The sequence below is a fragment of the Antedon bifida genome, chromosome 8 (assembly GCF_963402885.1).
Source record: "Antedon bifida chromosome 8, ecAntBifi1.1, whole genome shotgun sequence".
Taxonomy (NCBI): domain Eukaryota; kingdom Metazoa; phylum Echinodermata; class Crinoidea; order Comatulida; family Antedonidae; genus Antedon; species Antedon bifida.
Window position 1 is genome coordinate 6,029,018 of NC_136233.1, and position 144,179 is coordinate 6,173,196.

At 34.8% G+C, this 144,179-nt stretch overlaps 8 protein-coding genes and 1 long non-coding RNA gene across 11 annotated transcripts; 1 reads left to right on the forward strand and 8 right to left on the reverse strand.

Annotated features, from left to right (window-relative positions):
* Positions 1-1,498: 1,498 nt before the first annotated feature.
* LOC144850507 (uncharacterized) lies at positions 1,499-12,805 on the reverse strand. The gene is made up of 17 exons (XM_078707790.1): positions 12,502-12,805; positions 11,368-11,494; positions 10,998-11,083; positions 10,570-10,634; positions 10,196-10,265; positions 9,020-9,204; positions 8,506-8,595; positions 8,125-8,304; positions 7,637-7,888; positions 6,934-7,128; positions 6,491-6,670; positions 5,978-6,280; positions 5,815-5,886; positions 4,919-5,135; positions 4,403-4,429; positions 3,707-4,249; positions 1,499-3,006 (listed from the first exon to the last, which is right to left on the reverse strand). Exons 1-17 carry the CDS (start codon positions 12,803-12,805, stop codon positions 2,999-3,001), a joined length of 2,904 nt encoding a protein of 967 aa, XP_078563916.1. The 3' UTR covers positions 1,499-2,998.
* Positions 12,806-29,882: 17,077 nt separating this feature from the next.
* Positions 29,883-31,046, reverse strand: LOC144850525 (fibrocystin-L-like). Its single transcript, XM_078707812.1, has 4 exons — positions 30,882-31,046; positions 30,438-30,686; positions 30,090-30,286; positions 29,883-29,913 (listed from the first exon to the last, which is right to left on the reverse strand). Exons 2-3 carry the CDS (start codon positions 30,643-30,645, stop codon positions 30,153-30,155), a joined length of 342 nt encoding a protein of 113 aa, XP_078563938.1. The 5' UTR covers positions 30,646-30,686; positions 30,882-31,046; the 3' UTR covers positions 29,883-29,913; positions 30,090-30,152.
* A 667-nt stretch (positions 31,047-31,713) lies between these two features.
* LOC144850527 (fibrocystin-L-like) lies at positions 31,714-40,953 on the reverse strand. The gene is made up of 5 exons (XM_078707813.1): positions 40,922-40,953; positions 40,061-40,235; positions 39,574-39,741; positions 32,112-32,302; positions 31,714-31,898 (listed from the first exon to the last, which is right to left on the reverse strand). Exons 4-5 carry the CDS (start codon positions 32,272-32,274, stop codon positions 31,738-31,740), a joined length of 324 nt encoding a protein of 107 aa, XP_078563939.1. The 5' UTR covers positions 32,275-32,302; positions 39,574-39,741; positions 40,061-40,235; positions 40,922-40,953; the 3' UTR covers positions 31,714-31,737.
* LOC144850510 (uncharacterized) lies at positions 34,479-36,081 on the forward strand. The gene is made up of 2 exons (XM_078707792.1): positions 34,479-34,623; positions 35,663-36,081. The coding sequence occupies exons 1-2, from the start codon at positions 34,479-34,481 to the stop codon at positions 36,079-36,081; spliced, it is 564 nt and encodes a 187-aa protein (XP_078563918.1).
* Positions 40,954-43,322: 2,369 nt separating the features above from the next.
* On the reverse strand, positions 43,323-46,010 carry LOC144849559 (uncharacterized). Of its 2 annotated transcripts, none has more exons than XM_078706502.1 (3): positions 45,931-46,010; positions 43,868-44,064; positions 43,323-43,688 (listed from the first exon to the last, which is right to left on the reverse strand). In XM_078706502.1, the coding sequence occupies exons 2-3, from the start codon at positions 44,008-44,010 to the stop codon at positions 43,421-43,423; spliced, it is 411 nt and encodes a 136-aa protein (XP_078562628.1). In that variant the 5' UTR covers positions 44,011-44,064; positions 45,931-46,010; the 3' UTR covers positions 43,323-43,420. The 2 variants fall into 2 exon arrangements, with proteins under 2 accessions (XP_078562628.1, XP_078562627.1); XM_078706501.1 differs by lacking the exon at positions 45,931-46,010 and adding an exon at positions 44,220-44,410.
* A 255-nt stretch (positions 46,011-46,265) lies between these two features.
* LOC144850885 (fibrocystin-L-like) lies at positions 46,266-47,410 on the reverse strand. The gene is made up of 3 exons (XM_078708384.1): positions 47,331-47,410; positions 46,799-47,239; positions 46,266-46,297 (listed from the first exon to the last, which is right to left on the reverse strand). The coding sequence occupies exons 1-2, from the start codon at positions 47,389-47,391 to the stop codon at positions 46,944-46,946; spliced, it is 357 nt and encodes a 118-aa protein (XP_078564510.1). The 5' UTR covers positions 47,392-47,410; the 3' UTR covers positions 46,266-46,297; positions 46,799-46,943.
* Positions 47,411-67,084: 19,674 nt separating this feature from the next.
* LOC144849563 (uncharacterized) lies at positions 67,085-69,172 on the reverse strand. Of its 2 annotated transcripts, none has more exons than XR_013613985.1 (5): positions 69,081-69,172; positions 67,920-67,963; positions 67,642-67,677; positions 67,334-67,381; positions 67,085-67,218 (listed from the first exon to the last, which is right to left on the reverse strand). It is a non-coding gene; the product is annotated as an uncharacterized LOC144849563 (long non-coding RNA). The 2 variants fall into 2 exon arrangements; XR_013613986.1 differs by having other exon boundaries at positions 67,334-67,378; positions 67,642-67,674; positions 69,081-69,166.
* Positions 69,173-69,684: 512 nt separating this feature from the next.
* LOC144850896 (fibrocystin-L-like) lies at positions 69,685-70,735 on the reverse strand. The gene is made up of 4 exons (XM_078708399.1): positions 70,684-70,735; positions 70,240-70,488; positions 69,892-70,088; positions 69,685-69,715 (listed from the first exon to the last, which is right to left on the reverse strand). The coding sequence occupies exons 2-3, from the start codon at positions 70,445-70,447 to the stop codon at positions 69,955-69,957; spliced, it is 342 nt and encodes a 113-aa protein (XP_078564525.1). The 5' UTR covers positions 70,448-70,488; positions 70,684-70,735; the 3' UTR covers positions 69,685-69,715; positions 69,892-69,954.
* A 766-nt stretch (positions 70,736-71,501) lies between these two features.
* On the reverse strand, positions 71,502-79,133 carry LOC144850512 (fibrocystin-L-like). The gene is made up of 5 exons (XM_078707795.1): positions 79,102-79,133; positions 78,241-78,415; positions 77,754-77,921; positions 71,876-72,066; positions 71,502-71,662 (listed from the first exon to the last, which is right to left on the reverse strand). The coding sequence occupies exons 4-5, from the start codon at positions 72,036-72,038 to the stop codon at positions 71,502-71,504; spliced, it is 324 nt and encodes a 107-aa protein (XP_078563921.1). The 5' UTR covers positions 72,039-72,066; positions 77,754-77,921; positions 78,241-78,415; positions 79,102-79,133.
* Positions 79,134-144,179: the final 65,046 nt, after the last annotated feature.

Sequence of the window (144,179 nt, forward strand, 5' to 3'; positions counted from 1 at the left end):
ACAATTTTGCCACTACTTAGAACTGTACTTTTAAACCTCAGAACTTGAAATCAATTTTATTACATTTTTTTTGTAATTTATTGAACTTAATCTCTCGAACTTAATCCACTTTAAAAACATTCGCTGCACAGATTGTGAGCGAAGCGAAGTCTTATTTACCATTCTTTTTGAAACACTAACTATAACAATCAAAATTTTATTTCAAGTTAGGTGTAAAAGTAGAGAAGCATCCAACATCAATAATCATCATTTATCAATGCACCGTCAACGAAATGGAATGTTCACAATAAGTTGTTTGGGGTGTAGAAAATTATGGTTATTGGTTACAAATTTGTCATGAACAATCATTACATGATTACATTCGATTATCATTTTTGTTAAATGCAGTGTTGACAATACACAAATTAATATCACCACACCACTGTCTCTTGATTGTCCGGTCCAATTGTGCTACTCTGTTCCCGCCCCCATTTATTTTTTTAATTTAACATTCTTCTTTTACATCACCCATTAAAACAAAACTGACTGCAGTGTAATGTTTATCACTCTTTGATATACACTTAATTAACATCGTCCATGTTGTACACGCTTTTTCCTACATAGAGGGTGTCAACAACATTACATGGATGGGAGAATTTAATAATAACAAAATATATTAGCAACAAATAAAAATATAAGATTGCAGAGTTTCACACGACTTAAAAAATATTAATCAAACTGCTATACCGTAAATCTTCTAATAGTAACCCACACTTTAATAGTAATCCTCTTCTAATAGTAACCCACCTTATAAGTCAATATATAATAACCTTATAAGTCAACCTATAATAATAACCCACTACTCACAACAACTTATGATGCAGCCGTATTTTGAAAATAAGGATATAATGCATGTTGATCTCGGGAGTGGGGGGAGGATTGAGTGTTTTTGAGTTTATAAAATAAAGTTAGAGTTCAACCAAATTTGTTTATTCGTACTGTTTTATTATTTTGTTATGAGTTGCTGACCGGAAAAGTTGGGGGTGGGTAATACTATTTTCAGGTGCCTAATTTAAGATTAGTAATAGTAACCCACTACTCTAATAGTAATCCCCTTCTAATAGTAACCCACCCTAAAAAACAATCAAAGAATAATAACCCAGGGTTAGAATTAGATTTACGATAATACAAACTATTCTCTAATAATAAATAAAATAAACTATTCTATTCATAATAATAATGTTTAAAACACATGATATATAAACATAAATAACCTCTGTGTGGATGTGAAATACTTGCTATAGTATAAATAATTGCTTATGAAGTGTCAAATAGAGAAAAAATGTAATTTACATATTTCTTACAAATAATATTATATATTAATAATATTATAATAATTATAATTATTGATTATTTGTTAGGCCTATTCTTTCTTTTGCAATAGTGGTCGTTGATTATACCACACAGAAAAGGTAGTTGCTTGATTGTCTCATATTACATGGTACAATACTCCTCGCTTGGTCATCTCACAACGCAATAGTACTTATTGATTATACCACACAGTAAAGGTAGTTGCTTGATTGTCTCACATTACATGGTACAATACTTGTTTGATCACCTCACTAGGCAATGGTAGTTGTTGATTATACCACACAGTAAAGGTAGTTGCTTGATTGTCTCACATTACATGGTACAATACTCGTTTGACCATCTCACAAGGCAATAGTAGTTGTTGATTATACCACACAGTAAAGGTAGTTGCTTGATTGTCTCATATTACATGGTACAATACTCGTTTGACCATCTCACAAGGCAATAGTAGTTGTTGATTATACCACACAGTAAAGGTAGTTGCTTGATTGTCTCACATTACATGGTACAATACTCGCTTGACCATCCCACAAGGCAATAATAGTTGTTAATTATACCACACAGTAAAGGTAATTGCTTGATTGTCTCACATTACATGGTACAATACTCGTTTGACCATCTCACAAGGCAATAGTAGTTGTTGATTATACCACACAGTAAAGGTAGTTGCTTGATTGTCTCATATTACATGGTACAATACTCGTTTGACCATCTCACAAGGCAATAGTAGTTGTTGATTATACCACACAGTAAAGGTAGTTGCTTGATTGTCTTGCATTACATGGTACAATACTCGCTTGACCATCTCACAAGGCAATAGTAGTTGTTGATTATACCACACAGTAAAGGTAGTTGCTTGATTGTCTCACATTACATGGTACAATACTCATTTGACCATCTCACAAGGCAATAGTAGTTGTTGATTATACCACACAGTAAAGGTAGTTGCTTGATTGTCTCACATTACATGGTACAATACTCGTTTGACCATCTCACAAGGCAATAGTAGTTGTTGATTATACCACACAGTAAAGGTAGTTGCTTGATTGTCTTGCATTACATGGTACAATACTCGTTTGACCATCTCACAAGGCAATAGTAGTTGTTGATTATACCACACAGTAAAGGTAGTTGCTTGATTGTCTCACATTACATGGTACAATACTCATTTGACCATCTCACAAGGCAATAGTAGTTGTTGATTATACCACACAGTAAAGGTAGTTGCTTGATTGTCTCACATTACATGGTACAATACTCTCTTGATCATCTCACAACGCAATAGTAGTTGTTGATTATACCACACAGTAAAGGTAGTTGCTGGATTATCTCACATTACATGGTACAGTACTCTCTTGATCATCTCACAACGCAATAGTAGTTGTTGATTATACCACACAGTAAAGGTAGTTGCTGGATTATCTCACAATACATGGTACAGTACTCTCTTGATCATCTCACAACGCAATAGTAGTCGTTGATTAGATTTCTGAAACAGGAAATAGCGCTGCTTTCATTTTTCAACACAGTAATCGTAATTTCAAACAGTCATAGGACTTTGCTTGATCGCCTCAAACAGCAATGGTAGAGCTTGAATGGATTGAATGTCACATGGCATCATACTTGGTTATGGAGGTGGATCTTCTCATTATAAATCTAAATACAAAAATAACAATATAAATTATAATATAATTAAATTATAAATTATTTTAAACAACATAGACAAATATTTATATGAAAATAGTGTACCTGAAGTTTATTACCATTGAGTTTCTGTAAATTCAACATAGTTGTGAAATTGTTAATACTGTATTGAAAATCTGAAACATACTTATTTTATGCAAATTACCTTGGTCTGTTTTACTGGTACAGTATTTGTAAATTACTGTATTGCGCTTACGGTAAAAATTAGGTCCCACACACACAAATCAAAACAGCAACCTACAGTAGCTGTCTCTCGGAAGTTAACGAGAATCCAGGATGTTTCGGCCCATTTTTAGGCGGGAACAAATGAAATAAATACTATACATTTGAATGGTATTTCTGATGTTCTAAAATGTATTTAAATGTATATTTTCTATTTTGATTTTCATGTTTTTTTCTCTATTGTTCTTTTCATTGTAATTGAGTTTACTTAATGCAAAAAAAATCGATATTCCAATTCTTCCCCAGCTGAAATGTTCCTGGTCCGAAACGTTTTACTACGGTACCGCAAAATGAAGAATGAGACACAAAGGGTAATATACTGTATTGTAATGTAACTGATGTAAATTAGAAGAGAAAAAAACAGGATAGTATTGTACGAAAAATAATATAAATATATAAATAAACAGAAAAATAAGAAATATAAACCAACCATCTAACAAAATCCTCCTAGCCTTTTCCATTCCATTTTTGTCTAAAATGTTCATAAATTTGACCATCTTTGTGAAATCCTTATCAATGATCCCTCTATGTTCAAAGTCACTAATCAAACTCCAGCTGTCTTGATATTTCTCTACCAATGTAGGCTTTTCGTTAAATAACCTAGCAAGTGTTGATACATCATCCTTTCTAATTTCCAATCCCAGTTGATAAATCTTCTGTCTGAAAGATGTCAACATTGATACCACATGATCCTTGATATCTTCTGGAGGTTGATTCTTTACTGTTGACTTGAAGCCAAATTGCTCAGTTATCTTAATTGTGTCATATAGAATAGTAAGATTTGATGGACTCAAATTTCCCGATGCTCTTAAAAACTGCAGTAGATCCCAAACACTTTTAGCTCTCTCCACCTCTACATTAGATATTTTCATATGGTCTTTGTATAAAACTTTCAACATTCCAAGATATCCAAGTCCATCAAACCACTCTGATGTATCATGCAACAGTTGCCGGAAATCATTCTCTGAGATTTCTGCAATACAAACATTAATATATGATACCATCAATATAAGTACTATTAGTAATGATTCTCTTTAAAAATGGTGAGAGGGAGTTCTTCATAAAGAAATTAGTAGAGTATTAGTATTATCCAAATATTATATACTGTATGGTCAATTTAACATACCTTGATTTGAACATCTACGTCTAACATCTATAACAAATAAAATAATAATACATACATTTAAGATATTTAAACAAATGAGACATTTTTATTCATATAATACTGATGAATTAAAATTTTAAAATATGGTAAAATAATTAAACAATTAAGATGAATACAAGTAATCTAATAACCTTGCAATAATGATTTTGCTAGTACTACTACTGGTAAGAGGAATGAAGATATCACAGCTATTAGCAGCATGTTGTAACAATGTATAGATTATCAATAATGATTCTGCTAGTACTACTACTGGTAAGAGGAATAAAGATATCACAGCTAATAGCAGCATGTTGTAACAATGTATAGATTATCAATAATGATTCTGATAGGTACTACTGGTAAGAGGAATGAAGATATATTTAATAATTATTATGTTTTTGTTTAATTACATTACATAATAATCATATTGTTCATTCAGTTTATTGTTTTTTAGTTAAATAATAAATGAAAATAAACTTGTACTGTTATTACTCTTACCTCCAAATAGCAGCTTGTAACGCTTAACATCCATCGTAACAGACTTGCCAGTTTTGGTGCATGTCAACTTCTCGTCCTGGAAATCACCAAGATTTTGAATGTGCTTCTTTTCTGATGTATCACTACATACACCACAAAGTATGCATCTCTCAAATTCAATTCCTCTTCTACCACCATCTTTAGAAGGTTCAAATGACTTCTGAATCGTTAACAAAACCTAAAGATACAAATTGAATGACAAACTGCAATTAACACTATATGACAATAAAAACACACAATGTAGCAAACGTTGTGTTCACTAAACATTTACAATACAATAAAAACCAATAATATAATAACTAAAAAATAGAAGGGGGAGAGGGTTGTTCCCAGAAGAAAAGGGTACTTCTGAGACCGAGTATTTGAACCATAGGCCCCTACTCCCCCTTAATAGTCGGAGATGCGGCGAAGGAAATTTTGTTTAAGGACACCCCTAGATGATATATGCAATGTTTGGCTTGTGCCAAATATTTTTATTTACATATTCTCCCCTCTCCTTACGAGGCATCTTGAGAAGCAATGTCGAAAATACTGCACAAAAAGTTTGAAATGCATCCTCTGTAGTATGTGAAACGATCTATTTTACTAGAGTTTACTAGAGATATCACCTTATGCTGCTTCTGATCATTTCTATTTGATTTTATTTATTTATTTCAACAATATTTTACGAGGATGGTCGAAGGACAACAAAAAATTTATCCGAAAGGATTGTCCAGCATTGACAAATTTCTACTATTTTGCCATTGTGTATACTAACAAACACACAAATATGTCACAAGATTAAAATATTGAACCTCTAAAAAAAGGGCACCTTAAAAATTTAGATCCGCCCTTGGATATATGAAATGATAACAAACCTCTTTACATGCTTCAGAAGAGGGTTCATCATTACTTGTTTCATTACAAGCAGGAGTTCTTTTAATAGTAACCTGGAAAAAGAAGAAAAGTGATGCTTTGATATTTGAATTTATGCTTAGATTAAATTATGACTTATTCACAACAAATTATATGATACAGTACCTTTAACAAGAACTTTCTTTCATCCTCCATAGTCACAAATTTGACAAGAGATAAGGTCACATGATGATCTTGGTTGAAGTAAAGTTCAGCATGATTATATGACAGTATTGGGTCAACACCGTTCTTTTGAAATTTGTTGAGGAAATCAATAATCATATATGGAAACAATACATCTGGCAGATATCCCTTAAAGTCGTAATAGATACTGATAGATTGTGAATCATCAGACACTGGTTTCACCTCACTTGATGTCTTGAAAGCAAGGCGTAGTGGCACAAAGAATGATCGCATTCCAACAGATTCCTGAAATTGTTGATTTGTAAAATAACATTTAGATTTCTTTTAATAAGTAAAGATCATTTCCTGTACATGATAAAAACATCTTTCAGCAGAATTTGTTTGTAAAATTTCACCAATTATGTATCATACCAACACAATTTTTGTTTACACAATCTTGCATGCAAAACATGTTAGAAAAGATAACTGAACAAAACCTACAGTAGATGTACTTACCACATCTTGGCTGCTGGTTGTCTTCCTCTCACAAATAAAACCTAATTGAATCATCAGTGCTACAAGAAACTCAAAATTCTTTCCGTCATCAACTTTACGCTTTTTCCATAATTTTCGCAACAACTTTTCTTCCAGTATGCCCTTGTCAAGTTTATCAAACGCATCGATATACATGGCCGGCTAAAAAACACCACAATTAGCCATACTTAGTATTTTGTGTTTATTAAGTTATCAAGCAATTTAGAATCTGAAGGTATGCACATGTATAAAGACTTGTAGATGCAATAACATGGTTTACATCTAATATACAATATACCCCTCAATGTTAAACTAGGGAAACGGTCAGATATTGCTTTTGATACTACAGCACCTATAGGAATCCACATGTACCTCTATTATTTCTTCTCAGAACACTGCATTAACATTTTCCTGAGAATACTTACTGGAAATTCTGGTGGAACGACCGTCACAAATGTAGTAACAATTTCAACCAGCTGCATCGGATCCAACACCGCTTTATCTTTCAATAATTTGTTGTCAGGCCTGTAAACAATTTCACCAAGATCGTACAAAAAGTTAAGAAGAAAGGATTGTTGTTTTTCATCTGCAATACCATTCTTACTTGCCAGCATTTTGAGCTAAAGAAAAAATTGTTTACTATTGAGATACAAATAAAATATCAAACCAAAGGTAGGTATACATTTACAACATTAGTTTTGTCCTTTACAGCCTGAAATGTTTTGAAATTTACTTGATAACATGTACTGCATACTTTTGGATCTGAAGGAAAACGTCACTCTCAGGATGGGGGAAACGTAATTGCAATTTTTCTCACAGAATGCATTGTCAGTTTTGCAATGCAAATATTCCATAAAAAATACTAGGCCGATGTAATTGCTCTCATGATTTTTTCAGATAGGAAACCATAACAGCATGGATAGGATTATATATTTTGTATTATATTACATTAACATTATTTTACCATTTGAAAATATGACAAAAATATCATCAATATTATTATATAGTACTGTAGTCATATATAATAGTGGGTAGAGTCTTTTGTTTATACTTTTTTAAATACTACTATTTCCAACATATTTCTATTCTGAAAACAAAACATTGAGGAATGATGCCAATTCAATTTACCTCTTCAACTGGACACAAAGAAAAATGTTTTTTTCTCCTTAGATCATGTAGATCACATCGAAAACGCATCCACTTTAAAGGAACTTCTTTCTCTAAAGCAGTCATAAGGTCATCAATAACTTTTTTAAGATCAATAAAGCTCTTATCTGTCGTTTCTTGGCTGTTTTCAACGGCAAAATATATGTTGTACACATGTGTTATAAACTCTTTCTGTTTAAGTGCATCTCGAATCTTTTTAAAGGCCTTCTTTGTCTGGTTGTAAACAATTTAAATAAATGAAAACGCATTGGATAATAAAAACTGTCATTTCTTTTAATTAATATCTAAATACTTTAAGTTCTGGAGTACTGTATAGAATACATTCATATAAGAACTTTTGATATGAATGTATTCGATACAGTACTCTAGTAGCTAGTTTCTTTACATTAGCTTTTAGAACAGAAATGTATACTTAATTGATTGCTAATTTTAATAATGCAAGTATTAACCTCATCATTTTGTTCCTTTTCAGTCTCACCAAGCTTACCCTTATGTGTGCCCACAATAAGGATAGTTGGTTTGTGAACTTCATTCTCTTCATCTTCTTCCACAATACGACTATGAGAATAAACTGACAGGATGTAAGATAATATGAACTGGAGATTGGTCCAATGATGTTTACACTTTTTCTGTAAAAAAAAAAAAGATTAGTTTAAATTACATTTTATCTTTGTTCAATTGAAATTAAATGAAAAGTAAATGATTTCTAACCACAATTATAATAAAAATGGTTAGGTTTCAAATATGTAAATTTATGCAGCTCATTTGGAAGGTATGAAATAAAACTCTTTGCATAATAAAATGCATAACATATATAGCAAAATACTTACTCCATTAGCATCAATATAAATAGCAGGTTCATCAAGGTCTACACTTAGATCGAACACTACAATATAAAGTGCTTGTAATGTCATGAACATCTGCAAAAACATAATTTGTTTGTTATTCAAATATTTGATTAATAGGTCTAATAAATAAAGTAAAAAGTATTATTCTATTCTGTAGGTTGTCTTTTGATAAACTGCGTTTATACATTTACTATTGACACTCTTTTTATCAAAGCATTTTTCTAGTAAAAATCCATATAACAATGTGGTTAAAATCAGTTATGATTGAAAACAGGACTAACTGAAAATACATTTTTTGTTAAAGTAGGCAGAGAAAATTTGTAATAACATTTTATATAAGCAGTACCATGGAAAGATGTTTGCGATTACTGAATGGAAAAGTTAAACATTGGTCATACCATTATGTTAGTATATACAAAGACACACCTGGCTGTGTACAAAGTATTTAAACAATGTCAATATAATATTAACTTCAAATACATATATTATAACTTACGCGATGTATACCATGGTAAATTAATTGACCCCCATGGTCCCAAATGTTAAATGTTTCTTCCAAGGTCTCCTCCTTATTTTCCTCAAGTTTCTTGATTACATCTTTATCTAACTGCTGATCTGTATCAATTGGAATAGCTTCAGTAGCTGTATCAGTACCTGTAGTGGAAACAAGTTTCTTGGTCACTCTCAACACACGCAAACAGGCATCATTATTTTAATCATTTTAAAAGTACAATTAACATATTGCTATAGTTGTTCTGATCATCATCACTGTTGTAATTGTCATTATCCTCATTGCAGTCTTCATGATTATTGTTACACTGAGTCGTCATCATCATTGTTATTAGGGACTTTTAGATTTTCACGTTGACTATGTCGACTGCTAACCTATTACGTCATTTTTATGATATGCGCATGCGCTAGACGACTGGCAAATTTTAGCATTTTGACGTTCGCTCTCTGACGTGAGTACCAGTGGACGTATGACGTCATAACACTGCAAAAGTTTACCAAAATCATGGCCGAAAATGTCGCTATGATTTTCTGAGAATGTAGTAAAGTGCATTTCAGTCAGATTATATTTCCAAAGTGAATTATTGATTTGTATTGGTTATTTTAAATAAAGCTTTTATTAATACAGGTTATGACCTGGGTCTTATCACAGCCTTCATTTAAAAAAATTAAGGATCTAGGCTAGGCCTAAGCTACACACTTAGCCTGACCTAAGCTTGTGTAATTCCACCGGCCCAGCACCACGGACGAGCGCTACTAAAGAGATTACAAGGTCAGATCCCAAGGTCATTACGTCATACATTCACTGGTATGTCAACGTACTTACTCTAAATGTTTAACAGTCGACTATGACCCTATGTGGACATGACCGTCGTGTGCATGTTCACTCAATGTAAAAGTCCCTAATATCATTGGAGTTTTAGTTGTCATTGAGATAAAAAAGTATGACTGTCACCGTAATTGTTACACTAGATAGGTTGTCTTACCTTCAACTCTGATCACATAATTGTTATTATTTTATAGTTCTTAGGCTATTTTAAATGGGAAAATCTAATTAATTCTAACTATGAACTTAATATGACATTGCAAACTCATAATTTCAAGACTTATTTATTAGTGTTTTGATTACAAAAAGATTAGAATTTAAGGGAAAGTTACATACCATCACTTTTATAATCATTTTTGTAATCATCCTTGTTGTCATCATCATCTGTAGGTGGTTTCATGTCGATCTGACACATAAAATAAAAAACAATAAATGGATATACAAAAGAAATAAATGTTGTTTATCCAAAGTCTACAATTAATAAAACAATTAATATTATTTAATCTCATAAGCAAAACCAAATTATTTTTTAGAATTGGATTATAAAATGATTGAAAAAGAAAACGAAATAAAATAGCTCCTTATTACGCCTCATTGATTCATTTAAACAAGAAGCATCCTGTAAGTGACTGGTTTGCAACAGTATAAATGTCCTGTAGGTACTAATATTGTATTCATTGTATGTATTTATTACACTATTACTGACATACGCTTACAGTTTTCTTTGCTCTCAGTTTGTCAGTGACAATTTTTGTATACTGTTTTGAAGGATTACCTGTAGAAAAGAAAGTGTATACATATTATTTCAGGACATACATTGATACGTAACTATACTTTGGACAACTTTAAAACTTATTGATTAACTAATTGTAAAATTACAATTACACTGTAAATCATCAAACATTGTAACATAGCTTGGGTGTTAAGAGATCATAGAGTAAAAATTGTAAAGCATAATGTATGCCCTATGTGAAAATATGATGACACCATACTACGGTTGTATGCATTTATTGAATTCCATTCCATGTCTCCATTTCATTGTGGGCTTGTTTGTGTCTATGATAATGAGATAGATAAATAATGTTACATAGCCTATGATGATGGGAAGAGTTATATGCTAATTTTTATTTATGTTTACCACTATCAGCTTTAGCCTCTTTCCATGTTGTGCTTACAGTCCTAATCACGGCAATGCCATCTGTAACTTTATGTTCTTCCTCAAATCTGAGATATATATAATAATTTGAGACCAACAATGAATGTCATTCATTTTTAGTGCTGTAAAATTCAATTTTCTCCTTTAATTATAGACACCGGTAGTAGTTAGAAATCATTTCAATAGTCTTAATATTAATTATACATTTAAATCTGTTATTTAGTCAATTTGAATCTTCTTTAAAATACAAACAAAACAAATTGAATTCTATTATCTATAGAGAATTTGATGTCATTAGTAGTTACGTACATGAATTTTGTAATGACCATTTTACTGCCCAACTAGTACTTACATCTTTCCTAGACAAGCATTGATGAGGCATGTTTTACCCACTCCTTCCTGTCCAATCACCTTAAGCATTCCAAGATTAACTTTGACGGATCCTCCTTTCAAAGCTTCATTGTATGCATCCTGAAATTCTAATTCACGAGCAGCAGTAATTAATTTTAATATTTAAATTAAAATTCACAACTTGACAAAACTCTTGAATTGTCATATGGTATGTTAATTTTTTTTTAATTTTCAATGGTATAAGGTTATATAAGGCATGGTCAGGCTCTGTTCCAGTCCTACCAAAACATGCCCAAACTATGTGCCCACTGTTCCCAGACATTAGTTCTCCATTATATGTGCAAGCTAAAAGCATCAACACAGGGTAGAAACTATATGTGAAATCTAATTTTTTGTTTTGTAAATTAATAAAAAAAAATGTTTAACTTAATAGTGCTTGTACAGTATATGCATAGTATGTTTGCGTTTACATTTGATGGACAATACAATGTTGATGAGATTATTTAAACATCAATTTTCAAAATTTTCAATGACAAAATTACTTTAAAAGTATGATTTATTGATGAAAATGCAAATACCCTGGTAAAAATCGCATCAACAACATCTGCTGGTAGTTTATTCCAGTAGTTTATGACTCGATAGGTGAACAAATTTTTCCGGGATTCCGAGACCTTTTTTCATAGTTTTATAGCTTATATTATGACCTTAATGTTTGAAAAATCTAACCATTTTGAATTTCTTAAGAACCTTTTTTCATAGATGGTTTGTATAGCTTGAATGTATGACTTTGATGTTTGAAAAATGTAACACCATGTGGAATTACTAAGAACCATTTATTTAGTCTGGTAAACAACTTTTTTACTTTGTTGTTGGGTATAATGCAAATTAATAATCTTATACAAGCGCTTTGTGGTGAAAGTTAGTTGAACTCCTCTGTTAGGGCTCCCTCTTCTAAGACGACTTCCCTAAGAAGGGAATCAGTTCTTGAGTCTCAAAGATGTCCCCTTAATAGGTGATCCTTTCCTGTATTAATTGACCTAAATAATAAATTATTATTTCCAAATATAGCAGGAAATGGAAGTGTGGGGGTGGGGGGTGGTTCTTATTTAGATAATCGACAAACTGTATAAAATACCTTGATTTGGATAATTTATTGGTTGTGGATTCTGAAGTTTTTCATTTACAAAATGATAGAGCGGGTCTTCCATTTCTTTCAGCGCTTGTAGAAAACTTGGAAATGCTCTTGGCCCTCTTGTCGGCAAAGTGTCGAGAAAATACTCATTCTTTTTCATTTTTGTTGGTTTGGAAACTATGATCTCAGAATCTTCAGTTGTCATTACACTATCCTGTATCATGTATTGTATCAACATATCTGTTGGTAAATCTGACACTAACCGCACTCTGTTACTAAGTAGAAGATATTTGTGCTGCTCGTCCATTATGAGAATATTTTTTTGAAATCTGTAAAAACAATTTAAAAAGAAAACTCTTGCTAATACTAGCCTAGATTGAGTATAGTATTAGTAAAAGTTCATCAGTTAATATTATTATACTTTAGTTAGGCCTAGTAGTAGTAGTAGGCTAGATTTATTTAGCTAGGGCTAGCTAGTACTACTAATACGATACTACCTACCAGATTTAGGGCTTACATTTTTTTTAAATAGAATATTCGATTTGTACAATTTCACTCAGACCAGAAGCACTCCACTGCCTTTTTACTTTATACTATATTATAGTTTATTTAGTGATTAAAACTCGTAAGAGAGGGGCCTACCTAGCCCTGCTTTGTAGCGGCGCTATAACTGTGGTTTCTTATTATTTAGGTGGCCTAGCTATGCTAAAACAAATTTAAAAGGCTAGGCCTAGTAGGTAGGCCTTGGTGTCGTGGAAAGGGAGTATGGTCGAAGCGGCCGCCAACCAAAGGGGCCGCCAGTTTAATATCGTCATTTGTATGGAACGCCGTGTGCGCTTTAATCTTGGATTGTTGTAGTCGACGACATGGCCTATAGCGAGTTGAGTTACAGCTCTTCTTTAATATTTCTATAACAAGTTGTATAATAAGTTTGCCGGCCGTTAAATCAATGTATATTTTATATGTATTTTAATATTAACTTACATGAGTATACATTAATAATTTACGTACGGTATTGTCGAATCTTTATATCTCATTTACCTACTATCGAATCGTTATACAGTATTGCGTTAATAATTTACGTACGGTATTGTCGAATCTTTATATATCATTTACATACTATTGAATCGTTATTATACAATATTGTATTAATAGTTTGCGTACGGTATTGCCGAATCTTTATATCTCGTTTACCTACTATCGAATCTTTATACAGTATTGCAATAATAATTTACGTACGGTATTGCCGAATCTTTATATCTCATTTACCTACTATCGAATCGTTATACAGTATTGCGTTAATAATTTACGTACGGTATTGTCGAATCTTTATATCCCATTTACATACTATCGAATCTTGGTTTTTATTATTAGTAATAGGGTGTGTTCTACATTAAGTGTTATTCCATACATTGTTTGTGTTTTCAATAAAGCCACGTGGGGACGAAAACGCCAGAGGAACGCGCACCTTCTACAGCACTATTGCTGGTCGCCAGTCGAGTTATTAGCAAAAATTCGCGTAATTAATTACCGTACCGTACAGACACTTGCATCTTATATTAGTATTTAAAACTCATTTTAAATTGATTTATATATCTGAAGGTATAAAATTATGTATATTGTAAAAAAAATTAGAAAGAAATTATGAACACTACTATAGTATAGTTACTTTACTGATTAATTAATATACAATAACAAAACTATATAGGGCCTATTGTGATATACTTTATTGAAAAAATGTATATAATTCTTAATAATTGGCTTATTATATATTATATTAATATACAATACAAACACCACAATGAATGTTATTGACTTTATTATTAAACATATATATCATTTATTTAAAATCATTTAGTTAAAATAAGTAGGCTAATCATCGATTCGCCATTTCGTTTCAAAGAACGTATCACATTCAATCTGTAAAATAAAGAGAATAAATTACATTACAATAATGTAGATTGTTATTTACGTCCGAGTAAAGAAAACCTGTCGAAACAATGACAATCAAAGATTACAAACCAACGACAATCAAAGAGCACACGGCGTTCCATACAAATTGCCGTTATTGAACTAGCGGCCGCTTTCATTGGCGGCCGCTTCGACCGTAATCCGTGTTAAAGTACCTTGTTACAACCGCTAATGTAGAAAACGCCAGCTAAACAACCAAGGTGGCTAATATTAATTTTTTCTTTTGCTCATAAAACACCTGAACATGGGCCTATTGAGCTGATTTATGTTTTATAAAAAAGACATTTTCATGCACCTTCATATGATATGCATCATGTTAAGAATAATTTTTAATTTATACAAAAATAATAAATTAATTAATTTTAATTATTTTTCAAAAAAATTAATACTTTTCAAAAAAAAATTTTAATTATAGCATATTTAAAATATATACATCTTTCTGCCAAAGGATTTGAAGATTAAAGTCATTGTTGGGTTACAATTAACTATTATTACCTAATTAAAATACAGATTTTTCTCCTACTATACCTAAAAGTGTATATACAATTATCTCCTCAATGGAAATAGCTAAATAAGAAATTCAAAGTAACACATGATTGATGAATTCAGAATAGCTTGGACTGGTCCATTATTTGTAATAGGTAGATATTGTAAATTAATTACTTTTTTCTATTATTTGACTTTAGATATTACTATTATTTTTATTATTTTTTTATTGTTTTTATAGTTTTAATATACTGTTAAAAAAGTGTAGTATTCAATCCAAATAAATACAGTACAATTTAGCTTATACTCTGTACAAAGTAAATTAATGGACAAGTCCAAATCTGTTGCAGTTGAGTTATGCTAATGACCTACATGTGCACTCAACTGTGAATTGTGCTGAGTTTTATGCAAGCTAGGAACTACCTTTGCCACCTTATTTTAAAGCTCAGGTACAGGCATGAATTTTAAATATAATATTTGGTTAATTGTACATAAATCAAATATTTGTAACAGAAATCAAGACGAAAAAACATGAATTTCCCTTAATATGGCCAAATACAAAATTTAGCAAAATTCTTCCATAAAAACCAGGAAGACTTTTTTTCAGTAGTTAGGTAGTTAACCTAATGTAATAACATGTCTGGTGACTCCCTAGAAGGTGAAAAAAGATAGTGGATATACGGTGGATAATTTTTGCTATAGCATGAAAATAAAAAGCTGAAGTTGAATAAAAATACCAGAAATGTAATATTCAAGTTATATTACCTATATTTAGTTATCTGATAACATTTTTTACCGCACCGTTTATTTTTCATAGCTTTTTAAAATGCCTCTCTATTTACAAAATTTGTGTACAAAAGAATAGAGATTTTACTGTGTAATTTGAACTATCCCCCCACTGATAAGAAAGTGCTTATTTTCAACAAGCTCGTGTAACACAAATAAAATCCCAAAAATTGTGAAACATAGGGGAAACTATAGATCGATAATTATTGGAATGTATGATCAATAGAAATGTTTTGCCCGCACCTGGCCTTTAATGTAGAACAATCCACCGCTAGTGTAGTAAAACCTCCAACTAGAAACACCAACAGCTTATGTAGTAAATAAAAATCAACACCAGCTATGTAGAACGGTCAACAGCTAATGTAGTAACGAAAATTGCCTCACAGCTGCTAATGTAGTTACTATTGCCAGCTAATGTAGAAAATATTATATATTTTACAAAGCTATTGTCTAAATCATGTGCAAATTGATCTCTCTACTTAGCTATCAGTCTATCCACTTTTATAAACATCATCCGTCGGGGATACATATTCGCATACTTCTGAATAATGGCATCGTAATTAAGTTTAATGTCCTGATGAACAAACATCAATATTAATGCAGTTAGTCGATCTTCCGTCATGGTACTTCGAAGATCATTTTTTACAATCTTCAGAGCTGAATTTACTCTACTGATGCACTGGTTGCAGGGATAGTATCAAAATACGCAATGTTTTAGAGTACATTTGGAAACATCTTTTCGGTAAATTTCAAACACACAATCTCCAATGTTTTGGAAAGACTATCGTGACTGTCTTTTTCATACTTCCAGAACCTTCCAGTTAGAAATCTCTTGTGTAAATGAGTATTTATAAGGCATCACAGATTTGAAGTATTCGAAAATTTCTCCTGTGCGCTCTTTGTCTAGGCTAATAAGATTCTTGGGAATTAGGCTCATTGCCTTCACAGCACAGTGTTGTCCAGAAAAACGGGTTCTGAATTGGTCATTCATAGAGTTAATAAATGGGATGAATACAGAACGAGGAAAATATTTTTCTGGTGTCTTCGATTCCACATTAGAACGCAGGGTTTGGCGTGATGCCACCCTCGGCATGGAAATTATAGCTCCGGCTTCAGTATCCATTTCAGTACACTTTTTAAATATTTCTCGGAATTCTGACGTCGCTTCCTTTCGCACTTCTTCAAGTTTTGTTTGGATTCTCTCGACTTTTTTATAAGCTTTCATTATTTCTATGGAACTACCTTGCAATAGAGACGCCAGTCTTTGAGTGTAACCAAACAAATGTGCACATGTCTGAAACGCAACTATGAATTTCAAGCTTCTAAACCTGATGCCTCTTGAATGCTTTTTGTATCAAATCGGTTCTCAGTGTCATCATTTAGCTCTATACTATCCAGGCAGTCGAGAACTGGTTTGTAAAGATCTTGAAGGTCACCAAATGCTGTGTGCCTCGCTACCCATCTGGTCTGGCATAATGGTTTGATTTTTGATTTGTTGTGTTTTTGACTGCTGTTAGCAACTATATCCTCCAGCTTACGTTGACGTTTTGGTGAGTACTTGAAGAATGTCCTCAGACTTTACATATTGCATGTCATATTAAGTACTTCGGGAACAGTAGATGCTCTTGATAAGCAGAGATTAAGCTGGTGTGATGCACAATAAAAATATACTGCTCTATGATTTCCAGTGAGTAGCTGAAATTGTTTGGCTGCCCCGCTGTACGGCCCCCACATATTTCCAGCACCATCAAATGTCTGTGAGGTACACAAAGCAGGATCAAGGCCAACCCTACTTTATCGTATCCACGATATATTTGGCAATCGTAAGTCCTTTTGTATTTTCACATTTAACGAATTTAACAAAAAGAGTCGCTCCACTGGTGAATTATTCTCTGTATATCGCACTACTATGCCAAGTTGTTCCCGTGCACTGACGATACACTGGATAGTTCCTAATTTCAGTCTGTTACAGTATTAATTTTAAGAATTTTGTTAAGGAACATACTACACTAATTGTGCTTCATATTTTCATATTCATACCGGTAATTTTTTTAAAAACATTTGACGTTTTTAACATGTATGAAATCTATCTCCAGCAGGATCAATTACAGGACAATTGTTCTTGTCTTATATGTGATGATTTTTATGTATAAATAAATGATCATAATGTAAAGAAAAATAAATTAGAAACATTTTAATTTATTCGTACTGTTTTATTATTTTTCTATGATTTGCTGACCGGAAAAGTTGGGGTGGGTTACTATTTTCAGGTGCCTAATTTAAGATTAGTAATAATAACCCACTACTCCAATAGTAATCCCCCTCCCCCCCCCCCCCCCCACTTCTAATAGTAACCCACCCTAAAAAACAATCAAAAAATAATAACCCAGGGTTACAATTAGAAGATTTACGGAATCAATTAGTTTAAACATGCTATAGACTATTGTAGCCCAAATATCAAATTACACTTTTAATATTGCAAACATTTCCAAATTGATCAACTTGTAGTATATAACCATGTATCAATTAGTTTAAACTAATTAATCCATGCTATAATATATAGACTATTGTAGCCCAAATATCAAATTACACTATTATTTATAATAATAACAGCAACCGGGAATCCACAAAATGTTAGGATTCAGCCAAGTAGCCTTTTTTGCAATTAAAATCTCATTACACGGAATCTCTTCGATGTTATAGAACACACTTCTCGTAGGCGTGTTGAATATGCGTGTAATAGCGTGTTGTATAAACGCGCCCTTAGGTGCAACAGCCTGACAAATTGATATGGTAACACTATTAAAAACAAGTATATCATCAGAACGTTAACATACGTTATGTTATATCTATTTTCAAACGTTTTAAAATCAAAAACTCATCAGCATCATTTTTTCATTCTTAACTTTCATCCTTATAATTATCCAATTTTGAATTGAGAATCCAGGATTTGATGTCAACAATTTCGCTACCTCTTTTTTGCCTGCAAAATGAGAAAAACAAAAATGCAATTATTCTATCATCTCTTACAGATGTATTTGTCCTAAATTTGTCCTATTTTGATGTCACATAACAGCTATCCACTTGGAATCGAGAAATTGAATATTTGCGACCAACAACCGGCCCATATTTTATAACTACTGTAGTACTGTACTTGTTCAAAAATAACACTATATTGATCTCTTTCCCTTTAATGTTCAACAATATTCCAATTAAAATGCTTAAATACAGAAGTATAGGCCTACAGGTACATATGACAACCTCAGACATCCATCCTATATTAGACTGGGTTCCAGCCCGTAAATTTTGGCACATATGGCGTTTTATACGTATAATATAATACTCTGCATGCCCGCAAACATCCGATAAGAATGACGTAGGTTATCATACCATATGTGCCAAATTATTTATCTTTACTATTTACGGGCTGGAACCCAGTCTAATCATATATATGCACTGCTCTTTAACCAATTGAATGCTCTTTGGCATGTGAAGAACGAACCTTTTTAAATATAAACTTACCTGTGAGATCATCATGGTTGTATAGGTCATCTCCTATAGTAGTAAACAAAAACAATTTATAACATTAATATTTTATACATTTTCGTTCTTGATACATTGTACATTTGTGTTTTCAAATGTTTTGCTGCTAATATTGTAGTAGACTTACCTGATGTTGTGGCAATTTCTAGTTGTCCATAACTATCAGCATCATCTGCTGATAAACAACAATAAAATGTTAAGAATGTAATGTGAATGAATCTAATTTGTGTCTGATAAGTGCCATTTCCGGCATCTACAGTTGCACAACTATTAAACATTTCTTATGACACAGGGACAGATTGGAATGGAAAATGGGACATGGATTAATTAATTTTAACACTAAAAAAGAACTTCATAGAAAGAGTCAATCTTAATTTCACCTCACCTCAGCACCAGCTGGTATAGATTTTTATTACTAATGTTTTATAAGCTTACCTGTGATGTTTTCTTCTTCTTTAAAAGTTTCATCTGCTGATCAATAATAAATGAAAAGTTAACAATTTAATATATTCCTAATATCTATCTGTACATTAAGTACTTTGATTGCACTGATTGCATTGAAGAACTTAAGATCTACCATAACATTTTTTTCCTTGTTTAGAAGCAACAAATATATGGTCTTGATTTTATGGCACTCTGGAATTGTCTCTTCTATTAGCAAAAGAAGTATTCTCATTTTACATACTTTGTTTATAAACTATATTAAAGCTTACCTGTAAAAGTATTCATTTCTACTTCTAGGCTTCTGGGTTATCTCCTATAGAAAAACACAATAAAATAATTAATTAAAAAAAATTAAGTTTTCTTATTCTTCTTACCTGTACAAGTGTTGCCACTTGTTAATTTGACAAAATTTGCTGATTTTTCAATTACCTACTGGCAGAACAGGTAAGTAAAAGATATGTACTGTGTGGGTAATAAGCTGTACGGACTATATAAAGGGCAGGAAATATTTTGAGATAATCTAGGTTTTGGCGAGATTCTGGTTTTTAAGGTGTTTATGCTTTGTGAGAGTGAAGTTTGCATTGTACCAGCAACAATGCCTATTTTTTTAAAAAAAAGATGTGCCGTGTTTAAAACGTTTTCACCCGCAACTACAGCAATTGCATTATAATTCTTCAAGGTTGATATGTCCTTGGCTATTGGCTGTTCTTGTGGCCTCGAAGTCTCTGCTGCCTGCTTTTTATTTTGGGCATATACCGCATCACATGCTTGTGCATATCTAGCACTTTCCTGATCTCCTGTGATTTGTGATCATTATCTGATATTAAAAACAATCCACTTAATATGTTCCCTTATAGAAGTATTTTAACACAACTTGTTATTAAGTTGCAAAATACTGAAATTAAAGACTGCCTGAACCCAAAACAAGTAAGTGCCAGACAAAAAGCCTAAGGAAAAGCCTAGAATATTATATTTATCCTTGTTTGACCAATGTTTGACCAATATTTATCCAATTGTTCTGGAGGTTGTCTTTAATTTGAGGTGATTTATACAGCCGATGAAATCAAATTTGAAAGTAGTCTGTAATTGGATTTTTATGGGAGTGACTTGTAGGTACTTTTGGCTAGTCTTCAACATAAGTTGCTCTTAGAGTGGATACGATAGTCTACAATTGAAGATGCTTTTAAAATTGGGGTAGGGGGAAGTATTAATAGAAGGTAGTGGGTTAAATAGAGGGAGACCTGCATTGAAAATTTGAAATGGACTGTAGTCTTCAAAAAGAAGTTGCTCTTAGATTGGATACGTCACTAGTCTACAATTGATGGTGATTTTTGAATTATAATGCAGTATTAAATAGAAGATGGATGGTTAATTAGAGAGAGAACTGCATTGACAATTTGAAAATGACTTATAATTAATTAAAAAATCACCAACCTTGGAATCCAGATGTTCTGCAATATCCGTTGTAAAATCTTCAATTAGATTAAACTGAACATTAAATTTCTCCAAAACTTTTACTGTTGATCTGCAATTGATATGTGGAAAACACCCTCAATGACAGAAAACTCTGTTGAGTTGATACCTTCTAGCGTGGATGAGTTGGAATAAACAATGCTGAATTCAAAGAAGTAACCACTTCCCGACAGATTAATGGCAAGATCAGTGAAGTTGGCCCAGCCATGGATTATATCTACAGTGTTGTTGCTGACGAGCTCTGCATCAGATACTCCTGGGCATTTTGTAGTCGACGACATGGCCTATAGCGAGTTGAGTTACAGCTCTTCTTTAATATTTCTATAACAAGTTGTATAATAAGTTTGCCGGCCGTTAAATCAATGTATATTTTATATGTATTTTAATATTAACTTACATGAGTATACATTAATAATTTACGTACGGTATTGTCGAATCTTTATATCTCATTTACCTACTATCGAATCGTTATACAGTATTGCGTTAATAATTTACGTACGGTATTGTCGAATCTTTATATATCATTTACATACTATTGAATCGTTATTATACAATATTGTATTAATAGTTTGCGTACGGTATTGCCGAATCTTTATATCTCGTTTACCTACTATCGAATCTTTATACAGTATTGCAATAATAATTTACGTACGGTATTGCCGAATCTTTATATCTCATTTACCTACTATCGAATCGTTATACAGTATTGCGTTAATAATTTACGTACGGTATTGTCGAATCTTTATATCCCATTTACATACTATCGAATCTTGGTTTTTATTATTAGTAATAGGGTGTGTTCTACATTAAGTGTTATTCCATACATTGTTTGTGTTTTCAATAAAGCCACGTGGGGACGAAAACGCCAGAGGAACGCGCACCTTCTACAGCACTATTGCTGGTCGCCAGTCGAGTTATTAGCAAAAATTCGCGTAATTAATTACCGTACCGTACAGACACTTGCATCTTATATTAGTATTTAAAACTCATTTTAAATTGATTTATATATCTGAAGGTATAAAATTATGTATATTGTAAAAAAAATTAGAAAGAAATTATGAACACTACTATAGTATAGTTACTTTACTGATTAATTAATATACAATAACAAAACTATATAGGGCCTATTGTGATATACTTTATTGAAAAAATGTATATAATTCTTAATAATTGGCTTATTATATATTATATTAATATACAATACAAACACCACAATGAATGTTATTGACTTTATTATTAAACATATATATCATTTATTTAAAATCATTTAGTTAAAATAAGTAGGCTAATCATCGATTCGCCATTTCGTTTCAAAGAACGTATCACATTCAATCTGTAAAATAAAGAGAATAAATTACATTACAATAATGTAGATTGTTATTTACGTCCGAGTAAAGAAAACCTGTCGAAACAATGACAATCAAAGATTACAAACCAACGACAATCAAAGAGCACACGGCGTTCCATACAAATTGCCGTTATTGAACTAGCGGCCGCTTTCATTGGCGGCCGCTTCGACCGTAATCCGTGTTAAAGTACCTTGTTACAACCGCTAATGTAGAAAACGCCAGCTAAACAACCAAGGTGGCTAATATTAATTTTTTCTTTTGCTCATAAAACACCTGAACATGGGCCTATTGAGCTGATTTATGTTTTATAAAAAAGACATTTTCATGCACCTTCATATGATATGCATCATGTTAAGAATAATTTTTAATTTATACAAAAATAATAAATTAATTAATTTTAATTATTTTTCAAAAAAATTAATACTTTTCAAAAAAAAATTTTAATTATAGCATATTTAAAATATATACATCTTTCTGCCAAAGGATTTGAAGATTAAAGTCATTGTTGGGTTACAATTAACTATTATTACCTAATTAAAATACAGATTTTTCTCCTACTATACCTAAAAGTGTATATACAATTATCTCCTCAATGGAAATAGCTAAATAAGAAATTCAAAGTAACACATGATTGATGAATTCAGAATAGCTTGGACTGGTCCATTATTTGTAATAGGTAGATATTGTAAATTAATTACTTTTTTCTATTATTTGACTTTAGATATTACTATTATTTTTATTATTTTTTTATTGTTTTTATAGTTTTAATATACTGTTAAAAAAGTGTAGTATTCAATCCAAATAAATACAGTACAATTTAGCTTATACTCTGTACAAAGTAAATTAATGGACAAGTCCAAATCTGTTGCAGTTGAGTTATGCTAATGACCTACATGTGCACTCAACTGTGAATTGTGCTGAGTTTTATGCAAGCTAGGAACTACCTTTGCCACCTTATTTTAAAGCTCAGGTACAGGCATGAATTTTAAATATAATATTTGGTTAATTGTACATAAATCAAATATTTGTAACAGAAATCAAGACGAAAAAACATGAATTTCCCTTAATATGGCCAAATACAAAATTTAGCAAAATTCTTCCATAAAAACCAGGAAGACTTTTTTTCAGTAGTTAGGTAGTTAACCTAATGTAATAACATGTCTGGTGACTCCCTAGAAGGTGAAAAAAGATAGTGGATATACGGTGGATAATTTTTGCTATAGCATGAAAATAAAAAGCTGAAGTTGAATAAAAATACCAGAAATGTAATATTCAAGTTATATTACCTATATTTAGTTATCTGATAACATTTTTTACCGCACCGTTTATTTTTCATAGCTTTTTAAAATGCCTCTCTATTTACAAAATTTGTGTACAAAAGAATAGAGATTTTACTGTGTAATTTGAACTATCCCCCCACTGATAAGAAAGTGCTTATTTTCAACAAGCTCGTGTAACACAAATAAAATCCCAAAAATTGTGAAACATAGGGGAAACTATAGATCGATAATTATTGGAATGTATGATCAATAGAAATGTTTTGCCCGCACCTGGCCTTTAATGTAGAACAATCCACCGCTAGTGTAGTAAAACCTCCAACTAGAAACACCAACAGCTTATGTAGTAAATAAAAATCAACACCAGCTATGTAGAACGGTCAACAGCTAATGTAGTAACGAAAATTGCCTCACAGCTGCTAATGTAGTTACTATTGCCAGCTAATGTAGAAAATATTATATATTTTACAAAGCTATTGTCTAAATCATGTGCAAATTGATCTCTCTACTTAGCTATCAGTCTATCCACTTTTATAAACATCATCCGTCGGGGATACATATTCGCATACTTCTGAATAATGGCATCGTAATTAAGTTTAATGTCCTGATGAACAAACATCAATATTAATGCAGTTAGTCGATCTTCCGTCATGGTACTTCGAAGATCATTTTTTACAATCTTCAGAGCTGAATTTACTCTACTGATGCACTGGTTGCAGGGATAGTATCAAAATACGCAATGTTTTAGAGTACATTTGGAAACATCTTTTCGGTAAATTTCAAACACACAATCTCCAATGTTTTGGAAAGACTATCGTGACTGTCTTTTTCATACTTCCAGAACCTTCCAGTTAGAAATCTCTTGTGTAAATGAGTATTTATAAGGCATCACAGATTTGAAGTATTCGAAAATTTCTCCTGTGCGCTCTTTGTCTAGGCTAATAAGATTCTTGGGAATTAGGCTCATTGCCTTCACAGCACAGTGTTGTCCAGAAAAACGGGTTCTGAATTGGTCATTCATAGAGTTAATAAATGGGATGAATACAGAACGAGGAAAATATTTTTCTGGTGTCTTCGATTCCACATTAGAACGCAGGGTTTGGCGTGATGCCACCCTCGGCATGGAAATTATAGCTCCGGCTTCAGTATCCATTTCAGTACACTTTTTAAATATTTCTCGGAATTCTGACGTCGCTTCCTTTCGCACTTCTTCAAGTTTTGTTTGGATTCTCTCGACTTTTTTATAAGCTTTCATTATTTCTATGGAACTACCTTGCAATAGAGACGCCAGTCTTTGAGTGTAACCAAACAAATGTGCACATGTCTGAAACGCAACTATGAATTTCAAGCTTCTAAACCTGATGCCTCTTGAATGCTTTTTGTATCAAATCGGTTCTCAGTGTCATCATTTAGCTCTATACTATCCAGGCAGTCGAGAACTGGTTTGTAAAGATCTTGAAGGTCACCAAATGCTGTGTGCCTCGCTACCCATCTGGTCTGGCATAATGGTTTGATTTTTGATTTGTTGTGTTTTTGACTGCTGTTAGCAACTATATCCTCCAGCTTACGTTGACGTTTTGGTGAGTACTTGAAGAATGTCCTCAGACTTTACATATTGCATGTCATATTAAGTACTTCGGGAACAGTAGATGCTCTTGATAAGCAGAGATTAAGCTGGTGTGATGCACAATAAAAATATACTGCTCTATGATTTCCAGTGAGTAGCTGAAATTGTTTGGCTGCCCCGCTGTACGGCCCCCACATATTTCCAGCACCATCAAATGTCTGTGAGGTACACAAAGCAGGATCAAGGCCAACCCTACTTTATCGTATCCACGATATATTTGGCAATCGTAAGTCCTTTTGTATTTTCACATTTAACGAATTTAACAAAAAGAGTCGCTCCACTGGTGAATTATTCTCTGTATATCGCACTACTATGCCAAGTTGTTCCCGTGCACTGACGATACACTGGATAGTTCCTAATTTCAGTCTGTTACAGTATTAATTTTAAGAATTTTGTTAAGGAACATACTACACTAATTGTGCTTCATATTTTCATATTCATACCGGTAATTTTTTTAAAAACATTTGACGTTTTTAACATGTATGAAATCTATCTCCAGCAGGATCAATTACAGGACAATTGTTCTTGTCTTATATGTGATGATTTTTATGTATAAATAAATGATCATAATGTAAAGAAAAATAAATTAGAAACATTTTAATTTATTCGTACTGTTTTATTATTTTTCTATGATTTGCTGACCGGAAAAGTTGGGGTGGGTTACTATTTTCAGGTGCCTAATTTAAGATTAGTAATAATAACCCACTACTCCAATAGTAATCCCCCTCCCCCCCCCCCCCCCCACTTCTAATAGTAACCCACCCTAAAAAACAATCAAAAAATAATAACCCAGGGTTACAATTAGAAGATTTACGGAATCAATTAGTTTAAACATGCTATAGACTATTGTAGCCCAAATATCAAATTACACTTTTAATATTGCAAACATTTCCAAATTGATCAACTTGTAGTATATAACCATGTATCAATTAGTTTAAACTAATTAATCCATGCTATAATATATAGACTATTGTAGCCCAAATATCAAATTACACTATTATTTATAATAATAACAGCAACCGGGAATCCACAAAATGTTAGGATTCAGCCAAGTAGCCTTTTTTGCAATTAAAATCTCATTACACGGAATCTCTTCGATGTTATAGAACACACTTCTCGTAGGCGTGTTGAATATGCGTGTAATAGCGTGTTGTATAAACGCGCCCTTAGGTGCAACAGCCTGACAAATTGATATGGTAACACTATTAAAAACAAGTATATCATCAGAACGTTAACATACGTTATGTTATATCTATTTTCAAACGTTTTAAAATCAAAAACTCATCAGCATCATTTTTTCATTCTTAACTTTCATCCTTATAATTATCCAATTTTGAATTGAGAATCCAGGATTTGATGTCAACAATTTCGCTACCTCTTTTTTGCCTGCAAAATGAGAAAAACAAAAATGCAATTATTCTATCATCTCTTACAGATGTATTTGTCCTAAATTTGTCCTATTTTGATGTCACATAACAGCTATCCACTTGGAATCGAGAAATTGAATATTTGCGACCAACAACCGGCCCATATTTTATAACTACTGTAGTACTGTACTTGTTCAAAAATAACACTATATTGATCTCTTTCCCTTTAATGTTCAACAATATTCCAATTAAAATGCTTAAATACAGAAGTATAGGCCTACAGGTACATATGACAACCTCAGACATCCATCCTATATTAGACTGGGTTCCAGCCCGTAAATTTTGGCACATATGGCGTTTTATACGTATAATATAATACTCTGCATGCCCGCAAACATCCGATAAGAATGACGTAGGTTATCATACCATATGTGCCAAATTATTTATCTTTACTATTTACGGGCTGGAACCCAGTCTAATCATATATATGCACTGCTCTTTAACCAATTGAATGCTCTTTGGCATGTGAAGAACGAACCTTTTTAAATATAAACTTACCTGTGAGATCATCATGGTTGTATAGGTCATCTCCTATAGTAGTAAACAAAAACAATTTATAACATTAATATTTTATACATTTTCGTTCTTGATACATTGTACATTTGTGTTTTCAAATGTTTTGCTGCTAATATTGTAGTAGACTTACCTGATGTTGTGGCAATTTCTAGTTGTCCATAACTATCAGCATCATCTGCTGATAAACAACAATAAAATGTTAAGAATGTAATGTGAATGAATCTAATTTGTGTCTGATAAGTGCCATTTCCGGCATCTACAGTTGCACAACTATTAAACATTTCTTATGACACAGGGACAGATTGGAATGGAAAATGGGACATGGATTAATTAATTTTAACACTAAAAAAGAACTTCATAGAAAGAGTCAATCTTAATTTCACCTCACCTCAGCACCAGCTGGTATAGATTTTTATTACTAATGTTTTATAAGCTTACCTGTGATGTTTTCTTCTTCTTTAAAAGTTTCATCTGCTGATCAATAATAAATGAAAAGTTAACAATTTAATATATTCCTAATATCTATCTGTACATTAAGTACTTTGATTGCACTGATTGCATTGAAGAACTTAAGATCTACCATAACATTTTTTTCCTTGTTTAGAAGCAACAAATATATGGTCTTGATTTTATGGCACTCTGGAATTGTCTCTTCTATTAGCAAAAGAAGTATTCTCATTTTACATACTTTGTTTATAAACTATATTAAAGCTTACCTGTAAAAGTATTCATTTCTACTTCTAGGCTTCTGGGTTATCTCCTATAGAAAAACACAATAAAATAATTAATTAAAAAAAATTAAGTTTTCTTATTCTTCTTACCTGTACAAGTGTTGCCACTTGTTAATTTGACAAAATTTGCTGATTTTTCAATTACCTACTGGCAGAACAGGTAAGTAAAAGATATGTACTGTGTGGGTAATAAGCTGTACGGACTATATAAAGGGCAGGAAATATTTTGAGATAATCTAGGTTTTGGCGAGATTCTGGTTTTTAAGGTGTTTATGCTTTGTGAGAGTGAAGTTTGCATTGTACCAGCAACAATGCCTATTTTTTTAAAAAAAAGATGTGCCGTGTTTAAAACGTTTTCACCCGCAACTACAGCAATTGCATTATAATTCTTCAAGGTTGATATGTCCTTGGCTATTGGCTGTTCTTGTGGCCTCGAAGTCTCTGCTGCCTGCTTTTTATTTTGGGCATATACCGCATCACATGCTTGTGCATATCTAGCACTTTCCTGATCTCCTGTGATTTGTGATCATTATCTGATATTAAAAACAATCCACTTAATATGTTCCCTTATAGAAGTATTTTAACACAACTTGTTATTAAGTTGCAAAATACTGAAATTAAAGACTGCCTGAACCCAAAACAAGTAAGTGCCAGACAAAAAGCCTAAGGAAAAGCCTAGAATATTATATTTATCCTTGTTTGACCAATGTTTGACCAATATTTATCCAATTGTTCTGGAGGTTGTCTTTAATTTGAGGTGATTTATACAGCCGATGAAATCAAATTTGAAAGTAGTCTGTAATTGGATTTTTATGGGAGTGACTTGTAGGTACTTTTGGCTAGTCTTCAACATAAGTTGCTCTTAGAGTGGATACGATAGTCTACAATTGAAGATGCTTTTAAAATTGGGGTAGGGGGAAGTATTAATAGAAGGTAGTGGGTTAAATAGAGGGAGACCTGCATTGAAAATTTGAAATGGACTGTAGTCTTCAAAAAGAAGTTGCTCTTAGATTGGATACGTCACTAGTCTACAATTGATGGTGATTTTTGAATTATAATGCAGTATTAAATAGAAGATGGATGGTTAATTAGAGAGAGAACTGCATTGACAATTTGAAAATGACTTATAATTAATTAAAAAATCACCAACCTTGGAATCCAGATGTTCTGCAATATCCGTTGTAAAATCTTCAATTAGATTAAACTGAACATTAAATTTCTCCAAAACTTTTACTGTTGATCTGCAATTGATATGTGGAAAACACCCTCAATGACAGAAAACTCTGTTGAGTTGATACCTTCTAGCGTGGATGAGTTGGAATAAACAATGCTGAATTCAAAGAAGTAACCACTTCCCGACAGATTAATGGCAAGATCAGTGAAGTTGGCCCAGCCATGGATTATATCTACAGTGTTGTTGCTGACGAGCTCTGCATCAGATACTCCTGGGCATTTTCCATGGATGTGAAGAATGTCCCAGATTTTGCACAATTTCAGCCTGAAAAAATCAAAAAATCATTGAATAATTCCTTTTTTTCGTAGAATATTTGTATCAAACCTATGGTGTATTACCAAAGCTTGATAGCCTACAGTATATTGGAGTTTAGAAAGAATTGTGTTAAAACCTACACTGGTATCCAATATAGAGATGCAAGGCTGAACCTCAAATGGATGGTTCTCCATAGCATCAGCCGTAAACGTATACTCATTGTGCTTTGGAATTGATAGATGATTTCTACTCCTTGGTCACTAGATGCCTCTTCTTCAGCTTGCTTCTCAGAATACCTGTGAACCAATTAGTTATGTTGGTTTGTAATGATATAGGCATTATGGTTATGTTTGTTGCACGCCACACATGAGAATACAATTTAAGACTTTGGACAAGACGATACAAGCCATGCACTACAGTAACTCTACAGAAAACTCTACTTCAACTCATTACTTCTTAAAATGTGACTTACGTTTCATTGCCTGTACTTGGACCTCCTGTTGTATTTGTTGCTCTCACACCCCTTGTTGGGTCTTCAGCTGGGGAAGAAGGATCGGTCATTGCTAATAACCTCAACTTCAAGACTCTCGTACAAAGTACCGGTTTGTGCTGCATTAACAATTTCTGCTTGAAGGTTAACTAACTCATCATGTTCAAGGGTTGAATTGCCTGTAAGGAAAAAATATTAATTATTGTTTAGATATTAAAAGAATAGGTAATTAAATAAAATTCAACTCATTTCTAAACATATGAAACTGAAAAAAGAAGAAATCTGGATAGATTATGTGATACTTTAATATGGTTAAAGAAAGCTATTTACTTATTATATATACCAAACTGGCAAGATTGTTAACAAGATCTTCTTCATAGAAGTCATCAACATCAACAGGAGCCACACCAAAGTCAACCATTATAACCGGTGTAGTGATGATGTCAATTGGGTCACTACCACGTATAAGTATCCAAAGAGTCTGCCAATCGCGATCAAAATAGTTCTCGCCATAAATGCTGGAGTCAGGAGTTGGCATGAACTGATCGTTTGGATCTTCTGGAACCCATATTTCTCTTTCTATTAATGGCAATGATGTCGAAAGAGTTGACAATTTTAAATATCTTGGACTTACATTTGATTCACTTATGTCATGGAAACAGCATGTTGAACAAATAGCTTCTAGAGTATCACAACGTATCGGTATTATTCGTAGATTAAGATATTATATTCCAAATTTTGCTTTAAGACTACTTGCTAATGCAATAGTATTACCTTGTTTTGATTACTGTAGTAATGTTTGGTCAAATTGTAACTTAGAACTTGTTAATCGTCTTCAAGTACTTCAAAATAGAGTAGCTAGAATCATTCTTTATGCTGATATGTACACCCCTATAACAGAATTGATGTCCTCACTAAAATGGAAGAGTGTCCATGACAGATGGGAAAATGATTTATTAATTATGCTATTTAAATGCCTACAGGGTTTAGCACCATCTTATTTAACAAATCTATTCAAATTTATGGACACTTTTCACACAAAAAATACAAGAATTCAATCAACAAAAACTCTAAATGTTCCAGCATGGAACAATATTTATGGAAAAGAATGTTTAATTATAGAGCATCAACCTTATGGAATAATCTTCCTGTACATATCCGTAAAAATTATGAGACACTTAGTCAAGTTGAATTTAAACATCTTGTATAACTTCTATTGTACATAGTTTTAATATAGCTTTTACTTTTATTTTTCTTGTATTTTTTTTCCAAATCTGGACCTCTTGGGAGACCAGTACTTGTGTATTGAAAGAGCTATTCCAGAATAAAGAAAGATTTGTATTGTATTGTATTGTATATGAACATATCTCCATCCAGCTGCCCGTTATTTGACATGACATAGTGACCTTGATGGTACACATCTAAGCGTTGAGGATTGGCATACCAGATGCCGACAACTATTTTCTGATCTGGAGCTGTGTTCAGGAAATGAAGTCATAACGTTTGAGGATTCGTTGAACTCTCATATACATCTCATAAGTCTCTCCAATTGCAACGATAGACATAAATGTGCTGATGCGCTCTTGACATGTGTACCCATGACACCAGCCGTGATCTTGTGGTCCATTGATCAAATCAACATAACCGTTAGACCCAATGACGATTGGTGAAGACGTCGTAATTCTGTGTCAGGATCAAGACTTTCAATAATCAACATAGCGTAATCATAGTCATAGCATTCAAAAGCCTGCCAAGATTCATGCCATATGCAGTCTTCTGTACCAATGATACCTTAATGAAAAGAGCAGATTATATAAAAGATCACAGCTACAACACAGTGATTCTCCTACTCCTCAAAAAAGGGATGCCACAATAAAATTGCGTGCCCAGTCTCGGTGAATGGACTGGTCTTGTTTCAAGAGTGCAACTTTAATAGGAGGAAAGATTTAGGGAAGAATCACAGTTTACAAAAGCTAAAATTCAACATTAAAGCAGACAACCAACCTTTATGTGGACATTTTTCATCATAAGGAATTTTAAGTCCACGTCTCGGATCTCTATCCCACTCGTATGGAGAATCAGGAATAACATAACCAGGCCGTGATCCTCCTAGAATTCCACCATCTTCATCTCTGATCATTGCTTTCTTAAATGCATCACAATCCATCTCCACGCAATCAGAAGGATTAACTTTACTGTTAAGATTAAATGAAAAGTGTAATGTATTGAACTTGATTAATATTACTTGCTACCAATTATTTAAACTTCTTTCACCTTATATCTTACCATATATATTATGTTAACCCACTTCTATATAACCCTGGCTACTTAATGGTCACTAATGGCTAAAGTAGACCCTCTGCTTAGACCACTAAACATTCCACCTTGACAGATTAATTACCCATTACCGATATTGTTATTATAATATATAGTAAATGTAGAATAAAGAATAAACACTTCAGTGCTAGCTTTCAACTATAACAGAACTTGTCTCTCTCTCACTTATTTGTATTGTAAATCGGTACATTACACTACAGTGGCGACGAGAATGGCCCTTATTGGCAAAATTGAAGAATTTATTGAAGGGAAGATTGGTCACAGTTTGTTGAGCGTTTAGACTTTAGACTAGAGTCTGAGGAAGAAGAAGAACAACAGGAAACTGATTGGCGGTACGTTGTCAATAACCAGAGGCTCTACGCAATAACCAACACGATATTCTACCAACAACAGCAATCTAACTGGATTTCACACTGTATTCGGAGACAGAACTATGATCCCTGCGAAGTTCTTACATTTTATGACCAAAAAAGTAAATTGATAGGAAGACCGAGCCCAAGTATACTTCAGAGAACTATAAACGCTAGTCAACTAGACCGAGAAGACTATATAAGGAAGTGCTTCCAGCATCTTTTATAGAAGACAATAACTACTATGTCCAGTAGTCATTAAGTTGATTAAGTTATGTCTTGATGTTTAATTTTAATTTTAAATGTAAATAGGTTGGGTAATCATCAGGAATAGTCCTGAACAGGGAGATGAGATAATGAAACAGTGCCTGAATTTATGGCATCGCTTCGATCGATGGCAGAATTCTGTAACTTTGGAGCCTCGCTCAATACAATGTTATGAGATCGTCTAGTTTTTGGCGTCCGTAATCACGGAATTTGGTCTTTTGGCAGAAAAAGCACTGACACTGGAAAAAGCTGTTGAAATTGCAACTAGCATCGAAACTGCAACTGCAGCTGCAGTTGAAAATGTAAACAAAATTGCTTACAAAAAGAAGTCAAAATTTACATCAAATACAAATAAGAAGTCGAAACCATGTTTTCGCTGTGGAAAGAATAACCATTTGCCAGACAAATGTTATTTTAAGCAAACAACTTGCCATTATTGTAACAAGGTAGGACACATTCAATCTGTTTGTCTTAGCAAAAAGAAGGGGAAGCCCCAAACAGTTAAAAATGTTGTGGCAGATGAGCCAAGCGATGAACCAAGCAACATAGCTACAGAAATGTATGAAGAATTATTTGGAATAAAGACCACGTCTAGTCCTCCACCTATGAAAGTTAAGATACTGTTAGATGGTTTGGATACTGAAATAGAAATTGACACAGGAGCCTCGGTATCAATAATGTCGCAGACGAAATTTAGGCAATTATGGCCTGAAAGAAAACTTGAACCATCGTCAGTTAAGCTACGTATGTACACTGGACAAATAATGGATGTTTTGGGTAAAATTAATGCTGAAGTTACATACCAGAGTACTACTACAATATTACCGTTAACGATTGTGCGAACAGATGGACCTACCCTAATTGGTCGAGACTGGCTTCAGTTTATAAAGTTGGACTGGCAACAAATCAAGGTAATAAACCAATTAGATTTAAGTTCACTGCTTGGTAAATACCAAGAAATATTTAAAGATGAACTAGGTACCCTTATGGGTACTGAAGCCAAAATGTATGTTGATAAAGAGACAATGCCAAAATTTTGCAAAGCCAGAAATGTTCCGTATGCTTTGCGACAGAAAGTAGATGACGAACTTGATCGCTTACAACGAGAAGGCATTATTGAACCTATACAGTTTTCAGACTGGGCTGCACCAATAGTTCCGGTACTTAAGGCAGATAAATCTACCATTAGGATCTGTGGTGACTACAAAATTACTGTAAATAAAGCAGCCAAAGTTGATCAGTATCCTTTGCCCCGAAGAAAAATTTACTAAATTGGACATATGTCACAAGCGTACCAACAATTACTCTTGGATAAAGATTCTCGAAAATATGTTGTAATCAACACTCAAAAGGGACTTTACAATATACACGGTTGCCGTTTGGAGTCTCTTCAGCACCAGCGATTTTCCAGCGTGTCATGGAAGGACTATTACAAGGAATTAAAGATGTTACAGTATACCTGGACGATATATTAATTACAGGAAAGAATGACTTTGAGCATTTCGAAACTCTTGAAACCGTCCTAAAGCGACTGGCAGATGCTGGACTTCGTCTAAAAAAGAGTAAGTGTGTTTTTATGGTTAAATCTGTTGGTTATTTGGGACACCTGATCGACAAAGAGGGATTGCATTCCACAAACGCCAAAGTGAGAGCAATTAAAGATGCTCCAGCGTCTCAAAACTTGACAGAACTGAGAGCTTATTTGGGATTATTATCTTATTATGAAGTTTTTACCAAACTTATCCAACACACTCAATTGCTCTGTTATATCAGGAAGCGTGCAGGCAAAATTATTGGCTCTGACCTACCAACTATTCAACAAACATATGAAAAAAGAGTATTACATAAAGTTAACATGATTATGAATGACCACACACACCCACTAAATAAGTACTATGTTTTAAACAGATCGGGTATCAGGCTACGTCCACTAAGAGGAGATCATGATCGTCTTCGAAAGTCATTTGTTCCAAATTCTTGCCATTTATATAACGCAACTATTAAAAGATAGATTGATTATGTAATTTGTATGTATCTGTATATCTGTATATAATACTGCTAATATATTTTATATTATATGTTACGATATATATTTTTTATATTCTTGTCCTTTTGATGTTTTATTCGTTTTTTTATGAGATCTTGTATTTTTGTATTCATGACTTTTTATATATTTTTAATTAATTGTTTTGAGAGCTTGTTAACGAAACGAATTTCCTTTTGGACCAATAAATTTCTGTATTCTGTATTCTGTATTCTGTATATGCCTTCCTTCGTAAGGATAAAGCTTGGAACTGGACAAATTTAGAACAATCTACTTTTGATAAATCAAAGGAATTGCTACTTTCCTGCAGAGTACTTGCACATTATGATCCAAAAAAGGAAATAATATTATCGTGTGATGCATCTCAATATGGAATTGGGGCTGTGTTAGCACATCGACAAAGTGACGGTACAGAAAGACCAATCGCATTTGCATCTGAACACTTGCAGAAGCGGAAAAAAAGTATTCGCAAATTGAGAAAGAAGGTTTGGCATGCGTTTTCGGAGTAACGCGATTTCAGTCTTACATTTATGGTAGACATTTCACATTGGTAACAGACCATAAGCCATTGCTGGGTCTTATTAATGAGGACAGACTTGTGCCTAGCCAAGCATCAGCTAGAATCCAACGTTGGGCACTGAAATTAGGTACATACAAATATACATTAAGATTCAAACTGACAAAGTCCCATGCCAATGCGGATGCCTTAAGCAGATTACCATTGCCAGGAAAACCAGAATCAATTCCACAACCTGCCGAAACTGTTCTATTGATGGAGCCAATGAACCAATCTCCAGTTTCCACAGCAGATATTAAAGGTTGGACGGTTAAAGATCCAACACTTTCTCGAGTTCTTTACTACATTGAAAAGGGTTGGCCCAATACTAATCCAAAAATTGAAAACTTGCAACCATATTGGATGGATCTGACAAAGAGAACTCTCTACACAAGATGGATGTATTTTGTGGGGAAATAGAATTGTTGTTCCACAGCCTGGTAGAAAACAGTTGCTACAAGCACTACATGACGTCATACTGGAATTGTCAGAATGAAAAGTTTTGCTCGGGATTCGTTATGGTGGCCTAATATGGACAAAGACATATCAAAGCAGTGCGATACATGCCAATCCAATCAAACTTTACCACCTTAAGCACCATTGCACCCATGGAATTGGCCAAATAGACCATGGTCACGATTACATATCGACTATGCTGGACCACTTATTGGAAAAATGTTTTTAATACGATGCATACTCAAAATGGCTTGAGGTAATTCCGGTAAATTCCTCAACGACAAATACCACAGTGGATAAGCTCAGGCTTATATTTGCATCGCATGGATTGCCAGATAAAATGCATGTTTCACCAGTGATGAATTTCATACATTCGTAAAGCGAAATGGAATAAGACATTCTTTAACAGCCCCATATCACCCATCATCGAATGGTCTTGCGGAACGTGCTGTACGCACATTTAAAGAAACAATGAAACGTATGAAAGATGGATATATCGAAACAAAAGTCGCAAGATTCTTATGTTGTAATTTGTATGTTCTTGTTATCAGTTTCTTGTTTTTAGGACCCAAGTGGAAATAAGTTTTTAACTTTTCTTGGCATTCCTTGTAATCAAGGCCTGTTTTTTCCGTGCAATTGTTTTTCTATTTTCTATGTATTATATTTTATTGTTTTTTAACCTTGATTACCAAATAAATTAAGTTTAAAAAAAAAACAATTCAAGATTCCTATTTAAATATAGAAATACACCTCATAGCACAACTGGCAAAACACCAGCAGAATTACTGAATGGCCGAAAATTGAAAACGCATTTTGATCTTTTACACCCTTATCAAGCAGATCGTGTTATCACTCAACTTGAAAAACAGAAATTAGCCCATGATCGTCATGCAAAGAACGCACTTTTGTAGAAGGAGAGTAGGTGTATATAAAGAACTTTAGAGGACAAAATCTGAAATGGTTACCCGGAACAATAATATTAAAATCCGGTCGCATCTCATTCAAGATAAAACTAGAAGATGGACGAGTTTGTCGTCGTCATGCCGACCATATCAGGAAGCGTTATAGGCCTGTTCAAACTCAGGATAAACAGCTTACAAACAAAGATGATCCTCCACAATTACCTCCAATGCTCATTAATCCAAATCTGAACAGTGGAAACATCACAATCGACTGTCGAAGCACAGTCTATTACTGCTCAGCGAAGAGTATACCTTACTCGCGATAGAAAACCGCCGGAAAGATATGGACATTTTTAAGGACATTATTACTGGACAATTTAAAATGTTGATCTTATATTTTACTTTATACAGTGCATTATACCATATACATTTAAAGTGTTATTAAACCATAACTTAGTACAGTGCTGCTTTGATTCAATTATAAATAAATAGCTTAGAATTGTTTATAATAGAAGGGAGGGAATGTAATGTATTGAACTTGATTAATATTACTTGCTACCAATTATTTATACTTCCTTCACCTGTTACCATATATATTATGTTAACCCACTTCTATATAACCCTGGCTACTTAATGGTCACTAATGGCTAAGGATCTGTTTCTGCTGCATAACGCAATTTAACCGGTTATTTTAAAATAGATTAAAAATAGATAACAATAACAAGACCGCGTTTCTGCTCAATTTGTGCTCCGAAATAACCGGTTAAATCTATGGGTGGTCGTCGAGCAAAACGTCATCATTACCCAAAATGCAATACACTCAGACGGAAGTAGTAAGTTGGCTGTTTGTTTACATCGACGTCAGTACACACGTGTGTGATATCATGTTGTCTCCGACCAGGTCTACACGTTTTGTTTTTTGTAAAGCCTACTTAATATCGCTAATAAAATTAATTCCCATGGAACCTTCAATAACATGGGGAGGGTTGTGCAGCGCCCGATCGCCTAGGATAATTATTATCTAGCCTAATTCCTCAAAAAGGCGATGTTACACGGCCCTTCCCACGTGAACGACTGTTGTCTTTCGCGAGCGCGGTCCTACTAAACACCAAACGGAAACAAAAACGAGACTCAGAATGTTGCAATACCTACCAAACGAAAGTAGATAATTCTTAATTAATTATGAAAACCCAACTTATATAGCAAAAATCGTCCGAATTTATGTTAAAAACGATGAGTTTAGCCACAAAAACTTAAATCAAACGAGAGTATCCAAGTCATAGAATATCGCACGCACATAGTGCCTTTAATAGAATAATGAGTATTGAACATTATTTCGTATATTTATGTACTAGCATAAATAATAACACATTTCTATGCTTAATAAAATCATATTTAATATATTATCAAAGGCTCTGATAACCTTTGTTTTCGGTCGATGTGATGTTTTTCTAAAAAATTATATTATGTAAAACGATCAAAGTAAGATTGTTCATTGTTCTCCTATTAAAGGCACTAAGGGCGTGCCATAAATACGCTCGTTTGGTATCAGTTTTTGTTGCTAAATTCATCGTTTTTAACATAAATTCGGACGATTTTTGCTATAAAATTTGGGTTTTCATAATTAATTAACCATTATCTATTCTCGCTTGGTAGGTATTTGCAACATTCTGAGTCCCTTTTGTTTATAGGACCATACCCTTCGCGAGCGTGTAGGCCTATTATTAACGCCTCAAATTGTTTAGCTTGGGTAGTTTGGAACTCCACTCCGAATTCCTCTTTTACTTTCGCAAAAATGCTCTTATATATCTGTGAATCTTTTCTATTGCCTGCCATCCTTCCCCGTACTTTCTCTTCCCCCCACAACTGAATAACATATCTTGTGATTTCATTCATCCACATGCATGTTCACTTCTTCGTTCGACTGTCAAAACCACGAGGAAAACACACATGGTTCGCGACGGTATCTGACCCGGGGTCACAACTGTCAATCAAATAACCGTTATTTCGTGTTGCAGCTAAGAATTGCTCAGCGATAACCGGTTAAACGGCGTTCTAACACCGATTTAAATTGGTGTTTTTAACCGGTTATTTTGCGCTGCCTTTTAACCGGTTACCACAAATTTGTCCTGTTTCTGCTGCCAAGAAAATGGAGTTAATTTATTCACACCAATTTTAATTTATTCACACCGATTTTAACCGGTTATTTTGTATGCAGCAGAAACAGGCCCTATAGTAGACCCCTCTGCTGAGACCACTAAACATTCCACCTTGACAGATTAATTACCCATTACCGATATTGTTATTATATATAGTAGATGTAGAATAAAGAATAAACACTTCAGTGCTAGCTTTCAACTATAACAGAACTTGTCTCCCTCTCACTTATTTGTATTGTAAATCGGTACATTACAAAAAGTATTGTAGGTAAGTGTACTAGGTTGATGAAAATAATGCAACTAGCAAGTAAGGATACACAATGATTTACATTTACGTAACTTGGATAAATGCAAGTGGTCCGTAGATATATAGGATAAATACTATTAGTACTTACCCTAAATTAGGTATATGTATGTAAACCCTGTTCTTGTCTCTGACTGTTACCTTCTTTGTACAGTACCTACAGCGGACATTGGGTGGATACCATCATCATTTGATGGATTGGTCATAGTAGCGTAATGATCTTTCTTACACGCAGTATCAAAATGAGCGAATGTGACATCTATTGATAAGAAAGAGCAAAATACCTTTATTTGTAAATGAATAAGTATGTTGAAATATATTCATTTGGTAAGTTTCACCAAAAATGCATTCCGATATTAAAGACATATTTTATGATAAAACAGTACTAAGGGACAACCTCAACATTACAGTGGTGATAACTTGGATACAATGGCAATTTTATGTTATCCAAATAAGCATTCAGCTTCATGTGTAAACAGTATGAGTATGCGTTTCCTGCAATAGAACTCAACTGGTTTGTCCAAGTAAGGACTAGGTTTGTCCAAGTAAGGACCAGATTATGTCATGCTTTTACATACCTTGCAATCTTGTGCTTCCAGCAATAGCTGGGTAATTATGTATACCATGAAATGGAAAAAATGGAGCACCATTATCACCAGACATGAAATTTGCCCTCACGTATCCAGCATTTCCATTGCCTGGACCACAAGGTGCACACTGTTTTGCACTTTGACCTGCATTCTCCGGTTGATTCTGAAATATTTACATGAAAATGTTAATGGGAAAATGTAATATTTTAATCAGAATTTATAAATTACGTGACTGATTACACAATGGAATGGCATTATCAGTACACGTTAAGAAAAAGAAGGTAGAAGAGTAAGTAAGTCCTTTGACAAATTTCCTTATGAAAGTCAAGTATGCATATATAATATCTATACATTGATTTTATTTGACAGAATGCAAAATATAGTTCCCCAAACTGACAAAATAATAACATTTGAAAAACAGAAATAAAATCTTTTAAAATGAATAATAAAAATGTTCATATTTATTGAAAATGTTTATATCTTTTTTTTGTGTCTTTTTTGGGTTTCCCACTTTTATTTCATCGTCATTAACATTGTTCCATTCATTATGATTTTTACATTTATACATTATCTAATCTAATTCATCATAATTGCTTAATTACAGTATTCGGATTGTAACATGCTACAAATGTTTATATTCTTACTGAACCTACCTGTAACTCATCGCAATCAAAGAACAGGCTTGTACCAATTATAAACGATGACTACATTCTTACACATACTTATCAACAGCTTCATGACTAAGAGAAGATGGCCCAATGACAAATGGCATCACCCCGATGTTGTTGTCTAAAATCTAAAATGTAAGTTACTATATAAGGAAAAGAGAAGTATTTTGGTATTGCTTACCTGCTCCAACTGTGTGGTGAATTACATTATCCTGAATTGCATCCCGATAGCAGGACTGAAGCCATTATGAAATGTATATTCACGTACAAACGATGGACTTTCTACAGTAACTTCTCCAATATCCAAGAAAGCAACTGAATAATGTGGCTCATAAAAATCTGAAACAAATAAATAAGTGTCACTATCGAATGAATAAGTGCCAGACAAAAACCTCAGGGAAAAAAAAGTTACAATTACAGAACTAACACTTTCCAATGTAAGAATGTTCCTTTATAGAAGTATTTTAACACAACCTGTGTTATTATAATGTATTATTCTGGTCCTCAAGCTTTACTGGAAACTGAGGAAATTCGGATTAGGCCCTCCACGGACCCTCGACAGCCAGCAGTGCAGCGCCTACCAGATCAGCACACCGGGAGACAATCCCCTACTTTTTTCAAACAGTGTACCACGTTCTTTAATGTGCACTGTTAAGTACACAGGACCAACGGCTTTACATCTCATCCGAAGAATAAGGCAATGAGAGTAAAGCATCCTGCCAAGGAACCATGGTGGTCTATTTATAATTATTGCCATGATTCAATAAATTGTTTATTAATTAAAAATATAAAAATCATCACCATTAATGACCAGAAATAATGAGTGATAGAGCTGATAATGTTAGTTTCCCAACGATTATATAATCTTAAGTTTCCAAAGAAGGAAAGAAGGCAAATAAAGAGAATGCTAGAAGTTTGGACTGGCAAACAGTTTAGTGTACACATAAACAGTAGTTACTGGCACTGTATACTTCAACACAAAGAATAAATATTCTAAATATTTATTTCTTAGGCTTAATACTTACAATAGTTGATTAGATCCACTGCTAGCACTCTTCTTCCTTAGATTCATTCGCATAGTCTGACATTTTAACTTAAGGTACCTTCTCAGGCAGTGCCATTTTCTCTATTTTAGAAAATTGTGCTCTACAAAGAAACACAAATATTTAATATAACTCACAATATTAAAAAAAAACTTACATACACTACATAAACGTATACACGGTAGGTGTATGGTCAAATTATTTGACATATTGTTGCATGATGAAATCAATATGAAAAGAACGGTTGCGTTTTTCTCCACATTTCAATCAACATGCTGTGATCGTTCTGTACCGCAAACATATCACTATCACGAACGCTGAACATCTTGCGACATAGCGCACTTAACAAGACTTCCCCAATCAGAGCGATTATTGTCCAAAGTGTGCATAGACTTGTTTATTTTTGTTTTTTCATTTTCTATAATTTTGATGTGATTTTGGGTCGTCCCCTTAGTCTCTTAACTTTTCTCATTGTTTGTTTCCTCGCATAGAGCTCTTTGAGCTTGGATATCGGAGTCTAGATGAAGAAGGTGTCCACACTATGTCAACATATACTGTATATTTAACAATTACAAACTTCATTTTGTATATGAAGACAGATTATGGCACTCCTCATCTTAGAGACTCAAAATACCTGCTTTTAAAACGGATAGATTTTAAGTAGCTACCAGAAAAGCTTTAGTGAGAAGTTTAAGGCGCTGTGGGTGCTCAAATGAAAACTGTCAATGGATGTCAAAGGTTGAAAAAGCAATGCGTTGCTCAATTTCTAAACAATGACCCTGTTGTACACACATTTGACTGGATATTTGTTTAATTAATGTACAGTATGTATGCATGTATGAACATGCTCGCCTGCATCTTAAATTGAGAGGATCTGTGTGTGTAGCATCCAATAAGAATTTAGTGAAGTTCGAGAAGCTGGGAAGAGCAACCCTGTGTTGATCTGGGCCTCCGTGGATAAATTGAACTTATTATACCTATTCATGGTAACAGTAACGTTTGTTGCTCTTAGAGTGGATACGATAGTCTACAATTGAAGATGCTTTTAAAATTGGGGTAGGGGGAAGTATTAATAGAAGGTAGTGGGTTAAATAGAGGGAGACCTGCATTGAAAATTTGAAATGGACTGTAGTCTTCAAAAAGAAGTTGCTCTTAGATTGGATACACTAGTCTACAATTGATGGTGATTTTAGAATTATAATGCAGTATTAAATAGAAGATGGATGGTTAATTAGAGAGAAAAACTGCATTGACAATTTGAAAATGACTTATAATTAATTAAAAAATCACCAACCTTGGAATCCAGATGTTCTGCAATATCCGTTGTAAAATCTTCAATTAGATTAAACTGAACATCAAATTTCTCAACAACTTTTAGTGTTGATCTGCGATTGATATGTGGAAAACACCCTCAATGACAGAAAACTCTGTTGAGTTGATACCTTCTAGCGTGGATGAGTTGGAATAAACAATGCTGAATTTAAAGTAGTAACCACTTCCTGACAGATTAATGGCAAGATCAGTGAAGTTGGCCCAGCCATGGACTATATCTACAGTGTTGTTGCTGACGAGCTCTGCATCAGATACTCCTGGGCATTTTCCATGGATGTGAAGAATGTCCCAGATTTTGCACAATTTCACCCTGTAAAAATCATTGAATAATTCCTTTTTTTTCGTAGAATATTTGTATCAAACCTATGGTGTATTACCACAGCTTGATAGCCTATATTGGAGTTTAGAAAGAATTGTGTTAAATCTACACTGGTATCCAATATAGAGATGCAAGGTTGAATCTCAAATAGCATCAGCCGTTGTAAACGTATACTCATTGTGCTTGAGAATTGATAGATGATTTCTACTCCTGGGTCACTAGATGCCTCTTCTTCAGCTTGCTTCTCAGAATATCTGTGAACCAATTAGTTATGTTGTTTTGTAATGATATAGGCATTATGGTTATGTTCGTTACAAGCCACACATGAGAATACAATTTAAGACTTTGGACAAGACGATACAAGCCAGTTCTTTACTACAGTAACTCTACAGAAAACTCTACTTCAATTCATTACTTCTTAAATGTGACTTACGTTTTATTGCCTGTACTTGGACCTCCTGTTGTATTTGTTGCTCTCACACCCCTTGTTGGGTCTTCGGCTGGGGGAGAAGGATCGGTCATTGCTAATAACCTCAACTTCAAGACTCTCGTACAAAGTACCGGTTTGTGCTGCATTAACAATTTCTGCTTGAAGGTTAACTAACTCATCATGTTCTAGGGTTGAATTGCCTGTAAGGAAGAAATATTAATTATTGTTTAGATATTAAAAGAATAGGCAATGAAATAAAATTCAACTCATTTCTAAACATATAAAACTGAAAAAAGAAGAAATCTGGATAGATTATGTGATACTTTAATATGGTTAAAGAAAGCTATTTACTTACTGTATTATATATACCAAACTGGCAAGATTGTTAACAAGATCTTCTTCATAGAAGTCATCAACATCAACAGAAGCCACACCAACGTCAACCATTATAACCGGTGTAGTGATGATGTCAATTGGGTCACTACCACGTATAAGTATCCAAAGAGTCTGCCAATCGCGATCAAAATATAGTTCTCGCCATAAATGCTGGAGTCATGAACTGATCGTCTGGTCTATTTGGATCTTCTGGAACCCATATGAACATATCTCCATCCAGCTGCCTGTTATTTGGCATGACATAGTGACCTTGATGGTACACACCTAAGCGTTGAGGATTGGCATACCAGATGCCGACAACTATTTTCTGATCTGGAGCTGTGTTCAGGAAATGAAGTCATAACGTTTGAGGATTCGTTGAACTCTCATATACATCTCATAAGTCTCTCCAATTGCAACGATAGACATAAATGTGCTGATGCGCTCTTGACATGTGTACCCATGACACCAGCCGTGATCTTGTGGTCCATTGATCAAATCAACATAACCGTTAGACACAATGACGATTGGTGAAGACGTCGTAATTCTTGTGTCAGGATCAAGACTTTCAATAATCAACATAGCGTAATCGTAGTCATAGCATTCAAAAGCCTGCCAAGATTCATGCCATATGCAGTCTTCTGTACCAATGATACCTTAATGAAAAGAGCAGATTAGATAAAAGATTTTACTACCATTGATGTCTGTAACCATCATGTTTGGAATTCTATAATCCTATAATTCTAAGTCCACGTCTCGGATCTCTATCCCACTCGTATGCAGAATCAGGAATAACATAACCAGGCCGTGATCCTACTAGAATTCCACCATCTTCGTCTCTGATCATTGCATTCTTTAAATGCATCACAATCCATCTCCACGCACTCAGAAGGATTAAAGACCCCTTCCCTTCAATTTGTGACGTTTTGTAAAAATAATACATATATATTACTTTAAAAACATTAAACAAGGTCATTCCTTGTCTTAAATGTACGTTTTATGGTAAATTATGATAAAAAGTGAGAAACAATGCACTACCTATGTAGCTTGCGGCGAATGACCTCTCGTGGGCAGTCTTTAGGTCTAGCCTAGCTAGGCTGAGTTTTGTAGGCCTAGCCGGTAAACATCGGTAACGTACGAATATCGTATGCTAGTTATATACCTAGCCTGACGTTGTATAGTTGCTGCATTAATTGTCTTTCTATATTTGCCAGACTCCGTTGATACAAAATGGGGAAAACCTGGTATTTTCGGTGAAAATTTATGAGTCTTCCATTTGTTTTGGCCTCACGATCAATCAAAAAGTGGGTGAATTACAGAAGAAAAACAAAAATATCAATCCGCACGCAATGCATTTTGGGATTTATAGCGGGCCGCTAAAATTACTAGAATCAACTTATTTTTCACATTTTTAACCATTTAAAGACAAAAAAGTTACAATATAATATTTATTTTTACATTAATTGTAGTTTGTGACCTTAAATTAGATCTAAAAAACGTAGGTTAGGGGGTCTTTTTAACTTTACTGTAGTGTTAAGATTAAATGAAAAGTATTGTAGGTACAGTAAGTGTACTAGGTTGATGAAAATAATGCAATTAGCAAGTAAAGATACACAATGATTTACAATAACGTAACTTGGATAAATGCAAGTGGTCCGTAGATATATAGGATAAATACTATTAGTACTTACCCTAAATTAGGTATATGTATGTAAACCCTGTTCTTGTCTCTGACTGTTACCTTCTTTGTACCTATAAGCATTCAGCTTCATGTGTAAACAGTATGAGTATGCGTTTCCTGCAATCGAACTCAAACAATGGCAGTTGTTGGTTTGTCGAAGTAAGGACTAGGTTTGTCCAAGTAAGGACCAGATTATGTCATGCTTTTACATACCTTGCAATCTTGTGCTTCCAGCAATAGCTGGGTAATTATGTATACCATGAAATTGAAAAAATTGAGCACCATTACATGAAATTTGCCCACACGAATCCAGCATTTCTGTTCTCTGGACGAGGTGCACGCTGTTTTGCACTTTGACCTGCATTCTCCGGTTGATTCTGAAATATTTACATGAAAATGTTAATGGAAAAATGTAATATTTTAATCAGAATTTATAAATTACGTAACTGATTACACAATGGAATGGCATTATCAGTACACGTTAAGAAAAAGGAGTTAGAAGAGTAAGAAAGTCCTTTGACAAATTTCCTTTCGAGTGAAAGTCAAGTATGCATATACTGTATAATATCTATACATTGATTTTATTTGACAGAATGCAAAATAGAGTTCCCCAAAATGAAAATATAATAAAAATTGAAATACAGAAAAAAAAAAAACATCTTTTAAAATGAATAATAAAAATGTTCATATTTATTGAAACTGTTTATATCTTTTCTTTTTTTTTGGTTTCCCACTTTTATTTCATCGTCATTAACATTGTTTCATTCATTATGATTTTTACATTTATACATTATCTAATCTAATTCATCATAATTACATAATATATACAATATTCGGTTTGTAACATGCTATTTAATGTTAAATCTTACTGAACCTACCTGTAACTCATCGCAATCAAAGAACAGGCTTGTACCAATTATAAACGTCCATTCTCACACATACTTATCAACAGCTTCATGACTAAGAGAAGATGGCTCAATGACAAATGGCATCACCCCGATGTTGTTGTCAGCAAGAACAAGATCAGTCATTTACAACGGAACTCGAAATTTGGAAAAAGACTCCATAATCCCAATTCTTCCAGATGAAGAAATTGGCAATCTGTGTGCAGTCTCTCTGACCATCCCTCGTCATGAACACCGTGCAAAGAAGTATGGCCTTCGTTGTTGCTCCATTGACTTTCAACGTCACAATCTCCCCACTGACATGGTACAGCACCATCTCAGAGCCTACCACAGTGTTGTCTTGTAGGATGACATCTCTGGAGCTCTCAATTTCAATACCTGCTGGCCACGATATATCCTCAGCATTGTAGCGGTCTTGATATGTACCAGGAAAGACAGAACAGCAGATTAATCTAAAATGTAAGTTACTATATAAGGGAAAGAGAAGTATTTTGGCATTGTTTACCTGCTCCAACTGTGTGGTGAATTACATTATCCTGAATTGTTAGTCCTGAAGTACCAAACATCCCGATAGCAGGACTGAAGCCATTATGAAATGTATACAACCGCTGGACCTTCTACAGTAACTTCTCCAATATCCAAGAAAGCAACCTAAGGGAACATTATACTTACCCGTTGATTAAGTTAATTAACAATTGGGATGAAATATTTTACAGTACTTTGTACTTAATTTATTATTAACATTAAAACATATTTTAGTGTAAATTAAAAATAATTTTATTTTATAGTTGTTTATTTATAATTTAATTTAGCATTTACTTAAACTATAGGCTTAATATAATTAAGTTAAGTTATCTTGCCCAGTGGGCTAGTCACAACAAAAACAAAAATCAAGCCCTGCTGAAATGGAAGCCTTATAATTCTTTTTTGCACTTTTTTTTATAAAAAGAAGAATTATCTGCAATTGCGCCATTGGCTGCAACAGTATTTTTAATTAATGATTTATGGTTTTTTTCAAATAACTACTGCATATATCACAATATATCACTTTTTAACAATTAGCCAGTAAATCATGGTCTGGTGTTAACATTCTGAATTTTCCACTGATGCAGTGATGCCTGAATTTCACTACACTGCATAAAATATTAGTAAGCCTATTATAAGATTACCTTTTCCTTCAAATAGAATACAGTAAATGTCCATCTGGGTCTTGTCTTCTAATATGTGATGCTTCAAAACACATATCCAGTCGTCTTCTGTTGGTCATTTTGAGATTTTTTTCTTCTGAAGAAACAATAACAATTCTACTAATTTTTTAATTAATTATTAATTATTAGGTCGTACAGACAGTGACCAACAACTTTATGTCTTGTCTGAAGAATCACCCAAGAACACAGACAAGTCAGCACAGATCTCGAATTATAAAATATTGCTTATTGAATCGATCAAAAGATGTGTACGGCGTAACAGTTAGCGTTATTTAAATATTCCTTGTTTTTAACTATATAAATATTGACTTTTTGGAACTGAAGTTGATTTATATATAGAAGCATATAGGCCTATTTACATCGTATTTGTTACATATAACCCTGAATAGTCTTTGGTTTGGTGTTTAATATAGGACATGCGGATAGATTGTACTGTATATTTATTAGGTATTGGTATATAGGCTAGGCCAATACTAGGATGATAGGTCCCAGCATGTAGGCTAGCCTGCTGGGCCTAAAAAAAATAAACCTTAAACCAAAATTACATTTCCTAGTTTTTAGAATGAAAGCTGTCAACAGAAAAACCAATTGATATCTAAGCTAGGCCTAATTGAATATAGGGTCTTCGGCCTAGGCTAGCTTGATACTAGACTAACGATATAGCCTTTATAGTAATAATACTAGCCTAGCTAGGCCTTAGGCCTAACCCATTCCCATAAAAGAAAGAAGAAGAAAACAGATCTGTCATATATAGGCCTAGCTAGCCTAACTAGGCCTAGAGCTATAATAGACTATAGGCCTAGTAGGCCTAGAGCTAATACTAGGCCTAGGCCTATAATATTATGATGGGTGCTGGTCAACCCGTACCCAAACCAACCCGTACCCATGCCAACTCGTACCCAACTTGGCTAACCCGTACCCAAATAATTGGTCAACTCGTACCCACTTTGGCTAACCCGTACCCAAACCAACTCGTACCCATGCCAACTCGTACCTAAATATTTGGCTTACTCGTACCCAAGTATTTGGCTTACTCGTACCCATTATTTGGCTTACTCGTACCCATTTTTGGCTTACTCGTACCCATTATTTGGACTACTCGTTATTATTAGGCCTACTTGTAATGATTTGATCGGCGCAAAACTAGTGGTATGCTTTTGACGTATGAATATTTTTATATTTAAATTGTTTTTTTTATTTTACAGGTCTCGGTGAAATGTGTGCTAATAAAATGTGTGCTAATAAAAATGACCATTGATTTGATTGTAAACTTCGTTTAGGCATATATTTGTTATATTATAGTTTTATAAACGTATGTTTGATGTGTCTCTTTATTTACGTAAGAACATTAATTAATAAAAAAATATTTTTACTGTTGACGTATAGTATTACAATTCAATTAAGCCCAGGTAAAGTACCAACAACGTATAATTTTTATACTTATCAATTTATATTCTTATCACCTAATTATCTTCCCTGATTACATTCGATCAAGTAACTATTATTTCTATTGTATATTGGTATATTTAAAATTGGTTGAATTAACAACGCCCTGTTTTAATCAAAAAGCCTGCAGGGCTATGGGTCGAATTACTCGTAGATTTCGTGTTACGTGTTTTTGCTGATCGGGATTAACCTTTTATTATAAAAAAAACACGCATTTATAGGGCGTCAAAGAGACGACTCAGTAATGACGTATGATCGTTTTTCATATATTTTATTTATTAATAATTCAGTGAAATGATCATATACACGTACTGTAAGGCCTGCATGGCTACTATGGGGCGTAGATTTCGTGTTACGTGTTTTTACTGACCGGGATTAACCTTTTATTATAAAAAAACACGCATTTATAGGGCGTCAAAGAGACGACTCAGTAATGACGTATATGATCGTTTTCCATATATTTTATTTATTAATAATTCAGTGAAATGATCATATACACGTACTGTAAGGCCTGCAGGGCTATGGGGCGTAGATTTCGTGTTACGTGTTTTTGCTGACCGGGATTAACCTTTTATTATAAAAAAAACACGCATTTATAGGGCGTCAAAGAGACGACTCAGTAATGACGTATATGATCGTTTTCCATATATTTTATTTATTAATAATTCAGTGAAATGATCATATACACGTACTGTAAGGCCTGCAGGGCTATGGGGCGTAGATTTCGTGTTACGTGTTTTTGCTGACCGGGATTAACCTTTTATTATAAAAAACACGCATTTATAGGGCGTCAAAGAGACGACTCGGTAATGACGTATATGATCGTTTTCCATATATTTTATTTATTAATAATTCAGTGAAATGATCATATACACGTACTGTAAGGCCTGCAGGGCTATGGGGCGTAGATTTCGTGTTACGTGTTTTTGCTGACCGGGATTAACCTTTCATTATAAAAAAAACACGCATTTAGGCCTATAGGGCATCAAAGAGACGACTCAGTAATGACGTATGATCGTTTTCCATATATTTTATTTATTAATAATTCAGTGAAATGATCATATACACGTACTGTAAGGCAATTAAACATTTTGGCAGATTTTCTTCTATAACAGCTACAGTGTGTAAAAAAATAGACAACGCAATGTGGCATATGATCGTTTTCTATTTATTTTTTTTCTTAAATAATTCAGTAAAATTATCTGTTTGTTTACGGCAACTAAACGTTTTTGGAAGATGTTTCCTTAATAACAGCTACGTGTTTTTGCTGACGAGGGATTCCCTTTAAAAAAAAATACGCATTCTATGTGTCAAATATGACAAATGAATGACCCACAATCGTTTTTCCATGGCAACGGATGTCGTCTTATTTACTAAAATAATATAAACTACCTACACGTGTCTGAGTACTTACGTATCTGTCAGCGATACGATGATTTTTTTTAGTTTTTGTAGTATTTATTTCGGTTTTTAGTCATAATAATACAGTAATAGGCCTAATCATTATAAAATGAAAACGTAATAACAGCAAATATCGTCATTTGTAATTAAATGTTAAATTATTGGAGGTTACCTTTTATTATTATTCTCACATCCGTCATGAATACAGGGGATTTGTTTTATAAACGGCAATAATCTACTTAGATTCTTCATTATTCTAAAATGCTCCTTAGCAGCACAAATGAGGCTGGTATCCACTTAAATAGTTTCGTGATTTTTAAAATATTTTCTAAATGTTAAAATAGTTTAATATTTTCCGAAACTTGCAAAACAAAAAAACAAAAGCTATTTTTAAAACGATTTTCAAAAAGCACATTACTTCCGTTATCTGTAAAATAAAATTATAAATTATGTATAAAAGATATTCATGTTTACTTTTAATAGTTCAAGTTTTCATCATCACAGACTAGTGGGTATTTCAATTTCCGTGTACAGGCTATTCGTAGTAAATAATACATTATAATAACTATTCATAAATGAAAAAAAAAATAGAATGCAGCTCAGTCGACCACTGACATCTTCCATATAAAACAGCGCCCTCAAGTATTAATTTGACTACGACCCAAATACGATGAAAGCTGTGCTTTTTTCGTACGAGTCTACATAAATTATACTTTTTAGGTCAATAGTTTTTGCCATTATAATATCGAACATAATTATGATTGGTATCTAAAAATGTAATAAAACTGGGTTTAACTGTAATATAAATATACTTTAAATAGCATTAAACTTGGGTACGGGCCAGCCAATGATGGGTACGGGTCAGCCAATGATGGGTACGGGTGAGCCAAAATTTTGGGTACGAGTAAGCCAAAATTTGGGTACGAGTTGGTGGGTACGAGTTGGCATGGGTACGGGTTGACCTGTATTCATTATGATTAGGCCTAGGCTAGGCCTAGGCCTATTCTATTGTTGCAACCACTTTACCTTAAAAAAACAATTTGTATCCAAAGCTAATTTGATACGAAGACATCCTTCCACATTCCAATAAAAAAACTACTAGCTAGGGGCCTAGGCCTAGCTAAGTATAAAAAGTGTATTGCTATACAATACAATACAACGGATAGGCCGAAATCAAACTTCCCCGCAGGAGGTTCGTGCAAAAAAACACTTAAATAGGCCTAGGCCCACACTTTTTGAGACTCGTCAACTTATTGTTTAAGAATGCAGATATTTTTTGCCCCGTCGATATAAAATATTTTCCCGTAGAAGTAATTATTAGTTTATTACTAATTTTTCTGTTAAGGTAGTATAAGTATAGGATTTGGTAAATCATTTAATACAAATAAATATAAGTAGAACCACCAGAACTATTTCCGCTATACAAACCCTATTTAAAAATGGCCTGGTCTAAATTAACATTCTACCTACTAGGGAACGTAGGTTGGCCGAGGCACTCTGCTTGACTTTCTAGGCCCCCCACACTACAAGTCCTAGGCCTACCCGTTAGGCCAATTTCTCTCGCGTTGTGGTAATAAGGATACGCAGCTAAAGTGAATTTCCTTCGCTACACTGAACCACGAGCTAAGCCTACATATTTACCGATACTCGTCAATTTATTTTTTATGGCATCAATGCTACACATTTTGCCCATTGATAATACATTTTCTCGTATTAATTTAATTCATTATGTCTATACTTTATTTATTTAGATATTTAGTTTCCGTTTCTTGTTGAATAAACTGCAGATAAATAAAGCTATTGTATTTCTAAAGGTTCCTTTAGCAAAATGAAATCATCTTTCCTATAGTATATAAGAATACAAAAATATTTAGGATCTCGCTATTTATCTGGGCGATGTAGTCTGTGGGGTTAAAGAATACTCGAGCGGAAGAATACAACACATAATAACCATATCTATTACCAGTAAAACAGCGTCATCTCTTATTATTTCGCGTAGGTTTCAAATAACGGGGAAAAAAGTTAAGTAATATCTAATTAATGACTAATAGTTACATTACATTTTAATATTTAATAGCGTAAGTGTGTTCCACTCATAAAAGAGTATTTAATTCCAAAATTGTAATACAGTATATCGAAAAGTTAGATTTTTATTAGTGATAGAAATTTAGTATTATTTGGATAAAATAAAACTGTAAAAACATCATTCAAAAACCATCGTGGAAAAATACTTAACCAACTTCAATTTTGTTCAAATTTGGTACAATAATTCTATATGTATTTATTTATCTTTAGTATAAAAATTGGGTAATTTACTAGAATTTTAGATGATTTGGACATTTTTTATTTTTCAAAATATGATGCCTATGGTTCTACTATACATTTACAACATTTTTTTTACTAAAAGTGCGCCTAAGTTATTTTTTTAAAAAAACTTGATACTAGTATTTTTCTTTTACATTATAACATTTGTGTAGTAAATTGTTCTTCTCATAAGCTATTATAGTGTAGGCCTACATTTATATTATAGTAGAACCCCTCGTTTAATTGGGGACAGCTCTTTTTAACATTCGCCATTTACATTGCAAATTATAAATGGTATTATTATTTTTTAGTGGATTTAGAATAGCTAGAACATGTGTGATAGTAGTTTTGACTACACTATATCAGGGAAGAGTGAGATTAAAGCAGTCGTGAATTAAAATTTCAATAAAATTTGTCAACAAATATAATTTTACTATTTCGCCTTAACGTCTGTTTTTTTAACATTCGCCATTTAGGCCTAGGCCTACATCGCATTATAAATGGTATTATAATTCATACTGGATTTGGAATAGCTAGAACAGTGTGTAGTTTAAACTATACTATATCAGGGGAATGAACGTGAATTAAAATGTCCATAACATTTGTCAACAAATATAATTTTGCGATTTCGCCTTAACGTCTGTTTTTTTTTACATTCGCCATTTGCATTATAAATGGTATTATTTTTATAATGGATTTGGAATAGCTAGAACATGTGTGTAGATCTTTTCCAGATGGATTTCTTTTCGAGATTTCTTTCAAACTAAATGAGGGGATCTGCTAGGTTCCCGCCCGGAGAAATAGTTTTTCTTACAAGATTTGAATAATCAACAATATCAACATTCAACAGTGTGGCGTGTTGACCGCAATGAATAACAACACCATCTTCCCCACTACACCTGCACCAACTCATTTGCATAATAACGCACGGCATACCAACTGATCAATATTTGTATAGGAGTAGCAATCAATTGGTTGGTTGGATGGCTGCTGTTGTTCATCATTTAATTCATTGTATCAGTTGTTTTGATTTCTCATGATCAATTATTTCACTTAATTCATTTCATTTATTCATGATCAAACACAGTTAAATAATGTAGTACATGGTTTGGAATAATGTTCGTTTGTTCAAAGTTAATAATTCACACAGAAATTGTGAAATTATTTATTACAATAATGCATATGTATTTAAATAAATAGAGAGAAAACACTAGCCAGGCTAGGCATCGGCATCTTTACACATTTCTATTTATTTGTTCCTAATTTTCTGACATAACTTAGGTGTTCTTAAAATTGAGGGCGCCAAACATAAAATTAACGAGATCGGAAAGAGGCGGGAAGCCAAAAAAAATGATGGTGTGCTCCCTTGCCTCTAGCACGGTAAGGCTCTCTCACAGCCTTGGGGGTACCACACATCAGATGCTTTGATGTTATTGCCTCATAATGTGTGGTGGAAAGGGGGACGTTTAAATCTGTGAACCCCAAACACAGAAGCTCGCATAGCTTTAACTCTTTTCCACCGACCGGCATATATATATAAACTTTATTTAGACACGAGACTGATGTACAGCACAACTCGTTCAATCAACATTGATTGTTTTTACACAAGTTCGTGATACTGTATTACAAAAAAAACCAACACCATATAAATACGAAAGAAACGAAAAAATTGAAATTGAAAAGAAACAAAATTACAGCAGAATTCCCTTCATCTGACACCTCTATTTAGGGTACACCATACCGGTACTTCCCGTGTAAACGGGAACCCTTATCGAAGTGTATAATTTATGGGGATTCTACTGTAATACATAATAAATCTTTTTGATTTCATTTACCTTAAAATAATAGTGATAAAACACACATTTTACATGATATTTAGCCATTTTAAAAGTTGGATGTACACCATCGTAAATTACCATACCATTATGTTTTACAATGCATTTTTCAGATACGTTTTAAACAACTTAACTGAATTTGGAAGGGTATCAACATTGAGACTATTCCATATAATTGCTCCACGATAAGACAGACTTCGTTTTTTAAAATCGGTTTTTGGCTTCGGGATGAATAGATGTGTATCACTGTGCCTTAGATTATAATTTATATCATTGTATGTAAATACATTATTTAGGTAAGGTGGGGCATTATCTGTCAAAACCTTATATATAACCATACAACATTCATATCTATCTTGATAAAATAAAGTTGACCAATTAATTTGTCTTAGTGCCTCACTACTAGGTGTGTCCCATGTTAGACCACACACGATTCGAGCTGTTCTGTTTTGGATAGTTTGAACTCTTTTCATTAGAGTTTGACTACTATTTCCCCAAATGATGTTACAATAGCTCAAGTAAGGTATTACAATAGAGTTTGCAATATGTTTTAAAATGTTTTGTGGAAAATAATAGCTACATCGTCTGAGCATACCCAATCCATTTAGAGCTTTACCTCGAATGTATTCAATCTGATTTTTCCATGATAAATGTTCGTCTATTATGATACCGAGATGTTTGCAATATCGAACGCGTGGTACAAGAGCATTATCTATATTAACTGATCTATTTTTTTCTTTGATGGTTGCCAATCGGTTTGTCGATCCGATCAACATGAACTCGGATTTAGAGACATTTAGACTCAATTTATTATTTTTTAGCCAATCGTGGATTTGTATAAGTTCTTCATTTATACTTTGGTATATTTCATTTTCATTTTTTGAAGAACAATAAATTATAGTATCGTCAGCATACATACTTATTTTACATTTGTTTGCAACTTTCGATAGGTCATTTATATATAAGAGGAAAGCAAGTGGGCCCACGATTGACCCCTGAGGCACTCCACATTGGATGTGTGTATAATCAGACAATGTATTATTTACATTTGTGAATTGCTTTCGCTCAGACAGATAGCTCTCGAACCATTTTAAAACATATTTACTTAAACCATAAAGTCTCAATTTGCTTAATAGTATGTTATGGTTTACCGTATCAAAGGCCTTTTTAAAATCTAGTAAACAGATTCCGACCAGCTTACCCTCGTCTATTGCACTATACCAGTCTTCCGTCACTTTTGTAAGTGCAGTAGATGTTGAGTATGATGGTCGAAAACCTGATTGATTTATACATAACAGATTATTATTATTCAAAAAAGCATAAAGTTGATTAAAAACGACTCGTTCAATTATTTTTGAAAGTATAGGTAGGACGGAAATGGGACGATAATTATTAGGGTTAGTTTTTTCACCATTCTTAAAAATTGGCGTGACCTTTGCTATTTTCCACGTATTTGGGAATTTACATGTTGTGAAGGAGTGATTTATGATTCTTGTAATTGTTGGGGATATAATCGGGGCAGACAGTTTTAGAATGCCCGGTGGTAAGTTGTCATGACCAGTGGCTTTGTTTTTTGAAAGATTACTTAAGTATTTATATACAAATTCACATGTGATGTGTTCGAATTCAAAATTTTTTTCGGTGAAAGCATCGATTTCATCATAATTTATATCATTTATTGGCTCATGTATTTGTGATGCAAGATTTGAACCTATATTTGAGAAAAATGTATTAATTTCATTTGCGATGTCCTTAGCTTTATAGAGGACATCGCCATTACCATTGCAAATTGTTTGAATAGTTTGAGTTTTCTTTTTTGACGATATAATATATCTTATGGTATCCCATGTTTTTTTTACATCGTTTTTATTTTCTTTTATACTTTCTTGAATAAAATTAGCTTTACTTTTACGTATTAATTTATTGCACATATTTCTATACTTTCTGTACCTTTTCCAGAGTGATTCATTTTTAGAATGTTTACATTCTCTTTTGAGTTTATCTCTTTCTCTCATCTTTTCAATTACATCATCAGATAGCCAAGGAGCTGTTTTTTTACGTACCCTGTGTTTTTTCCAAGGAGCATGTTTATCTAAAATGTTGGTTAGTGTAGTTTCGAGAAGTTTGGCACTCTGACTTACGTCGCCGCTGGCGGTAATACCATTCCAATTTACCATTAATAAATCGTTTAAAAAACTGTCTTCATTAAATTTTTTAAAGTTTCGTGTCATTTTATAATTATGATCCTGTTTATTAATTTTATTTGTTTTATTGGAATCTTTATTATTTTTCGCCCCTTTCCCTATTATAGCGAACGGCATTGAGTGGTCACTTAAGCCGACGTGGATAACTCCAGACTTTAATATTTTAGAAACATTTGAGAAATACATAACATCTATTAATGTAGAGGAATGTTTTTCTATACGTGTTGGTTCTTCAATGATCTGTTTTAGATTAAAATTTTCACTTAATTCAATTAGTTTCTTTGTGTAGCAATGTGGATTGTCAGACATAACGTCACAGTTTAAATCTCCCATCATCATAATATCTTTGTGTTCCAGTTCAATCTTTTGAAATATATTTTGTAAATATTCAAAAAGAACTGCTGTAGTATTTGGAGGTCTATACCACAATAGAACAATTAGATTTTTACATTTATCACGTACTATTTCAATAGATAGGAGTTCGAGTTCATTACACATTAGATCATTCCTAATTTTGTGGTTGGTTTTTAGGTTTATATAGAGTGCTACACCTCCACCTTTTTTAGTTTTACGTCTATCTAGTCTGTGTAATATATAATTGTCAACATGAAAATCTTCATCAATAAATGTATTATCTAGAAATGTTTCGCTTAAGCCAAAAACATTGAAATTGTTGTTATTTAGAATACGTTGCAATTCATCAAAATGTAAGTCTAGGCTACGTATATTTAAATGTGCAAATATAAAACCCTTTTGATTTAGTTCCTCAAATATATGAGGATCTTTTTTTCCTATTTGGTTTATATCTGTTATTATATTATTCCTATTATTTATTACATATGAGTGGTTATCATTAATTAATACATCATCTATGGCCTGGGAACATTCAGTAGTATTGTTAGTCTCCTTTTCGGACTGTGACTTTAATGTACTTCTTAGACTCTTTGGTCAATTTTTTCGTTCGTAATAATAATGATCATAATTATGTACATTACCACAATATCTTGCTTTATGACCATATTGACCACATGATTTACATGTTAACTGTTCTTGATAGTAGCATTCGTAAGCTTGATGGTTGTTTAGTCCACATTTCCAGCATGGTTCATACATATAGGTTGACTCTTTGGAGCCATAACTAAAGTGTTGGTAACTGTCATTTCTTGCTTGTTGATTATAATAACCATGTCTATTTCGTTTCCAGGGGCGTGTATTTTGATTTCTGTTTGTTTGACATTCTTGAGCATGTTGCCTGGATGATGATTTCTCTGTATATTGAAATTGGAGATCATCAATATTTTCAGAGAATAGTTTAGCTAGTCGTATGGATCCTGTTATGTTGAAATGTAAGCCATCAATGAATAGGGATTCATCAACTGAGCCACATTGGTACACACATTTTGATGAGATGTTTATGAAGCCAGTATCCAGCCGTGTACTGAGATCGGTAAGTGCTGTATTTACACTTTGAATATCATCCATATGATTTGGGCGTGGAGGAATTGCTGATATATAAAGCTTCGATGTTGGTGACTTCACCATGACCATCGTGATTATTTTTTCCATTGATTCTTGGATTTCTGTTACCACCTTACCATTTGAGACATCGTTTGTTCCTACTTGTATAATTATATTTGCATATGAATTTAAGTTTTTGGATTCTTGTAGTTTATGGTATATATCTTCGGTAACCGCACCACGTTTCACTATGACATCAGTGTCCTTAAACCATGAGTTATCCATATCTCTGAGCATACTGTCCCCAATTATAAGGGTTTTGTGGATTGGATTCGTGCTCTCTGGTCTAATAATATTATCTGAGGAGGTGTTTAATCGGCCGTATCGCTCAAGATCACCCTCAAGTTTGCTGACCTTTACGTTTAAGCTTGTCATTTGTTGCTTTAGTTTTTTGTTTTCATCTTCTAGACTTGCTTGCCGTTTCTTAACATGATCGTTTTCAGTAGAAATTTTGTTTACATTTGTCTGTAAGGTCTCAACTTTTTCTTTCAGTTGTTTTACTATGAAACTTATATCCTTTTTGCAATTTTGACATGCCCATTTTGGATTTGGTCGCCTCTTTAGGTCAACACATGTCAGGTGATATGAGTTTCTGCAGTTCGAGCATTTTACTAGTGTTCCATTAGTTTTTTTACAGGTTTCCAAGCTACAACTTGTACTAGTAGCACTAGATTGCTCATCCAGTGTCCCTGTTTGTTGATCATTTGGCTTAGATTTGTCGTTTGTTTCGTCCGGCATATTTAGCAAATAAAATGTAGACCCTTAGTATGCCGTCGTCTATTTTTGCTATCGGCCTCAATTGTGTAGGTGAAACTTTCGTCAGAGATCAATCAGAGATCAAATCAAAGATCAAAACGAAGATCAAATCAAAGATCAAATCAAAGATCAGATCAAAATAAAGATCAAAAAGATAGGCCCAGGTGTGTGTTTCGGGGTTTGAACCCACGATAATCGTGTTCCACGACGCTCTACCAACTGAGCTACCCGGCCCTCTGGTTAATAGCAAGGTTAAAACTAGATTCGTTTCCTCAAAATTACGTCATGAATATGCAAATTTATGACGTAACGATTAGAATGACGTAATATGAAGCCCGTATAAGACTATACTATTGTCACCTTTTATTACTCGTGTACATTGTGGCATAACGGGTAGTGCTCTAGTAACTATCGTTTGGATTGAATTCTCTCAGCTCTACTGGCTGGGGTTCGAATCTCTACGGATTTCTTTTTTTTAAAATAAATATAAAATGCTTTTCTTTTATTTTGAAAGAGAGATATTTAGAGAGTCAGGTTAATTTAGGATAATATAATGTAAAAGATTAACAACATCAAAATTCAACAGTGTGGCGCGTTGACCGCCGCGAATGACTAACAATTGAATGTCAGAAAAAAAGGAATTATAGTTCTCTTCTCTTCTGTAAAGTACACACAGTTTTTTAATAGGCTTTTCCCAGTCTGTTGTAAATTTGTCTTTTTTATGTTGTCCACCAGTCATCGTTTTGATTTTTGTCGGAAAAAATAGGTCAAGTGTATGAAACGCCATATGTACCAAAAGATTGGTCTTTTACTATAATATTATTAATATTACCTATAATAATGTAATACAGTAATATTTAGAAATTTGTTTTTAGAAAAAATATTAACATTACCTATAATAATGTAATAATATTTAGAAATTTTTTTTAGAAAAATTTCGAAAACAGAGACCCCCTATATGACCTAATGTCGAGATGTTTTTGTTTGGGTCAGAGACCCCCTATAATGTAATTATTTAAACATTTTTTTCATTATTTCAATGATACAAGTTTTTATTGAAGTTTGTTGTTTCAAGAAATCTCGAAAGAGAAACCTGGGTATCGAGTCTTTGTTTCAAAAACCCTAACTATTGGAAATTATCAAGGTTGGAAGGAGTGGTAATTGGGGAGACTTCTTCAAGTAACAACTTATTGAAAGAAAAAAAACAGTAGAACCTAAAACTTCATGAGCCACTGAGAAAGCATCGCTCTAAACCTTTGCGGATTTCTATAAGGCAACTTTTTCGATAAAGTATATAAAAACTGACAGAAAATCTGCTGATCAACCATTGGAGTATGATCATAGCCCAATTTTAATATCTTTAACCAAATATGACTTCACATATCTTGATGGATGGCGTTGAAATACCCACAGATGTTCCAGAAGAAAACTTAAAAACATGATGGTCATGCACTATAGGATTCAGTAAACATGGCTGTAAACATCATTTTGTTGTATTTGATCATTACATTGGAAAGGGGTGGATAAAACCAGTGACACGATTGAAAGGATAGTCCCAATGTACTAATCTGTACTTCCGTATGTGTTTTGGGCCACACTCATCGGTTTGGAGAACAAATATCACAACGTTTTTAGACATTCTTTATGTCAATAACAAAGAGATTGCAATTATACATGAAAGTTGATGTTAATTAATGATATGCACTTTGTAACAGTAGCCTACAAAAGTATGGACGATGTCTGGTATAGTGAACAATAAAGTGGTTGAAAACCTATTAAGAATAATCTAACCAGCTTCCATGCCATTACGGGTTGCAGCACGTCATTATTTGCTGGTTATGGGAAGAGGTCATACTGGAAACCATTTGTAACGCATCCACTCCTTGTAAATGGAATTGATTAAGATTAAGACTTTCCACGTACAGTGTACACTAAAGTTTAATATTGCCAAATATATGGTACTCTTGAGCAGATAACTGTATAATAACAGACTACTCTTTGGTGCTACCTCCATCTAGACTCAGTGACTATATACCATTAACACTAGTGATATAATATTTCCCTTAAATATTAAGTATTTCACTTCACTCAATAAATATTTAAGTACTGTATTTCTACTTCGGGAAACACTTAAAATTAAAAAAACTCACCTATGGTGAACACAGACATCATAGAACCTAAACATACGAGCCAACTATCAGTATCAGGCAGAGATCAGTATGTGGCCTAAATGAATTGGGTCGTTTGGAAGCCCCTAACCCAGTTGTCAGTTTGGAACTTGTTACATGTGTATGTAAACTAAAGAGCCAGATGAAGTTGTTACCGAAAGCATGCATATGTGGTTGTGATTCAATCGTTTGCCGTTACCCAGATGGCCAGTAGGCATTATATATCAGTGCTTGAAGAAATACCCACCCCAGAGCGTTACCTCCTTCCATCCCAGAAAAATTTCGAATATTGGCATGTGCCCATGCCGCCCAACCCACAAACCCTCTGTTTTTAAATGAAATTTAAGACATTCCAGTAGGCCTCCAATTTCGGTTATTTTGATACTCTAGGACTCATCATCTCCATTCCTTGAACACCTTCCAGGAGTGACTCAAAAAGTTTAAAATCTTCTCAGTACAATTCTGGTCTTTTTGACACCACACTATAACAATCAGCCCCAGGCTATCATGAAAATTATATTTATTTCAATTATTAATACAGATAATTAACAAGTCTGTGCTCTATTTGACCTTATGACCTTGAAAATGACCTTTAAACTTGTAAGTTGAAAAATTGATGAACTTCACCATCTACAGCAATATGTCAATAATGATCCAATAATGGTTACATTTCTTTTAATTAGCTTATATGTTGTTGAAAACAGCTTAAACCTATATTTTACCATATTTGACCTTATAACCTTGAAAATGACCTTTGACCTGAAATTTGAGAGCGGCATCCACCCTTATCTTTGTTGTCATCCCATAAGGGATATATTCTACATGGTTGCCTGCTATTAACAGAAAATTCCCCCCATGATGAAAAACCTCACATTGGCCGCCCTACTATTAACGTTTTCATACCACAATCGCTGTGCTAAGGGGAATTTATTATATTACCCTTAATTAAGGCCATTTTACACTAAAAAGAGGGAAGTAAAATCAACCGATTGACCCCTATCTAAGTTTATTTTCTGTCAATCCTTAAGGCTACAATTTATATAAAACAAAATAATTAAATGGTTAAATTCTGTTTCACCAAATTTATAAATAATTCTAGGTCCTAGAGGCATGTCTTTTAATTTGTTGTCGGTGTCTTCTATTCTAGGCCTAGAAGGCCTAGCCTAGGTCTAAGTGATGCGGCCTTTGCCGCCTGGCTGGGCGTGAGGTGAGTGTACCAATTTTAAAAACTAGTTGCATAGGCCTAGTCAGCTAAGCTAAAAGGTTAGGCCTAGCCTATTATAGTCGCCGCATAGTACTGTATATATCGCTATTAATTAGGGCCAAAATTAAATAACTAGCCTAGGGGCCTAGCTAGGCCTATTTAGCTTATCTTTCTTAGGCTAGGCCCTAGCCTAAGCCTAAGAGCAATGAATTTCCTTTTTGAGGATCAATAAAAGTTATCTTATCTTATCTTATCTTATCTTAGCTAGGTAGGCCTAGAATAGGCCTAGTAGATATTCGCCCAGGATTCGCGTATGGGTGTTAAACGGATGATCGGGCCCACTTTTGTATGCGCACCAAACAAAAGGAGGCCTCCAAATAGCCAAAAATAAACACAGAACTAATGGCCATTAAACTAGTTTAGTATCTAGTCAAGTATCAGCCGCGCAATGTTTTTATGAATATAGTAAATATTAATTAATTATTAAACAGCCGATAAATACTAATCAATGTGTCTTAATACAAAACAAATTTTACTAATCTAACATCTAGTTTTAATGATTAATTATAATAATTAATCGTATATTTCTTTTTTTTACGTCTTTTCTTATTTCTGCATATCATTATTATACATGATACCCCAAACAACAAGGCTCATCTCATAAACACAATATTTCCCGTTTTTTTAATTGTACTTCTTCATTTCTTATGCACTTGGAGTTTATAACTTGATACAGAAACCATAATCCTGTTATCGATAAAATGAATATTAACTAGATTTAATTCGTCACTATGACGAATTATAGGTTATATGCATTGATTAAAATAAAGATAATTGATTTGTAAAAGATATATTGATTGATTGATTTTCTCAGAATCTTTAATTATTTATAATATATGCTAGGATCTTACTAACGCAAATACAATAGCCGGTATCGCAATCCGATCAAAGATCCCTCTGCGTATAATGTCATAAACCACATTTGTTACATAATAATAAAGACATAAGTTTTTTAATCTGTTATAATACTGCACGTTTTAAATTGTTTGCAATATTGTTGTTTTAATCTACCAAGCAAAGTGAATTTCCATTTTTATGGACAAATAAAATTTCTTGAATCTTGAATCTTGACATAAGTTTCTTTTTATCTAGATTTCATTATAAATCATGTGTATAATCTATACACTAAGAAATAAAATTGAACAAACAATACAAATAATAAAAAAAAATCTTATTTCGTTTCGTTACCCAAAGTGAGGCTCGATCTCGGTACCTTGAATGCTATAGACACGAGCACAGACCACCGAGCCATACGCAACTTACTAAAACATGTAGAATGATTCCTCCGTGTATTTACTATTCAGTAGCCACTTTGGTGCAGATAGATTATTACATACCGCAATGAATTATAATTTATTACTATGATGACATCTTTAAAAATTTAAAAAAATGATGCACTGTCAAACTATATACTTTTAACTTTAATATATGAAATTCTTAAGAAAGAAAGTTAATGTTAAGTTTGTTATTTCGGCCTAAGAAAATGTCAAAATTTGTTTGATTGTCGAAATTAATTTTTTTAAATTCAATATGCAATTAATGATGACTTAATCAACTTTTGTTCTCTTAATTTGATAATAAATCATACATATGATACATACACTTCAAGAAAATGAAATAAAAAATAGGTGTTCCCCAGCATTCTGACGATATATATTAATTTTAAAATTTAGCATATTTTCACTATTTTGTTAACTTATACGTGCGTAGCCTGTCACTTTGACGTGCTTGTATAACGCAATTTCGAGTTGAAAAGTGAATCAAATATGATGATATTATTAAAGAAAGATTTTAAAACAGAAATCGGGCAAAAAGAGTGCGCATTAACGTTTAACGCGCAGTGCGCGTGCAAAATTCTGCGCACTCGTGGCAATTTTTTAAACGCTTAAAATTGCCTGAAACGTACTCTAATTTCATCGAAAATAAATTTTGACAATTTTAAAACTTTTAAGCGCACGTACGCATGCGTTATATGCGCTACGCACGTAATTATATTGCCATATGATGAAATATGACCTGAAATTTATGAGTACCAAATTTTGTTTAAAAGTGATTCATGCTTGAAGATATGATTACAAACGTGATTTCATTAAATCGCGCGTAGACCGCGTAATTTATGATTGCGCACCGTGAAAACATGACCACATCGATTCCTGGCCATAAGGAATATACTCTGAAAAATTGACTTAGCTAGATGAAACTGATGCCAAGATAATTCACGGACAAAATAGTGCTAAGGAAAGAATAAATAAATAAATAAATAAATAAATAAATAAAGATCCTGACAGAATCAAGAGGTTATATGCATATCATGCATATAACCTAATTATTAATATTGGTAATGGTAACTAATAATAAATAAACTAATTTCCAACATTTAAAAAACACAATTTGCAGAATAAAACCAAAACGGAAACAAAACAACTTTATTTATAAAAATCACACATACTTATTGGCACATGTAAAATAAATAAAAAAAAAAATGTACTGGCATAACTGACGGCCGCAATAACTGGTGGCTGAAATTATCCCAAAAGAGTTATGTTGTCTGGTACTCGTTGTGTTAACATTAATAATGTCTTTTTCCTTTTCATATAGGCCTAGTGTCTGATGTGTTGATGGAGTAAATGTTCTTGGGCAGCTGGTTGCAGTTTTTCTCATTTTCTATGGCTATATTGTTCTTAGTTGATGTCATATTCTAAATATGTAATTTGTATTGTCATGACGTTGAAAATATTTAATAATGTGGTTTTTAACATCTTTAGATTCATCAGAGATTCATCTGATGTCCAAATCCAGTAAAAGTATTGGATTATTTTATTGATGATTTGTTCTTACTGTACAATCATGTAAGAATTAGAAATCTGGCTACTCGCTCAAAGCTGCTACAGTAATGTACTGTGTTAGGAATACTATTAATTGAATCTAACATACACTGGATAGTTCCTAATTTCAGTCTGTTACAGTATTAATTTTAAGAATTTTATTAAGGAACATACTACACTAATTGTGCTTCATATTTTCATATTCATACCGGTAATTTTTTTTAAAACATTTGACGTTTTTAACATGTATGAAATCTATCTCCAGCAGGATCAATTACAGGACAATTGTTCTTGTCTTATATGTGATGATTTTTATGTATAAATAAATGATCATAATGTAAAGAAAAATAAATTAGAAACATTGACATTCTAGCTGAAATACTTTGAAATATTTAATCACTGAATAACTTAATAAATTACACATTAATATTGTGAACATTTCCAAATTGATCAGCTTGTATTATACCATGTACCGTCAATTCTAATAGTAACCCACACTCTAATAGTAACCCCCCTTCTAGTAGTAACCCAACTTATAAGTCAATCTATAATAATAACCCACTACTACTACCCCATGGGGGAGGTTATTATTAGAGTCACAAAAACTATTGAAAAAATGACATTAAGACTGGTCGTTTATTATGCAGCAATATTTTGAAAATAAGGAGATAATGCATGTTGATCTCGGGAGGACTGAGTGTTTTTGAGTTTATAAAATAAAGTTCAAACAAATTTATTTATTCGTACTGTTTTATTATTTTTCTATGATTTGCTGACCGGAAAAGTTGGGGTGGGTTACTATTTTCAGGTGCCTTACTATTTTCAGGTGCCTAATTTAAGATTAGTAATAATAACCCACTACTCCAGTAGTAATCCCCCTTCCCCCCCCCCCACTTCTAATAGTAACCCACCCTAAAAACAATAAAAAAATATTTTGATGTCACATAACAGCTATCCACTTGGAATCGAGAAATTGAATATTTGCGACCAACAACCGGCCCATATATAACTACAGTAGTACTGTACTTGTTCAAAAATAACACTATATTGATCTCTTTCCCTTTAATGTTCAACAATATTCCAATTAAAATGCTTAAATACAGAAGTATAGGCCTACAGGTACATATGACAACCTCAGACATCCATCCTATATTAGACTGGGTTCCAGCCCGTAAATTTTGGCACATATGGCGTTTTATACGTATAATATAATACTCAGATTTACGCACTGGGGATATATGTGAAGAAATCGATTTGCATGCCGCAAACATCCGATAAGAATGACGTAGGTTATCATACCATATGTGCCAAATTATTTATCTTTACTATTTACGGGCTGGAACCCAGTCTAATCATATATATGCACTGCTCTTTAACCAATTGAATGCTCTTTGGCATGTGAAGAACGAACCTTTTTAAATATAAACTTACCTGTGAGATCGTCATGGTTGTATAGGTCATCTCCTATAGTAGTAAACAAAAACAATTTATAACATTAATATTTTATACATTTTCGTTCTTGATACATTGTACATTTGTGTTTTCAAATGTTTTGCTGCTAATATTGTAGTAGACTTACCTGATGTTGTTGCAATTTCTAGTTGTCCATAACTATCAGCATCATCTGCTGATAAACAACAATAAAATGTTAAGAATGTAATGTGAATGAATCTAATTTGTGTCTGATAAGTGCCATTTCCGGCATCTACAGTTGCACAACTCTTAAACATTTCTTATGACACAGGGACAGATTGGAATGGAAAATGGGACATGGATTAATTAATTTTAACACTAAAAAAGAACTTCATAGAAAGAGTCAATCTTAATTTCACCTCACCTCAGCACCAGCTGGTATAGATTTTTATTACTAATGTTTTATAAGCTTACCTGTGATGTTTTCTTCTTCTTTAAAAGTTTCATCTGCTGATCAATAATAAATGAAAAGTTAACAATTTAATATATTCCTAATATCTATCTGTACATTAAGTACTTTGATTGCACTGATTGCATTGAAGAACTTAAGATCTACCATAAAATTTTTTTCCATGTTTAGAACCAACAAATATATGGTCTTGATTTTATGGCACTCTGGAATTGTCTCTTCTATTAGCAAAAGAATTATTCTCATTTTACATACTTTGTTTATAAACTATATTAAAGCTTACCTGTAAAAGTATTCATTTCTACTTCTAGGCTTCTGGGTTATCTCCTATAGAAAAACACAATAAAATAATTAATTAAAAAAAATTAAGTTTTCTTATTCTTCTTACCTGTACAAGTGTTGCCACTTGTTAATTTGACAAAATTTGCTGATTTTTCAATTACCTACTGGCAGAACAGGTAAGTAAAAGATATGTACTGTGTGGGTAATAAGCTGTACGGACTATATAAAGGGCAGGAAATATTTTGAGATAATCTAGGTTTTGGCGAGATTCTGGTTTTTAAGGTGTTTATGCTTTGTGAGAGTGAAGTTTGCATTGTACCAGCAACAATGCCTATTTTTTTTAAAAAAAGATGTGCCGTGTTTAAAACGTTTTCACCCGCAACTACAACAATTGCATTATAATTCTTCAAGGTTGATATGTCCTTGGCTATTGGCTGTTCTTGTGGCCTCGAAGTCTCTGCTGCCTGCTTTTTATTTTGGGCATATACCGCATCACATGCTTGTGCATATCTAGCACTTTCCTGATCTCCTGTGATTTGTGATCATTATCTGATATTAAAAACAATCCACTTAATATGTTCCCTTATAGAAGTATTTTAACACAACTTGTTATTAAGTTGCAAAATACTGAAATTAAAGACTGCCTGAACCCAAAACAAGTGCCAGACAAAAAGCCTAAGGAAAAGCCTAGAATATTATATTTATCCTTGTTTGACCAATGTTTGACCAATATTTATCCAATTGTTCTGGAGGTTGTCTTTAATTTGAGGTGATTTATACAGCCGATGAAATCAAATTTGAAAGTAGTCTGTAATTGGATTTTTATGGGAGTGACTTGTAGGTACTTTTGGCTAGTCTTCAACATAAGTTGCTCTTAGAGTGGATACGATAGTCTACAATTGAAGATGCTTTTAAAATTGGGGTAGGGGGAAGTATTAATAGAAGGTAGTGGGTTAAATAGAGGGAGACCTGCATTGAAAATTTGAAATGGACTGTAGTCTTCAAAAAGAAGTTGCTCTTAGATTGGATACGTCACTAGTCTACAATTGATGGTGATTTTTGAATTATAATGCAGTATTAAATAGAAGATGGATGGTTAATTAGAGAGAGAACTGCATTGACAATTTGAAAATGACTTATAATTAATTAAAAAATCACCAACCTTGGAATCCAGATGTTCTGCAATATCCGTTGTAAAATCTTCAATTAGATTAAACTGAACATTAAATTTCTCCAAAACTTTTACTGTTGATCTGCGATTGATATGTGGAAAGCACCCTCAATGACAGAAAACTCTGTTGAGTTGATACCTTCTAGCGTGGATGAGTTGGAATAAACAATGCTGAATTCAAAGAAGTAACCACTTCCCGACAGATTAATGGCAAGATCAGTGAAGTTGGCCCAGCCATGGATTATATCTACAGTGTTGTTGCTGACGAGCTTTGCATCAGATACTCCTGGGCATTTTCCATGGATGTGAAGAATGTCCCAGATTTTGCACAATTTCAGCCTGAAAAAATCAAAAAATCATTGAATAATTCCTTTTTTTCGTAGAATATTTGTATCAAACCTATGGTGTATTACCAAAGCTTGATAGCCTACATTATATTGGAGTTTAGAAAGAATTGTGTTAAAACCTACACTGGTATCCAATATAGAGATGCAAGGCTGAACCTCAAATGGATGGTTCTCCATAGCATCAGCCGTAAACGTATACTCATTGTGCTTTGGAATTGATAGATGATTTCTACTCCTTGGTCACTAGATGCCTCTTCTTCAGCTTGCTTCTCAGAATACCTGTGAACCAATTAGTTATGTTGGTTTGTAATGATATAGGCATTATGGTTATGTTTGTTGCACGCCACACATGAGAATACAATTTAAGACTTTGGACAAGACGATACAAGCCATGCACTACAGTAACTCTACAGAAAACTCTACTTCAACTCATTACTTCTTAAAATGTGACTTACGTTTCATTGCCTGTACTTGGACCTCCTGTTGTATTTGTTGCTCTCACACCCCTTGTTGGGTCTTCAGCTGGGGAAGAAGGATCGGTCATTGCTAATAACCTCAACTTCAAGACTCTCGTACAAAGTACCGGTTTGTGCTGCATTAACAATTTCTGCTTGAAGGTTAACTAACTCATCATGTTCAAGGGTTGAATTGCCTGTAAGGAAAAAATATTAATTATTGTTTAGATATTAAAAGAATAGGTAATTAAATAAAATTCAACTCATTTCTAAACATATGAAACTGAAAAAAGAAGAAATCTGGATAGATTATGTGATACTTTAATATGGTTAAAGAAAGCTATTTACTTATTATATATACCAAACTGGCAAGATTGTTAACAAGATCTTCTTCATAGAAGTCATCAACATCAACAGGAGCCACACCAAAGTCAACCATTATAACCGGTGTAGTGATGATGTCAATTGGGTCACTACCACGTATAAGTATCCAAAGAGTCTGCCAATCGCGATCAAAATAGTTCTCGCCATAAATGCTGGAGTCAGGAGTTGGCATGAACTGATCGTTTGGATCTTCTGGAACCCATATTTCTCTTTCTATTAATGGCAATGATGTCGAAAGAGTTGACAATTTTAAATATCTTGGACTTACATTTGATTCACTTATGTCATGGAAACAGCATGTTGAACAAATAGCTTCTAGAGTATCACAACGTATCGGTATTATTCGTAGATTAAGATATTATATTCCAAATTTTGCTTTAAGACTACTTGCTAATGCAATAGTATTACCTTGTTTTGATTACTGTAGTAATGTTTGGTCAAATTGTAACTTAGAACTTGTTAATCGTCTTCAAGTACTTCAAAATAGAGTAGCTATATAACAGAATTGATGTCCTCACTAAAATGGAAGAGTGACATGACATGGGAAAATGATTTATTAATTATGCTATTTAAATGCCTACAGGGTTTAGCACCATATTATTTAACAAATCTATTCAAATTTATGGACACTTTTCACACAAAAAATACAAGAAGTCAATCAACAAAAATTCTAAATGTTCCAGCATGGAACAATATTTATGGAAAGAGAATGTTTAATTATAGAGCATCAACCTTATGGAATAATCTTCCTGTACATATCCGTAAAAATCATGAGACACTTAGTCAAGTTGAATTTAAACATCTTGTATAACTTCTATTGTACATAGTTTTAATATAGCTTTTACTTTTATTTTTCTTGTATTTTTTTTCCAAATCTGGACCTCTTGGGAGACCAGTACTTGTGTATTGAAAGAGCTATTCCAGAATAAAGAAAGATTTGTATTGTATTGTATATGAACATATCTCCATCCAGCTGCCCGTTATTTGACATGACATAGTGACCTTGATGGTACACATCTAAGCGTTGAGGATTGGCATACCAGATGCCGACAACTATTTTCTGATCTGGAGCTGTGTTCAGGAAATGAAGTCATAACGTTTGAGGATTCGTTGAACTCTCATATACATCTCATAAGTCTCTCCAATTGCAACGATAGACATAAATGTGCTGATGCGCTCTTGACATGTGTACCCATGACACCAGCCGTGATCTTGTGGTCCATTGATCAAATCAACATAACCGTTAGACCCAATGACGATTGGTGAAGACGTCGTAATTCTGTGTCAGGATCAAGACTTTCAATAATCAACATAGCGTAATCATAGTCATAGCATTCAAAAGCCTGCCAAGATTCATGCCATATGCAGTCTTCTGTACCAATGATACCTTAATGAAAAGAGCAGATTATATAAAAGATCACAGCTACAACACAGTGATTCTCCTACTCCTCAAAAAAGGGATGCCACAATAAAATTGCGTGCCCAGTCTCGGTGAATGGACTGGTCTTGTTTCAAGAGTGCAACTTTAATAGGAGGAAAGATTTAGGGAAGAATCACAGTTTACAAAAGCTAAAATTCAACATTAAAGCAGACAACCAACCTTTATGTGGACATTTTTCATCATAAGGAATTTTAAGTCCACGTCTCGGATCTCTATCCCACTCGTATGAAGAATCAGGAATAACATAACCAGGCCGTGATCCTCCTAGAATTCCACCATCTTCATCTCTGATCATTGCTTTCTTAAATGCATCACAATCCATCTCCACGCAATCAGAAGGATTAACTTTACTGTTAAGATTAAATGAAAAGTGTAATGTATTGAACTTGATTAATATTACTTGCTACCAATTATTTAAACTTCTTTCACCTTATATCTTACCATATATATTATGTTAACCCACTTCTATATAACCCTGGCTACTTAATGGTCACTAATGGCTAAAGTAGACCCTCTGCTTAGACCACTAAACATTCCACCTTGACAGATTAATTACCCATTACCGATATTGTTATTATAATATATAGTAAATGTAGAATAAAGAATAAACACTTCAGTGCTAGCTTTCAACTATAACAGAACTTGTCTCTCTCTCACTTATTTGTATTGTAAATCGGTACATTACACTACAGTGGCGACGAGAATGGCCCTTATTGGCAAAATTGAAGAATTTATTGAAGGAAGGGAAGATTGGTCACAGTTTGTTGAGCGTTTAGACTTTAGACTAGAGTCTGAGGAAGAAGAAGAACAACAGGAAACTGATTGGCGGTACGTTGTCAATAACCAGAGGCTCTACGCAATAACCAACACGATATTCTACCAACAACAGCAATCTAACTGGATTTCACACTGTATTCGGAGACAGAACTATGATCCCTGCGAAGTTCTTACATTTTATGACCAAAAAAGTAAATTGATAGGAAGACCGAGTCCAAGTATACTTCAGAGAACTATAAACGCTAGTCAACTAGACCGAGAAGACTATATAAGGAAGTGCTTCCAGCATCTTTTATAGAAGACAATAACTACTATGTCCAGTAGTCATTAAGTTGATTAAGTTATGTCTTGATGTTTAATTTTAATTTTAAATGTAAATAGGTTGGGTAATCATCAGGAATAGTCCTGAACAGGGAGATGAGATAATGAAACAGTGCCTGAATTTATGGCATCGCTTCGATCGATGGCAGAATTCTGTAACTTTGGAGCCTCGCTCAATACAATGTTACGAGATCGTCTAGTTTTTGGCGTCCGTAATCACGGAATTTGGTCTTTTGGCAGAAAAAGCACTGACACTGGAAAAAGCTGTTGAAATTGCAACTAGCATCGAAACTGCAACTGCAGCTGCAGTTGAAAATGTAAACAAAATTGCTTACAAAAAGAAGTCAAAATTTACATCAAATACAAATAAGAAGTCGAAACCATGTTTTCGCTGTGGAAAGAATAACCATTTGCCAGACAAATGTTATTTTAAGCAAACAACTTGCCATTATTGTAACAAGGTAGGACACATTCAATCTGTTTGTCTTAGCAAAAAGAAGGGGAAGCCCCAAACAGTTAAAAATGTTGTGGCAGATGAGCCAAGCGATGAACCAAGCAACATAGCTACAGAAATGTATGAAGAATTATTTGGAATAAAGACCACGTCTAGTCCTCCACCTATGAAAGTTAAGATACTGTTAGATGGTTTGGATACTGAAATGGAAATTGACACAGGAGCCTCGGTATCAATAATGTCGCAGACGAAATTTAGGCAATTATGGCCTGAAAGAAAACTTGAACCATCGTCAGTTAAGCTACGTACGTACACTGGACAAATAATGGATGTTTTGGGTAAAATTAATGCTGAAGTTACATACCAGAGTACTACTACAATATTACCGTTAACGATTGTGCGAACAGATGGACCTACCCTAATTGGTCGAGACTGGCTTCAGTTTATAAAGTTGGACTGGCAACAAATCAAGGTAATAAACCAATTAGATTTAAGTTCACTGCTTGGTAAATACCAAGAAATATTTAAAGATGAACTAGGTACCCTTAAGGGTACTGAAGCAAAAATGTATGTTGATAAAGAGACAATGCCAAAATTTTGCAAAGCCAGAAATGTTCCGTATGCCTTGCGACAGAAAGTAGATGACGAACTTGATCGCTTACAACGAGAAGGCATTATTGAACCTATACAGTTTTCAGACTGGGCTGCACCAATAGTTCCGGTACTTAAGGCAGATAAATCTACCATTAGGATCTGTGGTGACTACAAAATTACTGTAAATAAAGCAGCCAAAGTTGATCAGTATCCTTTGCCCCAAAGAAAAATTTACTAAATTGGACATATGTCACAAGCGTACCAACAATTACTCTTGGATAAAGATTCTCGAAAATATGTTGTAATCAACACTCAAAAGGGACTTTACAATATACACGGTTGCCGTTTGGAGTCTCTTCAGCACCAGCGATTTTCCAGCGTGTCATGGAAGGACTATTACAAGGAATTAAAGGTGTTACAGTATACCTGGACGATATATTAATTACAGGAAAGAATGACTTTGAGCATTTCGAAACTCTTGAAACCGTCCTAAAGCGACTGGCAGATGCTGGACTTCGTCTAAAAAAGAGTAAGTGTGTTTTTATGGTTAAATCTGTTGGTTATTTGGGACACCTGATCGACAAAGAGGGATTGCATTCCACAAACGCCAAAGTGAGAGCAATTAAAGATGCTCCAGCGTCTCAAAACTTGACAGAACTGAGAGCTTATTTGGGATTATTATCTTATTATGAAGTTTTTACCAAACTTATCCAACACACTCAATTGCTCTGTTATATCAGGAAGCGTGCAGGCAAAATTATTGGCTCTGACCTACCAACTATTCAACAAACATATGAAAAAAGAGTATTACATAAAGTTAACATGATTATGAATGACCACACACACCCACTAAATAAGTACTATGTTATAAACAAATCGGGTATCAGGCTACGTCCACTAAGAGGAGATCATGATCGTCTTCGAAAGTCATTTGTTCCAAATTCTTGCCATTTATATAACGCAACTATTAAAAGATAGATTGATTATGTAATTTGTATGTATCTGTATATCTGTATATAATACTGCTAATATATTTTATATGTTACGATATATATTTTTTATATTCTTGTCCTTTTGATGTTTTATTCGTTTTTTTATGAGATCTTGTATTTTTGTATTCATGACTTTTTATATATTTTTAATTAATTGTTTTGAGAGCTTGTTAACGAAACGAATTTCCTTTTGGACCAATAAATTTCTGTATTCTGTATTCTGTATTCTGTATATGCCTTCCTTCGTAAGGATAAAGCTTGGAACTGGACAAATTTAGAACAATCTACTTTTGATAAATCAAAGGAATTGCTACTTTCCTGCAGAGTACTTGCACATTATGATCCAAAAAAGGAAATAATATTATCGTGTGATGCATCTCAATATGGAATTGGGGCTGTGTTAGCACATCGACAAAGTGACGGTACAGAAAGACCAATCGCATTTGCATCTGAACACTTGCAGAAGCGGAAAAAAAGTATTCGCAAATTGAGAAAGAAGGTTTGGCATGCGTTTTCGGAGTAACGCGATTTCAGTCTTACATTTATGGTAGACATTTCACATTGGTAACAGACCATAAGCCATTGCTGGGTCTTATTAATGAGGACAGACTTGTGCCTAGCCAAGCATCAGCTAGAATCCAACGTTGGGCACTGAAATTAGGTACATACAAATATACATTAAGATTCAAACTGACAAAGTCCCATGCCAATGCGGATGCCTTAAGCAGATTACCATTGCCAGGAAAACCAGAATCAATTCCACAACCTGCCGAAACTGTTCTATTGATGGAGCCAATGAACCAATCTCCAGTTTCCACAGCAGATATTAAAGGTTGGACGGTTAAAGATCCAACACTTTCTCGAGTTCTTTACTACATTGAAAAGGGTTGGCCCAATACTAATCCAAAAATTGAAAACTTGCAACCATATTGGATGGATCTGACAATGAGAACTCTCTACACAAGATGGATGTATTTTGTGGGGAAATAGAATTGTTGTTCCACAGCCTGGTAGAAAACAGTTGCTACAAGCACTACATGACGTCATACTGGAATTGTCAGAATGAAAAGTTTTGCTCGGGATTCGTTATGGTGGCCTAATATGGACAAAGACATATCAAAGCAGTGCGATACATGCCAATCCAATCAAACTTTACCACCTTAAGCACCATTGCACCCATGGAATTGGCCAAATAGACCATGGTCACGATTACATATCGACTATGCTGGACCACTTATTGGAAAAATGTTTTTAATACGATGCATACTCAAAATGGCTTGAGGTAATTCCGGTAAATTCCTCAACGACAAATACCACAGTGGATAAGCTCAGGCTTATATTTGCATCGCATGGATTGCCAGATAAAATGCATGTTTCACCAGTGATGAATTTCATACATTCGTAAAGCGAAATGGAATAAGACATTCTTTAACAGCCCCATATCACCCATCATCGAATGGTCTTGCGGAACGTGCTGTACGCACATTTAAAGAAACAATGAAACGTATGAAAGATGGATATATCGAAACAAAAGTCGCAAGATTCTTATGTTGTAATTTGTATGTTCTTGTTATCAGTTTCTTGTTTTTAGGACCCAAGTGGAAATAAGTTTTTAACTTTTCTTGGCATTCCTTGTAATCAAGGCCTGTTTTTTCCGTGCAATTGTTTTTCTATTTTCTATGTATTATATTTTATTGTTTTTTAACCTTGATTACCAAATAAATTAAGTTAAAAAAAAAAACAATTCAAGATTCCTATTTAAATATAGAAATACACCTCATAGCACAACTGGCAAAACACCAGCAGAATTACTGAATGGCCGAAAATTGAAAACGCATTTTGATCTTTTACACCCTTATCAAGCAGATCGTGTTATCACTCAACTTGAAAAACAGAAATTAGCCCATGATCGTCATGCAAAGAACGCACTTTTGTAGAAGGAGAGTAGGTGTATATAAAGAACTTTAGAGGACAAAATCTGAAATGGTTACCCGGAACAATAATATTAAAATCCGGTCGCATCTCATTCAAGATAAAACTAGAAGATGGACGAGTTTGTCGTCGTCATGCCGACCATATCAGGAAGCGTTATAGGCCTGTTCAAACTCAGGATAAACAGCTTACAAACAAAGATGATCCTCCACAATTACCTCCAATGCTCATTAATCCAAATCTAAACAGTGGAAACATCACAATCGACTGTCGAAGCACAGTCTATTACTGCTCAGCGAAGAGTATACCTTACTCGCGATAGAAAACCGCCGGAAAGATTTGGACATTTTTAAGGACATTATTACTGGACAATTTAAAATGTTGATCTTATATTTTACTTTATACAGTGCATTATACCATATACATTTAAAGTGTTATTAAACCATAACTTAGTACAGTGCTGCTTTGATTCAATTATAAATAAATAGCTTAGAATTGTTTATAATAGAAGGGAGGGAATGTAATGTATTGAACTTGATTAATATTACTTGCTACCAATTATTTATACTTCCTTCACCTGTTACCATATATATTATGTTAACCCACTTCTATATAACCCTGGCTACTTAATGGTCACTAACGGCTAAAGTAGACCCCTCTGCTGAGACCACTAAACATTCCACCTTGACAGATTAATTACCCATTACTGATATTGTTATTATATATAGTAGATGTAGAATAAAGAATAAACACTTCAGTGCTAGCTTTCAACTATAACAGAACTTGTCTCCCTCTCACTTATTTGTATTGTAAATCGGTACATTACAAAAAGTATTGTAGGTAAGTGTACTAGGTTGATGAAAATAATGCAACTAGCAAGTAAGGATACACAATGATTTACATTTACGTAACTTGGATAAATGCAAGTGGTCCGTAGATATATAGGATAAATACTATTAGTACTTACCCTAAATTAGGTATATGTATGTAAACCCTGTTCTTGTCTCTGACTGTTACCTTCTTTGTACAGTACCTACAGCGGACATTGGGTGGATACCATCATCATTTGATGGATTGGTCATAGTAGCGTAATGATCTTTCTTACACGCAGTATCAAAATGAGCGAATGTGACATCTATTGATAAGAAAGAGCAAAATACCTTTATTTGTAAATGAATAAGTATGTTGAAATATATTCATTTGGTAAGTTTCACCAAAAATGCATTCCGATATTAAAGACATATTTTATGATAAAACAGTACTAAGGGACAACCTCAACATTACAGTGGTGATAACTTGGATACAATGGCAATTTTATGTTATCCAAATAAGCATTCAGCTTCATGTGTAAACAGTATGAGTATGCGTTTCCTGCAATAGAACTCAACTGGTTTGTCCAAGTAAGGACTAGGTTTGTCCAAGTAAGGACCAGATTATGTCATGCTTTTACATACCTTGCAATCTTGTGCTTCCAGCAATAGCTGGGTAATTATGTATACCATGAAATGGAAAAAATGGAGCACCATTATCACCAGACATGAAATTTGCCCTCACGTATCCAGCATTTCCATTGCCTGGACCACAAGGTGCACACTGTTTTGCACTTTGACCTGCATTCTCCGGTTGATTCTGAAATATTTACATGAAAATGTTAATGGGAAAATGTAATATTTTAATCAGAATTTATAAATTACGTGACTGATTACACAATGGAATGGCATTATCAGTACACGTTAAGAAAAAGAAGGTAGAAGAGTAAGTAAGTCCTTTGACAAATTTCCTTATGAAAGTCAAGTATGCATATATAATATCTATACATTGATTTTATTTGACAGAATGCAAAATATAGTTCCCCAAACTGACAAAATAATAACATTTGAAAAACAGAAATAAAATCTTTTAAAATGAATAATAAAAATGTTCATATTTATTGAAAATGTTTATATCTTTTTTTTGTGTCTTTTTTGGGTTTCCCACTTTTATTTCATCGTCATTAACATTGTTCCATTCATTATGATTTTTACATTTATACATTATCTAATCTAATTCATCATAATTGCTTAATTACAGTATTCGGTTTGTAACATGCTACAAATGTTTATATTCTTACTGAACCTACCTGTAACTCATCGCAATCAAAGAACAGGCTTGTACCAATTATAAACGATGACTACATTCTTACACATACTTATCAACAGCTTCATGACTAAGAGAAGATGGCCCAATGACAAATGGCATCACCCCGATGTTGTTGTCTAAAATCTAAAATGTAAGTTACTATATAAGGAAAAGAGAAGTATTTTGGTATTGCTTACCTGCTCCAACTGTGTGGTGAATTACATTATCCTGAATTGCATCCCGATAGCAGGACTGAAGCCATTATGAAATGTATATTCACGTACAAATGATGGACTTTCTACAGTAACTTCTCCAATATCCAAGAAAGCAACTGAATAATGTGGCTCATAAAAATCTGAAACAAATAAATAAGTGTCACTATCGAATGAATAAGTGCCAGACAAAAACCTCAGGGAAAAAAAAGTTACAATTACAGAACTAACACTTTCCAATGTAAGAATGTTCCTTTATAGAAGTATTTTAACACAACCTGTGTTATTATAATGTATTATTCTGGTCCTCAAGCTTTACTGGAAACTGAGGAAATTCGGATTAGGCCCTCCACGGACCCTCGACAGCCAGCAGTGCAGCGCCTACCAGATCAGCACACCGGGAGACAATCCCCTACTTTTTTCAAACAGTGTACCACGTTCTTTAATGTGCACTGTTAAGTACACAGGACCAACGGCTTTACATCTCATCCGAAGAATAAGGCAATGAGAGTAAAGCATCCTGCCAAGGAACCATGGTGGTCTATTTATAATTATTGCCATGATTCAATAAATTGTTTATTAATTAAAAATATAAAAATCATCACCATTAATGACCAGAAATAATGAGTGATAGAGCTGATAATGTTAGTTTCCCAACGATTATATAATCTTAAGTTTCCAAAGAAGGAAAGAAGGCAAATAAAGAGAATGCTAGAAGTTTGGACTGGCAAACAGTTTAGTGTACACATAAACAGTAGTTACTGGCACTGTATACTTCAACACAAAGAATAAATATTCTAAATATTTATTTCTTAGGCTTAATACTTACAATAGTTGATTAGATCCACTGCTAGCACTCTTCTTCCTTAGATTCATTCGCATAGTCTGACATTTTAACTTAAGGTACCTTCTCAGGCAGTGCCATTTTCTCTATTTTAGAAAATTGTGCTCTACAAAGAAACACAAATATTTAATATAACTCACAATATTAAAAAAAAACTTACATACACTACATAAACGTATACACGGTAGGTGTATGGTCAAATTATTTGACATATTGTTGCATGATGAAATCAATATGAAAAGAACGGTTGCGTTTTTCTCCACATTTCAATCAACATGCTGTGATCGTTCTGTACCGCAAACATATCACTATCACGAACGCTGAACATCTTGCGACATAGCGCACTTAACAAGACTTCCCCAATCAGAGCGATTATTGTCCAAAGTGTGCATAGACTTGTTTATTTTTGTTTTTTCATTTTCTATAATTTTGATGTGATTTTGGGTCGTCCCTTTAGTCTCTTAACTTTTCTCATTGTTTGTTTCCTCGCATAGAGCTCTTTGAGCTTGGATATCGGAGTCTAGATGAAGAAGGTGTCCACACTATGTCAACATATACTGTATATTTAACAATTACAAACTTCATTTTGTATATGAAGACAGATTATGGCACTCCTCATCTTAGAGACTCAAAATACCTGCTTTTAAAACGGATAGATTTTAAGTAGCTACCAGAAAAGCTTTAGTGAGAAGTTTAAGGCGCTGTGGGTGCTCAAATGAAAACTGTCAATGGATGTCAAAGGTTGAAAAAGCAATGCGTTGCTCAATTTCTAAACAATGACCCTGTTGTACACACATTTGACTGGATATTTGTTTAATTAATGTACAGTATGTATGCATGTATGAACATGCTCGCCTGCATCTTAAATTGAGAGGATCTGTGTGTGTAGCATCCAATAAGAATTTAGTGAAGTTCGAGAAGCTGGGAAGAGCAACCCTGTGTTGATCTGGGCCTCCGTGGATAAATTGAACTTATTATACCTATTCATGGTAACAGTAACGTTTGTTGCTCTTAGAGTGGATACGATAGTCTACAATTGAAGATGCTTTTAAAATTGGGGTAGGGGGAAGTATTAATAGAAGGTAGTGGGTTAAATAGAGGGAGACCTGCATTGAAAATTTGAAATGGACTGTAGTCTTCAAAAAGAAGTTGCTCTTAGATTGGATACACTAGTCTACAATTGATGGTGATTTTAGAATTATAATGCAGTATTAAATAGAAGATGGATGGTTAATTAGAGAGAAAAACTGCATTGACAATTTGAAAATGACTTATAATTAATTAAAAAATCACCAACCTTGGAATCCAGATGTTCTGCAATATCCGTTGTAAAATCTTCAATTAGATTAAACTGAACATCAAATTTCTCAACAACTTTTAGTGTTGATCTGCGATTGATATGTGGAAAACACCCTCAATGACAGAAAACTCTGTTGAGTTGATACCTTCTAGCGTGGATGAGTTGGAATAAACAATGCTGAATTTAAAGAAGTAACCACTTCCTGACAGATTAATGGCAAGATCAGTGAAGTTGGCCCAGCCATGGATTATATCTACAGTGTTGTTGCTGACGAGCTCTGCATCAGATACTCCTGGGCATTTTCCATGGATGTGAAGAATGTCCCAGATTTTGCACAATTTCACCCTGTAAAAATCATTGAATAATTCCTTTTTTTTCGTAGAATATTTGTATCAAACCTATGGTGTATTACCACAGCTTGATAGCCTATATTGGAGTTTAGAAAGAATTGTGTTAAATCTACACTGGTATCCAATATAGAGATGCAAGGTTGAATCTCAAATAGCATCAGCCGTTGTAAACGTATACTCATTGTGCTTGAGAATTGATAGATGATTTCTACTCCTGGGTCACTAGATGCCTCTTCTTCAGCTTGCTTCTCAGAATATCTGTGAACCAATTAGTTATGTTGTTTTGTAATGATATAGGCATTATGGTTATGTTCGTTACAAGCCACACATGAGAATACAATTTAAGACTTTGGACAAGACGATACAAGCCAGTTCTTTACTACAGTAACTCTACAGAAAACTCTACTTCAACTCATTACTTCTTAAATGTGACTTACGTTTTATTGCCTGTACTTGGACCTCCCGTTGTATTTGTTGCTCTCACACCCCTTGTTGGGTCTTCGGCTGGGGGAGAAGGATCGGTCATTGCTAATAACCTCAACTTCAAGACTCTCGTACAAAGTACCGGTTTGTGCTGCATTAACAATTTCTGCTTGAAGGTTAACTAACTCATCATGTTCTAGGGTTGAATTGCCTGTAAGGAAGAAATATTAATTATTGTTTAGATATTAAAAGAATAGGCAATGAAATAAAATTCAACTCATTTCTAAACATATAAAACTGAAAAAAGAAGAAATCTGGATAGATTATGTGATACTTTAATATGGTTAAAGAAAGCTATTTACTTACTGTATTATATATACCAAACTGGCAAGATTGTTAACAAGATCTTCTTCATAGAAGTCATCAACATCAACAGAAGCCACACCAACGTCAACCATTATAACCGGTGTAGTGATGATGTCAATTGGGTCACTACCACGTATAAGTATCCAAAGAGTCTGCCAATCGCGATCAAAATATAGTTCTCGCCATAAATGCTGGAGTCATGAACTGATCGTCTGGTCTATTTGGATCTTCTGGAACCCATATGAACATATCTCCATCCAGCTGCCTGTTATTTGGCATGACATAGTGACCTTGATGGTACACATCTAAGCGTTGAGGATTGGCATACCAGATGCCGACAACTATTTTCTGATGTGGAGCTGTGTTCAGGAAATGAAGTCATAACGTTTGAGGATTCGTTGAACTCTCATATACATCTCATAAGTCTCTCCAATTGCAACGATAGACATAAATGTGCTGATGCGCTCTTGACATGTGTACCCATGACACCAGCCGTGATCTTGTGGTCCATTGATCAAATCAACATAACCGTTAGACACAATGACGATTGGTGAAGACGTCGTAATTCTTGTGTCAGGATCAAGACTTTCAATAATCAACATAGCGTAATCGTAGTCATAGCATTCAAAAGCCTGCCAAGATTCATGCCATATGCAGTCTTCTGTACCAATGATACCTTAATGAAAAGAGCAGATTAGATAAAAGATTTTACTACCATTGATGTCTGTAACCATCATGTTTGGAATTCTATAATCCTATAATTCTAAGTCCACGTCTCGGATCTCTATCCCACTCGTATGCAGAATCAGGAATAACATAACCAGGCCGTGATCCTACTAGAATTCCACCATCTTCGTCTCTGATCATTGCATTCTTTAAATGCATCACAATCCATCTCCACGCACTCAGAAGGATTAAAGACCCATTCCCTTCAATTTGTGACGTTTTGTAAAAATAATACATATATATTACTTTAAAAACATTAAACAAGGTCATTCCTTGTCTTAAATGTACGTTTTATGGTAAATTATGATAAAAAGTGAGAAACAATGCACTACCTATGTAGCTTGCGGCGAATGACTTCTCGTGGGCAGTCTTTAGGTCTAGCCTAGCTAGGCTGAGTTTTGTAGGCCTAGCCGGTAAACATCGGTAACGTACGAATATCGTATGCTAGTTATATACCTAGCCTGACGTTGTATAGTTGCTGCATTAATTGTCTTTCTATATTTGCCAGAGTCCGTTGATACAAAATGGGGAAAACCTGGTATTTTCGGTGAAAATTTATGAGTCTTCCATTTGTTTTGGCCTCACGATCAATCAAAAAGTGGGTGATCAATTACAGAAGAAAAACAAAAATATCAATCCGCACGCAATGCATTTTGGGATTTATAGCGGGCCGCTAAAATTACTAGAATCAACTTATTTTTCACATTTTTAACCATTTAAAGACAAAAAAGTTACAATATAATATTTATTTTTACATTAATTGTAGTTTGTGACCTTAAATTAGATCTAAAAAACGTAGGTTAGGGGGTCTTTTTAACTTTACTGTAGTGTTAAGATTAAATGAAAAGTATTGTAGGTACAGTAAGTGTACTAGGTTGATGAAAATAATGCAATTAGCAAGTAAAGATACACAATGATTTACAATAACGTAACTTGGATAAATGCAAGTGGTCCGTAGATATATAGGATAAATACTATTAGTACTTACCCTAAATTAGGTATATGTATGTAAACCATGTTCTTGTCTCTGACTGTTACCTTCTTTGTACCTATAAGCATTCAGCTTCATGTGTAAACAGTATGAGTATGCGTTTCCTGCAATCGAACTCAAACAATGGCAGTTGTTGGTTTGTCGAAGTAAGGACTAGGTTTGTCCAAGTAAGGACCAGATTATGTCATGCTTTTACATACCTTGCAATCTTGTGCTTCCAGCAATAGCTGGGTAATTATGTATACCATGAAATTGAAAAAATTGAGCACCATTACATGAAATTTGCCCACACGAATCCAGCATTTCCGTTCTCTGGACGAGGTGCACGCTGTTTTGCACTTTGACCTGCATTCTCCGGTTGATTCTGAAATATTTACATGAAAATGTTAATGGAAAAATGTAATATTTTAATCAGAATTTATAAATTACGTAACTGATTACACAATGGAATGGCATTATCAGTACACGTTAAGAAAAAGGAGTTAGAAGAGTAAGAAAGTCCTTTGACAAATTTCCTTTCGAGTGAAAGTCAAGTATGCATATACTGTATAATATCTATACATTGATTTTATTTGACAGAATGCAAAATAGAGTTCCCCAAAATGAAAATATAATAAAAATTGAAATACAGAAAAAAAAAAAAACATCTTTTAAAATGAATAATAAAAATGTTCATATTTATTGAAACTGTTTATATCTTTTTTTTTTTTTTTTTTTTGGTTTCCCACTTTTATTTCATCGTCATTAACATTGTTTCATTCATTATGATTTTTACATTTATACATTATCTAATCTAATTCATCATAATTACATAATATATACAATATTCGGTTTGTAACATGCTATTTAATGTTAAATCTTACTGAACCTACCTGTAACTCATCGCAATCAAAGAACAGGCTTGTACCAATTATAAACGTCCATTCTCACACATACTTATCAACAGCTTCATGACTAAGAGAAGATGGCTCAATGACAAATGGCATCACCCCGATGTTGTTGTCAGCAAGAACAAGATCAGTCATTTACAACGGAACTCGAAATTTGGAAAAAGACTCCATAATCCCAATTCTTCCAGATGAAGAAATTGGCAATCTGTGTGCAGTCTCTCTGACCATCCCTCGTCATGAACACCGTGCAAAGAAGTATGGCCTTCGTTGTTGCTCCATTGACTTTCAACGTCACAATCTCCCCACTGACATGGTACAGCACCATCTCAGAGCCTACCACAGTGTTGTCTTGTAGGATGACATCTCTGGAGCTCTCAATTTCAATACCTGCTGGCCACGATATATCCTCAGCATTGTAGCGGTCTTGATATGTACCAGGAAAGACAGAACAGCAGATTAATCTAAAATGTAAGTTACTATATAAGGGAAAGAGAAGTATTTTGGCATTGCTTACCTGCTCCAACTGTGTGGTGAATTACATTATCCTGAATTGTTAGTCCTGAAGTACCAAACATCCCGATAGCAGGACTGAAGCCATTATGAAATGTATACAACCGCTGGACCTTCTACAGTAACTTCTCCAATATCCAAGAAAGCAACCTAAGGGAACATTATACTTACCCGTTGATTAAGTTAATTAACAATTGGGATGAAATATTTTACAGTACTTTGTACTTAATTTATTATTAACATTAAAACATATTTTAGTGTAAATTAAAACTAATTTTATTTTATAGTTGTTTATTTATAATTTAATTTAGCATTTACTTAAACTATAGGCTTAATATAATTAAGTTAAGTTATCTTGCCCAGTGGGCTAGTCACAACAAAAACAAAAATCAAGCCCTGCTGAAATGGAAGCCTTATAATTCTTTTTTGCACTTTTTTTTATAAAAAGAATTATCTGCAATTGCGCCATTGGCTGCAACAGTATTTTTAATTAATGATTTATGGTTTTTTTCAAATAACTACTGCATATATCACAATATATCACTTTTTAACAATTAGCCAGTAAATCATGGTCTGGTGTTAACATTCTGAATTTTCCACTGATGCAGTGATGCCTGAATTTCACTACACTGCATAAAATATTAGTAAGCCTATTATAAGATTACCTTTATGTGATGCTTCAAAACACATATCCAGTCGTCTTCTGTTGGTCATTTTGAGATTTTTTTCTTCTGAAGAAACAATAACAATTCTACTAATTTTTTAATTAATTATTAATTATTAGGTCGTACAGACAGTGACCAACAACTTTATGTCTTGTCTGAAGAATCACCCAAGAACACAGACAAGTCAGCACAGATCTTGAATTATAAAATATTGCTTATTGAATCGATCAAAAGATGTGTACGGCGTAACAGTTAGCGTTATTTAAATATTCCTTGTTTTTAACTATATAAATATTGACTTTTTGGAACTGAAGTTGATTTATATATAGAAGCATATAGGCCTATTTACATCGTATTTGTTACATATAACCCTGAATAGTCTTTGGTTTGGTGTTTAATATAGGACATGCGGATAGATTGTACTGTATTTATTAGGTATTGGTATATAGGCTAGGCCAATACTAGGATGATAGGTCCCAGCATGTAGGCTAGCCTGCTGGGCCTAAAAAAAATAAACCTTAAACCAAAATTACATTTCCTAGTTTTTAGAATGAAAGCTGTCAACAGAAAAACCAATTGATATCTAAGCTAGGCCTAATTGAATATAAGGTCTTCGGCCTAGGCTAGCTTGATACTAGACTAACGATATAGCCTTTATAGTAATAATACTAGCCTAGCTAGGCCTTAAGCCTAACCCATTCCCATAAAAGAAAGAAGAAGAAAACAGATCTGTCATATAGGCCTAGCTAGCCTAACTAGGCCTAGAGCTATAATAGACTATAGGCCTAGGCCTAGAGCTAATACTAGGCCTAGGCCTATTATTATGATGGGTGCTGGTCAACCCGTACCCAAACCAACCCGTACCCATGCCAACTCGTACCCAACTTGGCTAACCCGTACCCAAATAATTGGTCAACTCGTACCCACTTTGGCTAACCCGTACCCAAACCAACTCGTACCCATGCCAACTCGTACCTAAATATTTGGCTTACTCGTACCCAAGTATTTGGCTTACTCGTACCCATTATTTGGCTTACTCGTACCCATTTTTTGGCTTACTCGTACCCATTATTTGGACTACTCGTTATTATTAGGCCTACTTGTAATGATTTGATCGGCGCAAAACTAGTGGTATGCTTTTGACGTATGAATATTTTTATATTTAAATTGTTTTTTTTATTTTACAGGTCTCGGTGAAATGTGTGCTAATAAAATGTGTGCTAATAAAAATGACCATTGATTTGATTGTAAACTTCGTTTAGGCATATATTTGTTATATTATAGTTTTATAAACGTATGTTTGATGTGTCTCTTTATTTACGTAAGAACATTAATTAATAAAAAAATATTTTTACTGTTGACGTATAGTATTACAATTCAATTAAGCCCAGGTAAAGTACCAACAACGTATAATTTTTATACTTATCAATTTATATTCTTATCACCTAATTATCTTCCCTGATTACATTCGATCAAGTAACTATTATTTCTATTGTATATTGGTATATTTAAAATTGGTTGAATTAACAACGCCCTGTTTTAATCAAAAAGCCTGCAGGGCTATGGGTCGAATTACTCGTAGATTTCGTGTTACGTGTTTTTGCTGATCGGGATTAACCTTTTATTATAAAAAAAACACGCATTTATAGGGCGTCAAAGAGACGACTCAGTAATGACGTATGATCGTTTTTCATATATTTTATTTATTAATAATTCAGTGAAATGATCATATACACGTACTGTAAGGCCTGCATGGCTACTATGGGGCGTAGATTTCGTGTTACGTGTTTTTACTGACCGGGATTAACCTTTTATTATAAAAAAAACACGCATTTATAGGGCGTCAAAGAGACGACTCAGTAATGACGTATATGATCGTTTTCCATATATTTTATTTATTAATAATTCAGTGAAATGATCATATACACGTACTGTAAGGCCTGCAGGGCTATGGGGCGTAGATTTCGTGTTACGTGTTTTTGCTGACCGGGATTAACCTTTTATTATAAAAAAAACACGCATTTATAGGGCGTCAAAGAGACGACTCAGTAATGACGTATATGATCGTTTTCCATATATTTGATTTATTAATAATTCAGTGAAATGATCATATACACGTACTGTAAGGCCTGCAGGGCTATGGGCGTAGATTTCGTGTTACGTGTTTTTGCTGACCGGGATTAACCTTTTATTATAAAAAACACGCATTTATAGGGCGTCAAAGAGACGACTCGGTAATGACGTATATGATCGTTTTCCATATATTTTATTTATTAATAATTCAGTGAAATGATCATATACACGTACTGTATAAGGCCTGCAGGGCTATGGGGCGTAGATTTCGTGTTACGTGTTTTTGCTGACCGGGATTAACCTTTCATTATAAAAAAAACACGCATTTAGGCCTATAGGGCATCAAAGAGACGACTCAGTAATGACGTATGATCGTTTTCCATATATTATTTATTAATAATTCAGTGAAATGATCATATACACGTACTGTAAGGCAATTAAACATTTTGGCAGATTTTCTTCTATAACAGCTACAGTGTGTAAAAAAATAGACAACGCAATGTGGCATATGATCGTTTTCTATTTATTTTTTTTCTTAAATAATTCAGTAAAATTATCTGTTTGTTTACGGCAACTAAACATTTTTGGAAGATGTTTCCTTAATAACAGCTACGTGTTTTTGCTGACGAGGGATTCCCTTAAAAAAAAAAATACGCATTCTATGTGTCAAATATGACAAATGAATGACCCACAATCGTTTTTCCATGGCAACGGATGTCGTCTTATTTACTAAAATAATATAAACGTTCTGAAGACCTACCTACACGTGTCTGAGTACTTACGTATCTGTCAGCGATACGATGATTTTTTAGTTTTTGTAGTATTTATTTCGGTTTTTAGTCATAATAATACAGTAATAGGCCTAATCATTATAAAATGAAAACGTAATAACAGCAAATATCGTCATTTGTAATTAAATGTTAAATTATTGGAGGTTACCTTTTATTATTATTCTCACATCCGTCATGAATACAGGGGATTTGTTTTATAAACGGCAATAATCTACTTAGATTCATTATTCTAAAATGCTCCTTAGCAGCACAAATGAGGCTGGTATCCACTTAAATAGTTTCGTGATTTTAAAATACGAGTGACTATAACTTAAAAATGTATTAAATATTTTCTAAATGTTAAAACAGTTTAATATTTTCCGAAACTTGCAAAACAAAAAAACAAAAACTATTTTTAAAACGATTTTCAAAAAGCACATTACTTCCGTTATCTGTAAAATAAAATTATAAATTATGTATAAAAGATATTCATGTTTACTTTTAATAGTTCAAGTTTTCATCATCACAGACTAGTGGGTATTTCAATTTCCGTGTACAGGCTATTCGTAGTAAATAATACATTAATAACTATTCATAAATGAAAAAACAAATAGAATGCAGCTCAGTCGACCACTGACATCTTCCATATAAAACAGCGCCCTCAAGTATTAATTTGACTACGACCCAAATACGATGAAAGCTGTGCTTTTTTCGTACGAGTCTACATAAATTATACTTTTTAGGTCAATAGTTTTTGCCATTATAATATCGAACATAATTATGATTGGTATCTAAAAATGTAATAAAACTGGGTTTAACTGTAATATAAATATACTTTAAATAGCATTAAACTTGGGTACGGGCCAGCCAATGATGGGTACGGGTCAGCCAATGATGGGTACGGGTGAGCCAAAATTTTGGGTACGAGTAAGCCAAAATTTGGGTACGAGTTGGTGGGTACGAGTTGGCATGGGGGATGCTAGTCAAGTCGCCCCATCGCAAAGTCGCCCCATACAAAGTCGCCCCTTACACAGTCGCCCCATCGCAAAGTCGCCCCAAATCAAAGTCGCCCCGACACAGTCGCCCCATCGCAAAGTCGCCCCAACGCAAAGTCGCCCCATTGCAAAGTCGCCCCAACACAAAGTCGCCCCATCGCAAAGTCGCCCCAAAACGTTAAAATAGTTTACAAGTGCGTAAAATGTCGCAATGATACCAAAAAAAACACGGAACGTGTAGGCATAAAATGGGAAGCCCCGCCATGTAGTCTCAGGTCACACGATCGGCACGCTCCCCCATCATCAGCAGAGAGGAAGCCCCCGACTAATCACTCCGCGGTCGCACTGAGCTCACCACCCAGAGGGAAACCCCCGTAATTACTCAGCCGTTGTCGCACTATACAACGCACCATCTGAAGATGGGGGGAAACCCCACCGGAGTTTTACGATGATATCAGTCGCGTCGCGTTTGAAATCGGTCGTGTTTAATTTTGGTTGCGATAAAATGATGTTACGATCTAGATTATTTTTACTTTGGTCGATGAATATTTATTATTATTATTATTAGGGCTATATTAATAATTGATTTTTTTTTATTTTACAGGTTTATGATGAGAAAGATGTGTGCCTTGACAATTTGTAAACATAGTTTAAGATTATATTATAGTATTATTCGGCATAATGTCATTTAACAGTACATAATTATTTAAATGTGAAATATTTGATTGGGAACGTAGGCTACGTCTGTGTCTTTTATTTTATATGCAACAAATTACCTAAAACAATTTATTTATAAACATTCAGTTTACTATTAGTATTACAATTAACATTGGAAAGGCAATCCCATCATTATATCCATTATAAAATTGCATCAAATAACCACTTATGTCGTAAATGATGACGGCGTGCGTGTGTGTATTCGTCGTACGTCCGTGTACGTATTATTCCGTGCCTCTTCACTGTCTTGTTTAATTTAAAATTAAATAAACACCCGATATGAGGATATTTTAGGCATGATAATTAGAATGTTCTATAACCAAAAGGGTTGAAAAGAATTTCTTCAGTAAAATGATCACTGTACTGTTGAATAAAAGGCGACTCGCAATCTGAAACCAATCGGAGCTGCGCCTTCTGGTATCTGTTTTCTCACAGCTGCTACGTCTTTCTGCTGACCACCGTCGGGGATTCCCCTTTTTAAAAAAACACGCACACGATACTCTACGATGGTTTTTCCATGGTCAAAATGTAGCGTTTTAATTTTGCTAAAATACCTGCATGTATAAAACGATCATATCGGCGATGAAATCCTTTTTTTTTTTGAGTATTTTTTATTTCTTCATTTTGAAAAGTCATAATAAAATTAAATAACAATAGACACATAACTTGTCAATAAATGCAAAATGATCAATAAGTAGCCTATAACACTCATTGTCTTACAACGCTGTTATTGTTTTAACTAATGTATACGAAGGCCTACTACACATTAAACATTTATTATATTATCCTAAAAAATGAGCTGGTATCCACGCGTAGGTAGAAGAAAGATTCGTAATTCATTCATTCATTCAGGCTTATCGCCTGACTTTATTTACTTTAGGCCTCTGGCCCCTAGTAATTAACAAAATAATAATTACATTGAAAAATAAAGCAATTTATGGTCACAAGATAAATGAATTAATTAATTTCGTTCTCTAAGCAAAACATATATCTTAACTTATAAGCATGATAAATATATTTAGATAGATTAGCAATAATTACTGGATCCTGTGATGACATTAAACGGCAGAATTTAAAAGTATTTGGATTTTCAAAAAATAAAGAAGGTATAAATTTTTTTCTGATTTCCTTGTAACGAGAGCAAACCGTAACAAAATGGTATTCATCTTCAACTTCATTTATATTACATATTTTACATAACCTATTGCTGCGCTCTATTCTTTTCCATCTTCCCTTTTCTACCTCTAGTTGAAGTGTGCCCAGTCTTAGTTGACTTAAAGCTCGCTTATATCTAGTATCAAGGGTCTGTAGTAAGTATCCATCTACTCCGAAATTGTTTTTGAACATTTTATAATATCTTAATTTTGAAGAATTATTTATGCTTTCATGAAAGGATTGGCGTTCCATATCGGTTAGCCTTTCTTTTATTTTATTAATTATATAAAATTTATCAAGGACATTATTTTGTGAAAACCATATGTTTCCATGACCAATAGAGCATAACATATGCTTTACATCGCTTACCCAACAATTACTATTATTTTGCGCTTTATGAAGTTGAGATTTATAACATTTCTTCGCATATTTGTCCTCGTTCATATTTACTAGTCTTACCCAATAACGAATAACATTGAGTACACTTTCGATTGATAAAGAGAATCGTCCACATTCTCCTCTAATTGAAACATGTGTGGCTGATTTCCCGACCCCTAAAACATATCTACAGAAATTATTTTGAATATCATCAATTTTTTTGTTGTTTAGTTTTCCCCATATTTCACTACCATACAGTATAATTGGGTTTATTTTAACATCAAATAAGTAGTTCCAAATATTCACTGGTAGATGTCCATATTTCTGATATACTATATTTTTGAGTGAGAAAAGTGCTTTATTAGCCTGTGTATTATTTTGTTCTCTGGCCTTTTCCCAATTTCCTGAACAATCGAAAGTGACTCCAAGATATTTAAGAGATTTTACTATTTCAATTTCTTTACCAAGATAATTCCACTTTTCGTAATTGTGGCTCTGGTAACTAATTTTAAAATCATATTAAATTAAAATTTTCGAAACTATAAATCAGGGATAATCTTTTTAGAACTTTCAAACAAGGAACTATTTTTTTAATGATTTTTAAAAAGCACATCACTCCATTAAAACCTGTAAAATAAAAATTAAACCACAAATTATGTATATAATAGGATAAACATTATAATGTATACGACATTTAGCGCGACCAAAGTAACAACGCGATCAATGTCAAACGCAACCGATATGATTAAAACAGCGTATAGTACTAACTACCAAAATAAAACCGTGGGCGACTTTGCGATGGGGCGACTTTGCGTTGGGGCGACTTTGCGTTGGGGCGACTTTGCGATGGGGCGACTTTGCGTTGGGGCGACTTTGCGATGGGGCGACTTTGCGATGGGGCGACTGTGCCGGGGCGACTTTGTTATGGGGCGACTTTGCGATGGGGCGACTTTGTATTGGGCGACTTTGTATGGGGCGACTTTGCGATGGGGCGACTTGACTGGATCCCCTAGCCTCTAGGCTAGGCTAGTAGACTACCTAGAGGGGATTCTAGAGGCCTATCATAACCTACTACTAGATGGTCAGTTTATTCAATATTTAATGTACATCTAATAGAATTTTAAGGGACAAAGACAACCAAGTGGGAATTGATCAACCAGATAGATCCTAACTAACAACATTCATACGAATGAGGGACGAATTGACCAGACCGATTGAATTCAGCAATTGGTCTAGGTGCACACGGCACGTACGTAATATGTGGTAGCTGGTTGGCCAGCAGGCGCGACAACTTGTTAACACAGTTTTACATCGATATAATATTAATATACAGTATCTACTATATAATTAAGTTTTAATATAACTAAGCTTATATAATATTATAGGCAGGATAATGCATCACTTGATATTTTTTATACTTAATTTAAATAGTTTATACGTAAGTATTATTTTTAATTTATGTCAAAAGATGACCTTTTGATACGCGATTTTAAAAATAAAATAGATAATAAATAATATGTCAGGCAAGTACAAAAATATAATAATGCATTTAATTAAATTGTAAATGAAATGTCCATGCAACTGATATTACAATATATTTACAAAAATGATAATGGTAACAATCAATAATATCAATTGGCATTCAGTCTGGTTGCCGGCGGACAATTTCACAATAGATGAATGAAGTTTTACAGTAGTACAGTACTGGGACATGCAACAGTGACACATGCGTGATATGGATGGGCCTGTTATGGTCGCTTGACATGGAACAGCATAGCAGTTTCTTGTTGTTAGACATGAACAGTACGAGAATCGGGTGGGTGTAATAACCATATCTATTACCAGTAAAACAGCGTCCTCTCTTATTATTTCGCGTAGGTTTCAAATAACGGGGAAAAAAAGTTAAGTAATATCTAATTAATGACTAATAGTTACATTACATTTTAATATTTAATAGCATAAGTGTGTTCGACTCATAAATGAGTATTTAATTCCAAAATTGTAATACAGTATATCGAAAAGTTAGATTTTTATTAGTGATAGAAATTTAGTATTATTTGGATAAAATAAAACTGTAAAAACATCATTCAAAAACCATCGTGGAAAAATACTTAACCAACTTCAATTTTGTTCAAATTTGGTACAATAATTCTATATGTATTTATTTATCTTTAGTATAAAAATTGGGTAATTTACTAGAATTTTAGATGATTTGGACATTTTTTATTTTTCAAAATATGATGCCTATGGTTCTACTATACATTTACAGCATTTTTTTAACTAAAAGTGCGCCTAAGTTATTAAAAAAAAAAAACTTGATACTAGTATTTTTCTTTTACATTATAACATTTGTGTAGTAAATTTTTCTTCTCATAAGCTATTATAGTGTAGGCCTACATTTATATTATAGTAGAACCCCTCGTTTAATTGGGGACAGCTCTTTTTACTATTTCGCCTTAACGTCTGTTTTTTTAACATTCGCCATTTACATTGCAAATTATAAATGGTATTATTATTTTTTAGTGGATTTAGAATAGCTAGAACATGTGTGATAGTAGTTTTGACTACACTATATCGGGAAGAGTGAGATTAAAGCAGTCGTGAATTAAAATTTCAATAAAATTTGTCAACAAATATAATTTTACTATTTCGCCTTAAGGTCTGTTTTTTTAACATTCGCCATTTAGGCGTAGGCCTACATCGCATTATAAATGGTATTATAATTCATACTGGATTTGGAATAGCTAGAACAGTGTGTAGTTTAAACTATACTATATCAGGGGAATGCACGTGAATTAAAATGTCCATAACATTTGTCAACAAATATAATTTTGCGATTTCGCCTTAACGTCTGTTTTTTTTTACATTCGCCATTTGCATTATAAATGGTATTATTTTTATAATGGATTTGGAATAGCTAGAACATGTGTGTAGATCTTTTCCAGATGGATTTCTTTTCGAGATTTCTTTCAAACTAAATGAGGGGATCTGCTAGGTTCCCGCCCGGAGAAATAGTTTTTCTTACAAGATTTGAATAATCAACAATATCAACATTCAACAGTGTGGCGTGTTGACCGCAATGAATAACAATACCATCTTCCCCACTACACCTGCACCAACTCATTTGCATAATAACGCACGGCATACCAACTGATCAATATTTGTATAGGAGTAGCAATCAATGGGTTGGTTGGATGGCTGCTGTTGTTCATCATTTAATTCATTGTATCAGTTGTTTTGATTTCTCATGATCAATTATTCACTTAATTCATTTCATTTATTCATGATCAAACACAGTAAAATGTAGTACATGGTTTGGAATAATGTTCGTTTGTTCAAAGTTAATAATTCACACAGAAATTGTGAAATTATTTATTACAATAATGCATATGTATTTAAATAAATAGAGAGAATACACTAGCCAGGCTAGGCATCGGCATCTTTACACATTTCTATTTATTTGTTCCTAATTTTCTGACATAACTTAGGTGTTCTTAAAATTGAGGGCGCCAAACATAAAATTTACGAGATGGGAAAGAGGCGGGAAGCCAAAAAAAATGATGGTGTGCTCCCTTGCCTCTAGCACGGTAAGGCTCTCTCACAGCCTTGGGGGTACCACACATCAGATGCTTTGATATTATTGCCTCATAATGTGTGGTGGAAAGGGGGACGTTTAAATCTGTGAACCCCAAACACAGAAGCTCGCATAGCTTTAACTCTTTTCCACCGACCGGCATGGGGTTTGAACCCACGATAATCGTGTTCCACGACGCTCTACCAACTGAGCTATCCGGCCCTCTGGTTAATAGCAAGGTTAAAACTAGATTCGTTTCCTCAAAATTACGTCATGAATATGCAAATTTATGACGTAACGATTAGAATGACGTAATATGAAGCCCGTATAAGACTATACTATTGTCACCTTTTATTACTCGTGTACATTGTGGCATAACGGGTAGTGCTCTAGTAACTATCGTTTGGATTGAATTCTCTCAGCTCTACTGGCTGGGGTTCGAATCTCTACGGATTTCTTTTTAAAAAAATAAATATAAAATGTTTTTCTTTTATTTTGAAATAGAGATATTTAGAGAGTCAGGTTAATTTAGGATAATATAATGTAAAAGATTAACAACATCAAAATTCAACAGTGTGGCGCGTTGACCGCCGCGAATGACTAACAATTGAATGTCAGAAAAAAAGGAATTATAGTTCTCTTCGTTACGTGTTTAGAAAGGAATTTATATCTCATCGTTGGTGGTATGTCGGCGTTGTTATGCAAATGGGTTTGTACAGGTGTAGTGGGAAAGATGGTATTCCAACCGTTTTAAACCAAAATATCGGCTAAATATATTCTTTTTTGCGTTTCAACATAGGCCTATATGTTAATGATTCCAATTACGATACAAACTTTTTTTTTTATTTTGTAGGTAAAATGGCAGATATAACCCTTTTTGTCTTTCCCCTTAACGTTTTCATACCACAATCGCTGTGCTAAGGGAAATTTATTATATTACCCTTAATTAAGGCCATTTTACACTAAAAAGAGGGAAGTAGAATCAACCGATTATGTGGCTTCATCTGCAGACAATCCGTATATACCACCACCAACCTTTATTCTGTTTACAATTTGTTGCTGAATGTCCTCTGACATACAGTTGAGTAATTGATTTTGTGTGGTATTAGAAATATAGCTGGCGTTTCGAGCGCAACTACTTAAATGGTCATTAGGCGCCTCATCACTTTCTGCCATTAGTCGCAGCAACTCCATGTTTGTGTCTGTGAAGGCACGAGGTGATCCATCATCCCTGTGACCTCGTATGGCTATCCCTTGTTGTCCAAAATACTCCAGTGCACGAATTACCGAAAACAGAAATGTTTTGTTCCGGTCCACTGTGGTAGCAACATCTTTTGATATGCAATAATAAATTGTTAAATTTGGATTTTTCGATGTATGAATTAACTGCATGGGATTTAATATCAGAATAGCATCCTTCCAGTTTTGATAAGGCAGGATGATCATAACTTTAGCACGAGAATCTTTTGACAGCTGGCATTGGGAATAAAACACATGCTAGGCAAAACAGTCCATCCAGTATTTTAGAGTAAGTTAAACATTCATTTTCAATAAGCCAATGACCAAAACAGTACCTTTCATTTCACCTGTAGGACGTCGTTTACCTTTGTAGACTTTGGGCGGGAATGCAAATGATTCATTCGGTATACGATTTCCGATCAAAGATCGCTTCAACGCATCAGGCACATTTCTGTACAGATGATTTCCAATATCTATTACGTGCTGTTCTTGGGCTTGATCATTCCTAACCTTGACGGTTTGGTCTTCAGTTTCAGACGATGCAAGAGTATTACCACAAGCTACTAAGTCTTCCTGAGCTTCATCATTAGACTGGACGGATTGGATGTCGGTTTCAGATACAACAATAGTATCAACTTGATATGACTTACTTGGTTGCATGTTGAAGTGCCCTCTCTTTGCTTTTTGAGACGACTCAAAGAAATCTGTGATTCTTTTCATTTTGGTGCGAAGGGTGAGCCCCTGGATCCGCCACTGCAGGACATGAAAAAAAGAAATGCCTAAGATCTTCAGTGGATTTAGAGTCACATAGGGGACCTTCATTATTGTTTTTATCTGACCAGCTTGAGATCCTTCTGTTTAATGGTAACGTATTAGATCGCAATTTAAATTTTATGCTTGCGCTTTCGAAGGCTGATGGCTCAAGTAAATATTTTTCTAGGCAGGGGTTTCTTTAATAATTTGATAGTTTAAAGAGAAGATTCATATGTACTTAAAAACTGGGAGATGTCTGTACGTAAAAAACTAGGTCGATGTCTGTACGTAAAATCGGGGTCGATGTATGTACGTAAAATCGAGGTCGATGTCTGTACATAAAAACTGAGTCGATGACTGTACGTAAAATCGGGTCGATGTATGTACGTAAAATCGGGATCGATGTCTGTACGTAAAATCGGGGTTGCTGTCTGTACGTAAAAACGGGTCGATGTCTGTACGTAAAAGCGGAGTCGATATCTGTATGTAAAAACGGGGTCGATGTCTGTACGTCAAAACTAGGTCGATGTCTGTACGTCAAAACTAGGTCGATGTCTGTACGTAAAAATGGGATCGATGTCTGTACGTAAAAACGGTGTCGATATCTGTACTTAAAATCGGGGAGAAATCTTTACTTAAAAACGGGTCGATGTCTGTACGTAAAATCGGGGAGATGTCTGTACGTAAAAATGAGGTCGATGTCTGTACTTAAAATCGGGGTCAATGTCTGTACGTAAAAACGGGGTCGATGTCTGTACGTAAAATTGAGGAGAAGTCTGTACATAAAAACGTGGAGAAGTCTGTACTTAAAAACGGGGACAAGTTTGCACTTAAAAACTGGGAGATGTCTGTAGTTAAAAACGGAGAGATGTTTGTACTTAAAAACGGGGAGATGTCTGTACTAAAAAACGGGGAGATACCTGTTCTTAAAATCGGGGAGATATCTTACTTAATATCGAGGAGATGTCTGTACTTAAAACGGGGAGATATCTGTACTTAAAAACGGGGAGATGTCTTTACTTAAAAACGGGGAGATGTCTGTACTAAAAAACGGGGAGATACCTGTTCTTAAAATCGGGGAGATATCTTACTTAATATCGAGGAGATGTCTGTACTTAAAACGGGGAGATATCTGTACTTAAAAACAGGGAGATGTCTTTACTTAAAAACAGGTTCGATGTCTGTACGTAAAAACTAGGTCGATTTCTGTACGTAAAATCGGGGTCGATGTCTGTACGTAAAAACGGGGTCGATGTCTGTACGTAAAAACTGGGTCGATGTCTGTACGTAAAAACAGGGTCGATGTCTGTATGTACAAACTGGGTCGATGTCTGTACGTAAAAACTGGATCGATGTCTGTACGTAAAAACGATGTCGATGTCTGTACGTAAAAAGAGGTCGATGTCTGTACGTAAAATCGGGGTCGATGTCTGTACCTAAAAATGGGATCGATGTCTGTACGTAAAATCGGGGTCGATGTCTGTACGTAAAAACGGGGTCGATGTCTGTACGTAAAAACGGGGAGATATCTGTACTTAAATGTCTATACTTAAAAAACGGGGAGATGTCTGTACTTAAAAACGGGGAGATGTCTGTACTTAAAAACGGGGAGATGTCTGTACTTAAAAACGGGGAGATGTCTGTACTTAAATGTCTATACTTAAAAAACGGGGAGATGTCTTTACTTTAAAACGACTAGATGTCTGTATTAAAAAACAGAGAGATATCTTTACTTAAAAACGGGTAGATGTCTGTACTTAAAAACTGGGTCGATGTCTGTACGTAAAAACTGGGTCGATGTCTGTACGTAAAAACGATGTCGATGTCTGTACGTAAAATTAGGGTCGATGTCTGTACGTAAAAAGAGGTCGATGTCTGTACAAAATCGGGGTCGATGTCTGTACCTAAAAATGGGATCGATGTCTGTACGTAAAATCGGGGTCGATGTCTGTACGTAAAAACGGGGAGATATCTGTACTTAAATGTCTATACTTAAAAAAACGGGGAGATGTCTGTACTTTAAAACGGCTAGATGTCTTTACTTTAAAACGGCTAGATGTCTGTATTAAAAAACAGAGAGATGTCTGTATTAAAAAACAGAGAGATATCTGTACTTAAAAACGGGTAGATGTCTGTACTTAAAAACGGGGAGATATCTGTACTTAAAATCGGGGAGATATCTGTACTTAAAATCGGGGAGATATCTGTACTTAAAAACGGGGAGATATTTTTACTTAAAAACGGGGAGATATCTGTACTTAAAAACGGGGAGATATCTTTACTTAAAAACGGGGAGATATCTGTACTTAAAAACGGGGAGATATCTGTACTTAAAAACGTGGAGATATCTGTACTTAAAGCTCAGGTACAGGCATAAATTTTAAATATAATATCTGGTTAATTGTACATAAATCAAATATTTGTAACAGAAATCAAGATGAAAAAATATGAATTTCCCTTAAAATGGTCAAATACAAAATGTTGGCCAAATTCTGCTATAAAAACCAGGAAGACTTTTTTTCAGTAGTTAGGTAGTCTAACCTAATGTAATAACATGTCTGGTGACTCCCTAGAAGGTGAAAAAAGATGGTGGATATACGGTGGATAATTTTTGCTATAGCATGCAAATAAAACTCTGAAGTTGAATAAAAATACCAGAAACGTAAAATTCAAGTTATTTTTATTTATTTATTTTATTTATTTATTCAAGATCCAACAGTGTAAAGAAAAACACCAAATTAGAATCGCCATAAAATAGACATTTGATTTACATAAAGAACAAGGAACAAACAGATTTATATATTATTAAAAATGACATTAAAAACAGAAGTATTACAACTAAAAATATCGATGTAAGGAAACATTTGAACTAAACTATTATGTGAATGAGCAACCCGACAAAAAGTACCGTTTTTACATACATTAACACGAGAAAACTGCACTTTTAAAAGATTATTAATACGAAGTTTACGCACAGGGACACGAAAATGAAATTGAGAGACAAATTTACAATCAAACTTTGAATTTAGGCATTTAAAAAGAAAAATCATGTCGGTTCGTGTGCGTCTAGTACTTGGCAAGAATTTACTGGTGTTGAGAGAACCGGCTGCTGGGCCGAGGAACTTTATGAATTTAGTATGAATCCGATCAATTCTTGTGGCATGAATTTGGGATATTGAGTTGTAGATAACATAACAGAAGTCCAAGGACGGAGTAATTAATGAGGTATAAAGGGCAAATTTAGCTGGAGGTGAAAGATAATTGCAATGTCTCCACACAGCCCGAGCAGCCGGTTCGCTTTTTTAGCGATAGTATCAACGTGAAGTTAAAAAGTTAATTTTTCATCCACGTGAACGCCAAGATCCCGGTATACACCAGCGAATCACAGTTAATTTTGTATTCGTAAGCGACTAGTTTTTCTTTCTTTTTTAAAGAAATTGTAAAACTTTACATTTCTCAGGCTTCAGGGACAGTTTCCAGACGGTGGTCCATTCGAATAGACGATCTATGTCTCCCTGAAGCGCAGGCGATTTTGATAATATTGTAGATCTTGAGGTCGTCCGCGAACGCAAGGCATCGGGAATGTAAGAAAAGGCGGGGAATTTTGTTAATATAAACATTGAAAAGGATAGGGCCCAGGATGGAGCCTTGGGGAACTCCAGAGAGGACGGGGAGGAGATTTGATTCTGCCCCTTCAAAAACCACTCTCTGGAGTCTCCCATACAAGTAACTCTTGAACCAAGCATGAAGATTACCACAGATTCGAAATTGCTTGAGTTTGAGAAGAAGATGATTATGGGGTATTCTATCGAAGGCTTTAGTGAAATCTGTGTAAATAATATCGCATTGATGTCTATGCTCTATGGTAGACATAAGCGTGGCCAAATTGGTCTCACAAGATCTACCGAACACGAAGCCATGTTGTTCAGTAGCGATATGGGGGGAAACGTGGTTCAAGAGTTGCTTGTGGACAATGCGTTCGAAAACTTTTGATATAGTAGGGAGCAATGAGATGGGTCTGTAATTAGTAACTTCAAGTCTTGAATTAGCTTTGTGTATGGGGACAACATTGGCGGTTTCAATCTTTCATGGAAAACACCAGTCTGGATAGAGAGACGAAATATGCGCGTGAATGGAAAGGATAAGGAGGTAGAACAGAACTTAAGGATTTGGTTGCTAATTAAATTAAATAATCTAGTAAAATTATTAGCAAAAGCAATGATATCGTCAAACTTGAGCATGAAAGAGATTGATTCGTGGTCAGAATCGAACACATTTTGACCAGTTTTTATCTCGTATACGAAATCGTTGTTGTTACTCAAGACTAAATCCAGAATTTTATTGTTACAAGTGTTACTTAAGTTGCATTGTGTGAGGTTAAGTCCATCGAGAACAGAGTCCGTAAATAGTTCAGATATGGAGTTAGCTGGTGCGTGGTATGTACCATCAGGAAGCCAGAGTATGTCCGAGAAATTAAAATCTCCTACGATTAGGAGTTTATGGTCTGGATAGCTCCGCATGGATGACACCAAAGTTTCGATGAGATGTTCAACAGAATCACGTTTGAAATTAGGTGGTCGATAGTAAGTGGCAACTAGTAATTTCAAAAATCGAGATATAATCACTTCGGCCCAAATTATTTCGTTGACATCGTCTTCCAGGTGAAATAATCTACCACTGGTCAATCGATTTGAGATGTACATAAGAACACCTCCACGTCGCCCGTCCTGCCTATCTCGTCCGTAGAGCCTAAAGTCAGGAATCATAATTTCAGAATCAATGACAAAATCTTTTAACCAGGTCTCCGAGAAGGAAACGATATCATAAAGGTGGTTTAACATGTGTGTCTGCATACTTGAGTGCAGTATATCCATTTTGTTTTTTAGACTTCTAACGTTCTGGTAATACATATTATTATGATGTTCACCATTTTTACCACTAACATTTTGAGTTGTTGATTGCGGCGGACCCGGGTTTAATTCTACATCTCCGAATTGAGTTAATTCGGCTGAAAAGATTCACAGCACGAATAGTTAGAATATTAACTCACCGACCGGCTCGGGAAACGCCTTGATCCAGTAACGAACGTCGTTACTTTCGAGGATAGTTTGTGATAAAACTTCGTATTCCTCACTGAATAAACATTATAAATGTCATTCTGTAGAAACAGAAATAAAAGTAGGATGATTAATCCCGCATATGTTTTCTGCAAGGCAGGCATATTGGTTGAGATAGTCCAAATCCGTTGTATTTCTAAGGCGAGTAGTGTGTAGTATGTGCTTGGAATCTTTGGAATGTCTGACGACACAACAGCGGGTGTTTCAGAAGCCCAGAATATAACGTGCAACGCTAGTGTTTTAAAGTAACAGAAAAACACAGAAAAACTCACGAAACAGTCAAACACCAGTCAAATTAACCACAGCACAGTCTTAAACAGATCATAAACATCAAAGTTTGTAGTTAGACCAGATTCAGCTCAGTCGAAAACAAGGAAAAATAGTGAAGTACAGAGCTCGAACAAAACACGTCCGTGCTCGACCACAGTTCGTTTTACATATATTACCTATATTTAGTCATCTGATAACATTTTTTACCACGCCGTTTATTTTTAATAGTTTTTTAAAATGCCTCTCTATTTACAACATTTGTGTACAAAAGAATAGAGATTTTACTGTGTAATTTGAACTATCCCCCCAATGATAAGAAAGTGCTTATTTTCAACAAGCTTGTGTAACACAAATAAAATCCCAAAAAATATGAAACATAGGGGAAGCTATAGATCGATAATTATTGGAATGTATGATCAATAGAAATTTTTTGCCCGCACCTGGCCTTTAAAACCGGGGAGATATCTGCACTTAAAACGGGGAGATATCTGTACTTAAAAACGGGGAGATATCTGTACTTAAAAACGGGTCGATATCTGTACTTAAAAACGAGTCGATGTCTGTACGTAAAATCGGGGTCGATGTCTGTATGTAATTACGTGCGTAATGTTTTCGGTAATTCGTGCACTGGAGTATTGTGGACGACAAGGAATATCCATACGAGGTCACAGTGATGATGGATCACCTCTTGCCTTCACAGACACACACATGGGCAATTTAAAGGAGTTGGACTGCGACTTATGGCAGAAAGTGATGAGTCGCTTAATGACCATTTAAGTAGTTGCGCTCGAAACGCCAGCTATATTTCTAAGACCACAAAAACTCAATTGCTCAACTGTATGTCAGAGGACATTCAGCAACAACTTGTAAACAGAATAAAGGATGGTGGTGGTATATACGGATTGTCTGCAGATGAAGCCACAGACGTCAGTGCATGGGAACAACTAGAGGAATTACAAATAACAAAAGAAAACATAATCAAAATTAAGAAACACAAGACGCTTAAATTTGTCCTTACGTACCTCAGCACATTTCTCCAATATCTCCATTTTCCCACTACATTCTTTTACAAACATTTTTTTGGCATGCTGGCCAAAATGCACCAGGACCGGGAGGTGTTCACCTTCCATCATGGTTGGTTGTCAATGTGGTGAGTAAAAAGATTTTCCCATGTGTGTCACGCGTTGAGCATCAATTTGCCAAGACATGTTTTGCTTGGCGGCAATGTTTCATTTATTTTTTTCACTTTACAAATATATAAATATAAAGTGGAGGAGCCTAAAAGAAAGCAAAGCTTGTGGTGAATAGGCTCCTCAAAACAAATAATAAAATATAAATAATATAACACAATTAGAAACTCCAAAAAAACAAATATTTAACTAATATCTTTTCTCTAACACATAAGTTTAACATGTTTAAAACTAAAAAACAAGTAAAAAATAGATTATATAAATTATTTAAGAAATATCCAAATATATGTAAATAATAAAAGAATTTACAAAGAACCTTCAACCAATAGTTTAAATTGACGTTTAAATAAGGCACAGTTATGAGATTTTTTAAGTGATAAAGGAAGAGAATTCCAGAGTTTAGGTCCAGTGTATACAATGGTGTTCATTTTAAGACTAGATCGAGTAAGTGGCAGGTGATCTTTTTGTCTTGTTTGGTGAGTGTGATATTGTTTATTTTGAGTGAATTTACTGGATATTATGGGTGGTAAGTGTCCAGCGGTTAATTGAAACATGATGACACCAACATTAAATGTATAGAGGTCCTCAATTTTTAATATATTATTTTTTTTGAAAGAGATCTTGGGTGTGAGCACCCTGAGATAATTCTGACAGCTTGTTTATGGATTAATCAAATTTTAGTAATAATTGATTTTGAAGCATTTCTCCAAGCAAGGACACCATAATTTAAGTACGATAAAATAAGAGTAGAATATAAAATATTTAATACTTTTTGAGGAAATATTGATTTCAATTTATACATCATGCCAACATGTTTTGATAATAATTTGCAAAGGTAATTAACATGGGCTTTCCAGTCAAGTCTGTCGTCAATAAATATACCAAGAAATTTTGTGTTAATTATTTGATTAATAGGAACGTACAGAAATCTACTCAGAATTTACGTACCGACATCGACCCCGTTTTTAAGTGCAGACAACGACCCCGTTTTTACGTACAGACATCGACCTAGTTTTTACGTACATACATCGACCCCGATTTTACGTACAGACATCGACCCCGTTTTTACGTACAGACATCGACCTAGTTTTTACGTACCGACATCGACCTCGATTTAATGTACAGACAGCGACCACGATTTTACGTACAGACATCGACCTCGATTTTACGTACATACATCGACCTAGATTTTAGGTACAGACATCGACCCTGATTTTACATACACACATCGACTTAGTTTTGACGTACAGACATCGACCTAGTTTTGACGTACAGACATCGACCCCGTTTTTAAATACAGATATCGACTCCGCTTTTACGTACAGACATCGACCTAGTCTTTACGTACCGACATCGACCTCGATTTTACATACAGACAACGACCCCGATTTTACGTACAGACATCGACCTAGTTTTGACGTACAGATATCTACCCCGTTTTGACGTTCAGACATCGACACCAATTTTACGCAAAGACAACGACACAGATTTCACGAATAGACATCGATCCCGATTTTACGTACAGACATCGACCTAGTTTTGACGTACAGATATCTACCCCGTTTTGACGTTCAGACATCGACACCAATTTTACGCAAAGACAACGACCCCGATTTCACGAATAGACATCGATCCCGTATTTACTTACAGACATCGACCTAGTTTCTACGTACAAACATCGACCCCGATTTAACGTACATACATCGACCACGATTTTACGTACCGACATCGACCCCGTTTTTACGTACAGACATCTACCTAGTTTTTACATACAGACATCGACCTCGATTTTACGTACATACATCGACCTCTATTTTACGTACATACATCGACCCCGATTTTACGTACATACATCAACCTCGATTTTACGTACAGACATCGACCCCGATTTTACGTATATACATCGACCTAGTTTTTACGTACAGACATCGACCCTGATTTTACATACACACATCGATCTAGTTTTGACCTACAGACATCGACTTAGTTTTGACGTAAAGACATCGACCCCGTTTTTACATACAGATATCGACTCCGCTTTTACGTACAGACATCGACCTAGTCTTTACGTACCGACATCGACCTCGATTTTACATACAGACAACGACCCGATTTTACGTACAGACATCGACCTAGTTTTGACGTACAGATATCTACCCCGTTTTGACGTTCAGACATCGACACCAATTTTACGCAAAGACAACGACCCCGATTTCACGAATAGACATCGATCCCGTATTTACTTACAGACATCGACCTAGTTTCTACGTACAAACATCGACCCCGATTTAACGTACATACATCGACCCCGATTTTACGTACATACATCGACTCCGATTTTCCGTACAGTCATCGACTACGATTTAATGTACAAACATCGATCCCAATTTTATGTACACACATCGACCCCGATTTTACGTACATACATCGACCCCGATTTTACGTAGAGACATCGACCCCGATTTTATGTACAGACATCGACCACGATTTTACGTACCGACATCGACCCCGTTTTTACGTACAGACATCGACCACGTCTTTACGTACCGACATCGACCCCGTTTTTACGTACAGACATCGACCTAGTTTTTACATACATACATCGATCTCGATTTTACGTACATACATCGACCTCTATTTTACGTACATACATCGACCCCGATTTTACGTACATACATCAACCTCAATTTTACGTACAGACATCGACCCCGATTTTACGTACATACATCGACCTAGATTTTAGGTACAGACATCGACCCTGATTTCACATACATACATCGACTTAGTTTTGACGTACAGACATCGACCTAGTTTTGACGTACAGACATCGACCCCGTTTTTAAATACAGATATCGACTCCGCTTTTACGTACAGACATCGACCTAGTCTTTACGTACCGACATCGACCTCGATTTTACATACAGACAACGACCCCGATTTTACGTACAGACATCGACCTAGTTTTGACGTACAGATATCTACCCCGTTTTGACGTTCAGACATCGACACCAATTTTACGCAAAGACAACGACCCAGATTTCACGAATAGACATCGATCCCGTATTTACGTAAAGACATCGATCCCGTATTTACTTACAAACATCGACCTAGTTTCTACGTACAAACATCGACCCCGATTTAACGTACATACATCGACCCCGATTTTACGCACATACATCGACTCGACCTATTTTACGTACAGACATCGACCCCGATTTTACTTACATACATCGACCCCGATTTTACGTACAGACATCGACCCCGATTTTACGTACAGTCATCGACCCAGTTTTTACGTACAGACATCAACCTCTATTTTACGTACAGACATCGACCCCGATTTTACATAGTACATCGATGTCATCGACCCAGTTTTTACGTACAGACATCAACCTCGATTTTACGTACAGACATTAGGGAGGTTTCGCAACCTTACGAATACGATAACGAAAACGGATACGTCATACATTTGTGAAACTTTTGAGCTGATCCCCATTTCATATTCGTAAAGCGTATTCGTGTTGACGAATATCACCAGTCATATTCGTAACTACAAAACGAGTATAGTTTTTGATCTATTTTGCACATTTTGCATTTGAATTAGGAATGATTCATGATTATAATATAATTATAGATTTATTGAAAGTAATTTACTAAAGTAATTTACTAAAATGCCAGATCAATTTAGATAAATAGCAGTTTTTAAAGTCCTCACTCGCTCCCCAGTTACGCTAGGCCTAGGCAGCCAAGCACCAAGCAACACGTACCTGCGCTTCGCTCAAATTTACCGCAGTCATATTTTGGACGCGCCTCGATATTTCGTTGCCATGCGAAACAGATTTTTTGATGGCTTACGAAAACGAATACGTGTGCGTGACGTATCTGTTTTCGTTATCGTATTCGTAAGATTGCGAAACCTCTCTATTGACCCCGATTTTACGTACATACATCGACTCATATTTTACATACAGACAACGACCCCGATTTTACGTACAGACATCGACCTAGTTTTGACGTACAGATATCTACTAACTCCGTTTTGACGTACAGACATCGACACCAATTTTACGCAAAGACAACGACCCCGATTTCACGAATAGACATCGATCCTGTATTTACGTACAAACATCGACCCCGATTTAACGTACATACATCGACCCCGATTTTACGTACATACATCGACTCGACCTATTTTACATACAGACATCGACCCCGATTTTACGTACAGACATCAACCTCTATTTTACGTATAGACATCGACTCCTATTTTACGTACAGACATCGACCCCGATTTTACGTACAGACATCGATCCCGTATTTACGTACAGACATCGATCCTGTATTTACTTACAGACATCGACCTAGTTTCTACGTACAAACATCGACCCCGATTTAACGTACATACATCGACCCCGATTTTACGTACATACATCGACTCGACCTATTTTACGTACAGACATCGACCCCGGTTTTACGTACAGACATCGACCCCGATTTTACGTACATACATCTACCCCAATTTTACGTACATACATCGACCCGATTTTACGTACAGTCATCGACCCAGTTTTTACGTACAGACATCGACCCCGATTTTCCGTACAGGCATCGACTCCGATTTAATGTACAAACATCGATCCCAATTTTATGTACACACATCGACCCCGATTTTACGTACATACATCGACCCCGATTTTACGTAGAGACATCGACCCCGATTTTATGTACAGACATCGACCACGATTTTACGTACCGACATCGACCCCGTTTTTACGTACAGATATCGACCACGTTTTTACGTACCGACATCGACCCCGTTTTTACATACAGACATCGACCTAGTTTTTACGTACAGACATCAACCTCTATTTTACGTACAGACATCGACCCCGATTTTACATACATACATCGACTCCTAATTTACGTACAGACATCGACCACGATTTTACGTACATACATCGACCCCGATTTTACGTACAGACATCGACCCCGATTTTACGTACATACATCGACCCGATATTGCGTACAGTCATCGACCCAGTTTTTACGTACAGACATCAACCTCGATTTTACGTACAAACATCGACCTAGTTTCTACGTACAAACATCGACCCCGATTTAACGTACATACATCGACCCCGATTTTACGCACATACATCGACTCGACCTATTTTACGTACAGACATCGACTCCTATTTTACGTACAGACATCGACCCCAATTTTACGTACATACATCGACCCCGATTTTACGTACAGACATCGACCCCGATTTTACGTACATACATCGACCCGATATTACGTACAATCATCGACCCAGTTTTTACGTACAGACATCAACCTCGATTTTACGTACAGACATTGACCCCGATTTTACGTACATACATCGACTCATATTTTACATACAGACAACGACCCCGATTTTACGTACAGACATCGACCTAGTTTTGACGTACAGATATCTACTCCGTTTTGACGTACAGACATCGACACCAATTTTACGCAAAGACAACGACCCCGATTTCACGAATAGACATCGATCCTGTATTTACGTACAAACATCGACCCCGATTTAACGTACATACATCGACCCCGATTTTACGTACATACATCGACTCGACCTATTTTACATACAGACATCGACCCCGATTTTACGTACAGACATCAACCTCTATTTTACGTATAGACATCGACTCCTATTTTACGTACAGACATCGACCCCGATTTTACGTACAGACATCGATCCCGTATTTACGTACAGACATCGATCCTGTATTTACTTACAGACATCGACCTAGTTTCTACGTACAAACATCGACCCCGATTTAACGTACATACATCGACCACGATTTTACGTACATACATCGACTCGACCTATTTTACGTACAGACATCGACCCCGGTTTTACGTACAGACATCGACTTAGTTTTGACGTACAGACATCGACCTAGTTTTGACGTACAGACATCGACCCCGTTTTTAAATACAGATATCGACTCCGCTTTTACGTACAGACATCGACCTAGTCTTTACGTACCGACATCGACCTCGATTTTACATACAGACAACGACCCCGATTTTACGTACAGACATCGACCTAGTTTTGACGTACAGATATCTACCCCGTTTTGACGTTCAGACATCGACACCAATTTTACGCAAAGACAACGACCCAGATTTCACGAATAGACATCGATCCCGTATTTACGTAAAGACATCGATCCCGTATTTACTTACAAACATCGACCTAGTTTCTACGTACAAACATCGACCCCGATTTAACGTACATACATCGACCCCGATTTTACGCACATACATCGACTCGACCTATTTTACGTACAGACATCGACCCCGATTTTACTTACATACATCGACCCCGATTTTACGTACAGACATCGACCCCGATTTTACGTACAGTCATCGACCCAGTTTTTACGTACAGACATCAACCTCTATTTTACGTACAGACATCGACCCCGATTTTACATAGTACATCGATGTCATCGACCCAGTTTTTACGTACAGACATCAACCTCGATTTTACGTACAGACATTAGGGAGGTTTCGCAACCTTACGAATACGATAACGAAAACGGATACGTCATACATTTGTGAAACTTTTGAGCTGATCCCCATTTCATATTCGTAAAGCGTATTCGTGTTGACGAATATCACCAGTCATATTCGTAACTACAAAACGAGTATAGTTTTTGATCTATTTTGCACATTTTGCATTTGAATTAGGAATGATTCATGATTATAATATAATTATAGATTTATTGAAAGTAATTTACTAAAGTAATTTACTAAAATGCCAGATCAATTTAGATAAATAGCAGTTTTTAAAGTCCTCACTCGCTCCCCAGTTACGCTAGGCCTAGGCAGCCAAGCACCAAGCAACACGTACCTGCGCTTCGCTCAAATTTACCGCAGTCATATTTTGGACGCGCCTCGATATTTCGTTGCCATGCGAAACAGATTTTTTGATGGCTTACGAAAACGAATACGTGTGCGTGACGTATCTGTTTTCGTTATCGTATTCGTAAGATTGCGAAACCTCTCTATTGACCCCGATTTTACGTACATACATCGACTCATATTTTACATACAGACAACGACCCCGATTTTACGTACAGACATCGACCTAGTTTTGACGTACAGATATCTACTAACTCCGTTTTGACGTACAGACATCGACACCAATTTTACGCAAAGACAACGACCCCGATTTCACGAATAGACATCGATCCTGTATTTACGTACAAACATCGACCCCGATTTAACGTACATACATCGACCCCGATTTTACGTACATACATCGACTCGACCTATTTTACATACAGACATCGACCCCGATTTTACGTACAGACATCAACCTCTATTTTACGTATAGACATCGACTCCTATTTTACGTACAGACATCGACCCCGATTTTACGTACAGACATCGATCCCGTATTTACGTACAGACATCGATCCTGTATTTACTTACAGACATCGACCTAGTTTCTACGTACAAACATCGACCCCGATTTAACGTACATACATCGACCCCGATTTTACGTACATACATCGACTCGACCTATTTTACGTACAGACATCGACCCCGGTTTTACGTACAGACATCGACCCCGATTTTACGTACATACATCTACCCCAATTTTACGTACATACATCGACCCGATTTTACGTACAGTCATCGACCCAGTTTTTACGTACAGACATCGACCCCGATTTTCCGTACAGGCATCGACTCCGATTTAATGTACAAACATCGATCCCAATTTTATGTACACACATCGACCCCGATTTTACGTACATACATCGACCCCGATTTTACGTAGAGACATCGACCCCGATTTTATGTACAGACATCGACCACGATTTTACGTACCGACATCGACCCCGTTTTTACGTACAGATATCGACCACGTTTTTACGTACCGACATCGACCCCGTTTTTACATACAGACATCGACCTAGTTTTTACGTACAGACATCAACCTCTATTTTACGTACAGACATCGACCCCGATTTTACATACATACATCGACTCCTAATTTACGTACAGACATCGACCACGATTTTACGTACATACATCGACCCCGATTTTACGTACAGACATCGACCCCGATTTTACGTACATACATCGACCCGATATTGCGTACAGTCATCGACCCAGTTTTTACGTACAGACATCAACCTCGATTTTACGTACAAACATCGACCTAGTTTCTACGTACAAACATCGACCCCGATTTAACGTACATACATCGACCCCGATTTTACGCACATACATCGACTCGACCTATTTTACGTACAGACATCGACTCCTATTTTACGTACAGACATCGACCCCAATTTTACGTACATACATCGACCCCGATTTTACGTACAGACATCGACCCCGATTTTACGTACATACATCGACCCGATATTACGTACAATCATCGACCCAGTTTTTACGTACAGACATCAACCTCGATTTTACGTACAGACATTGACCCCGATTTTACGTACATACATCGACTCATATTTTACATACAGACAACGACCCCGATTTTACGTACAGACATCGACCTAGTTTTGACGTACAGATATCTACTCCGTTTTGACGTACAGACATCGACACCAATTTTACGCAAAGACAACGACCCCGATTTCACGAATAGACATCGATCCTGTATTTACGTACAAACATCGACCCCGATTTAATGTACATACATCGACCCCGATTTTACGTACATACATCGACTCGACCTATTTTACATACAGACATCGACCCCGATTTTACGTACAGACATCAACCTCTATTTTACATATAGACATCGACTCCTATTTTACGTACAGACATCGACCCCGATTTTACGTACAGACATCGATCACGTATTTACGTACAGACATCGATCCCGTATTTACTTACAGACATCGACCTAGTTTCTACGTACAAACATCGACCCCGATTTAACGTACATACATCGACCCCGATTTTAAGTACGTACATCGACTCGACCTATTTTACGTACAGACATCGACCCCGGTTTTACGTACAGACATCGACCCCGATTTTACGTACATACATCTACCCCAATTTTACGTACATACATCGACCCGATTATACGTACAGTCATCGACCCAGTTTTTACGTACAGACATCGACCCCGATTTTCCGTACAGGCATCGACTCCGATTTAATGTACAAACATCGATCCCAATTTTATGTACACACATCGACCCGATTTTACGTACAGTCATCGACCCAGTTTTTACGTACAGACATCGACCCCGATTTTCCGTACAGGCATCGACTCCGATTTAATGTACAAACATCGATCCCAATTTTATGTACACACATCGACCCCGATTTTACGTACATACATCGACCCCGATTTTACGTAGAGACATCGACCCCGATTTTATGTAAAGACATCGACCACGATTTTACGTACCGACATCGACCCCGTTTTTACGTACAGACATCGACCACGTTTTTACGTACCGACATCGACCCCGTTTTTACATACAGACATCGACCTAGTTTTTACGTACAGACATCAACCTCTATTTTACGTACAGACATCGACCCCGATTTTACATACATACATCGACTCCTAATTTACGTACAGACATCGACCACGATTTTACGTACATACATCGACCCCGATTTTACGTACAGACATCGACCCCGATTTTACGTACATACATCGACCCGATATTGCGTACAGTCATCGACCCAGTTTTTACGTACAGACATCAACCTCGATTTTACGTACAAACATCGACCTAGTTTCTACGTACAAACATCGACCCCGATTTAACGTACATACATCGACCCCGATTTTACGCACATACATCGACTCGACCTATTTTACGTACAGACATCGACTCCTATTTTACGTACAGACATCGACCCCAATTTTACGTACATACATCGACCCCGATTTTACGTACAGACATCGACGCCGATTTTACGTACATACATCGACCCGATATTACGTACAGTCATCGACCCAGTTTTTACGTACAGACATCAACCTCGATTTTACGTACAGATATTGACCCCGATTTTACGTACATACATCGACTCATATTTTACATACAGACAACGACACCGATTTTACGTACAGACATCGACCTAGTTTTGACGTACAGATATCTACTCCGTTTTGACGTACAGACATCGACACCAATTTTACGCAAAGACAACGACCCCGATTTCACGAATAGACTTCGATCCTGTATTTACGTACAAACATCGACCCCGATTTAATGTACATACATCGACCCCGATTTTACGTACATACATCGACTCGACCTATTTTACATACAGACATCGACCCCGATTTTACGTACAGACATCAACCTCTATTTTACATATAGACATCGACTCCTATTTTACGTACAGACATCGACCCCGATTTTACGTACAGACATCGATCCCGTATTTACGTACAGACATCGATCCCGTATTTACTTACAGACATCGACCTAGTTTCTACGTACAAACATCGACCCCGGATTTACGTACAGATATCGACCCCGATTTTACGTACATACATCTACCCCAATTTTACGTACATACATCGACCCGATTTTACGTACAGTCATCGACCCAGTTTTTACGTACAGACATCGACCCCGATTTTCCGTACAGGCATCGACTCCGATTTAATGTACAAACATCGATCCCAATTTTATGTACACATATCGACCCCGATTTTACGTACATACATCGACCCCGATTTTACGTAGAGACATCGACCCCGATTTTATGTACAGACATCGACCACGATTTTACGTACCGACATCGACCCCGTTTTTACGTACAGACATCGACCACGTCTTTACGTACCGACATCGACCCCGTTTTTACATACAGACATCGACCTAGTTTTTACATACATACATCGACCTCGATTTTACGTACATACATCGACCTCTATTTTACGTACATACATCGACCCCGATTTTACGTACATACATCAACCTCGATTTTACGTACAGACATCGACCCCGATTTTACGAACATACATCGACCTAGATTTTACGTACAGACATCGACCACGTCTTTACGTACCGACATCGACCCCGTTTTTACATACAGACATCGACCTAGTTTTTACATACAAACATCGACCTCGATTTTACGTACATACATCGACCTCTATTTTACGTACATACATCGACCTCTATTTTACGTACATACATCGACCCAGATTTTACGTACATACATCAACCTCAATTTTACGTACAGACATCGACCGCGATTTTACGTACATACATCAACCTAGATTTTAGGTACAGACATCGACCCTGATTTTACATACACACATCGACTTAGTTTTGACGTACAGACATCGACCTAGTTTTGACGTACAGACATCGACCCCGTTTTTAAATACAGATATCGACTCCGCTTTTACGTACAGACATCGACCTAGTCTTTACGTACCGACATCGACCTCGATTTTACATACAGACAACGACCCCGATTTTACGTACAGACATCGACCTAGTTTTGACGTACAGATATCTACCCCGTTTTGACGTTCAGACATCGACACCAATTTTACGCAAAGACAACGACCCAGATTTCACGAATAGACATCGATCCCGTATTTACGTAAAGACATCGATCCCGTATTTACTTACAAACATCGACCTAGTTTCTACGTACAAACATCGACCCCGATTTAACGTACATACATCGACCCCGATTTTACGCACATACATCGACTCGACCTATTTTACGTACAGACATCGACCCCGATTTAACGTACATACATCGACCCCGATTTTACGTACATACATCGACTCGACCTATTTTACATACAGACATCGACCCCGATTTTACGTACAGACATCAACCTCTATTTTACGTATAGACATCGACTCCTATTTTACGTACAGACATCGACCCCGATTTTACGTACAGACATCAATCCCGTATTTACGTACAGACATCGATCCTGTATTTACTTACAGACATCGACCTAGTTTCTACGTACAAACATCGACCCTGATTTAACGTACATACATCGACCCCGATTTTACGTACATACATCGACTCGACCTATTTTACGTACAGACATCGACCCCGGTTTTACGTACAGACATCGATCCCGATTTTACGTACATACATCTACCCCAATTTTACGTACATACATCGACCCGATTTTACGTACAGTCATCGACCCAGTTTTTACGTACAGACATCGACCCCGATTTTCCGTACAGGCATCGACTCCGATTTAATGTACAAACATCGATCCCAATTTTATGTACACACATCGACCCCGATTTTACGTACATACATCGACCCCGATTTTACGTAGAGACATCGACCCCAATTTTATGTACAGACATCGACCACGATTTTACGTACCGACATCGACCCCGTTTTTACGTACAGACATCGACCACGTTTTTACGTACCGACATCGACCCCGTTTTTAAATACAGACATCGACCTAGTTTTTACGTACAGACATCAACCTCTATTTTACGTACAGACATCGACCCCGATTTTACATACATACATCGACTCCTAATTTACGTACAGACATTGACCCCGATTTTACGTACATACATCGACTCATATTTTACATACAGACAACGACCCCGATTTTACGTACAGACATCGACCTAGTTTTGACGTACAGATATCTACTCCGTTTTGACGTACAGACATCGACACCAATTTTACGCAAAGACAACGACCCCGATTTCAAGAATAGACATCGATCCTGTATTTACGTACAAACATCGACCCCGATTTAATGTACATACATCGACCCCGATTTTACGTACATACATCGACTCGACCTATTTTACATACAGACATCGACCCCGATTTTACGTACAGACATCAACCTCTATTTTACATATAGACATCGACTCCTATTTTACGTACAGACATCGACCCCGATTTTACGTACAGACATCGATCCCGTATTTACGTACAGACATCGATCCCGTATTTACTTACAGACATCGACCTAGTTTCTACGTACAAACATCGACCCCGATTTAACGTACATACATCGACCCCGATTTTAAGTACGTACATCGACTCGACCTATTTTACGTACAGACATCGACCTCGGTTTTACGTACAGACATCGACCCCGATTTTACGTACATACATCTACCCCAATTTTACGTACATACATCGACCCGATTTTACGTACAGTCATCGACCCAGTTTTTACGTACAGACATCGACCCCGATTTTCCGTACAGGCATCGACTCCGAATTAATGTACAAACATCGATCCCAATTTTATGTACACACATCGACCCCGATTTTACGTACATACATCGACCCCGATTTTACGTAGAGACATCGACCCCGATTTTATGTACAGACATCGACCACGATTTTACGTACCGACATCGACCCCGTCTTTACGTACAGACATCGACCACGTCTTTACGTACCGACATCGACCCCGTTTTTACATACAGACATCGACCTAGTTTTTACATACATACATCGACCTCGATTTTACGTACATACATCGACCTCTATTTTACGTACATACATCGACCCCGATTTTACGTACATACATCAACCTCGATTTTACGTACAGATGTCGACCCCGATTTTACGAACATACATCGACCTAGATTTTACGTACAGACATCGACCACGTCTTTACGTACCGACATCGACCCCGTTTTTACATACAGACATCGACCTAGTTTTTACATACATACATCGACCTCGATTTTACGTACATACATCGAACTCTATTTTACGTACATACATCGACCTCTATTTTACGTACATACATCGACCCAGATTTTACGTACATACATCAACCGCAATTTTACGTACAGACATCGACCCCGATTTTACGTACATACATCGACCTAGATTTTAGGTACAGACATCGACCCTGATTTTACATACACACATCGACTTAGTTTTGACGTACAGACATCGACCTAGTTTTGACGTACAGACATCGACCCCGTTTTTAAATACAGATATCGACTCCGCTTTTACGTACAGACATCGACCTAGTCTTTACGTACCGACATCGACCTCGATTTTACATACAGACAACGACCCCGATTTTACGTACAGACATCGACCTAGTTTTGACGTACAGATATCTACCCCGTTTTGACGTTCAGACATCGACACCAATTTTACGCAAAGACAACGACCCAGATTTCACGAATAGACATCGATCCCGTATTTACGTAAAGACATCGATCCCGTATTTACTTACAAACATCGACCTAGTTTCTACGTACAAACATCGACCCCGATTTAACGTACATACATCGACCCCGATTTTACGCACATACATCGACTCGACCTATTTTACGTACAGACATCGACCCCGATTTTACTTACATACATCGACCCCGATTTTACGTACAGACATCGACCCCGATTTTACGTAGTCATCGACCCAGTTTTTACGTACAGACATCAACCTCTATTTTACGTACAGACATCGACCCCGATTTTACATAGTACATCGATGTCATCGACCCAGTTTTTACGTACAGACATCAACCTCGATTTTACGTACAGACATTGACCCCGATTTTACGTACATACATCGACTCATATTTTACATACAGACAACGACCCCGATTTTACGTACAGACATCGACCTAGTTTTGACGTACAGATATCTACTAACTCCGTTTTGACGTACAGACATCGACACCAATTTTACGCAAAGACAACGACCCCGATTTCACGAATAGACATCGATCCTGTATTTACGTACAAACATCGACCCCGATTTAACGTACATACATCGACCCCGATTTTACGTACATACATCGACTCGACCTATTTTACATACAGACATCGACCCCGATTTTACGTACAGACATCAACCTCTATTTTACGTATAGACATCGACTCCTATTTTACGTACAGACATCGACCCCGATTTTACGTACAGACATCGATCCCGTATTTACGTACAGACATCGATCCTGTATTTACTTACAGACATCGACCTAGTTTCTACGTACAAACATCGACCCCGATTTAACGTACATACATCGACCCCGATTTTACGTACATACATCGACTCGACCTATTTTACGTACAGACATCGACCCCGGTTTTACGTACAGACATCGACCCCGATTTTACGTACATACATCTACCCCAATTTTACGTACATACATCGACCTGATTTTACGTACAGTCATCGACCCAGTTTTTACGTACAGACATCGACCCCGATTTTCCGTACAGGCATCGACTCCGATTTAATGTACAAACATCGATCCCAATTTTATGTACACACATCGACCCCGATTTTACGTACATACATCGACCCCGATTTTACGTAGAGACATCGACCCCGATTTTATGTACAGACATCGACCACGATTTTACGTACCAACATCGACCCCGTTTTTACGTACAGACATCGACCACGTTTTTACGTACCGACATCGACCCCGTTTTTACATACAGACATCGACCTAGTTTTTACGTACAGACATCAACCTCTATTTTACGTACAGACATCGACCCCGATTTTACATACATACATCGACTCCTAATTTACGTACAGACATCGACCACGATTTTACGTACATACATCGACCCCGATTTTACGTACAGACATCGACCCCGATTTTACGTACATACATCGACCCGATATTGCGTACAGTCATCGACCAAGTTTTTACGTACAGACATCAACCTCGATTTTACGTACAAACATCGACCTAGTTTCTACGTACAAACATCGACCCCGATTTAACGTACATACATCGACCCCGATTTTACGCACATACATCGACTCGACCTATTTTACGTACAGACATCGACTCCTATTTTACGTACAGACATCGACCCCAATTTTACGTACATACATCGACCCCGATTTTACGTACAGACATCGACCCCGATTTTACGTACATACATCGACCCGATATTACGTACAGTCATCGACCCAGTTTTTACGTACAGACATCAACCTCGATTTTACGTACAGACATTGACCCCGATTTTACGTACATACATCGACTCATATTTTACATACAGACAACGACCCCGATTTTACGTACAGACATCGACCTAGTTTTGACGTACAGATATCTACTCCGTTTTGACGTACAGACATCGACACCAATTTTACGCAAAGACAACGACCCCGATTTCACGAATAGACATCGATCCTGTATTTACGTACAAACATCGACCCCGATTTAATGTACATACATCGACCCCGATTTTACGTACATACATCGACTCGACCTATTTTACATACAGACATCGACCCCGATTTTACGTACAGACATCAACCTCTATTTTACATATAGACATCGATTCCTATTTTACGTACAGACATCGACCCCGATTTTACGTACAGACATCGATCCCGTATTTACGTACAGACATCGATCCCGTATTTACTTACAGACATCGACCTAGTTTCTACGTACAAACATCGACCCCGATTTAACGTACATACATCGACCCCGATTTTAAGTACGTACATCGACTCGACCTATTTTACGTACAGACATCGACCCCGGTTTTACGTACAGACATCGACCCCGATTTTACGTACATACATCTACCCCAATTTTACGTACATACATCGACCCGATTTTACGTACAGTCATCGACCCAGTTTTTACGTACAGACATCGACCCCGATTTTCCGTACAGGCATCGACTCCGATTTAATGTACATACATCGACCCCGATTTTACGTACATACATCGAATCGACCTATTTTACATACAGACATCGACCCCGATTTTACGTACAGACATCAACCTCTATTTTACATATAGACATCGACTCCTATTTTACGTACAGACATCGACCCCGATTTTACGTACAGACATCGATCCCGTATTTACGTACAGACATCGATCCCGTATTTACTTACAGACATCGACCTAGTTTCTACGTACAAACATCGACCCCGATTTAACGTACATACAACCACCCAGATTTTAAGTACGTACATCGACTCGACCTATTTTACGTACAGACATCGACCCCGGTTTTACGTACAGACATCGACCCCGATTTTACGTACATACATCTACCCCAATTTTACGTACATACATCGACCCGATTTTCCGTACAGGCATCGACTCCGATTTAATGTACAAACATCGATCCCAATTTTATGTACACACATCGACCCCGATTTTACGTACATACATCTACCCAAATTTTACGTACATACATCGACCCGATTTTACGTACAGTCATCGACCCAGTTTTTACGTACAGACATCGACCCCGATTTTCCGTACAGGTATCGACTCCGATTTAATGTACAAACATCGATCCCAATTTTATGTACACACATCGACCCCGATTTTACGTACATACATCGACCCCGATTTTACGTAGAGACATCGACCCCGATTTTATGTACCGACATCGACCCCGTTTTTACGTACAGACATCGACCACGTTTTTACGTACCGACATCGACCCCGTTTTTACATACAGACATCGACCTAGTTTTTACGTACAGACATCAACCTCTATTTTACGTACAGACATCGACCCCGATTTTACATACATACATCGACTCCTAATTTACGTACAGACATCGACCACGATTTTACGTACATACATCGACCCCGATTTTACGTACAGACATCGACCCCGATTTTACGTACATACATCGACCCGATATTGCGTACAGTCATCGACCCAGTTTTTACGTACAGACATCAACCTCGATTTTACGTACAAACATCGACCTAGTTTCTACGTACAAACATCGACCCCGATTTAACGTACATACATCGACCCCGATTTTACGCACATACATCGACTCGACCTATTTTACGTACAGACATCGACTCCTATTTTACGTACAGACATCGACCCCAATTTTACGTACATACATCGACACCGATTTTACGTACAGACATCGACCCCGATTTTACGTACATACATCGACCCGATATTACGTACAGTCATCGACCCAGTTTTACGTACAGACATCAACCTCGATTTTACGTACAGACATTGACCCCGATTTTACGTACATACATCGACTCATATTTTACATACAGACAACGACACCGATTTTACGTACAGACATCGACCTAGTTTTGACGTACAGATATCTACTCCGTTTTGACGTACAGACATCGACACCAATTTTACGCAAAGACAACGACCCCGATTTCACGAATAGACATCGATCCTGTATTTACGTACAAACATCGACCCCGATTTAATGTACATACATCGACCCCGATTTTACGTACATACATCGACTCGACCTATTTTACATACAGACATCGACCCCGATTTTACGTACAGACATCAACCTCTATTTTACATATAGACATCGACTCCTATTTTACGTACAGACATCGACCCCGATTTTACGTACAGACATCGATCCCGTATTTACGTACAGACATCGATCCCGTATTTACTTACAGACATCGACCTAGTTTCTACGTACAAACATCGACCCCGATTTAACGTACATACATCGACCCCGATTTTAAGTACGTACATCGACTCGACCTATTTTACGTACAGACATCGACCCCGGTTTTACGTACAGACATCGACCCCGATTTTCCGTACAGGCATCGACTCCGATTTAATGTACAAACATCGATCCCAATTTTATGTACACACATCGATCCCAATTTTATGTACACACATCGACCCCGATTTTACGTAGAGACATCGACCCCGATTTTATGTACAGACATCGACCACGATTTTACGTACCGACATCGACCCCGTTTTTACGTACAGACATCGACCACGTCTTTACGTACCGACATCGACCCCGTTTTTACATACAGACATCGACCTAGTTTTTACATACATACATCGACCTCGATTTTACGTACATACATCGACCTCTATTTTACGTACATACATCGACCCCGATTTTACGTACATACATCAACCTCGATTTTACGTACAGACATTGACCCCGATTTTACGAACATACATCGACCTAGATTTTACGTACAGACATCGACCACGTCTTTACGTACCGACATCGACCCCGTTTTTACATACAGACATCGACCTAGTTTTTACATACATACATCGACCTCGATTTTACGTACATACATCGACCTCTATTTTACGTACATACATCGACCTCTATTTTACGTACATACATCGACCCCGATTTTACGTACATACATCGACCCCGATTTTACGTACAGATATCGACCCCGATTTTACGTACATACATCGATCCGAGTTTACGTACAGTCATCGACCCAGTTTTTACGTACAGACATCAACCTATATTTTACGTACAGACATCGACCCCGATTTTACGTACAGCCTTCGATCCCGTATTTACGTACAGACATCGATCCCGTATTTACTTACAGACATCGACCTAGTTTCTACGTACAAACATCGACCCCGATTTAACGTACATACATCGACCTCGATTTTACGTACATACATCGACCTCTATTTTACGTACATACATCGACCCCGATTTTACGTACATACATCAACCTCGATTTTACGTACAGACATTGACCCCGATTTTACGAACATACATCGACCTAGATTTTACGTACAGACATCGACCACGTCTTTACGTACCGACATCGACCCCGTTTTTACATACAGACATCGACCTAGTTTTTACATACATACATCGACCTCGATTTTACGTACATACATCGACCTCTATTTTACGTACATACATCGACCTCTATTTTACGTACATACATCGACCCCGATTTTACGTACATACATCAACCTCAATTTTACGTACAGACATCGACCCCGATTTTACGTACATACATCGACCTAGATTTTAGGTACAGACATCGACCCTGATTTTACATACACACATCGACTTAGTTTTGACGTACAGACATCGACCTAGTTTTGACGTACAGACATCGACCCCGTTTTTACATACAGATATCGACTCCGCTTTTACGTACAGACATCGACCTAGTCTTTAGGTACCGACATCGACCTAGTCTTTAGGTACCGACATCGACCTCGATTTTACATACAGACAACGACCCTGATTTTACGTACATACATCGACCTAGTTTTGACGTACAGATATCTACCCCGTTTTGACGTTCAGACATCGACACCAATTTTACGCAAAGACAACGACCCAGATTTCACGAATAGACATCGATCCCGTATTTACGTACATACATCGATCTCGTATTTACTTACAGACATCGACCTAGCTTCTACTTACAAACATCGACCCCGATTTAACGTACATACATCGACCCCGATTTTACGTACATACATCGACTCGACCTATTTTACGTACAGACATCGACCCCGATTTTACGTACATACATCGATCCCGTATTTACGTACAGACATCGACCCCGATTTTACGTACAGTCATCGACCCAGTTTTTACGTACAGACATCAACCTCTATTTTACGTACAGACATCGACCCCGATTTTACATACATACATCGACTCCTATTTGACGTACAGACATCGACCCTAATTTTACGTACATACATCGACCCCGATTTTACGTACAGACATCGACACCGATTTTACGTACAGACATCAACCTCGATTTTACGTAGAGACATTGACCCCGATTTTACGTATATACATCGACTCATATTTTACATACAGACAACGACCCCGATTTTACGTACAGACATCGACCTAGTTTTGACGTACAGATATCTACTCCGTTTTGGAGTCGACATCGACACCAATTTTACGCAAAGACAACGACCCCGATTTCACGAATAGACATCGATCCCGTATTTACGTACAAACATCGACCCCGATTTAACGTACATACATCGACCCCGATTTTACGTACATACATCGACTCGACTTATTTTACGTACAGACATCGACCCCGATTTTACTTATATACATCGACCCCGATTTTACGTACAGATATCGACCCCGATTTTACGTACATACATCGATCCGAGTTTACGTACAGTCATCGACCCAGTTTTTACGTACAGACATCAACCTATATTTTACGTACAGACATCGACCCCGATTTTACGTACAGCCTTCGATCCCGTATTTACGTACAGACATCGATCCCGTATTTACTTACAGACATCGACCTAGTTTCTACGTACAAACATCGACCCCGATTTAACGTACATACATCGACCCCAATTTTACGTACATACATCGACTCGACCTATTTTACGTACAGACATCGACCCCGTATTTACTTACAGACATCGACCTAGTTTCTACGTACAAACATCGACCCCGATTTAACGTACATACATCGACCCCGATTTTACGTACATACATCGACTCGACCTAGATTTCACGAATAGACATCGATCCCGTATTTACGTACATACATCGATCTCGTATTTACTTACAGACATCGACCTAGCTTCTACTTACAAACATCGACCCCGATTTAACGTACATACATCGACCCCGATTTTACGTACATACATCGACTCGACCTATTTTACGTACAGACATCGACCCCGATTTTACGTACATACATCGATCCCGTATTTACGTACAGACATCGACCCCGATTTTACGTACAGTCATCGACCCAGTTTTTACGTACAGACATCAACCTCTATTTTACGTACAGACATCGACCCCGATTTTACATACATACATCGACTCCTATTTGACGTACAGACATCGACCCTAATTTTACGTACATACATCGACCCCGATTTTACGTACAGACATCGACACCGATTTTACGTACAGACATCAACCTCGATTTTACGTAGAGACATTGACCCCGATTTTACGTATATACATCGACTCATATTTTACATACAGACAACGACCCCGATTTTACGTACAGACATCGACCTAGTTTTGACGTACAGATATCTACTCCGTTTTGGAGTCGACATCGACACCAATTTTACGCAAAGACAACGACCCCGATTTCACGAATAGACATCGATCCCGTATTTACGTACAAACATCGACCCCGATTTAACGTACAGATATCGACCCCGATTTGACGTACATACATCGATCCGAGTTTACGTACAGTCATCGACCCAGTTTTTACGTACAGACATCAACCTATATTTTACGTACAGACATCGACCCCGATTTTACGTACAGCCTTCGATCCCGTATTTACGTACAGACATCGATCCCGTATTTACTTACAGACATCGACCTAGTTTCTACGTACAAACATCGACCCCGATTTAACGTACATACATCGACCCCAATTTTACGTACATACATCGACTCGACCTATTTTACGTACAGACATCGACCCCGTATTTACTTACAGACATCGACCTAGTTTCTACGTACAAACATCGACCCCGATTTAACGTACATACATCGACCCCGATTTTACGTACATACATCGACTCGACCTATTTTACGTACAGACATCGACCCCGATTTGACGTACATACATCGACCCCAATTTTACGTACATATATCGACCCGATTTTACGTACAGTCATCGACCCAGTTTTTACGTACAAACATCGACCCCGATTTTCCGTACAGGCATCGACTCCGATTTAACGTACAAACATCGATCCCAATTTTATGTACACACATCGACCCCGATTTTACGTACATACATCAACCCCGATTTTACGTAGAGACATCGACCCCGATTTTACGTACAGACATCGACCCCGATTTTACGTACAGACATCGACCTAGTTTTTACGTAAAGACATCGACCCTGATTTTACATACAGACATCGACCTAGTTTTGACGTACAGACATCGAACCCGTTTTTACATACATATATCGACTCCGTTTTTACGTACAGACATCGACCTAGTTTTTACGTACCGACATCAACCTCGATTTTACTTACAGACATTGACCCCGATTTTACGTACATACATCGACCTCGATTTTAGGTACAGACATCGATCCCGATTTTACGTACAGACATCGACCTAGTTTTTACGTACAGACATTGACCCTGATTATACATACAGACATCGACCCCATTTTTACATACAGACATCGACTTCGTTTTGACGGACAGACATCGACCTCGTTTTTACGTACCGACATCGACCTCGATTTTACGTACAGACAACGACCCCGATTTTACGTACAGACATCGACCTAGTTTTGACGTACAGATATCGACCCCGATTTTACGCAAAGACAACGACCCTGATTTCACGTACAGACATCGACCCCGTTTTCACGAACAGACATCGATCTCATTTTTACGTACATACATCGACCCCTATTTTACGTACAGAAATCGACTCCGTTTAAGGTACCGACATCGACCCCGATTTTATGTACAGACATCGACCCCGATTTCACGAACAGACATCGACCCCGTTTTTACGTACAGACATCGACCCCGATTTTACGTACATACATCGACCCCGATTATACGTACAGACATCAACACCAATTTTACGCAGACAACTGCATAAATGGCAATATTACATCTTAATTATAGAATTTAACAAATTGGAAAATTTTGCTATTTTTCGAATAAAATTCCTATGGTCGCCCGCAGGGAAATTTTCGCAAAAATGGCCAAATTTTAACCCTTTTATTTTTTGACATAACTAGATACTATCGCTCTATAAGATGATGTTAACACAATATATTTGCATAAATGCCAATATTATAGCATAATTATTGAATTTTAAAAAGTGGAAATTTTGGCCATTTTTCGAAAAAATTCCTATTGTCCCCCGTAGGGACATTTTCGAAGAACGGCCAAATTTCGACCCTTTTATTTTTTGACATAACTAGTTATTATGGCTCTATAAGATGATGTTAGCACAATATATGTGCATAAATGGCAATATTATAGCCTAATTATAGAATGTAAAAAATTGAAAATTTTTGCCATTTTTCGAAAAAATTCCTATGGTCCCCCGCAGGGAAATTTTCGCAAAAATGGTGAAATTTCAAACCTTTTATATTTTGACATAACTAGTTACGATGACTCTATAAGATGATGTTAACACAATATAATTATGTGCATAAATGGCAATATTATAGAAAAATTATTTAATTTTAAAAAGTGGAAAATTTTTGCCATTTTCGACCCTTTTATATTTTGACATAAGTAGTTGCTATGGCTCTATATGATGATGTTAGCACAATATATGTGCATAAATGGCCATATTATAGCCTAATTATAGAATTTTAAAAATTGGAAAATTTTGCCATTTTTCGAAAAAATTCCTATGTTCCCCCGAAGGGAAATTTTCGAAAAATGGCCAAATTTCGACCCTTTTCTTTTCTGACATAACTAGTTACTATGGCTCTATAAGATGATGTTAGCACAATATATGTGGATAAATGGCAATATTTTAGCCTAATTATAGAATTTAAAAAATTGTAAATTTTTGCCAGTTTTCGAAAAAATTCATATGGTCCCCCGCAGGGAAATTTTCCAAAAAATGGCGAAATTTCAAACCTTTTATATTTTGACATAAGTAGTTGCTATGGCTATATAAGATGATGTTAGCACAATATATGTGCATAAATGGCAATATTATAGCATAATTTTTGAATTTTAAAAAGTGGAAATTTTAGTCATTTTTCGAAAAAATTCCTATGGTCCCCATCCCCCACCCCCGGGAAATTTTCGCAAAAATTGCCAAATTTCAACCCTTTTATTTGTTGACATAACTAGTTACTATGGCTTTATAAGATGATGTTAACACAACATATTTGCATAAATTCCAATATCATAGCATATAGAATTTTAAAAAGTGGAAATTTTGGCAATTTTTCGAAAAAATTCCTTTGGTCCGCGCAGGAAAATTTTCGAAAAATTGCCAAATTTCGACCCTTTTATTTTTTGACATAACTAGTTACTATGGCTCTATAAGATGATGTTAGCACAATATATTTGCATAAATGGCAATACTATAACATAATGTTTGAATCTTAAAGCCCCCTTCCCTACGTTTTTTAGATCTAATTTAAGATCACAAACTATATTTAATGTAAAAATAATACTATATGGTCCTATTGCGATAACTTTTTTCGTCTTTAAACGGTTAAAAATGTGAAAAATAAGTCGATTCTAATAATTATAGCGGCCCGCTATAAATCCCAAAATGCATTGCGCGCGGATTGATATTTTGTTTTTCACCTGTAATTCGCCCACTTTTCGATCGATCGTGAGGCCAAAACAAATGGAAGACTCCTAACTTTTCCGCGAAAATACCGGGTTTTCGCCAATTTGTATCAACGGAGTCTGGCAAAAATAGAAAGACAATTAATGCAGCAACTATACAACGTCAGGCTAGGTATATAGCTAGCGTACGATGTTCGTACGTTACCGATGTTTACCAGCTAGGCCTACAAAACTAAGCCTAGCTAGGCTAGGCCAAAGACCGTCCACGAGAGGCCGATCACCGTGAGCCACTGCATTGTTTCTCACTTTTTATCATAATTTACCATAAAACGTACATTTAAGACAAGGAATGACATGGTTTAATGTTTTTAAAGTGATATATATGTATTATTTTCCAAAAAACGTCCAAAATTGCAGGTAAGGGGTCTTTAAACAATGGGAATTTTGGCCATTTTTCAAAAAAAAAACCTATGGTCCTCCGCAGGGAAATTTTTCAAAAAATAGCCAAATTTCGAACTTTTTTTGACATAACTAGTTACTAAGGCTCTATAAGATGATGTTAACACAATATATGTGCATAAATGGCAATATTATAGCCTAAATATAGAATTTTAAAAATTGGAAATTTTTGCCATTTTTTTACTCTTTTGTTTCTAGACATAACTAGTTGCTATGGCTCTATAAGATGATGTTAGCACAATATAATATGTGCTTAAATGGCAATATTATAACATAATTTTGGAATTTTAGAAAGTGGAAATTTTGGCCATTTTTCGAAAATAAATTTCTATGGTCTCTCGCAGGGAAAATTTCGAAAATTGGCAAAATTTCGACCCTTTTATTTTTTGACATAACTAGTTACGATGGCTCAAAAAGATGATGTTAACACAATATATGTGCATAAATGGCAATATTATAGCATAATTATTGAATTTTAAAACGTCGAAAATTTTGCCATTCTTCGAAAAAATTCCTATGGGTCCCACGCAGGGAAATTTTCGAAAAAGGCCAAATTTCGATCCTTTTATTTTTCGACATAACTCGTTACTATGGCTCTATAAGATGATGTTAACACAATATAAGTGCATAAATGGCAATATTATAACATAATTTTGGAATTTTAAAAAGTGGAAATGTTGGCCATTTTTCGAAAAAAATTCCTATGGTCCCCCGCAGGGAAATTTTCGAAAAATGGCCAAATTTTCACCCTTTTATTTTTTGACATAACTCGTTACTATGGCTCTTTAAGATTATGTTAACACAATATATGTGCATAAATGGCAATATTATAGCCTAATTATTGAATTTTAAAAGGTGGAAATTTTGGTTATTTTTTGAAAAAATTCCTGTGGTCCTCCGTAGGAAAATTTTCGAAAAAAGTTCAAATTTTGACCCTTTTTTTTTACATAACTAGTTACTATGGCTCTATAGGATGATGTTAGCACAATATATTTGCATAAATGGCAATATTATAGCATAATTTTCGAATTTTAAAAAGTGGAAATTTTTGCCATTTTTCGAAAAAATTCCTATGGTCCCCCGCAGGGAAATTTTCGGAAAATATCCAAATTTCGACCCTTTTATTTTTTTATGTAACTAGTTACTATGGCTCTATAAGATGATGTTAGCACAATATATGTGCATAAATGGCAATATTATAGCATAATTATTGAATTTTAAAAAGTGGACAATTTTGCCATTTTTCGACCCTTTTGTTTCTAGACATAACTAGTTGCTATGGCCCTATAAGATGATGTTAGCACAATATATGTGCATAAATGGCAATATTATAACATAATTTTGGAATTTTAAAAAGTGGAAATGTTGGCCATTTTTCGAAAAAAATTCCTATGGTCCCCCGCAGGGAAATTTTCGAAAAATGGCCAAATTTTCAACCTTTTATTTTTTGACATAACTCGTTACTATGGCTCTATAAGATGATGTTAACACAATATTATATGTGCTTAATTGGCAATATTATAGCCTAATTATTGAATTTTAAAAGGTGGAAATTTTGGTTATTTTTTGAAAAAATTCCTGTGTTCCCCCGTAGGGAAATTTTCGAAAAATGTCCAAATTTCGACCCTTTTTTTTTTGACATAACTTGTTACTATGGCTCTATAAGATGATGTTAGCACAATATATGTGCATAAATGGCAATATTATAGCATAATTATTGAATTTTAAAAAGTGGAAAATTTTCCCATTTTTCGACCCTTTTGTTTCTAGACATAACTAGTTGCTATGGCTCTATAAGATGATGTTAGCACAATATATGTGCATAAATGGCCATATTATAACATAATTTTGGAATTTTAAAAAGTGGAAATTTGGCCATTTTTCGAAAAAAATTCCTATGGTCCCCCGCAGGGAAATTTTCGAAAAATGGCCAAATTTTCACCCTTTTATTTTACATAACTAGTTACTATGGCTCTATAGGATGATGTTAGCACAATATATTTGCATAAATGGCAATATTATAGCATAATTTTCGAATTTTAAAAAGTGGAAATTTTTGCCATTTTTCGAAAAAATTCCTATGGTCCCCCGCAGGGAAATTTTCGGAAAATATCCAAATTTCGACCCTTTTATTTTTTTATGTAACTAGTTACTATGGCTCTATAAGATGATGTTAGCACAATATATGTGCATAAATGGCAATATTATAGCATAATTATTGAATTTTAAAAAGTGGACAATTTTGCCATTTTTCGACCCTTTTGTTTCTAGACATAACTAGTTGCTATGGCCCTATAAGATGATGTTAGCACAATATATGTGCATAAATGGCAATATTATAACATAATTTTGGAATTTTAAAAAGTGGAAATGTTGGCCATTTTTCGAAAAAAATTCCTATGGTCCCCCGCAGGGAAATTTTCGAAAAATGGCCAAATTTTCAACCTTTTATTTTTTGACATAACTCGTTACTATGGCTCTATAAGATGATGTTAACACAATATTATATGTGCTTAATTGGCAATATTATAGCCTAATTATTGAATTTTAAAAGGTGGAAATTTTGGTTATTTTTTGAAAAAATTCCTGTGTTCCCCCGTAGGGAAATTTTCGAAAAATGTCCAAATTTCGACCCTTTTTTTTTTGACATAACTTGTTACTATGGCTCTATAAGATGATGTTAGCACAATATATGTGCATAAATGGCAATATTATAGCATAATTATTGAATTTTAAAAAGTGGAAAATTTTCCCATTTTTCGACCCTTTTGTTTCTAGACATAACTAGTTGCTATGGCTCTATAAGATGATGTTAGCACAATATATGTGCATAAATGGCCATATTATAACATAATTTTGGAATTTTAAAAAGTGGAAATTTGGCCATTTTTCGAAAAAAATTCCTATGGTCCCCCGCAGGGAAATTTTCGAAAAATGGCCAAATTTTCACCCTTTTATTTTTTGACATAACTCGTTACTATGGCTCTATAAGATGATGTTAACACAATATATGTGCTTAATTGGCAATATTATAGCTTAATTATTGAATTTTAAAAGGTGGAAATTTTGGTTATTTTTTGAAAAAAATTCCTGTGGTCCCCCGTAGGAAAATTTTCGAAAAATGTCCAAATTTCGACCCTTTTTTTTGACGTAACTAGTTACTATGGCTCTATAGGATGATGTTAGCACAATATATTTGCATAAATGGCAATATTATAGCATAATTTTCGAATTTTAAAAAGTGGAAATTTTTGACATTTTTCGATAAAATTCCTATGGTCCCCCGTAGGGAAATTTTCGGAAAATATCCAAATTTCGAACCTTTTATTTTTTGACATAACTAGTTACTATGGCTCTATAAGATGATGTTAGCACAATATATGTGCATAAATGGCAATATTATAGCATAATTATTGAATTTTAAAAAGTGGAAAATTTTGCCATTTTTCGACCCTTTTGTTTCTAGACATAACTAGTTGCTATGGCTCTATAAGATGATGTTAGCACAATATATGTGCATAAATGGCCATATTATAACATAATTTTGGAATTTTAAAAAGTGGAAATTTGGCCATTTTTCGAAAAAAATTCCTATGGTCCCCCGCAGGGAAATTTTCGAAAAATGGCCAAATTTTCACCCTTTTATTTTTTGACATAACTCGTTACTATGGCTCTATAAGATGATGTTAACACAATATATGTTCTTAATTGGCAATATTATAGCTTAATTATTGAATTTTAAAAGGTGGAAATTTTGGTTATTTTTTGAAAAAAATTCCTGTGGTCCCCCGTAGGAAAATTTTCGAAAAATGTCCAAATTTCGACCCTTTTTTTCGACGTAACTAGTTACTATGGCTCTATAGGATGATGTTAGCACAATATATTTGCATAAATGGCAATATTATAGCATAATTTTCGAATTTTAAAAAGTGGAAATTTTTGACATTTTTCGATAAAATTCCTATGGTCCCCCGTAGGGAAATTTTCGGAAAATATCCAAATTTCGAACCTTTTATTTTTTGACATAACTAGTTACTATGGCTCTATAAGATGATGTTAGAACAATATATTTGCATAAATGGCCATATTATAGCATAATTATTGAATTTTAAAAAGTGGGAATTTTTGCCATTTTCGAAAAAATTCCTATGGTCCCCCGCAGGAAAATTTTCTAAAAATGGCCAAATTTCGACCCTTTTATTTTTTAACATAACTAGTTACTATGGCTCTATAAGATGATGTTAGCAAAATATATGTGTATAAATGGCAATATTATGGCATAATTTTTGAATTTGAAAAAGTGGAAATTGTTTCCATTTTTCAATAAAATTCCTATGGTCCCCCGAAGGAAAATTTTCGAAAAATGGCCAAATTTCGACCCTTTTATTTTTTGATGTAACTAGTTACTATGGCTCTATAAGATGATGTTAGCACAATATATGTGCATAAATGGCAATATTATAGCATAATTATTGATATTTAAAAAGTGGAAAATTTTGCCATTTTTCGACCCTTTTGTTTCTAGACATAACTAGTTGCTATGGCTCTATAAGATGATGTTAGCACAATATATGTGCATAAATGGCAATATTATAACATAATTTTGGAATTTTAAAAAGTGGAAATGTTGGCCATTTTTCGAAAAAAAATTCCTATGGTCCCCCGCAGAGAAATTTTCGAAAAATGGCCAAATTTTCACCCTTTTATTTTTTGACATAACTCGTTACTATGGCTCTATAAGATGATGTTAGCAAAATATATGTGTATAAATGGCAATATTATGGCATAATTTTTGAATTTTAAAAAGTGGAAATTGTTTCCATTTTTCAATAAAATTCCTATGGTCCCCCGCAGGAAAATTTTCGAAAAATGGCCAAATTTCGACCCTTTTATTTTTTTATGTAACTAGTTACTATGGCTCTATAAGATGATGTTAGCACAATATATGTGCATAAATGGCAATATTATAGCATAATTATTGAAATTTAAAAAGTGGAAAATTTTGCCATTTTTCTACCCTTTTGTTTCTAGACATAACTAGTTGCTATGGCTCTATAACATGATGTTAGCACAATATATGTGCATAAATGGCAATATTATAACATAATTTGTGAATTTTAAAAGTGGAAATGTTGGCCATTTTTCGAAAAAAATTCCTATGGTCCCCCGCAGGGAAATTTTCGAAAAATGGCCAAAATTTCACCCCTTTATTTTTTGACATCACTCGTTACTATGGCTCTATAAGATGATGTTAACACAATATATGTGCATAAATGGCAATATTATAGCCTAATTATTGAATTTTAAAAGGTGGAAATTTTGGTTATTTTTTGAAAAAATTCCTGTGGTCCCCCGTAGGAAAATTTTCGAAAAATGTCCAAATTTCGACCCTTTTTTTTTTTGACATAACTAGTTACTATGGCTCTATAGGATGATGTTAGCACAATATATTTGCATAAATGGCAATATTATAGCATAATTTTCGAATTTTAAAAAGTGGAAATTTTTGCCATTTTTCGAAAAAATTCCTATGGTCCCCGACAGGGAAATTTTCGGAAAATATCCAAAATTCGACCCTTTTATTTTTTAACATAACTAGTTACTATGGCTCTATAAGATGATGTTAGAACAATATATTAGCATAAATGGCCATATTATAGCATAATTATTGAATTTTTAAAAGTGGGAATTTTTTGCCATTTTCGAAAAAATTCCTATGCTCCCCCACAGGAAAATTTTCTAAAAATGGCCAAATTTCGACCCTTTTATTTTTTGCCATAACTAGTTACTATAGCTCTATAAGATGATGTTAGCAAAATATATGTGTATAAATGGCAATATTATGGCATAATTTTTGAATTTTAAAAAGTGGAAATTGTTTCCATTTTTCAATAAAATTCCTATGGTCCCCCGCAGAAAAATTTTCGAAAAATGGCCAAATTTCGACCCTTTTATTTTTTGATGTAACTAGTTACTATGGCTCTATAAGATGATGTTAGCACAATATATGTGCATAAATGGCAATATTATAGCATAATTATTGAATTTTAAAAAGTGGAAAATTTTGCCATTTTTCGACCCTTTTGTTTCTAGACATAACTAGTTGCTATGGCTCTATAAGATGATGTTAGCACAATATATGTGCATAAATGGCAATATTATAACATAATTTTGGAATTTTAGAAAGTGGAAATGTGGGCCATTTTTCGAAAAAAATTCCTATGGTCCCCCGCAGGGAAATTTTCGAAAAATGGCCAAATTTTCACCCTTTTATTTTTTGACATAACTCGTTACTATGGCTCTATAATATGATGTTAACACAATATATGTGCATAAATGGTAATATTATAGCCTAATTATTGAATTTTAAAAGGTGGAAATGTTGGTTATTTGTGAAAAAATTCCTGTGGTCCCCCGTAGGAAAATTTTCGAAAAATGTCCAAATTTCGACCCTTTTTTTGTTGACATAACTAGTTACTATGGCTCTATAGGATGATGTTAGCACAATATATTTGCATAAATGGCAATATTATAGCATAATTTTCGAATTTTAAAAAGTGGAAATTTTTGCCATTTTTCGAAAAAATTCCTATGGTCCCCTACAGGGAAATTTTCGGAAAATATCCAAATTTCGACGCTTTTATTTTTTGACATAACTAGTTACTATGGCTCTATAAGATGATGTTAGAACAATATATTTGCATAAATGGCCATATTATAGCATAATTATTGAATTTTAAAAAGTGGGAATTTTTGCCATTTTTGAAAAAATTCCTATGCTCCCCCGCAGGAAAATTTTCTAAAAATGGCCAAATTTCGACCCTTTTATTTTTTGACATAACTAGTTACTATGGCTCTATAAGATGATGTTAGCAAAATATATGTGTATAAATGGCAATATTATGGCATAATTGTTGAATTTTAAAAAGTGGAAATTGTTTCCATTTTTCAATAAAATTCCTATGGTCCCCCGCAGAAAAATTTTCGAAAAATGGCCAAATTTCGACCCTTTTATTTTTTGATGTAACTAGTTACTATGGCTCTATAAGATGATGTTAGCACAATATATGTGCATAAATGACAATATTATAGCATAATTATTGAATTTTAAAAAGTTGAAAATTTTGCCATTTTTCGACCCTTTTGTTTCTAGACATAACTAGTTGCTATGGCTCTATAAGATGATGTTAGCACAATATATGTGCATAAATGGCAATATTATAACATAATTTTGGAATTTTAGAAAGTGGAAATGTTGGCCATTTTTCGAAAAAAATTCCTATTGTCCCCCGCCGGGAAATTTTCGAAAAATGGCCAAATTTTCACCCTTTTATTTTTTGACATAACTCGTTACTTTGGCTCTATAAGATGATGTTAACACAATATATGTGCATAAATGGCAATATTATAGCCTAATTATTGAATTTTAAAAGGTGGAAATTTTGGTTATTTTTTGAAAAAATTCCTGTGGTCCCCCGTAGGAAAATTTTCGAAAAATGTCCAAATTTCGACCCTTTTTTTTTTGACATAACTAGTTACTATGGCTCTATAGGTTGATGTTAGCACAATATATTTGCATAAATGGCAATATTATAGCATAATTTTCGAATTAACAAGAAGAATGTACCAAGCAGTAAAAAACCTAAAACTTAACGAAAATAAAAGACTTGTGGTAGAAACAGAGTTCGGTATAACAACAAACGAAGAAGAGCAGGTAGAAATAATTAGCAATTTCTTTGAAAACGTCTATCACAAATCACAAGAAAAACCTATAAACGAAAACATTAAACCTATTGAAATGTAGTCTCCCTTTACAAGTGATGAAGTTGCCAAAGCAGCCAAATGCTTAAAAAATAATAAAAGCCCAGGAAGTGACCAAGTATACTCTGAAATGGTAAAATATGCACCTATAGAAGTTTTTAACCACATAGCAGAAATATATAACCAAACAGCTAAAACAGGAAACATACCTAAAGAAATCAACGAAGGCATAGTGTATCCAATACCGAAACCAGGCAAGAAAAAAGGTCCACCAAAAAACATCCGACCCATCATCCTTCTGTCGGTTCTTAGGAAAATGCTAGCAATATGCTTACTTAATAGGATAAACGACAGATTAGATGAACATGTCCCTGTAACACAGGCCGCGTATCGCAGAGGACGAAGCACTACTGAACATGTACATACATGCAAAATGAAAAGGCAATTGCGTCATCTAACTACGAAATAATATTACTACTGCTTGACATGACCAGTGCATTTGACACTGTGCGGAGGAATACTCTATTCGACATACTGACACATATATTACAAGATGATGAACTACACATGTTGAAAGTTTTGATAAACAATGTAAAATTAAGCGTTCGAATTGGAAAACAGACAGGAAAATTGTTTACTACTACACTAGGAGTACCACAAGGTGACTGTATGTCTCCGATACTGTTCACACTATATCTAGCAAAGGCACTCGAATCAGCAAACACAACACCACTACCCCTACAACAGCTTAATATCCAGATGCAGTATGCAGATGACATTTCATTTATTAGCGACTCAAAAGAACACATAAGTAAAATAAAGAAAAATGTAACAGAGAAATTAGCAGAATTCAATCTAAAGATAAACGAAAGTAAAACAGAAGAATACCTAATAGGAAGAAATACCGATAGTAAATGGGAAGAATGCAAATACCTCGGTAGTAACTTGGACACAGAAAAAGACATTAAAAGAAGAAAATCACTAGCAGCTATGGCATATAACAAGCTGAAGTCGTCGCTAGAACACAAAACGATGTCTATAGACGTGAAATCCCGTTTGTTTGACGCATACATAGCAAGTATTTTCTTATATAACAGTGAACTCTGGGTACTAAACAAAAAATTACAAGAGAGTATAGATATATATCACAGGAAAATGTTGCGAAAGATGATAGATATTAAATTAACAGATAGAGTGTGTAACACGAAAATATACGAGATAACAAAACAAGAAGAATGGAGTAAAAGAATTAAACGAAGGAGACTAAAATGGTATGGACACATAATTAGATTACCGGATGATACCCCAATCAAACAAACAATGAAGGAAACTAACAGGAAAGTAAAACGACCGGTAGGAAGACCAAGAAATAACTGGATGATGGATGAATCAAATAAAGAAAGACTTACAAGGACAAGTAGACACAAACACAATAACAAACCATACTGCCATAAACAGAAAAAATGGAAACAAATTGTGGAAAGCGTAATGTCGGAAGACGGAAAACGTTAACAAGAAGAAGAAGAGAAGAAGAATTTTCGAATTTTAAAAAGTGGAAATTTTTGCCATTTTTGAAAAAATTCCTATGGTCCCACGCAGGGAAATTTTCGGAAAATATCCAAATTTCGACCCTTTTATTTTTTGCTATAACTAGTTACTATGGCTCTATAAGATGATGTTAGAACAATATATTTGCATAAATGGCCATATTATAGCATAATTATTGAATTTTAAAAAGTGGGATTTTTTGCCATTTTCGAAAAAATTCCTATGGTTCCCCGCAGGAAAATTTTATAAAAATGGCCAAATTTCGACCCTTTTATTTTTTGACATAACTAGTTACTATGGCTCTATAAGATGATGTTAGCAAAATATATGTGTATAAATGGCAATATTATGACATAATTTTTGAATTTTAAAAAGTAGAAATTGTTTCCATTTTTCAATAAAATTCCTATGGTCCCCCGCAAGAAAATTTTCGAAAAATGGCCAAATTTCGACCCTTTTATTTTTTGACATAATTCGTTACTATGGCTCTATAAGATGATGTTTGCAAAATATATCTGTAAAAATGGCAATATTATAGCATAATTATTTAATTTTAAAAAGTGGAAAATGTTGCCATTTTTTCGACCCTTTTATTTCTTTGACATAACTAGTTGCTATGTCTCTATAAGCTGATGTTAGCAAAATATATCTGTATAAATGGCAACAATATAGCATAATTTTTGAATTTTGAAAAGTGGAAATTTTTTCCATTTTGCGAAAAAATTCATGTGGTCCCCCGTAGGGAAATTTTCGGAAAATGTCCAAATTTCGACCCTTTTATTTGTTGACATAACTAGTTACTATGGCTCTATAAGATGATGTTAGCACAATATATGTGCATAAATGGCAATATTATAACATAATTATTAAATTTAAAAAAGTGGAAAATTTTGCCATTTTTCGAAAAAATTCATATAGTCCCCCGCAGGGAAATTTTCGAAAAATGGCCAAATTTCGACCTTTTTATTTTTTGACATAACTCGTTACTATGGCTTTATAAGATGATGTTAACACAATATATGTGCATAAATGGCAATATTATAGCCTAATTATTGAATTTTAAATGGTGGACATTTTGGTTAATGTTAGCAAGTATAAATGGCAATATTATAGCATAATTATTGAATTTTAAAAAGTGGGAATTTTTGCCATTTTTCAAAAAAATGGTCCCCCACAGGAAAATTTTCGAAAAATGGCCAAATTTCAACCCTTTTAATTTTTGACATAACTAGTTACTATGAATCTATAAGATGGTGTTAGCAAAATATATGTGTATAAATGGCAATATTATAGCATAATTTTTGAATTTTAAAAAGTGGAAATTGTTTCAATTTTTCAATAAAATTTCGATGGTCCCCGGCAGGAAAATTTTCTAAAATGGCCAAATTTCGACACTTTTATTTTTTGATGTAACTAGTTACTATGGCTCTATAAGATGATGTTAACACAATATATGTGCATAAATGGCAATATTATAGCATGATTATTGAATTTTAAAAAGTGTAAAATTTTTCCATTTTTTGACCCTTTTGTTTTTTGACATAACTAGTTGCTATGGCTCTATAAGATGATGTTAGCACAATATATGTGCATAAATGGCAATATTAAAACATAGTTTTGGAATTTTAGAAAGTGGAAATTTTTGCCATTTAAAAAAAAAAATTCCTATGGTCCCCCGTAGGGAAATTTTCGAAAAATGGCCAAATTTTCACCCTTTTATATGTCTCTATAAGATGATGTTAACACAATTTATGTGCATAAAAAGCAATATTATAGCCTAATTATTGAATTTTAAAAGGTGGTAATTTTTTGACATAACTAGTTACTATGGATCTATAAGATGATGTTAGCACAATATATGTGCATAAATGGCAATATTATAACATAATATTAGAATTTTAGAAAGTGGAAATTTTGGCCATTTTTTGAAAAAAAGTTTCTATGGTCCCCCGTAGAGAAATTTTCGAAAAATGGCCAAATTTCGACCCTTTTATTTTTTGACATAACTAGTTACGATGGCTCTATAAGATGATGTTAACACAATATATGTGAATAAATGGCAATATTATAGCATAATTATTGAATTTTAAAAAGTGGAAAATTTTGCCATTCTTCGAAAAAAATCCTATGGTCCCACGCAGGGAAATTTTCGAATAAAGGCCAAATTTCGATCCTTTTATTTTTTGACATAATTAGTTACTATGGCTCTATAAGATGATGTTAGCACAATATATTTGCATAAATGGCAATATTATAGCATAATTATTGAATTTTAAAAAGTAGGAATTTTTGCCATTTTTCGAAAAAATTCCTATGGTCCCCCGCAGGGAAATTTTCGGAAAATATCCAAATTTCAACCCTTTTATTTTTTGAAATAACTAGTTACTATGGCTCTATAAGATGATGTTAGAACAATATATTTGCATAAATGGCAATATTATAGCCTAATTATTGAATTTTAAAAGGTGGAAATTTTGGTTATTTTTTGAAAAAATTCCTGTGGTCCCCCGTAGGAAAATTTTCGAAAAATGTCCAAATTTCGACCCTTTTATTTTTTGATGTAACTAGTTACTATGGCTCTATTAGATGATGTTAGCACAATTATGTGCATAAATGGCAATATTATAGCATAATTATTGAATTTTAAAAAGTGGGAATTTTTGCCATTTTCGAAAAAATTTCTATGGTCCCCCGCAGGAAAATTTTCTAAAAATGGCCAAATTTCGACCCTTTTATTTTTTGACATAACTAGTTATTATGGCTCTATAAGATGATGTTAGCAAAATTTATGTGTATAAATGGCAATATTATGACATAATTTTTGAATTTTAAAAAGTGGAAATTGTTTCCATTTTTCAATAAAATTCCTATGGTCCCCCGCAGGAAAATTTTCGAAAAATGGCCAAATTTCGACCCTTTTATTTTTTGATGTAACTAGTTACTATGGCTCTATAAGATGATGTTAGCACAATATATGTGCATAAATGGCAATATTATAGCATAATTATTGAATTTTAAAAAGTGGAAAATTTTGCCATTTTTCGACCCTTTTGTTTCTAGACATAACTAGTTGCTATGGCTCTATAAGATGATGTTAACACAATATATGTGCATAAATGGCAATATTATAGCATAATTTTCGAATTTTAAAAAGAGGAAATTTTTACAATTTTTCGGAAAAATTCCTATGGTCCCCCGCAGGGAAATTTTCGGAAAATTGTAAAAATTTCCACTTTTTAAATTTCGACGCTTTTATTTTTTGACATAACTAGTTACTATGGCTCTATAAGATGATGTTAGAACAATATATTTGCATAAATGGCCATATTATAGCATAATTATTGAATTTTAAAAAGTGGGAATTTTTGCCATTTTCGAAAAAATTTCTATGGTCCCCCGCAGGAAAATTTTCTAAAAATGGCCAAATTTCGACCCTTTTATTTTTTGACATAACTAGTTATTATGGCTCTATAAGATGATGTTAGCAAAATATATGTGTATAAATGGCAATATTATGGCATAATTTTTGAATTTTAAAAAGTGGAAATTGTTTCCATTTTCCATAAAATTCCTATGGTCCCCCGCAGGAAAATTTTCAAAAAATGGCCAAATTTCGACCCTTTTATTTTTTGATGTAACTAGTTACTATGGCTCTATAAGATGATGTTAGCACAATATATGTGCATAAATGGCAATATTATAGCATAATTATTGAATTTTAAAAAGTGGAAAATTTTGCCATTTTTCGACCCTTTTGTTTCTAGACATAACTAGTTGCTATGGCTCTATAAGATGATGTTAGCACAATATATGTGCATAAATGGCAATATTATAACATAATTTTGGAATTTTAGAAAGTGGAAATGTTGGCCATTTTTTGAAAAAATTTCTGTGGTCCCCCGTAGGAAAATTTTCGAAAAATGTCCAAATTTCGACCCTTTTTTTGTTGACATAACTAGTTACTATGGCTCTATAGGATGATGTTAGCACAATATATTTGCATAAATGGCAATATTATAGCATATAAATGGCAATATTATAGCATAATTTTCGAATTTTAAAAAGTGGAAATTTTTGCCATTTTTCAAAAAAATTCCTATGGTCCCCCGCAGGGAAATTTTCGGAAAATATCCAAATTTCGACTCTTCTATTTTTTGACATAACTAGTTACTATGGCTCTATAAGATGATGTTAGAACAATATATTTGCATAAATGGCAATATTATAGCCTAATTATTGAATTTTAAAAGGTGGAAATTTTGGTTATTTTTTGAAAAAATTCCTGTGGTTCCCCGTAGGAAAATTTTCGAAAAATGTCCAAATTTCGACCCTTTTTTTTTGACATAACTAGTTACTATGGCTCTATAGGATGATGTTAGCACAATATATTTGCATAAATGGCAATATTATAGCATAATTTTCGAATTTTAAAAAGTGGAAATTTTTACAATTTTTCGGAAAAATTCCTATGGTCCCCCGCAGGGAAATTTTCGGAAAATATCCAAATTTCGACCCTTTTATTTTTTGACATAACTAATTACTATGGCTCTATAAGATGATGTTAGAACAATATATTTGTATAAATGGCCATATTATAGAATAATTATTGAATTTTAAAAAGTGGGAATTTTTGCCATTTTCGAAAAAATTCCTATGGTCCTCGGCAGGAAAATTTTCTAAAAATGGCCAAATTTCGACCCTTTTATTTTTTGACATAACTAGTTACTATGGCTCTATAAGATGATGTTAGCAAAATATATGTGTATAAATGGCAATATTATGACATAATTTTTGAATTTTAAAAAGTGGAAATTGTTTCCATTTTCCATAAAATTCCTATGGTCCCCCGCAGGAAAATTTTCAAAAAATGGCCAAATTTCGACCCTTTTATTTTTTGATGTAACTAGTTACTATGGCTCTATAAGATGATGTTAGCACAATATATGTGCATAAATGG

What these genes read in the sequence shown, in the direction of transcription:
- LOC144850507 (XM_078707790.1), bottom strand. Translation starts at nt 12,805, where the DNA reads ATGGACGAGCAGCACAAATATCTTCTACTTAGTAACAGAGTGCGGTTA. An exon ending in TTTACCATGGTATACATCGC is followed by an intron (nt 8,596 to 9,019) that starts GTAAGTTATAAT and finishes ATGTTTTTGCAG; the next exon opens with ATGTTCATGACATTACAAGC. An exon ending in TTTATATTGATGCTAATGGA is followed by an intron (nt 8,305 to 8,505) that starts GTAAGTATTTTG and finishes TTTTTTTTACAG; the next exon opens with AAAAAGTGTAAACATCATTG.
- LOC144850525 (XM_078707812.1), bottom strand. Translation starts at nt 30,645, where the DNA reads ATGCCAACTCCTGACTCCAGCATTTATGGCGAGAACTATTTTGATCGC. An exon ending in CAGTTTGGTATATATAATAA is followed by an intron (nt 30,287 to 30,437) that starts GTAAATAGCTTT and finishes TTTTCCTTACAG; the next exon opens with GCAATTCAACCCTTGAACAT.
- LOC144850527 (XM_078707813.1), bottom strand. Translation starts at nt 32,274, where the DNA reads ATGGATTGTGATGCATTTAAGAAAGCAATGATCAGAGATGAAGATGGT. An exon ending in TGAAAAATGTCCACATAAAG is followed by an intron (nt 31,899 to 32,111) that starts GTTGGTTGTCTG and finishes CTTTTCATTAAG; the next exon opens with GTATCATTGGTACAGAAGAC.
- LOC144850510 (XM_078707792.1), top strand. Translation starts at nt 34,479, where the DNA reads ATGGAAGGACTATTACAAGGAATTAAAGATGTTACAGTATACCTGGAC. An exon ending in TGGACTTCGTCTAAAAAAGA is followed by an intron (nt 34,624 to 35,662) that starts GTAAGTGTGTTT and finishes CATTGGTAACAG; the next exon opens with ACCATAAGCCATTGCTGGGT.
- LOC144849559 (XM_078706502.1), bottom strand. Translation starts at nt 44,010, where the DNA reads ATGCAGCACAAACCGGTACTTTGTACGAGAGTCTTGAAGTTGAGGTTA. An exon ending in CCAAGTACAGGCAATAAAAC is followed by an intron (nt 43,689 to 43,867) that starts GTAAGTCACATT and finishes ATTGGTTCACAG; the next exon opens with ATATTCTGAGAAGCAAGCTG.
- LOC144850885 (XM_078708384.1), bottom strand. Translation starts at nt 47,391, where the DNA reads ATGTTTGGTACTTCAGGACTAACAATTCAGGATAATGTAATTCACCAC. An exon ending in TCACCACACAGTTGGAGCAG is followed by an intron (nt 47,240 to 47,330) that starts GTAAACAATGCC and finishes GTACATATCAAG; the next exon opens with ACCGCTACAATGCTGAGGAT.
- LOC144850896 (XM_078708399.1), bottom strand. Translation starts at nt 70,447, where the DNA reads ATGCCAACTCCTGACTCCAGCATTTATGGCGAGAACTATTTTGATCGC. An exon ending in CAGTTTGGTATATATAATAA is followed by an intron (nt 70,089 to 70,239) that starts GTAAATAGCTTT and finishes TTTTCCTTACAG; the next exon opens with GCAATTCAACCCTTGAACAT.
- LOC144850512 (XM_078707795.1), bottom strand. Translation starts at nt 72,038, where the DNA reads ATGGATTGTGATGCATTTAAGAAAGCAATGATCAGAGATGAAGATGGT. An exon ending in TGAAAAATGTCCACATAAAG is followed by an intron (nt 71,663 to 71,875) that starts GTTGGTTGTCTG and finishes CTTTTCATTAAG; the next exon opens with GTATCATTGGTACAGAAGAC.